General features: G+C 38.1%; 1 long non-coding RNA gene and 1 pseudogene across 1 annotated transcript; one reads left to right on the forward strand and one right to left on the reverse strand.

Annotated features, from left to right (window-relative positions):
* Positions 1 to 16,379: 16,379 nt before the first annotated feature.
* On the forward strand, positions 16,380 to 37,660 carry LOC147377754 (uncharacterized). Its single transcript, XR_015150830.1, has 3 exons — positions 16,380 to 16,600; positions 17,144 to 17,359; positions 37,390 to 37,660. It is a non-coding gene; the product is annotated as an uncharacterized LOC147377754 (long non-coding RNA).
* Positions 37,661 to 69,022: 31,362 nt separating this feature from the next.
* LOC147377755 (small ribosomal subunit protein eS4 pseudogene) lies at positions 69,023 to 97,319 on the reverse strand (annotated as a pseudogene).
* Between the last annotated feature and the right edge of the window lie 46,860 nt (positions 97,320 to 144,179).

Below are 144,179 nucleotides of genomic sequence, written 5' to 3' on the forward strand. Positions count from 1 at the left end.
GAGAGAGACTGAGGCTTAGAAAAACACTATCAGAGTCCCCCTCTCTGCAGGCTATACTTTCCCATCTGAATGAAACAGGCATAGAAACGAAGTTTAGCCTAACTACTGGGGCACTCCACACAGAAGCCTTGTTCCCAGTACCAAGTATGCTTTGTAAACATTTTCAATCATCCTCACCATAAAAAAATGAGGACTTATGGTAACAAAATACTTGTTTGTCCTCTTAAGTGTTTGTCTGTAATTTAGTTTAATGATGCTACACTTTCTTATAGTCTCTTTAGACCTCAAGGGCCATTTGTATTGATTTAGCCATTCTGTTTGTCTCGGTAACAAACAGCCACATAAAACACAGACTTGAAAAAGGAACTTTCCTGAAGTGGAAAATCACATTTATCAGTGTAATAAAACTTTGAATTCTGGGTTACTTCTGGGAAATAATTCTGACTCTTTAAATATAAATCTTGGACATGCGTTTAAGACAAACGCATTTTAGGATTGCCAATTTTATATTTTTAAGATCATTAAAACATCAATTCATAATAAATTTTGTTGAGTTATTTTGCTCTAGCAATCTAGGTTTGTTCCAAATGTTATATGATTTTGGTTAATATATAAGAGAATAAGTGAAAGCTGAGTCAAGACAAAACAGAGAAATAAGCTGACCAAAGGAGACAAGAAGTTAGGAAAAGACAGCGGCTTCAGATTACACTCCATGGTTTCTGGTGCCATTGTCTAGAAAAAATTATTATTTTAGTATTTTAAGATAAAACAAAGTGATGGTTTTAGTTTTGATGCTGATCATGATATCTACTATAATTATTATCATTTATTTTTCCTAATGCATACCATCCTTAGCTTAGTTAACTATGTAACTCAAATCCAGGAGAAATGAAGTCTGAAATCATAGAGAGCCTGCCATTTTAGGTTCTCAAACACATTATTGCAACTTATTACCCATGATAGGTTTTTCATTACATTTTTAAGGTGTTGAAACATTAAAACATTCATTTGAATCCAGGTATCTAGCTGGAAAATGAATCCAACTATTAATCATGGACAATTCCTAATTGCATTACAAAGAAAACATGCTATCAGAAAATAGTATTCTTTCAAAACGTATAGTACATTATGAATACATTATCAAGATGGTCCAAAATACATGGTCCAAAAAACAACAAATACATGGTTGTTTGGAAAAAAAACAACAACAACAACTCATGCTTATTTTCAAATGGCCAGAGAACAATTTTAGTCATTTTAAGTCATTAAGACTATTAACCATGAATTTAATTAAGAACATGGAATTCAACAATCATTCATGGCATGCTTGCTATGTACCAAGAACTATGCCAAAAAACTGAAATTAACAAAATATGGCATCCTCACTCCATCAGCCAACAGTGTATTGGGATAGACAGACACGGTGAGTACTTAATACACTTTTGTCTTTGTGGAAACTGACAGAGCTCACCTTTATTTTGCCAACTCAGTGTTCTCTATGGCTCACCAACACAGCCAGTTGATTTCCTTTGCCATTATCAACATCCCTTAAAATTGTGTGCTGCAGATTCTAGACAAAAATGAGTTTCCAAAAGGTTTTTCACATTACCAGCATACTTGGATTCACAGACAAGCAAGATTGCTCTACAGTACATATAGTTCATTTCAATGTGAACATTCTGTGAATTGTTTCTTAAAAACAAAAAAAGAAAGAAAGAAAAAAAAAAAAACTACCAAGTCCTGTTATCAAAAGTAGCATGGTCCAAAAAAGAAAATTAAAATTTTAATAAGTAGATCTGCATCATGTTTTTCTCTAATAATGGTTTTCTGTGCAATAGTGAGAAGACTTCTTAATATTTTGCCTGTTTATAGCCAAAACTAGTGTTTTACATCCTTCTTTTAAGATTTTAAAGCTGAGGTACTTATAATTAGTCCATGACAATAATTTTTTTTTAATGTTAGCAAGATTCTTTAAGGCAGGCACCAACAAATATATGGGGTTTCATCTAACCCAAAGTTAGGCTCTAAAACCAGAATGTGAAGCAATTATTGGGTGTGCTTAAATCACCCTTGAAAAATTATTCAAGATTGGTTTGTGTTTCAAATGGTTGTTGCTGCTGCTGCTGCTGCTGCTAAGTCGTTTCAGTCATATCCAACTCTGTGCGATCCCATAGACCGGCAGCCCACCAGGCTCCCCCATCCCTGGGATTCTCCAGGCAAGAAAACTGGAGTGGGTTGCCATTTCCTTCTCCAATGCATGAAAGTGAAAAGTGAAAGTGAAGTCGCTCAGTCGTGTCCGACTGTTAGCGACCCCATGGACTGCAGCCCACCAGGCCCCTCCATCCATGGGGTTTTCCAAGCAAAAGAGTACTGGAGTGGGGTCCCATTGCCTTCTCCGCATATAGTTGCTATAATTTTGTAATTCATTCATTTTTTTTAAGCCAGAAGTGTAATATGTAGATATTTTTAAGAGGAGGTGACTTCTCATGTGATGCTAGCGATAAAGAATCTGCTTGCCAATGCAGGAGATGCAAGAGACATGGGTTTGATCGCTGGTATAGGAAGATTCTCTGGAGAAGGAAATGGCAACCCACTCCAGCATTCTTGCCTGAAAAATTCCATGGATAGAGGAACTTGGTGGGCTGCTGTTCAGCTACTGTTCAAGGGGTCCCAAAGATTTGGACAAGACTGAGAAACTGAGCATAAGATAGATGAGAAGAACTTGAAAAAAAAAATGTATCTGTAAGTATTAAAACTGCTTACTAAGAGCAGCACAAAAGGAAAAAACAACTCAGAAAACACTCCAGTCTCTGTATGTATCTCTTTGCATCCTACCTCCAGTCATAGAGGAGGAAGTGTATACATGTAAGTTCAAGATTATCCTTTCCACTTCCTTCAAGAAATTGTTTAATCAGTCTTTACTCTCCATGTCTGTGTTGTATGTTACCTCTGTTTCTCTACGGAATTTTCCCCTGTAGTACATGAACATAAGACTCCTCTAGCAAAGCTTATGATCTTGGCTTTAGAAATGTTTCTTAATATAAGAAAAGAATCTGTAAAGAAAACTTTCATAAATAGCAGAGAAATGTGTCATCACTTGTAATTCAAAAGAGAAGTTGTCAATCGAGGAATTGAAGTCCAGTAATGATATTCTTCAGGAATGAAGCAGAAATCAAGGTGTTCATGGAAGAAGAAAAACTAACAATTTTTTTTTTTAACCAGCAAACCAGTCTTTAAAGAATGACTGAAGAAAGTTCTCTAAACAGTAAATAAATGATAATAGAAGGATACTTGGAACTTCAAAAAGGAAAAAACATAGAAATTTATAAAACAGGGCTGAGAATCTATCCTTCTCATTCGCTTCTTAAATCATAGTTGATGGTTGAGAAAAATTATAGCATTGTCTGATGGAATACTCAGTGTGAATTTAGAGGAAATACTTGAGACAGTTATATTTTTTAACTGTTGAGAAAATTAAAGTATTGAACAAAAGTAAGTTTTCTACACTTTAGTCAAAGTGGTATGATGTTGATGTCAGTAAAATATGATAAGTTATACAAGTATAGAGAAATCATGAATAAAACTATACAATATGACATACTCAAAAATCCTATGTATTAATTAGAGATTGCTAAAATATGTTTAAGAAGCACACTGGAAGACAATAAAAGAGAAACAAAGCAATTAGAAAGAGAGGAAACAAAACAAATGACAAAATATAGGCTTATTCCTTGCTTCATGAGAAATTGGCTAAATATAAATAATTTAAATACACTGATCAAAAGATAGACTTCAGATCAAAGACAATAGCTAGAGATAAAGAGGGACTTGTGTGTGTGTGTGTGTGTGTGTGTGTGCACGAGCACGCGCTCAGTCACATGTGACTCTTTGTGAACACATGGACATAGACCGCCAGGCTGCTCTATCCATGGGATTATCCAGGCAAGAATACTGGAGGGGGTTGCCATTTCCTCCTCCATGGGGTATTTCCAACCCACACATCAAACCCACATTTCCTGTGTTGCCTGCATTGGCAGATGAAATTTTTACCACTGAGCCACTTGGGAAGCTCATAAAAGGGACATTAAGTGACAGTTAAAGGACCAATCCAGCAGAAATATATGAAGATCCTGAATGTGTCTACAACAAATAACAGGGAAGCTTATTAGGCAAGAGCATTATTACTAGTGTAATAAAGAAAAAAAAAGCATTATAAAAATAATACAATTTTATATTATGCTCCAATAGTCAACAATATTTACTGCATCTAGCACGGTATCTAAAAAAGTAGATTTGAGTCACCTGAATTAGAGTTATCCGAGTGCTTGTCAAAAATGCTAATATTTCATCCACATTTTGAAAAGGTTCCCAGATAATCCCTTTGCAGGCTAAAGTTCTAAGAGTGAAGAATCATGTATTTCACTCATTACTGAATATGACTTATTATCTGTGAAAGGATAGTTGGTATTAAAGAAAGAAAATTCGATGTATTTGTGGCTGAGGTCATGAGAGAAAGACCTGAGTGTAGATTCCAGCTGAAACAGGTTTTTTTTGGGTCATATTGGACATATTTACGAACAGGGAAGGACAGAGAGAAGCTGGTGAGCAAAGAAGGTTGTACCAGGAGCCTTGGTACATGGGAGGGTCCTTCAAGGAGGGACCACCCATAAGCTGCAGAAGGAAAAGTCAGTGGACTCGGATGCACCATGCCTTTGCTATGGTTGTGCCTCCTTGTGATGAGCATGACAATGACATCGACCAGAACTGACTCAGTGAGACAGGAGGCAGCAAAGAGGCTTTCACTCTTAAGGTCTGAGGTTTTGTAAACCCTGGTAAATGTTATCCTTGGCATGTTCATCACCAATGTAACAGAGGACCATAGAAGTGATGAGAAAAAAAAGGAGCCATCATAGGCAAAGAAAACCTCTGATGATAGGCAAGGGAAATTATTTTTTAAAAGATGGGATTACTCCTTAAATCATATAGGGGGGTTGGTTTGTGGGATCACAAAATTAATGTGATATATGTAGGTTAAGACCTGTAATATTTGGCTCACTTGTTAATGTGAACTCTTTTGTTTATTGCCAGAGACAGACATTTGGTCATCAAATGACAGAAAAAAATGAATTCTAATGTGATAGAAATGATTTGTGAAAACTTACAGCCTATCTTACAGAAGACTCTGTATTCTGTACTTTGTATTCTAGACTCTGTATTTGAATAACTGAACTTCACAAAATTCAGCAAATGTAGTGTATCATGTGTCTGGAAGGTCAGCATTTCTTAATGAAGAAACAAAAGAAACTATATTTTTAGGGCACACAAAGGTACTGAGGGGTTTATCTGTTTTATAAAGCAGTATAAAGTTAAAAAATATTGAAATTAATGAAAAGTATTATGCTCTTTATGCTCTCTTCATAGTCTCTGAGCAAAGTCAGTGACTTCAAAAATGGTCTCACGTGTTAAGATCCAAATCCCCAAAAGTGCAATAAGAGACAAGTTGATGAAGCCTCTGCGGCCCTACTCTGCTTTTGAATATGCTATCTAGGTTGGTCATAACTTTCCTTCCAAGGAGTAAGCGTCTTTTAATTTCATGGCTGCAGTCACCATCTGCAGTGATTTTGGAGCTGTTTCCCCATCTATTTCCCATGAAGTGATGGGACCCAGTGCCATGATCTTTGTTTTCTGAATGCTGAGCTTTAAGCCAACTTTTTCACTCTCCTCTTTAACTTTCATCAAGAAGCTTTTTAGTTCCTCTTCACTTTCTGCCAAAAGAGTGGTGTCATCTGCATATCTGAGTGAACTCCAGGAGTTGGTGATGGACAGGGAGGCCTGGCATGGTGCAATTCATAGGGTTGCAAAGAGTTGGACATGACTGAGCGACTGAAGTGAACTGAATTGAACTGTGGCCCTAATCAGTTGCAGCATTACTAGCAAAGCCCTTGATTTGCCATGGCCTTTATCCAGTGGTATGAAGGGCACCCTCCAGAAAGACATCAGAAATGATAGAGTGAGTCTACGTAGCAACCTCAGGAAGCAAAGTGATGTGAAGTGATGAAATTAACACATTTCTATATATTCTTTCCCAAAAAGCCTTGACTATCAGCTGATCATCAGAATAAGAAACATCTTACTCTCTTTCATAGATTGAAAAAGTAGTTGGTGTAACATAGAACTAGCACGAAAGAGTGTTTAGAGAGAAAATTAGAGAAAATTCATTTTTTGTCAGTGCAGAACATTTAGTGATATGATCCCAACAAGTTTGGGTAAAATGATCTTGTGGCATAATTAGGCTGAGTTTATCAGTTAACAAGACATAATAGCAAATTGTGTGTATAGAAGTAATAAAGTTACTCTTCTAGGGAAATGGCATCCAGAACAGTGCTCTGCATGCCCAGAATAAATACTCAGGAACTGTGCATTTAATGAGTGGATGGCTTTGGAATGAAGACCTCAGAGTGAAAACTTCCCTCTGTGGAGTCCAACAGCACAATGACAAATAAGCTCTGAAAGTTCTATCAGGTTACTTATACTTGTAAGATACATTAAGCCTTCAAAAAGTGTTGCCCAAAATATGGTAACCTAAAGAGTGAAAGCAATGGCACCCCAGTCCAGTACTCTTGCCTAGAAAATCCCATGGATGGAGGAGCCTGGTGGGCTGCAGTCCACGGGGTCGCTAGGAGTCGCACACGACTGAGCGACTTCACTTTCCCTTTTCACTTTCATGCATTGGAGAAGGAAATGGCAACCCACTCCAGTGTTCTTGCCTGGAGAATCCCAGGGACGGGGGAGCCTGGTGGGCTGCTGTCTATGGGGTTGCACAGTCGGACACAACTGAAGTGACTTAGCAGCAGCAGCAGCAAACAGTGAAAACAAAATTTAAAAGCAGAATTACTAAAGATACTGCAGGTTGGATATTGATTTTTTTTTTTTTAAACAAATCTAGAAATCTCAGGAGGTATAACACAAGACAGCATATTTCTCACTCAAACCAATGACGGTTGGGTAGTTTTCCTGGGCAGCTCTTCTTGAATCAGTGATTCAGAGACGTTGACTCCTTTCAACATGTGACTCCAACATCTTAGAATCTTTCAGTTCCAGCTGTAATGTATGAGGACAGAGGGCATTGGAGATTGTGCAGAATGTATTATAGCCAGGTTCAGCTTGAAAGTAACAAACATTACCCCTTTTCACATCTCAGGGGCCAGATGCATGAGAAATGGAAACACAGAGATGTATATACAAAAGGAAAATGAAACACTTTTGTAAACGTATAGTTTTCTTGTCTTGGCCTCTTAAGTTCTATGGGGAAGGGTTCCTGCTTTCAAATATTCCTTAATTAGGGGAAGGCATCTGAAATGGATGACCATTTTAATGAGCAAGGACAACAGGAGGATAGAACTACAGCAGATAAGATACAACTCTTCCACGGACTTAAGAAAGGGATGATTTCACTTTTAACATACAGGTAGGTAGTATTGTTGAAACTTTTGAAAGGAGGGAAGATGGAAAACAAAATCATGAAGATTCTAAACTAGTCCCAGGAAAAATGGAATGGCAAGTACTCAATTTCTTTAAAGATTTTGCCATTTCTCCTTGGCTCAGAATTTGTCTCACATGGATTTCTGAGCACTCTCACAAAAGTCTCTCTTGTGACATTTTCTTAGGGGGAATTACCCATTTTCCAAATTGTACAAAAGTCTGTCTTCAATTAGAGGTCATGTCAATACCCACATAGTTACACTTGAATTTTAATAATATCTTTCTAAAAGAAAACATTTTCACTAAGTTGTGTGATAGCTTACTCTTGTCTGCCTACACACAGATATGGGTTGTGCACTAGTCTAAATTTAGTATATAGAGGCATGCTGAGGGTTAATATTAAATATTTAAGCCTTTCCCTCATTTGTATTGAGTCATGAAAACAATTGTGTGTGCATTCACAATGTGATAAGCATGGACTAACTAACTCTCCTTGTGTCTTTTCTTTTCCATAAATTGGTTTTCTTTAGACTCAAAGCTGCATGATGGAAGGCATTGTATGTTCTTGTTCTCTGTGGCATTTTAAGTGTCTTGCACAGAGTCTGGCATCTAAGAGGCACTCAATAGCTGTTGAAACAAAATAAGTATTTCCTTTGAAACTGTGACCAACAAGTCTTTTGTATGAAATATGGTCCTTGGAGGCTAAGATAAAGATTAGAGAAAAATCAAACTTTAACAACGATTTTTAAAGATACTAACCCTATGCTACCTAACCTATTTTCTGTCCATGAGCTCACAAATTATAAACCATTTGCCTAAGTTTAGCTCATATATTGGGGAAAAAAATACAGTGATATCAAATCAATATGATTAAAGAAATAGGCTCAACTTTGGAACTGACCCTTGTGGATATTATTCATTTTACCAGTTTTCTAGACTCTGAACACATAATTATTCCAGTTTGTGTTTCATAGGTTAGTATTGACAAAAATTTTTCTATCTATAGATTTAATAACATGGAGCTTGATTAAAAAGTTATAAAAACACAAACAAAGGGGAAAACATCTTCCACCCAAAGAGACCCAACATCAGAGGAATGTAAAAACAAGTTGCCTTGAACATGTGAATCTTTTTCTTAAAAATGCAGATAGATAACTAGATAAGCCAGATAAACACACACAATAAAATGGGCTTATACTTATGTATTGAAAGCACGGAGTTTGCAAATAATTTGTTACACTTGGGATTTCTATTTCAGAGCTAAAATGCCAAATTCTGTACCAAAGTATCCATATTCCGCAAACATACACTTAATTCTGTGCTACACAATAGCTCTTACAGAAAACATCTCTCACATCAAATCAAAGAGAACTTACTCCTTAAAAAAGTAGATAAAATACTTGATAGCATTATAATCTACTTTCAGAAAGTATGATGGTTAACGGGGATCACAGCATAGTTTCCAGAAATTTCACACCATGAATAAAGCATTCTGCATGAAAGAAAATTGTTCATAGAGAATCAATCTGCTTAAATCTTATAATCAAAAGTAAGAAAACCCAAATAAAAAATACTGCTTAAGAATAAAGTATTAGAATATAAAGTATAATAATAAGTTATTAAATGCCACTTTTTCTAATAATCAAATTGCATCACTTCCATTTTTGTTTCACATTATCAGGAAACTAAAATAGGTGTGAAACAATGATCAAATCCCTTACAGACCACAAGGTCACTTCCTGTGCCTGGAACATAAAATAGCTTACTTTGAATAAGAATAAATTTTCAGTCTTAATTTTATTTTAAAAAAGTTTAAAAATTTAATTAGACAAAGAATACTAGTATTTGTGGTTAGAAATGAAGAGAGATATGCTTTTAGATCTACTGAAGAAATAACTGTCTTTACTTTTGAATTCCCCCTAACAAGGACTTATTTGAATATATTCCATCTAAACTAGGAAAACTCTTCTTAGGGCTTTGTCATGAGCCTGTGATCACCATAGACACAGGGATTGCTTTTTAGTTTTGTTGTTAAATCTCTCAAAATGTTTTCAATAGAACACTCTTCATTTGTAGAGCCAGTTGCATTGTGTTTTAAAAGTAGTTTCCTTACCCATACATTTAATAGAAACTTTATTCCCATGACCTTGTAAGTTACTCTATTTATGATTAAGCATAATAATATTAGTACTAATGTCATGTTATATGGGAGAAACTCTTCAGTTCTTAACTAGCTATACAAGAATAACATTTAATATTTAAATGGGGCAAACAGTTTCCATTATAAAACATTCTGGGATGGGCACTTCTAATCTAGAGCCTCAGAGATTGATTTCTTTCTCTTGTATTCATGAGTTATAGCATCAAATGGCAATGCTGCTGCTGCTGCTAACTTGCTTCAGTCGTGTCCGACTCTGTGTGACCCCATAGACAGCAGCCCACCAGGCTCCCCCGTCCCTGGGATTCTCCAGGCAAAAACACTGGAGTGGATTGCCATTTCCTTCTCCAATGCATGAAAGTGAAAAGGGAAAGTGAAGCCACTCAGTTGTGTCTGACTCTAAGTGACCCTAAGGACTGCAGCCTACCAGGCTCCTCCATCTATGGGATTTTCCAGGCAATAGTACCAGAGTGGGTTGCCATTGCCTTCTCCAAAATGGCAATGGAGCCAGTCAATACTTGCCTGTAAGATTTCTAAAACAATTTTAGGAATGAATCTTATGGAGTACACAAAAATATGCCCCCATCTGTACAATCATGTTTTTCGGATTTAATTTCCAAATTTGTTCTGCTTTTTGCAACATGAGTAGTACATATTCATTTAGATAAACAGTTAAACCACTGCAACTAACTTGTCAACAGTCTTTTTTCTGCAACTTTGCTTTAACGAGTATAGCTATTTGACTTCGGTCAGTCCAACTGTTTGAGCCATGTATGAATTTTAAACTAGATACAATTCTACAGTTCTGTATTTAACAAGTTCTCTGTATTTGATAACTCTTATGGCTGATACACTTAAAATTCAGAAGAACAATGCATTTGATCTTCAAAAGTATCCAAAATCATTTATTTAAATACATAATCTTTCTACATGATCTACCTTAGTAAGAAGAGAAGTTAACTGGATTTTTTTTCCTCTCAAAATTATACAGTATCCCTCTTTTAGGAATTAGATCAGAGATCAGGTCAGTCACTCAGTCGTGTCCGACTCTTTGCGACCCCATGAATCGCAGCACGCCAGGCCTCCCTGTCCATCACCAACTCCCAGAGTTCACTCAGACTCACATCCATCGAGTCAGTGATGCCATCCAGCCATCTCATCCTCTGTCGTCCCCTTCTCCTCCTGCCCCCAATCCCTCCCAGCATCAGAGTCTTTTCCAATGAGTCAACCCTTTGCATGAGGTGGCCAAAGTACTGGAGTTTCAGCTTTAGCATCATTCCTTCCAAAGAAATCCCAGGGCTGATCTCCTTCAGAATGGACTGGTTGGATCTCCTTGCAGTCCAAGGGACTCTCAAGAGTCTTCTCCAACACCACAGTTCAAAAGCATCAATTCTTCAGCGCTCAGCCTTCTTCACAGTCCAACTCTCACATCCATACATGACCACAGGAAAAACCATAGCCTTGACTAGACGGACCTTTGTTGGCAAAGTAATGTCTCTGCTTTTGAATATGCTATCTAGGTTGGTCATAACTTTCCTTCCAAGGAGTAAGCGTCTTTTAATTTCATGGCTGCAGTCACCATCTGCAGTGATTTTGGAGCCCAGAAAAATAAAGTCTGACACTGTTTCCTCTGTTTCCCCATCTATTTCCCATGAAGTGGTGGGACAGGATGCCATGATCTTCGTTTTCTGAATGTTGAGCTTTAAGCCAACTTTTTCACTCTCCACTTTCACTTTCATCAAGAGGCTTTTGAGTTCCTCTTCACTTTCTGCCATAAGGGTGGTATCATCTGCATATCTGAGGTTATTGATATTTCTCCCGGCCATCTTGATTCCAGTTTGTGCTTCTTCCAGTCCAGCGTTTCTCATGATGTACTCTGCATGTAAGTTAAATAAACAGGGTGACAATATACAGCCTTGATGAACTTCTTTTCCTATTTGGGATATATATATATTAAAAGAAGGGCTGTGCAAAATAGTATAGATAAAGGCCACTCACGGCTTTGCTTGGATCAGAGGTGGGGTTGAAAGTGAAAGTGCAAGTCACACAGTTATGTCCGACTTTTTGCGACCCCATGGACTATACTGTCTGTGGAATTCTCCAGGCCAGAATACTGGAGTGGGTAGCCATTCCCTCCTCCAAGGGATTGTCCTAACCCAGGGATCAAACCCAGGTCTACCACATTGCAGGCAGATTCTTTACCAGCTGAGCCACTGGGGAAACCAAAGAATCATTTATGTCTCTGCATAAACATATATTCATTTAGTGTGTTTGTGCATAGACTATGTCTATCCCCACCTCCAAAGAGAAGATCAAACACTCAGACAGAACAGATTGCATGTTGTACAAAAACCTCACCCACCTAAATCCATTTTTACTAGTGGTAGGTTAAACTGACTTTGCCTTAATGTATAATGCATTATCTGATTCATTTTAGTGACTGATCTACCCAAAGAGTCTCCAGATCAGATTTATAGTAATATAGAGGAAATACTTAGAATGAATCAATTTAAATGCAATACTGAAGAAAAAGCAACCTTTGTGCAAAATTCAGATTTTATGAATGTGCTTTGTTTCATGGGAGCAGAAATACCAGCAATAAATAGAACATTAACATAAGGAGTCACACTGAACATTAAAAGCTTTAACAGGAAGAGCACTTGAAATAATTTAGTGCTGATAAACAACACTGCGGGCAAGTTTTGGGCAATTTGTGATAAACCACAAATTTTAAAGGAGTCACAGAAATCCTTCTAAATGTGCATTATGCTGGAGTGGCAGTGAGTTCATGGGGGTTCTCAGAAGAGTATTTTCAGGACTGAACATTTTGCTATGGTTAACAAGAAAGTCATTTCAGTAAACAGTGGGAAGTCTACACACTTGAACAGTGTTCTAAGTGTGGATGGTGGTAAACCAAGACAGTGACAGCTCAGTCAAGCAAGGTTCTGATTCTTGATCATGGCAAACTATCACAAGTAGCAATTCTCTTTGCTACAAAAAGGTGGGAGATGAGTTTAAGTAATAAAAAAGAAAAAAATGTTAAATTATGGTTATTATTGATTATTTTTCTCAACATTCTTTTTCTCTTGGGTGTGTTTTTTTTACTGCTTACCTTGAACAAATGCAAGACATATTTTTATTCCATGTGTTAAAAATATTTCTTAAGATAATAATTCCCTAGAAAAATGAAAAGTATTCATAAATACCTTTGGATGATGAATACTATTGAGCTTTTTGAATTTTTTTTTATATTGGAGTACAGTGGTTTGGTGGTGATTTAGTTAACAAGTTGTGTCTGACTCTTACAACCCCAAGGGCTGTAGCTCTCCAGGTTCCTCTGTCCATAGGATATTTCAGGAAACTATATTGGAGTATAGTTGATTAACAATATTGTGTTAGTTTCAGCTGTGCAGTATGTACACAGTGCTGTATTTTTTTAAGAACTGCTTTATTTGAAAACTGGGGGATATGTCTTAATCCAGTGGTTCTCAAATGTCAGTGTGTGTCAGGAACACTTGGTTTTTGCTGTCGTTTAGTCTCTCAGTTGTGTCTGACTATTTTGTGGCTCCATGAATTGTACTTTGCCAGGCTCCTCTGTCCATGAGATTTTCCAGTCAAGAATACTGGAGTGGGTTGGCATTTCCTTCTCCAGGGCACCTTCCAACTCAGGGATCGAACTTCAGTCTCCTGCCCGACAGGCAGATTCTTCACTACTGAGCCACCAAGAAAGCCCCACACTGCTGTATTTAAAATAAATAGATAACCAACAAGAATCTACTGTATAGCACAGGGAATTCTACTACTGAGTTTTTGTGTGAGGAATTTGCCATGAAAACCTGAATATAATGTCATGGTTATTAGGTAAGTGGCCAGGAATAGCCCTTTTCAAATTCGATGACATAGCAAAGGTTTCCAAGATACATAGCATTTTCATTCTATTAGGACAACACAGCAAATAACAATTCACGGTCCTAAGAAGAATTAGGTAATGTCTAACAATTTTAGATCTTTCTCTCTTCTTTCTTTTTTCTTTAATCTTTAAAAATATTTTTCTTATGGGAAAGATAAGATGAAATTATTTGCATTGAGACTTTGGCGCATTTGGACTTGTGCTGGTTTTTGCAGCAATGACTAGGTTAACATTTTCTCTAGCTATACATTTAACAATATAGACAAAATTCAATTTACTGAAATTCAAGGAAGGCTATGAAAATAGAGTCAGCCTGTTCACAATGATCCCCAAAGAGGAGAATAAAGCAGATCAAGAAATGTGGATGGGCACTCTTTTCAGGGGATAGTACAAATGAACGAGGATGACCCATTGCCAGCACAGCTCTGAGAAGGCGGTAGAACGTGTACAAACCTAGGAGGCTAGCAATAGGATCCAAAAGAGAGAGCTCCAGCTACCAGAGAGATGATGGGATTAACCAAAACGTTTAATGGAGTTTTTAATTCCATGTTTTGACGATTTGGCTTCCTATTCTTTGATCACTTCTTAAGATAAACTTATAATATCATTTACTATAAAGAGAATAGAAAGGAAACCCAGCAATCTTTTATGGGTGGGCAAATTTTGTTTTTATTTTTAACTATCATGCAAGTTTAAAAACTATTTTCAGATTCAGATGAAACTGTCACGTTTCTGTCATATCTGTACCATTTCAGGAATTTTCAAATTTTCCTTTTCAGTGTCCAGTGTTCACTACTCTTGTGCTTGTTATATTAATGTTCATTTTTAGCAGTATTTTGTGTAAAATCAGCAAAAAAAGTTTAAGCCTTCTTACAGTGTTTATAATGATTGAAGTCTCTTCATTAACTAGTCTATCAAAAATTCTAAGAAGTGACTACTAATTCTATTAAAAATATAACTTTTCCTTTTAATAAATTATCACATTTGGTATAATCTGTATGTGTTTGGGCTATAATTTGGTTCTCAATATGAGAATCATTTCTATTCATTTTCATTGCTCATCTTTATCACTTTTGTTTCATATTTCATTGATTTTTCAACAGAATGTTCTTTTAACTCTTTAATCAATATATTTAAATTTGACAAAGAAGGTATCCATCATGCATCCCCACACCAAATGCCTGTAATTTCACCATAAAATTCTCATAAATATTTCAAATTGGAAATAAAATTATATATTAATTATATATATTATATATATATATATACACACACACAAACACACACATATATATGTATATACAAGCTTAAGTTCACATTCCATTTCTATTAACAGCGATTGTGGATTTTAATTGAATATGCTACCTTAACTAAGAACATTCCTGAAAGTAGAAAATTTGACTCTCTCATTAAACTTGTTTAATGAGAAACAAATTCTCTGCATATAACTTTACCTTTCTGACTTCATGAAATGTTTTCCACACACTAGCTTCTAGCTCCATATATCTTAAATCTATTTTTTCCTTCTTCTCTTCTCCCCGGTTTCCAGTAGTGGGCCTCATGAGTCCCATTCATAAGTGGTACAGCCCTAGCTTTCCACCTCGTGTTGTGGCAAGTGTGTAGGCATGGCAAATAGCAGAAGAATCAAACAGGCTTTTCCCAACCAATGCACAGAAGTGACTGGGCACCACATAAAAATTCCCCAGTATAAGAAATTAAAAGTATTGGTAACTTCCCCTTATCTGGATTTCCAAAATACCGCAGCCAAACAAAATCAAGGTAATTTAAAGTGAAAAGTGTCTGTTGTCTTAATTGTGGGAAAAATACATCACTTTTGAGAAAATTATATAAATATATGTCTATGTAAAGATACAAAGAGAAGCAAAGGACTCTCTCCTAGAAGTCCTGGAGAAAGTCATGCAAGTGAGGGATCTTTAAATTATTTTTTATTCACTTCACTGTAACTGTGACTGTGGTACACAGAATTCTAAGATGGTCCCATTAAGTTTCCCAACCACCAGTTTGTTCACCTTCTCCCAGTTAATTCCTGCAGTAATTCAGATACTGACAGAGAAGGCAATGGTAAGCCACTCCAGTACTCTTGCCTGGAAAATCCCATGGATGGAGGAGTCTGGTGGGCTACAGTCCATGGGGTTGCTACGAGTCGGACACGACTGAGTGACTTCACTTTCACTTTTCACTTTCACACAATGGAGAAGGAAATGGCAACCCACTCCAGTGTTCTTGCCTGGAAAATCCCAGGGACGGCAGAGCCTGGTGGGCTGCTGTCTATGGGGTCGCACAGAGTCGGACACGACTAAAGCGACTTAGCAGCAGCAGCATATACATATATATATATATATATGCTTATGAGAATTTTAGAAATTACAGACATTCGGCTTGGGTATGTATACTGTATCTCTTCTTTGTCAAATTTAAATGTACTGATTAAAGAGATAAAAAGAAAAAGTTGGCCAATATTTTGACCAACTTATGTAAAGAGCAGACTCACTGGAAAAGACCCTGATGCTGGGAATGACTGAGGGCAAAAGGAGAAGGAGGTGGCAGAGGATGAGATTTCTAGAAAGCCTCACCAGATCAATGTCCATGAGTTTGCGCAAACTCTGGGAGATGATGCAGGACAGGAAAGCCTAGCATGCTGCAGTCTATGGGGTCGCTAAAAGTCGGACATGACTTAGCGACCTCACAGCAACAAGAATGAAAGGACTTACATCAGTAGAGCTTGAGGCAGGGCAATTATCCAGGTGGGACTGACCTTATTTCATGGGCCCTTTAAAAAAGCGGAGGTTTCTCTGGTAAGCCACAGAAAAGAGACTCTGAGAGACACGCCCTGGGTCCCCCGGAAGAAAGCAAACATCAGTTGTAAACTACCTGTGAGATACACGAGGCCAGGAAATACAGGCAGCCTCTGCTTCGCAGGAGTTCTCTCTAGCCGTTAGCTAGGAAGGAAAATGGAATCTCCATGCCACAGCTTTAGCAAAATAAATTCTACTAACAGCAGTGATTTCAGAATAGAACCCTGAACCCAGGTAAGACTGCAAACTCAACTGACACCTTCATTTCAACCCAGTGAGATCTGGAGAAGAGGACCCAGTCATGCTGTACTCGAATCTTAGACCTACAGAAACTGGGAGATGATAAATTTAAGCTGTCAGGTCTGTGGCAATGTGTCATGCAACAGTAGAAAGCTATTAAAATGCCTCTCTTCATAGGAGTTAGATATACGAGGTAGATCGTGAATTGGGGAAATCCCAATTCATGCAAGCAAAACCTGGATGTGAGAGAGAGTATGCATAGCAGGATGACACAGAGAAGGTCTTATTCATCATGAACACATTTGGTCTAGGTGACACTGACAGGTCTGAAGATACACACAGGGCGACAAGAGCATAGCACTCACCTTCCCAGGGATGTGAGAACAGCTCAAGGGTAGCAAGTCGGGAGTGCTTATTTTCAAAAGGAGGGCCACTGTGAGCACTGAATCCAAGGAGAAGGTATCTTGGGCACGCTGAAGTGGGCGCAAATGATGACCAGGCCCAAATAAGTGTTTCCTTCTATATGGTTTCACATAGACCCTCCAGCTTTCCCCTACAAAATCTCTGCAAAAATATACATTATTTGAAGATGAATTTGCTGTAAATGGATGCTTCATGGTGAGAATGAAGACTGAATTTGGTTTCAAGGCAGAAAGAGCCAGCTTCACCTGGGAAAGAACTGTTCTTGGATACTGATGCTCTACGATTCAGCTGACTTCAATTACAACTTCAGATGAAGAGTGTAAGAGAACCGTGAGTAAAATATTTATGATAATCACATATAACCATAGATGTCTAAAAAAGGACACGCTGTGAGATCAGAGGTGCCATTGGAGAAACAAGGTGGCATTTCCTTTGATGAATTCTCCAAGGTTTAGGGTCTGAAACTCTGCTTTCGTGGCTTTTATCTCAGGAGCTTGATTTATTCAGCAGCTGAAAAAGGGATGTATCTCTGGGAAGGAGCAGGGGATGGCATACAGAATAATTAAACTCTCTGGAAATATATTTACACAAGAATGCAAATTTAAAATAAGAAATAGAATGTCAAGAATACTGGGATGGTTCTGTTAACATGGCCAGCATTACTTTTTCTTTTACCCTATAAGCAGATCTACACAAGAATTTGAACCGAAAAGCAAGGTACCATGATAAGTTTGGAATTAGAGAAAAGAAGACCCAGGTGATATTTCCAGTGTTTAATAGCATTAGGATCTGACAGCTATTTATGATCATCTTCACATCAGCAGTACACCTGCCACTCTACCTGGAGTTATACATTATTGTTTCAAATAGTTCTCATGCTTAAATAGTTATACACTGGCATTGGAAATATACCTCCAATATTAATTTCTTTATCAATGTCATTATCATCTAGCATAATTTATCACATTATATTATTGTATATTTATATATTTTGCTTATTTAGACCATAGATTCTTTGAGAAATTTGATAGGTTAAGCAGCAAAATGGTAATAAAAATATAGAAGTTTCAAACAACACAGTTAATAAGCTTCATTTAAAGGAAATACACCAAATTTGCGCATAGGTTTTAAAGGACACAAATTATTTTTAAAAGTGCGTGGAAACTTTAGCCAAAAAAAAGGATTTTAATATGCTCTCTCAGATACTTGACAAATCAAGCAGTAACCAAGCTAATAAGGATATAGAAATTTTGAATAACATCATAAATAAACTTGATTTAAAAGAAATATAAAGGTCAATTCATCTGACTGTTAGGGAATCCTGATTATTTTCAAAGACATGCGGAGCCTGTACAAGATCTTACCATACCTAATCTAATCAGTGACCACTGATTTCTACAATTTCTACCCTTGCAAACTCGTATTATAATACCTTTGCTTACAAAGTATGGCCATTTGGAGATCCCACTGTCAATGATAATCCACAATCAATAATGTGTTATTTGATCGACACAAATCATCTTTTATACTTAGCTTCCCATATTCTGTTTGTTTTGTAATAGTCTTTCCAATTGTTGTAACTTCTTTGCCTATTCCTTTCCCTTACCATGTATCTCCAGCTATAATTCCCATTGGTTTTTAATATTTTATTATATTTCACAATGCATATAACATTCCTTTTTATTTCAACTACCTCTACCCTGCTTATGGAATTTCAACAGTTACTCACATCTCCCTTCAGACTTCGTCTAGTCAACCAATCTTGCATTAAGCTGCCAACTACATCTTGGTAGAACTTTTTTATCATGCCACTTGCTTGCTCAAAACAGGCAGTGGTTTTCTGGGCTTATGAGTCAGAGGTTGGACTCTAGCATTCAAAAACATTCAATAATCCCACAAATGGCCTCTTAATGCTCACACTTCATGATGTTCCTATAAGAATAAAAGTGAAAGTGAAAGTTTCTCAGTCATGTCCGACTCTTTGCGACAACATGGACTATACAGTACGTGGAATTCCCCAGGCCAGAATACTGTAGTGGGTAGCCTTTCCCTTCTCCAGGGGATCTTCCCAACCCAGGAATTGAACCGGGGTCTCCTGCATTGAGCCCAAGAATACTGGAGTGGGTAGCCTATCCCTTCTCCAGTGGATCTTCCCAACCCAGGAATTGAACCAGGGTCTCCTGCATTGCAGGTGGATTCTTTACCAACTGAGCTATGAGGGAAGCCCATCTATAAGAATATTTTCTCTAAAATGGAATAACCATAGAATTACCCCTGTTATTTGCAGAACATCTATTTTTCTCTTGGATTTTGTTCATGCTATTTTTTTTCCCTACTCCTCTCTGCATCCATTTTTCCAGACTCAAATTTCTACTTGACTATCCTCTAAACAATTACCAAGGGATCATCCTACCTACTCGACTCTTACGGCACTTATCATTTATGTTTTGTCTATGATTTCATCTGAGCCTGGTATTTGATTTCTGACATTGTGTTAACTGCAATCATATTCCATAAGTTTTCTTATTGATTATCTATTCACGAAGACCCTGTAAATGATAGTGTTAGAGCTGAAAGTGGATCCTTCCTTCATTTAACAAATACTTACAGCAGCTACTCTATAAATCTATAATGATGAAGTTGATAGACATTGTTCATGCTTTTATTGATCTTACAGACTGGTGGCAGGGAAATATAAAGTTGTACTGAGCAGAATCATAACAGCTCGGGGTGAAATCTCAGAAAGACTAGTGTGATCAGAGAGTGCAAAGGAGAGGGCTATTTTATTTTGAAAAGGAGATGAGGTGATAAGAAAAGAGCTCTGAGGATATGGCATTTAAAGATGCTTTGAGTATGCGTAAATCTCCTAAAATCTAACTTTTTCAAAAACAAGAATAAGGAATATGTTATCAGAAAGACAGACGATACAACCAATTTAAGAACTCTGAATTTGTGTGATTTTGAACAGAATGCTATTAAAAAGAGAGTAATAGCTATTAGCTTCAAAATTTTTTATCTTATCTACATAGGACAAAGTATAGGAAACAATATTTTTCTCTTCTGGGATCAGTAACCAGCTATTACAGGTAATTATTATCTAATAATTCTTACATTTTTTTTCCAGAAGAGATGAACAGTCATATTGGAAGTAGGTGTTCGGTAACAAGTTTATCAATGTTGATTACATCTTTGTTTTGGGTCAGGAACTAGTCAGAGGAACATGAAGAGGATTTCCACAGGTGACCAGCAGAGATGGACTATTGCAATTTCTTCTTTTCCTACTCCTCAACCTTTTGTGGAATACTCAGATGTCATGTAGTCATCTATGAAAAGGCTGTTCATTGTAGATCCATCAAGTCAGTTGGCAATTCTGAAGTCAGACAGCACTGACAGTCCAGTGCCCAGGTTACAATTAAAGTCAGGCCCCTGGGAATGTTTTCAATCTCAAATTTCCTCTGTCACAACATTTGGGATTCAGGTCAAGATGTTCATTAAAGTCTTATTCAGCCCTAATATATTCTCTTGTGGTCAACCAAGTACTCATAATCAACTATGGTCTAGAAGATAAAACAAAAAAGAAAAGAATTAAAAAATTAGACATAAAGAATGAGAAAAACAAGCTTCAGAAAAGTAACACTTATAACAAAATTCATTGCAATAAAAATTATCAGAAATATTTGTTGAAATTGTTTTTGTATTTTTCTCCTCCACAGAGATTATTCAGAAGAGGGTCTTCTATAAGAATGGATGATTCTTTTCCCCTAATATTTCAAGTGATCTCTAATATTTCTTGATCTCTAAGATGATTCAAAATTGACGCTAGTATATAGGATGCTGTGACATTCTTTGCCAACACTTGCAAATAGCATAGGAGTTTGTAGTTCAATCACTCTTCTAGACCTAGGAAGTCTAAGTAATTTGGTTATTTTTCCTTGCAAATAAATATTAAATTAACCTCCTTTCCTGAAATTTGGAGAAGGAAATGGCAACCCACTCCAGTATTCATGCCTGGAAAATCCCATGGACCGAGGAGCCTGGTGGGCTACAGTCCATGGGGTCGCAAAGAGTCAGACATGACTGAGCGACTTCTGTGTGTGTTCCTGAAATTGCAGTTCATCTCTAGGGCTTCTTTACTCTCGTATGTGGGTCTTAAACTTGAATGACTTGAAGAGTTCTGGGCTGGAAGAGCTAGAATACCTTGGACAGAATTCTTCATCTCTGTGTTGTTTCTCATTCATTCATTCATTCTCATGGCCTCATTCATTCATAAAAAAGCTGAAAAGGAAAACTAGAAATAGATGTTGAGTCACAGTAATTCTGTCCATAGCAGCCACCTCATCCCATAGCCTTTTTTATGCTCTGTTCAAGTGCTAGCCACAGAATGTGTCCTATTTGTTAGCTTGGGAAATTGTGCATCAATAGTTTGCTTTTGGATTTGTGAGTAATAGTCACAAAGAAAAATAGCCAGCTAAAGAAAATCTGTGCTTGCTTTTGCTATAGAAATATTAGCTCAGAATGTTAACCATTACCCCAGTATGGTCTGTGTAAAACTTTTTCTGAGTTATTTCTTTTAAATTTAACATCAGCAGAAAAGTTATTTTCATTGAAGAACTAGCAGGCATCCTCTTTTCTAATAATGAGTGCTATTCCATTTATCATGTTCTCCTTTTCACCCTGGATGCTAGGAATTTCATAGTCAGTTCTGAAACTTAAACTTAGAGACTATGTTATCATTCACAAAGCTTAACTTGCTTTGTCTTTCTACTTTGCATGCTCCCAATTTTGTGTTTGTGTTTCTTAAGCTTCATTATTGCATGTATCTTGATTGCGGTGGTGACTATACCTCTCTACATGTGATAAAATAACACTGAATGATATACACATTTCATAGTAACACAGTTTTCCTGATATAATTCTTTAAGATGTAACAACCAAGGGCACTTGGATGAACAGTAAATGGGACACTCTGTACTACCATTGCATCTTTTTGGGTATCTATTATTCTCCCATAGCCTGGCTCAAAATTGAGAAAGGAGTAATTCAAGGGTGTATATTGTCACCCTGATTATTTAACTTATATACTCAGATGGTAAAGAATCCACCTGCAATGCGAGAGACCTGGGTTTGATCCCTGGGTTGGGAAGATCCCCTGGAGGAGGGCATGGCAACCCACTCCAGTATTTTTGCCTGGAGATACCCCATGGACAGAGGAGTCTGGTGGGCTACGATCCGTGGGGTCCCAAAGAGTCAGACAAAACTGAGCAACTAAGCAGCAGCTGCAGCAGCAGCGAAGTACATCATGCAAAATGACGGGCTGGACGAATCACAAGCTGGAATCAAGATTGCCAGGAGAAATATTTGCAACCTCAGATATAGATACCACCCTAATGCAGATGATACCACCCTAATGGCAGAAAGCAAAGAGGAACTAAAGAGCCTCTTGATGAAGGTAAAAGAGGAGAGTGAAAAAACTGGCTTAAAGCTCAACATTCAAAAACTAAGATCATGACATCCATTCCCATCATTTCACGGCCAGCCAGTTAGATGGGGAAAAAATGGAAATAGTAGCAGACTTTACTTTCTTGGGCTCCAAAATCACTGTGAACAGTGACTGTTATTCTTTCAAAATATTAACATGTAAAAAGTCACCAACCTGTACATTTCACATGGGGATGTTTTGTATGCAAATTATACCTTAAATAATGTTGATTATAAAAAATTAAGCATCATATTTATTAACTATAATGAATAAGCATACAAAGTGACTCAAACCAGGTTTGAGTTCCCTAAGAAAACAACAAATAGAAATAAATAACTTGCCATTTGGTTGGTGAAGCTATCTCAGGAAATGACCTCAGAATATTTACACTCAGCCCACTTGTGTAAATGAATATAGTGCTGACAGCATAGACTTGTAAGCAGTCAGTCTGAATCAGATGGGGTTTATCATCAGGGTACAGAGTGATAAAACTGCAAATAAGCAGAAAGGAAAGCTCTCAGAGTGAAAACAAAGTGCTTTATCTGCCCAGGCAGCCACACCAAGGCCAGGAGCCAAGCAGAAATGTGGGTAGACACAGGTCATCGAGACCCACAGACCATGGAAGCATGCAGATACTTCTGAAATAAGAGAGGCACTATGGAATCTTGTCCCAACCTTCATCCTCCTATATCTTTGGTGTTCCCAAGGCATGAGGGCACAGCATGAGAAAGATCAAGTGAAGTCTGTCATCTATCTGGGCCTCATGTTTGGGGTGGGGGATGCTCATAACCAGGGTTTTCTCTACATTGGTATCATCAAGCCAGTCAAATGAAGAGATGGTATTAATATGTAATTTGTAAGTCATCCCTCTTCACTTCTTTAGATCATTAATTGTTAATAGGTTTTTAGAGGGATTACTTGGAACTCTTGAGGGCCAGAGCTGTACTGGCAGCTTTGATGGGACTGAATCACTGAGCAGCAGTGAAATGATGCTTCTAGAAATTTCTCAGTTAGCATAGATGAAAATCTATTGGCTTGACTTGATGTCTAAAGGTTAGGCTTCTGATAGAGGAACATTGGCAACCCACTCCAGTACTCTTGCCTTGAAAATCCCATGGACAGAGGAGCTTGGTGCAGGCTACTATCCATGGGGTCACAAAGAGTCGGGCACGACTGAGCGACTTCACTTTCACTTTTCAGAGGAACACTGTAGTGCTGGGTTCCTCAAAGTGTAACCCTCAGGCCCACAGATTCCCAATAAAAATTAGAGATCTCAAAGGTACCACAGCTGGAGCTCAGGAAGCAGGACCCAGGAATCTGCATTTTAATAGGCACCAGGGTATGGCTTATCTGAGACTCACAGGTAGAGTATAGCTGAAAAGCAGTGGCTTAATCAAAAACTCTTTTGTTCCCCAGTAGTGTTTTTATCATCCTTTGCAGAAAGTTGTAAATGCCGGGCAGAACAAACCAGACAGATTTGCCCTCCTTCTCCTGTATCCCACACTGCAGAGCCCTAAATCAGAAATAATCAGGAGATACCAAGATGAGAAGAGGAGGAATAGCAGGAAGCCTGGAGCTTCCACCCACGGGGTAATTGGCCCCTGCATAACATAGCATTACTAGATTCTGAAAAATCTTTGAAGTGCACACGGCTCTAAAGAAACTAATAATGTAATTCTAGAAGTCCACACTTGTTCCCTTAGATACATAACACTGCACAAACAATTTGGTTGCAATTTCAAGGCAGTGGTTTCACAGTTATTTGATTAAACTATGATGCCTTTTCCGAAGGAGATCGACTGATAGCACTTCAAGGTTCTGCAAGTGCCACAATTTAAAATTATAACTTAGCCTGCCTGTAATGATATTTTTAGCTGACTCCTCCTGCTTATAAATAATTTCCATATATTATTTCTATAACATTTTCCTTATGATCATAGAGGCTTCTTTTTCAAGGAAGTCAGCACACAGCCTTTGTGAGACCAAATAATAATAATAATAATGAGGAAAAGAAGCAAAGATAAAAACATTTAGCTCCTGAGAAAGACACTGCCTCTAAATTATTGACAAGAAGTACTTTCACAAACCATGGGCTTTCCTTAAATCTTACCATCCTTCTCAAACCCCAGGACCTTCAATTTAGTGATCTAACCCTGGGGGCAAAAGAGAAAAGGACAGAACTGTGAGATTCAAAGCAAGCAGGCAAGAAAGCTGGAAAACGCTGATGAATCACTGGGTATTCTGAAAGAGTGAGGTCATGCATTTTTCCCATGAATAGTTATCTCCCTTTTTACTATGGGCTACATCATTCATTTTATTTGGGATTATTTTGTTTGGGTGTCAGGGATATTTGTTCCTGTGATCACCCTCCCCCCATAGAAACCAACATTTCATCTATAAACACTAGACACTGTATCCTTTGAAACAGGTAGCCCCAGGGCTGTTCAGCTGTTGCCCTTGACCTTAAGAGAACTTTTATTTTTCTCTCTATTCTCAGCCCAGATTCTATTTCCAAGCCAATGTGACATCGTGGCCTTTTTTTATGAAGAGTTTGCCAGTTGTGCTAATCTCACCAAGTTGTACCAAAATATTTGGTATATGTTTAACATATATTATGTTGAACTGCAAAGAATTGCTTTTGCCAAATACACTCCCCTTGATAGAGCAGGCAGTTTGATCTAAGCCAGATTATGTATTAAAAGTGTGTGTGCTTTGACATTAAAAAAAATTGATAAACTAGAAGTGTCTATCTAGTTCTTTCAGCTGTAACTTTAGATTTAAAATAGAAGCAAAGCAAAACAAAGAAATTGATTCAATAAAAATTAGTAGTTATTCTGTATTATCAGAAAGACAGCTACTTTTCAAAAAATATAGAATACTTAGAATTTTTTCCAGTTTAATTTGGAGACAATAGATAAATCAAATAAAATGAACATGATCATAATTATCTGTTTCTGAGGAGAAATACAGACCATAGATTCTGCTTATAATCACTAAATGTTAATATAATTAAGCCCAGATAACAATATGAAGTAGTATTGTTTTATTTTGGTTTGCTTTTGGAGGGGATGTACTTTTAATGTTATAAAAATTAAAGCATGTATTTATTTCTATGAATTAAAATGAACCAAATTGAAATACTTGTGATGAGGGTTTTACATGAATATAGTTCTTTTTTCTTCCTCCATGCTTTTATGAAATTAATTTTTAAGTGAGTACTGAATGTTATTAATATGTAACACTTAAAGCTGAGAAATACCTCCATTATTACTAAATAATTCTAAAGGTTAACAGTTTTATTTTAGTAATTTTGGAGAAAACACTATCATATTTGTGATATATAAATAATGTTCTATACAAATGAGTAATTAGAATATTAATTTGAATTTTGAAAATGAAATAAAAATGAATAAACTTTTCTGTTATGTAAGTAATTTTTCCATGTTAAACTAGAAAAATCAAAGATGTGATTTTAATCATTTCTAATTACCATATTGTTTTGCATGTCCTCCATAATCTTATGCATGTTCATGTAGCAGTCTTCTTGATTCTGCTCTATGCTACAGAAGGTTGACCTCTATGCATCCTGCCAGTGAGCTACCTTGCTCTCTGGGTTGGACTGTGCCAATAAGAAGCACCTGTAGATTGAATTAGAAGAGGAGAATGTGGCCAGAATGTCTATTACAATCTAACTCTCCTTGCCAGGTGACCACAGGTTGGCTGTGTCACTCTGCCAAAGGCCATAGTGTTTCTGAGGCTATCTTACCCATACATCTAACATCTCCATGTTCTGGAAACCCATCTCTCTACTTCTGATGAAGGTTGGTCATGGAGCCCTAGAGCTGCAGCCTCATGTGTCCTGATTCTTCCCTTTCTCTAAATCCTGCCCATACTACTTGCTAATAAGAAAGTACCTTTATTAAAAACTCATCAATTATATCATTTAAAAGATCCACCTCTTTCTGTCAGAACTCTTACATGACATTCATATGGCCTACTAGAATTAAATTCAAGTAGCCTTCTTACAGAGTTTTACAAACAAATCACAAACTTTGCACAAACTCCAATGTACTTTTTTCTATATTCTCAACAATGTGCATGCATTTATCATGACTTACCTCCATTTATAAGTGTTCTAATAAAAATAAATTTGCTATCATTAGCATCATCATAATAGTTTTTAAAGGCAGATTTGATTGTTTTGGTTAAAAATGTTAAATGAATATTAATCAAAATTTTAAAAGCTGTGATATCCAAAAGATATAATTTAATTAGACCTACTAGTCTTTTAGTGAGTTCGGATATCTGCTTCATGTGCAGACCAAAAAGGGCATAACCCAAGCACCTGGCAGAGGCCATCCCATGATAGATTGTCAATAAATTTTTGTGAGTTGAAATTATAAAAAATTAAATTTTTTTCATTTTCTAATTAACTTAAAAGGGACTCTAAAAGTTTAAAGTTCTAAAACTACTTTTAATAGACAAAATATTTAATTGACATGTTATGATTAGGGGATTAGATTTAAAAACCTAAACTTTAATTTCTGGAACAGCAAAACAGAATCTTAAACCTGGAAGAGTTCTCTGAGAACTCTAGCTTGACAATCATCCTTCAGAATGTGAAAATTGAGACCAAAATAATCTAAGTGAATCATCCACAATAGACAAACAACTGATTATAAATTTAAATATTTCCCAATTTTATAGGTAAATGTAAGCCTCTGTATTTGGATAGATGATGTCTAGGGAATTCCAGTGGCTCCATAGACGAAGCACTCAGAATTTGCTCTGAAGAATAGCTACCATTTTGGGGAAAAAGTACCTGTGAAGCTTCTAGAACATCCTCCTGTGAAAGAGAAGGGACAAGGAATCAGGGAATTGGCTTAACCTCCTCATTTCTCAGGAGTTACACAGACTGGTCGATCCCTCGCTGGATTCCTAGACTTTAAAGGCTGATTGATTCCCACTAAACTGCCGTCAAGAAAACTGGGAGTTTCAAGATGAGGTGGAGCTAAGACAGAAGATTTTAGAAATAGTACCATTCGGGGCTATGAGACTGACTTAACTTTCTTGCTGCTCATTCTGTTTCTCCTCTTCTTGTTCCTCCCTTTCTCTTGTATCTCTCTAATATCTTTGTCTTTTTTTCCCAAACTTCTCTCAGTTCCTGTCTTTCCCTCTTCTCATGCTGTATTCTCAACAGTAAGGTATCATTACCATAGTATCCCTCCTCCCACAGATAATGTTGACTGGATCAATTCCTTTGACTGGAAAATTGACAAATAGAATTCAATTTATTTCAACCAGTTCCTTTTGGAGGTCAAGCAATGCTCTTAGGAGTAAATTACATTGCTGACCTCAACTTAAATATCTTGACAGAGTCTTGTGTTGGAGAAAGTCATCATAACCTTCAGCTGACCTGACTGCAGGAGGCATGCAGTCACCCATGCACTTAGAGGCTTCTTATCTCCTCCCTCTCCTTGGAATATATATCTTGTCATTTCCATACTAGCAGGGGTTTCGAGGACTTAGCTATGAGAGAGAAGGTATTGCTAAGACCACCTGAACTGAATACATGACTGAACCCAGTTAAGGTCTCTGTATAAACTTTTAAGATTCTGGAGGCAGGTGCAAAGATCTAGTCATCTTGCAGCTGCCCAAGAAAAGCCTCATGAGTAAGTTCCCTTGCTTATTTTTTAAAATAATTCTATTTATTTATTGGTTGTGCTAAGTCTTCATTGCTGCAGGCTTTTCTCTAGCTGTAGAGAGAGAGTGGAGGCTACTCTCTAATGGTAATGCATGGGCTTCTCATTGCAGTGGTTTCTTCTCGAGAGGAACATGGAATCTAGGATGCGTGGGCTTCAGGAGCTGCGGTCTGTGGGCCCAGTGGTTGCGGTTCCCAGGCTGGAGAGCACAGGCTCAGTGGTTGTGATGCATGGGCTTGGTTGCTCTGTGGCATGTGGGATCTTTCTGGACTAGGGACTGAACCTGTGTTTCCCGTGTTGGCAGGCAGATTCTTCACCACTAAGCCACCATGGAAGCCCTCCCTTGCTTGTTAAAACCAGCATTTACTGATTTGGAGTGATCTGCTTCTTTCTTGGGTCTCTCCCTACCCACCCTATAAGGGAGCCAGTTTTGCATTTCACCGCAGCAACTACGACTGACTTTACAAATCAATATCTAGAGATAAGTAAGTACATAATGGTTCCTCAATTTCCCTAAGTAGAGACAGATTGAATCATGTCTACCTGAAGGAACTAAAATAGGCATCGTGAAATAAAAAAATATTTGAGTTGAACAATTTACTATAATAGATAAATATAAAAAGAGATTTTAGATTGCTTTGTACTAATGAGGAGAAAATCTGGAAAAGGAAGATAGAACTAGCCCAAGGAGAGCTTGCATGTCAGACCCAAAAGTTCATCAGTAATTAGAAAGTTTGCAAAAATTCTTTGAAAAGTGCTTTTAAATATGAAAGTGACATATTGTAAATATAAATTAAGTGATCAAATCACCTGGTAAAGAGTCTGCCTCCAATGCAGGAAACCTGCCTTTGATCCATGGGTGGGGAAGACCCCTGGTGAAGGGAATGGCAACCCATTCCAATATTCTGGGAAATCCCATGGACAGAGGAGTCCCTGGGGTCGCATAGTTGCACATGAATGAGCGATTACCACACACATTTTACTGTCTTTATTGGTGTCCAATTTAAATCAAAGTCAAAATGATCAGCAAAAACCATTCTGAATTTTTCTTTAGATCTGCAGGGCTTAAAATAAAACACACCAAACAAAATAAAGACATAGAAACTGAAGCATAGTACAATGACAATCTACAAAGAAAGCATTTCTTTAGTAAATTGGCCACAAAAAAATCAGACTTTGCTCACCTTTCTTCCATTCATTTTTTTCCTATAGATGAATATTGATAATTTGCTCTTGCTAGCCTATTTTAAGGACAGGAGGAGATTCCCACCCACCTGACCACCCCCCTCTCTTTAGAGAAATAAATCTAGATTTTGTGCTAGAAGCCCGAGTTTGTTCAATTGTGCTTTGAAGTATTTTGAATATTACCTGAAATGTAATATTATTTCTAAATCACTGTGGGTCATCTATCTTTCACGTTCCCTTAATAAACTAAATATTATCATAACATTTGCATATATACTATATATGAATCTATATAACACATGGTTCTGGGAACACATTTTACCAATTGAAATATCTGCAAGAGTATTATTTCACATTTATTTATGTTAAAAATATCTTAATAAATTAACTGTTTTTGCCCAATTCCAAAATGTTTCTTAATGTTTCAAGAAATAAAACTGTTAGTTCAACTTCTGACTTAACTTACAGAAGCAGGTTTCCTAGGTTAAACTCATCATGTTTTCTCTATAACTTATATTCTAAAAACATTAATATATTGGATTTCCATACCATGCCTATTGTTATATATGCTATGAATTATTTTTGAAGTGGACAAAAAGCTGTTAAGATGGGCCGATGATGATTGTCTTAAATATCAGTTTCCCAGCATCAAGAGTTACACCTGGAAACTGTTTATCATAGCCAAAAAGGCAAGGCCTACTTGGGATGTGGCTCATCAGAATGACTAATACAAAGTCATTTTTCTCATAAATCTGTCTATTCTCCCACCATCTGTTATTTGCATTTTTAGAGAAAGTTAAAAAAAAAAAAAAGTACTGATGGAGTGTTTTGACCCAACTGTAGTTCTTTTAGTTCCCAAGCTGACATTTCAGCCCAGCCTACAGTGGGGTATTGCATCAGAATAATCCTCTGCAATGGGAGTCCCAAGTGAGACATCTAGAGGCCAAAGGGGGAATTGCTAAAGAATTAAACTGTGTTACAGTATTTTGTTATGTAAAAGTATTTTATTTCAAATCCAGGTTGATTTTTTTTAAATGTTGAATTAAAAAAATCTTAACAGTCTGTGTACACATCCCTGAATATCAACTCCTAAATTCACCCCTTGCTTTAATTGCCAGAATGCCAGACCTGTGGGTTTAACCACTTTCTTGGCTTGACAATGATTTGCTAGGATGATTTGGATGGTTTCGAACTGTTAACAGCAAAGAAGATGCAGATTTCTGACTCTATGAAAATATGCACTTCTAGAATGCATTTTACACATTATTTTTAGATATGTGCATAGATATTTTTCTTGGACAACTGCCAAATAATGCCTACCTAAAGCTATTAATCTAGATAATGTTTCATTCCAACTGAGGCTCATATAACATTTCTAAGAAAATTGATAGCAACATTATCCATCCTATGATACATAAGACACTCTGCTAGGCGCTGAGTATACAATGGTGAAAAAAGGCAGAGATAGTCCCTATCCTCCTGGAGCTTATAGTCCTAGTGTGGAGAGAAGAAAGAGTAAAAAGCAACACAAAAGCATATTTACTTACAAATTATAGTAGGTTCTATAAAGGAAAGAAGAGCATGAACTCATGAAACCATAGGTATTCATTGACAGAGGTGATTTGGAGAGTCACCTAGTGATTAAACACAATATTTCACAGTTAAAAGAATATAAGATCTAGTGAGATAAAGATTTGTCCAAAGTCACAGAACTTATATGTGGCACATTTCAGATTAGAGATAGAGCAAACTAAAAGGAGTTAGTTTTACCAAAAACTAAAATAATTTTGCATCAAATTAAAATGGCAACCAGCACCAATATTCTTGCCTGGAGAATCCCATGGACAGGGGAGCCTGGTGTGCTACAGCTCATGGGGTCACAAGAGTTGGACACAACTTAGCAACTAAACCACCACCAAAATGATTTTTCTAACTTAGCTGGGGAACAGAAGATTAGAAAGAGCAGTAGAAGAAAAGATTTTTCTTGGTTTATAAATGCCAAAAGAGAAAGGCAATTGGTGATTCTTTTTTTTTTTTTTTTCTAATTTTATTTTATTTTTAAACTTTACATAATTGTATTAGTTTTGCCAAATATCAAAATGAATCCGCCACAGGTATACATGTGTTCCCCATCCCGAACCCTCCTCCCTCCTCCCTCCCCATACCATCCCTCTGGGCCGTCCAGTGCACCAGCCCCAAGCATCCAGCATCGTGCATCGAACCTGGACTGGCAACTCGTTTCCTACATGATATTTTACATGTTTCAATGCCATTCTCCCAAATCTTCCCACCCTCTCCCTCTCCCACAGAGTCCATAAGACTGTTCTATACATCAGTGTCTCTTTTGCTGTCTCGTATACAGAGTTATTGTTACCATCTTTCTAAATTCCATATATATGCGTTAGTATACTGTATTTATGTTTTTTTTTTAGGGAGTTGTATCAATCAGGCTAACATCTTATGATGATAACTAACAATCCTAAAGGTTTAGTCTATTACAGCAGAAAAGATCTAATCTTACACATCTAAGTCCTTCATGCATTGCTGTGGCTCTGCTCCAGTTAATCTTCACTTCTGAAAACCAAACTAACAGAGAAGTCTTGTAGCTGAAGCACCACTGGTTATGATGACAGAAGGAAACACGAATTTGTTGAATCCCATTTTGGCTCTTGAAGCTTCTGCTCAAAATCAACGCATGTCGTTTTTGCTCGCAAAGCAAATCCAGGGTTTCATCTGAGTATACTCCTGCTGGGAGGAGGAGTACATATAAGTATAAAATAAATACAACCCACAACATATATGGATTATATGTTTTTCATATGAAGACTTTAAGGGATGCAATTTTAGTGAATAACTCTGATAGCCCATGTAGATTAATTTTTGACCTAATAGTTCTTTACTATAGCAGTGTATACATGTCATGTTGCTCTATTTAAAATAGATAATCAACAAGGACATACTGTATAGCACAAGGAATGCTGCTCAATATTACATTAACAACCTAAATGGGATAAGGATTTGTAAAAGACTAGGCATGTGTGTATATATACATATATATACACATAACTGACTCACTTTGCTATACAACCGAAACTAAAACTAACACAATATTGTTAATCAGCTAAACTTCAGTATAAAAAAGTTTTTAAAAATAACATTTTACTATCTCAGCTTGTATCTACTTTTTTCTTCTTATCTTTTGTGAGGGACTCTTCACCTCTCCTCTTGGTTCATGGAACCTGAGTTCCTGACTTCATTTTTAAAAAATGAAATACCCTTTTACATCAGATCTAAGCCCACCATTGCTTCACATTGTCCTGGCCACAATGATGGAGTCACAAGTGGGAACTTAATCTACGGCTGGTCTAATTAAGACAGTGCTCCATGCTTGTGTGGGAGGCACAAATGGGGTAACACAGAGGTTCCTCCTAGACTTGAACCTCAGAGGATGTGAAGCAGAAAATGATGGTCACCTTGTTCACAGTCAGAGCTTGAGAGTTAAGGCCAGCAAGGTGAAGGGGAGTGTGCTGATCTGAGACCTGCAGAAAAATCAAGTCTCTTGTGATATTATGTGAGCTCCTGAATGGAGCTGTTCATGGAGACAGCTCTCTCTTTTGACTTTGCAGTTATTGAGATAATTTTGTTGTTTTCGTTACACTTGATTTGTTTCAGGCTTTCAACACTCACAACTTGTGGGAGTTCCCTGGCAGTCCAGAAGTTAGAATTCTGCTCTTTCTCTGCCACAACCCCAGTTCAATTCCTGATTGGGAAACTAAGATCTGATTTGGCTGCACTGCACAGCCAAAAATGAATTTTAAAAAACATACACTTGCAATTCAAAATACGTAATAAATATTTTGAACAAATTACTCTGGATTTACAGTTTCTCCTCTGTTTAAAATAAGGAAGCAATCAGATTAGATGGTATCCAGATACAGCATTCTGTGATTCCATAATCTAGGACACTGTATGTCATGACTGAGGCTCTAGTATAAGAGCGTTAATTTTTACATCTAAGTGGGACTGGACTTCCAGTATTTCTGCTACTGTCAGTGACCAGAAAGTCTCTTCTTCTGAGCACTGCAACTTTATTCTATGACATAGATACTCTACATCACTGCTTTCAGACTGACAAAATAAATCTACTGATATAATTTAGTTGTATTTTAATCATTGTTTCAAAAGGTCCCAGAGCCCAGGCCCTTCAAATGCCGTCTCTTCACCTAGTAGGGTTCTACGTGGTGGACAGACTGTCACCTGTCAATAGCACTTCTGCTGCAACTTGGATCCTTCTCTCTTTCCTCATTTTGTTGTTTCAGTCAGTTAAGGCTCAAACCTTTATGGCATTTTCACCATTCTCATTTTTCCTTTAGGTACCTAAGGAGTGATCTACTTGACTCTGATTTTTCCATAAATTTCACCTTTCCTGTTTGGTCTAATTCTAGAAAACCTGAGAACATATGAGAAATAGAAGGTATTTCTTACTAATTTTAATTCTAAATTCAGAATCAAAATTAGTATGATGAGTCCCCCAGATTATTCCTAAAACTTTAGAGTAGCTTTACTCTTCATGAAAGATGCCTAAGTCCCCTGAATCCTTGAAGACATAGGATCAAGAGCAAGGAAACGAGGCTCCAGCAGCCTTCATCATTGTAAGTATCCAGCAGATTTCTGAGCTATTAGGAACTGACCAAATAAAATATTTTTTTTTTTGCTCATAGGATTCCTAAAATAAATTACTCTGTGATCTCTCTCTGAGTGTACTTTACCAAAACCTCACTTTCAACTTCATAACTAAACTTCATAATTTGCAATTGGAAGAGGAAAGTTTTCATAACTCTCTAGGGGGAAATTAGATTGGGAAATTCTGAGATTATGTGGGGGGAGTTGGATCATCCTGTTTTTTTTGTTTTTTTTTTTAAATCTAAATCATAATGACTCATTTATGGGTTCAAAAACAATGTTTTGAATCTGTAATAAAAGACTTCCAATTGCAAACAGTGGGTTTTGCAACAATACATGAAGAAACACTAAAACCCAAACTGGGTAGTAATTCAATTCCACAACCAATATTTAACTTCTAATTCATACAAAGCATCTTGCTAAATATGATGGTGGCAAATAGGCGCAGTCAAGTCTTCACATTCAGTGAGCTGGCACAGTCTCAGAAAATAAGACGAGCACAGGTAAATATGGATAGTCTACAAGGTGTTATAGGTTCTTCATGGTAAGGGAAAGTCAAAAAGTATTTCCTGGAGGGAAAAACACGGAAGCAGATTTTATGATCTTTGAAGCCACAAATTCAAAATGACAATGATGATGTTAATGATAAATAGAACATAGAAACAGCCAAAACAAAGGAATGTTTGTTAATGTATTACTCACACATTCTATTAGTAAGCGTATGAAGATTATGTGATTTACTCCTCATATCCTCATAGTGACATTAAGACACAAGAGTCTCCTCGTTTTAGGGATAAACACAGCTGTAGCTTAGAGTGTTTAAATATTTACCTACAGAGTCAGACATGACTGAAGCGATTTAGCATGCGTGCACAGACAGCTGATAGGGGAGGAGTCAGAAATCAAGCCCAGGTTTATCTCACACCAGAGATGGCAACCCACTCTAGTATTCTTGCCTGGAGAATCCCAGGGACAGAGGACCCTGTTGGGCTGCCATCTATGGGGTCGCACAGAGTCAGACACAACTGACGTGACTTAGCAGAGCTTGAATGTTCACCTTGTGACCTATTTCCTTGTCTCAGACTAATACTTCTTTTCTCTGTGACTGACTGTTTTGGGTTTTAGGATCTTTATAAAGAGAATCTGGCACTGTCATCGGAGAAGGCAATGGCACCCCACTCCAGTACTCTTGCCTGGAAAATCCCATGGACGGAGGAGCCTGGTGGGCTACAGTCCATGGGGTTGCTAAGAGTCGGACACGACTGAACGACTTCACTTTCACTTTTCACTTTCATGCATTGGAGAAAGAAATGGCAACCCACTCCAGTGTTCTTGACTGGAGAATCCCGGGGATGGGGGAGCCTGGTGGGCTGCCGTCTATGGGTTGCACAGAGTCAGACACAACTGAAGCGACTTAGCAGCAGCAGCAGCAGCTGGACTGTCATCCCCAAAGTCAGAACCCAATTACATTAATACTGGCAGTGATTGTAAACTGGAAATGACCCAACAAGGACCTAGGTAATTCCAGAAGGATCTGATCCAATCACAGAGGCAAAGAGTGATCCTAAGGTTCCCTGGCGCCCATTGCAAGTGAGAAATATCTTCCATACTTGACAGGATTTCTATGTTCCTTGACCTTCTACTAAGTATATCTTTCTGCAGTATATATACTGCTACTAAGTATATCTTTCACTTTCTTGTGCATTGTACACGAGGGCTCAGTGGTGTCTGATTCTTTGTGACTCCATGGACTATAGCCTGCCAGGCTCCTGTCCATGGAATTTTCCAGGCAACAATACTGGAGTGGGTTGCCATTTCCTACTCTTCCCAACCCAGGGATCGACCCCGAGTCTCTTGTATCTACTCCACTGGAAGTCGGATTCTTTACCACCATGTGCCTGGGATGCCTATCTTTCAGTTAAAACCAGGTAAATTGAGAGTCAACTCATAATCATCCCACAGATGATGCTGAGTCAATTTGTTTCGGAGTTAAGAGGAAGAACTAGAAAAAGTCACCATATTCTCTAAAGTAATACAACTTGTATTAGAACATAAATTCCATAAAAAGAGTCATGTTTTGAAGTTTTAACTAGAATTTTGATGTACTAACCATAAAATCCTCAAAGAGTACAGTTTGCAAATTGTGACTATGATCATTTAGGTATTTCTTTTGTATAATTCAATTCATTGTACTGTAGCATTTTGATTGGAATTTTAAAAGAAAATTAGATTCATTAGCCAAAATTTTGGTCAAAATAAAATCTAGAAGCTCTGAAAAATCACAGTATTTGATTTTGTCCTTTGAAGATGCTGAAAGTAAGAAAGTCTCCTCACATTTTTGCTGTGATGGACACTTCTCCGTGGGTATTCACCTTATTTATTGATTGCTGAAACTTGTTCTTTTGATATTAGGTGCTGCTATTTTTATGTGATTCTATTTCTTTATTGTTTAATTGTTTTCCTCAGTATTTGCCTCTGGGCCCTTTGAATTGTCACAGAACAGCTGGTACATGACAAGTTGCCAGAGTTAACAGCCGCGTGTCACACTCCATTTCCATCTATGACACCAGTGATGGGCGCAATGCCAGTTTTAAATGGACTCATTCCTTCAAACCCAGAAAATTGTGTTCATGCCTTTGAGCTGTCAGGAGGATAAAAACACATCCACAATAACCTATACCTAATTCAAAATCTCTGTAATGTTTGAGTCATATTACCTTTTAGCGATTGCCAAAAGAACATATAAATTAAAAATAAAAGTCTGAGAAGCACATGAAGAATAAAGCACATTCTTAAGCAATGACATAAAAGATAAGACACATTTTAAAGGTAAAATGATGGACACCTCATCCTCATAAAAGGCACATAGCCATGGACATTTCAATTCTGAGTAATATAAAATCAAAAGGAATGGTCTAGATCAGAGCACATAAATTATAAAACAAGAAATTAGCTACATTTCCTATGGTTAAAATCCAAGGTTCTTTCCATGTTGATCAAATTTTCAAAATACAGCTAGTGCTGATTACCTGGAAATTATGTAAATACCATTAACATGAATTTATGTATTTACCCTTTAGAGGCTTCAAATTTAACAGTTCTGGCAACTTTGTGATACTTTTCACAAAGATTGTGATACTTTTCACAAAGATTGTGATACTTTTCAAAGATTGAAAAGATTTTTGTCACTAGTAGCCTCCAGTGTGAAGTATAAAATTTAGCCTCTGAAATCCTTTCACCGTCTCCCCCTCACCTCCCTTGTCCTCCAATGCCTTCTCCAAATACACACCTCTCCTATTCTTTGTCACCAGGACTCCTGCAAGCACCATGACAGCATCCTCTCCTTTGCCCTCACTCGGTGAAGAAACTTAACTTTTTGCTCTACTTCAGTGCATCTAGTTCTGGAACAACTTCGAGAGCTATGTCAGTTAATGGAACTGCACTGCTTTTGGTCTTCTGCAAATACAAGACTCCTTACCTTAATCAGAAGGTTCAAAGGAGAATCTGAAAAGCTGGGAAGAGAGAAGTCATCTTGCTTTTCCTGTGTTCAGCATATTAAAAACAAAATAAGACAAAAACAAAGTACCCTTCACTCCCTCTCCAGAATGTTCCAACAGGTAACTTTTTTAGTATCTAAAATAACAACTTCCATCATCCCAGATCCCTTACCTGTTTAAGTTCATATGATTTCCAGCATTATATGTTTGTTTTCCAGTATAGAATATACAGTACAAGAGGGGGGTTGTGTCTGTTTTGTTCACTATATCCCCAGGACCCCAGCACATAGTCAGAGAGTCAATAAATATTTATGAAAGGAAGGAAAGAAGGAAGGGCAGGAAGAAGGAAAATGAAATAAAATAAAAGGGAATGGTTATATCTTTCTGGAACAAGAGAAAATTTTGTGATTACTCAGAAGACTAATGATCCTTGTTTTTCATGATATTTTACTATGCTTTTAAAAAATAAATTTGTTTTACATTTGTATATCTTTTTAAATATTCAACTAAAAGTAAATAAAAACTAAATTACTTCTATGGTTGAGATATAGCTACTTTTACAAAGCAATCAGGTTCTTTTTATATGTTTAATATATGATGTCAAGGAATATTTCAAAAAACAACTTAACTTGAAGCACCATAATTATTGGTATTTTTCTGCCAGATGTTTAAGCAATCACTAAGACATCCTTTACTTATAGACTCCCTATTCACATGTGCTTCAGGTTGGCTATGCTGATTGCATCTAAGTTTATAGAAATATAGGTTGCCTCTGATCAGTGAAACACATGCATTTGGTAGGTAATCTTAAATTCATTTTTTAGCTTTCAGCAAAAACATCATAAAGCTGAATTTTCACATGGTGAGAAGTTGAATTATCAAGATCTATGTATCAGAAAGTCTTTCAGTTAATATGAATGCTGTTATTATAGCTTTTTTTAACCAAGAGAAATTCAGATACTTTATGAAATGACTCAATTAGTTTTCCAAATATCCAATGTCAGTAAATAATGAATAATTCATTCCTACTGAACTATGTCTTAAGGCATGTTTCATTAATGGACACTATTTACATTGCCTGTATATGCTAAATAATATTTCATCAACTATAATCATATAACCACCTTTCCTGCCTCCTAAGAAATCTATATACAGGTCAAGAAGCAACAGTTAGAACTGGACATAGAACAACAGACTGGTTCCAAATTGGGAAAGGAGTATGTCAGGGCTGTATATTGTCATCCTACTTATTTCACTTATATGCAGAGTAATCATGAGAAACTCTGGGCTGAATGAAGCACAAGCTGGAATCAAGATTGCTGGGAGAAATATCAATAACCTCAGATATACAGATGACACCACCCTTACGGCAGAAAGCGAAGAAGAGTTAAAGAGCCTCTTGATGAAAGTGAAAGAGGAGAGTGAAAAAGGTGGCTTAAAACTCAATATTCAAACAACTAAGATTGTGGCATCCAGTCCCATCACTTCATGGCTAACAGATGGGGAACAATGGAAACAATGAGAAACTGTATTTTGGCGGGCTCCAAAATCACTGCAGATAGTGACTGCAGCCATGAAATTAAAAGATGCTTGCTCCTTGGAAGAAAAGCTATGACCGACCTAGACAGAATATTAAAAAGCAGAGACATTACTTTGCAACAAAGGTCCATCTAGTCAAGGCTATGGTTTTTCCAGTGGTCATGTATGGATGTGAGAGTGAGACCGTAAAGAAAACTGCACACCAAAGAATTGATGCTTTTGAACTGTGGTGTTGGAGAAGACTCTTGAGAGTCTCTTGAACTGCAAGGAGATCTACCCAACCTATCCTAAAGGAAACCAGTCCTGAATATTCACTGGAAGGACTGATGCTAAAACTGAAACTCCAATACTTTGGCCACCTGATGCGAAGAACCAACTCATTGGAAAAGACTCTGACGCTGGGAAAAATTGAAGGCAGCATGACAAGGTGACGACAGAGGATGAGATGATTTGAAGGTATCACTGACTTGATGGACATGAGTTTGAGCAAGCTCCGGGAGTTGGTGATGACAGGGAAGCCTGGTGTGCTGCAGTCCATGGGGTTGCAAAGTCGGACATGACTGAGCAATTAACTGAGATTTAAGCCACTAAATTTGTTGTAATTTATCATACAGATAAAATAATACATATCAACAGTTATATTATTTGGAGTGGATAGCATATATAGGTTGAACCATATGAAATTTCTGATCTTTAAACACTTTTATTACAAAAAAATAATGGAAATTTCATAGAGTTCAATGCATCCACATGCTGATTAGTTAATTCTTTGTGGTTGTAAGATTGAGATTCTCAGCAACTAAAGGACACCTGCAGTTGCCTGCTGCTCTCTGTAGGTAGTTCATATGGTAGCTTGTTTCTGTAGAATTAATGGGAGAATCTCTGACTTCTTCTATATCCAACCTCCAAATCTTCTTTCATTGGACTCACTGATAAGGTTAGGCCCACCCAGGGTAATCTCCCTTTTGAGTAACCAAAAGCCAATTGACTAGTTAATTGATGTTAATCAAGTCAATCTTGGACTTCCCAGATGGCACTAGTGGTAAAGAACCTGCCTGCAATGCAGGAGCTTAAGAGATGTGGGTTTGATCCCTAGGATTGAAAGATACCCTGGAGAAGGGCATGGCAACTCTCTCCAGTGTTCAGCCTCGAGAATCCCATGGACAGAGGAGCCTGGCGGACTATGATCCATAGGGTCACAAAGATCAAATTAACTGTAAAATTTGTTTACTTTTCTTATGTTCTATTGCTTAGAAAAAAGTTACACATCTCACCCACGCTCAAGGAGAGGGCATTAAACAAAGCTGTGTATCACTTTAAATTACTCTCCCTTATGAACCAATAGATTTGTTAATAAATATGGGTAAGAACGTAATCTTTAATCCATTATCCAGAAAAGTGAAGTCTCTCAATCTCTGTCTCTCTCCGTCTCTGTTTTTCTCTGTCTTTATTGTCTAGCTTCTATTCCAAGCAGCAGATAATTTTAATTGTAAGTAATTGTCATTCTCTACTCATTCACTTCTCACTTTAATTCTGTGTCACTCTTATTGATGAGATATGTTACTTTTGCCAATATACCTTCTCTCAGTGGCAACCCACTCCAGTATCCTTGCCTGGGAAATCCCATGGACAGAGGTGCCTGGCCGGCTACACTTCCATGGGGTTGCAAAGATGAATTTTTTGGTCACCATAAGAGGGAAAGTGAAAGTCAATCATTTGAGGCTTGAAAGTGAGTATGTCCATTTTGCAAAGAGAACAATCTCCATGATGTGACTCCCATTGTGGGGAAAATGGACACTGAGTGATTTCTTGAGCTAACATTCATGAACATCTTTCAAGTCTATAACTTCTCAGGCTTTCATTGTTCAACCATTTAGTAGTCTTTCATATAAGAACTACTGTTTATTCATTTATTTTGTGAATATTTGATGGATGTAATAAATCCATGAAACTGACATTCTAGTTGGGGTTAGGGAGAGAAAATAATACAGATATGTGGTGTTTCAAATTGCAATAAGGATTGTGGGAAAAGACGTCCCATGATGAGGATTTATAAGAGAGATAATAGTTGGAAAGCGCCTTGGAATTTCAGTGTGTTCAAGAAAAATCTAGTAGAAGGCAACATGGGAGCAAAAATCAGAAGCAGGTAAGGGGTTATGTTAGTCTACAACATGAAGAGAGATTTTCAACTGGAGAAGAAAACAATACAAATTCCTGAGGCAAAAACAATACGAAAGAAGGAAACGATGCAAATACTTTTTTGAGGAGCTACAAAAAAGACCCAGAGTATGTACAGCAGGAATCAAAGGGAAATTCATAGAATATGAAGTGGGTAATCAAGATGATGTGTGTTGAGACTGCAGTTAATTCCTGATGAATTGTTTTGATGGAGACAACAGAAATGCAAAGTAATCCAGATAATGTTCTTTTCAGTAGCACCACCACTGCTTGTTTAAATGTGTTCTATGTATTATTCCTAAGAATGCAATGATTTTTTTGTTGTTGTTTTTTCAGCTTGGTTCTAAAAACATATTTAGTTTGTAAGATGAGCCATTTCTTCTCTTTTTCCCTTTCTGTGTGTGTGCCCAGGTATGTTGAAGATTGCAGAAAGGGGACAAATATTTATTGAGAACTTGTACTGGCAAGCCACTGTGTATGTGTGTGTGTGTGTGCTCAGTCTTTCAGTTGTGTCTGACTCTTTGTGATTTCATGCACTGTAGCCCACCAGGCTCCTCTTTCCATGGGATTTTTCAGGCAAGAATACTGGAATGGATTGCCATTTCCTCCTCAGGGGATCTTCCCAACCCAGGAATCAAACCCATGTTTCCTCGGTCTCCTGCATTGTAGGCAGATTTTTTAACCTGCTGAGCCATCAGGGAAGCACAATTTTCATGAATTGGAATAATTACTAATCACAATGTTAGAGATGAATCACCCTGGGGAGGGGGCTGGGTCAAAAAGGTACACAATGACATACTGATACACATTTTGCATAGCAGTTTCAAATTTAGATCTGTCTTTGAAATCCATGATGCTGCAATGTTTGAAGGAGGATTCAGTGAACAGGGAGAGCTAACTTTATACCTCTAACTATATATTTATATTAATATAAGTTATGACCAACCTAGATAGCTTATTGAAAAGCAGAGACATTACTTTGCCAACAAAGGTCCGTCTAGTCAAGGCTATGATTTTTCCAGTGGTCATGAATGGATGTGAGAATTGGACTGTGAAGAAAGCTGACAGCTGAAGAATTGATGCTTTTGAAGTGCGGTCTTGGAGAAGACTCTTGAGAGTCCCTTGGACTGCAAGGAGATCCAACCAGTCCATTCTGAAGGAGATCAGCCCTGGGATTTCTTTGGAAGGAATGCTGCTAAATCTGAAACTCCAGTACTTTGGACACCTCATGCGAAGAGCTGACTCATTGGAAAAGATTCTGATGCTGGGAGGGATTGAGGACAGGAGGAAAAGGGGATGACAGAGGATGAGATGGCTGGATGGCATCCCCGACTCAATGGACGTGAGTTTGAGTGAACTCCCGAAGATGGTGATGAACAGGGAGGCCTGGTGTGCTGCAATTCATGGGGTCGCAAAGAGTCGGACACAACTGAGCGACTGAACTGAACTGAACTGATGCTATATATAAGTATAAACACACATGCATTCATAAAATGTATATAAGGTGAGATATAAACCAAAGACAATGTCAAATTAAAATGAGATTTGGATACGTATACCCCAATATTCATTGCAGCACTATTTACAATAGCTAGAATGTAGAAGCAACCTAGATGTGCATCAGCAGATGAATAGATAAGGAAATTGTGGAATATAACTCAGCTATAAAAAGGAACTCATTTGAGTCAGTTCTAATGAGGTGGACGAACCTAGAGCCTATTATACAGAATGAAGTAAGTGAGAAAGAGAAAGACAAATACCATATATTAACACATAAATATAGAATCTAGAAAGATGATACCAATGATCCTATGTGCAGAGCAGCAAAGGAGACATAGATGTAAAGAACAGTCTTTTGGACTCAGTGAGAGGAGAGGGCAGGGTGATTTGAGAGAATGGCTTTGAAACATACACATAACCATATGTAAAAATGATAACCAGTGTGAGTTTGATGTATGATGCAGGGAACCCAAAGCCTGTGCTCTGTGGCAACCCAGAGGGATAGGGTGGGGAGGGAAGATGGGGGAGGGTTCATGATGGTAGGGACACATGTTTACCTATGGCTGATTCATATTGATGTATAGCAAAAACCAAAACAATATTGTAATTATCCTCCAATTACAATAAATATATATATTTTTTAACAAGGAAAATGAGATTTGGTAGATGTCTTCCAGATGAAACCATAAAATGTAATAAAGTGAATAATAAAACATATTAATCAGAAAACTAAAAAAAAATAAAGAAGTTTGGGAATGAGGGAGATTTTTTTAAATGGTGGTGGAGGGCATAGTAATTACATTAACTCTGAAAGACAGTGCAGCGTCAGGAATCAGTAGGGTAGTAGATGTGCCCAAGTCGTGTGCGGAAGGAGTGCTGTGGGAAGCAAAGGGGAAGAAACAGCTGTTTAAAATGGCACATAACAAGTCACTGAAACTGACTACAATTGACTCTAGAATGGCTTCATCACAGAGTGAAACCGTGGAAGTCTGCCCGAGTTGTGTTCTTCGGAATATTCTGAACATTATGACTTTTCTAAGAAGATACCAAGTGCCACTGGCTTTTCTTCTAGCTGAGTGTGGCATCTAGATTTGATAATTAACGCGCTCTTATCTGTCACCACTTTGGGACAGTGAGTACTACCAAGCCTTTGTAACTTGTTAGCCTTTTAGTTCGGAGAAGGCAATGGCACCCCACTCCAGTACTCTTGCTTGGAAAATCCCATGGACAGAGGAGCCTGGAAGGCTGCAGTCCATGAGATCGATAAGAGTCGGACACAACTGAGCGACTTCACTTTCACTTTTCACTTTCATGCATTGGAGAAGGAAATGGCAACCCACTCCAGTGTTCTTGCCTGGAGAATCCCAGGGACGGGGGAGCCTGGTGGGCTACCATCTCTGGGGTCGCACAGAGTCGGACACGACTGAGGCGACTCAGCAGCAGCAGCAGCAGTCTTTTAGTTGGGATTTTAAAACACCTGGGGGGAATTATCCTTCCAATCTTCATGTAGCACACTAAGAGGTAGAGAGTTTATCACCTGTCTATTCACTGAGATTCTAACAATAAGCTTTTCAGAAGATCAAAATGGAAGGAACACAGGATTGTGATGGCAGGGAATGCTCAGGTATGCATCCACAGAGAGTACTTTCTGGGTTTGTTTAAAGAAAATGAAACTGTGTGCTTCCAGTGCTCCTGAGACTGTGGTGGGGATTGTGGCTTCAAAGAACAGTGATCACAGCTCCATGGTTACCATGATGCAGGAACCAGTGAGCCTGAGAAGAAAGCAACTACCTTTGTGTGAAGAAAAACAATCCTGGCAACAAAGGTTGTCAACCTTGGGATTGGATTTTTTAATTATATGGTATAATCTGTTCCAGTGGAACCCTTTATAAATAGAACAGCATTTAATATGTTAATTTATATTTTAAATTAAATTTTTATAAATATGTATGTAAATCTATTATAAATTACTTTATATTTTTAAATTAAAATATATTAACATGCTAATACACTCTATAGGAGAGTAGAAGTATGACTCCACATGAGGAACATTACAAATTAGTTGACTACCATAGATTTTTCCATAGACAATTTAGATCTAATTGTGGATAATTATTAATAACAAATAATTATTGATAACCTAATGTATATGATAAGCCATTTTTTATTATTGCATTTGCCTTGTTCATGGTTCTCAGTTTCCTACAATGTACATTTCCTCACCATGACCTTATTTCCTAACCCATTTTTTCTAAGCCTCTAAAACCCCCAGCTACTTCAATGATTAACTTAGTATAGTGTATTCATATCTGTTCATTGGTATTGTGAGCTATTCGGAGCTTCCCTGGCATTTTAGAGGTCAATGCAGGAGACACAGGCTTGATCCCTGGTTCGGGAAGATCCCTTGGAGGAAGAAATAGCAACCCACTTCAGTACTCTTGCCTATAAAATGCCATGGACAGAGCAGCCTGGCGGGTGACAGTCCATGAGGTGACAAAGAATGGAACAGTACTGAACAGCTGAGCATGGGCATGAGTTACTCAGTTTCTATTTCATGACATAGTCTCGTTCTCTATCCTTGCCTCCATCTATACTTCATATCACAAACTCTAGGTTACCTGTCTGGGGAAGATCCCTAAGTCCCCACTTTCTGCAGGTTTTTGTCAGTTCAGTCTTCCAGTCATGTCTGACTCTTTGCAACACCATGAACCGCAGCCCATTAGGCTTTCCTGTCCATCACCAACTCCTGGAGCTTTCTCAAACTCATGTCCACTGAGTCAGTGATGCCATTCAACCATCTCATCCTCTGCCATTTCCTTCTCCTCCTGCCTTCAATTTTTCCCAGCATCAGGAACTTTACCAGTAAGTCACATCAGGTAGCCAAAGTATTGGAGTTTCAGCTTCAGTATCAGTCCTTCCAATGAATATTCAGGACTGATTTCCTTTAAGATTGACTGGTTGGATCTCCTTGTAGCTCAACGGACTCTCAAGAGTCTTCTCCAACACCACAGTTCAAAAGCATCAATTCTTTGGTGCTCAGCCTTCTTCACAGTTCAACTCTCACATCCATACGTGACCACTGGAAAAACCATAGCTTTGACTAGATGGACCTTTGTTGGCAGAGTAATGTCTCTGCTTTTCAATATGCTGTCTAGGTTGGGCATAGCTTTTCTTCCAAGGAGCAGGAGTCCTTTAATTTCATGGCTGCAGTCACCATCTGCAGTGATTTTGGAGCCTCCCAAAATAAAGTCTGCCACTGTTTCCCCATATATTTGCCATGAGGTGATTGGACCGGATGCCATAATCTTTGTTTTCTGAATGTTGAGTCTTAAGCCAACTTTTTCACTCTCCTCTTTCACTTTCTTCAAGAGGCTCTTTAGTTCTTCTTCATTTTCTGCCATAAAGGTGGTGTCATCTGCATATCTGTGGTTATTGATATTTCTCCTGACAATCTTGATTCCAGCTTGGGTTTCATCCAGCCCAGATTTCACATGATGTACTCTTCATATAAGTTAGATAAGCAGGGTGACAATATACGGCTGTGATGTACTCCTTTCTTGATTTGGAACCAGTCTGTTGCTCCATGTCCGGTTCTAACTGTTGCTTCTTGACCTTCATAGGGATTTCTCAGGAGGCAGGTAAGGTGGTCTGGTATTCCCATTTCTTGAATAATTTTCCACAGTTTGCTGTGATCCACACAGTCAAAGGCTTTGGTGTAGTCAATAAAGCAGTAGTAGATGTTTTTCTAGAACTCTCTTGCTTTGTTGATGATCCAACGGATGTTGGCAATTTGATCTCTGGTTCCTCTGCCTTTTCTAAATCCATCTTGAACGTATAGAATTTCATGGTTCACATACTGATGAAGCCTGGCTTGGAGAATTTTGAGCATTAATTTGCTGGCATGTGCTGCTGCTGCTGCTAAGTCATGTCCAACTCAGTGTGACCCCAGAGCAGGCAGCCCACCAGGCTACCCCGTCCCTGGGATTCTCCAGGCAAGAACACTGGAGTGGGTTTCCATTTCCTTCTCCAATGCATGAAAGTGAAAAGTAAAAGTGAAGTCTGTCAGTTGTGTCTGACTCTTCATGACCCCATGGACTGCAGCCTAACAGGTTCCTCCATCCATGGGGTTTTCCAGGCAAGAGTACTGGAGTGGGTTGCCTTCTCCATGTTGGCATGTGAGATGGGTGCAATTGTGTGGTACTTTGAACATTCTTTGGCATTGCTTTTCTTTGGGATTGGAATGAAAACTGACCTTTCCAATCCTGTGGCCACTGCTGAGTTTTCCAGGTTTGCTGGCACATTGAGTGAAGCACTTTCACAGCATCATCTTTTAGGATTTGAAATAGCTCAACTGGAATTCCATCACCTCTGCTAGCTTTGTTCATGGTGATGCTTCCTAAGGCCCACTTGACTTTGCATTCCAAGATGTCTGGCTCTAGGTGAGTGATCACACCTAGATTTGTGTAATCCTCCTCTGTATTATTTATTTTCATTGCATATTTTAGATAGCTGCATACTTCTCTCAACACTGAAGTTCAAAGAGACAAATACTACATTTTCTCATCTTTCAATCATTGTATAATTACTACAATACATACACAAAAGCATGTGACATCATGGGTATTCTGAAATACGTGCTTAAGTATGTATCAATAATATACTTACTTAAAAATTCTTTCAGACCTACTCTTTGATAGCCCACATCACTTGGCATGGACTCTACTGTGGAAATGTCTCAACTATTTTTTTTTCTGATTTTACTGTCTAATACAAGACCCCCTTCATTTTTATTTAGAATTTTGAAGTAACCTTCTAACTAGTTGGGCTCCCCTGATAGTTCAGTTGGTAAAGAATCCACCAGCAATGCAGGAGACCCCAGTTTGATTCTTGGGTTGGGAAGATCCCTTGGAAAAGGGAAAGGCTACCCACTCCAGTATTCTGGCCTGGAGAATTCCATGGGCTGTATAGTCCATGGGATCAGAAAGGGTCTTACATGACTGAGCACCTTTCACTTTTACTTTACTTTCTAACTAGTTGTCATGTCTTCAGAGCATCCTCTTTCCAAAATCAGATAATCATAGCTGTTATTTTCAAAAGATCTAGATATATCAATCTCAAAAATATACCAATCTCTAACACCACCACCAAAAAACTACTTTGATGTGCCCTCAGCAAATATTCAACCAAGAATGAAGAATGTTGGTGGATGGAGCAGGGTGAACTGACAAGTGAAAATCAGCTGTGCTGATAATCAGAAAGAGTAGAATAGGCATTGCTGACAACCAGACTAAAAATAAGAAAGGCAAAAAGGCAACATGGTTGTCTGAGGAGGCCTTACGCTGAGAAAAGAAAAGAAGCTAATCACAAGGCAGAAAACGAAAGATATACCCATATGAATGCAGAGTTCCAAAGAATAGCAAGGAGAGATGAGAAAGCCACCCTCAATGATCAATGAAAAGAAATAGAGGAAAACAATGGAATGGGAAAGGCTAGAGATCTCTTCAAGAAAAGTAGAGATTCCAAGAAAATATTTCATGCAGAGATGGGCACAATAAAAGACAAATTGTATGGACCTAACAGAAGCAGAAGATATTAAGAAGAGGTGGCAAGAATACACAGAAGAACTATATAAAGAAAGATATTCATGACCCAGATAACCATGATGGTGTGATCACTCACCTAGAGCCAGAAATCATGGAATGCAAAGTCAAGTGGACCTTAGGAAGCATCATAGTAAAGCTAGTGGAGGTGACAGAATTCCAGTGGAGCTTCAAATCCTATAAGATGTTGCTGTGAAAGTGCTGCACTCAATATGCCAGCAAATTTGGAAAACTCAACAGTGGCCACAGGACTAGAAAAGGTTAATTTTCATTCCAATCCAAAGAAAAGCAATGCCAAAGAATGTTCAAACTACCGCACAATTGCACTCGTCTCACACGCTAGCAAAGTAATGCTCAAAATTCTCCAAGCCAGGCTTCAACAGTACATTAACCATGAATTCCCAGATGTTCAAGCTGGATTTAGAAAAGGCAGAGGAACCAGAGATCAAATTGCCAACATCCGTTAGATATCAAAAAAGTGAGAGAGTTCTGGAGAAACATCTACTTCTGCTGTATTGACTATGTCAAAGCCTTTGACTGTGTGGATCACAGCAAACTGTGGAAAATTCTTAAAGTGATGGGAGCAACAGACTACCTTGCCTGCCTCCTGAGAAATCCCTATGCAGGCCAAGAAGCAACAGTTAGAACCAGACATGGAACAACAGACTGGTTCCATATCAAGAAAGGAGTACATCACAGCTGTATATTGTCACCCTGCTTATCTAACTTATATGAAGAGTACATCATGTGAAATCCAGGCTGGAGGAAGCCCAAGCTGGAATCAAGATTGCTGGGAGAAATATCAATAACCTCAGACACGCAGATGACACCACCTTTATGGCAGAAAGTGAAGAAGAACTAAAGAGCCTCTTGATGAAAGTGAAAGAGAGTGAAAAAGTTGGCTTAAGACTCATCATTCAGAAAACTAAGATCATGGCATCCGGTCCAATCACCTCATGGCAAATAGACGGGGAAACAGTGGCAGACTTTATTTTGGGGGGCTCTAAAATCACTGCAGATGGTGACTGCAGCCATGAAATTAAAGGACTCCTGCTCCTTGGAAGAAAAGCTATGTCCAACCTAGATAGCATATTGAAAAGCAGAGACATTATTACTCTGCCAACAAAGGTCCATCTAGTCAAAGCTATGGTTTTTCCAGTGGTCATGTATGGATATGAGAATTGGACTGTAAAGAAATCTGAAAGCATAAAAGTTGATGCTTTTGAACTGTGGTGTTGGAGAAGACTCTTGAGAGTCCTTTGGACTACAAGGAGATCCAACCAGTCAATCCTGAAGGAAATCAGCCCTGAATATTCATTGGAAGGACTGATGCTGAAGCTGAAACCCCAATACTTTGGCCACCTGATGCAAAGAACTGACTGATTGGAAAGAAAACTCTGATGCTGGGAAAGACTGAAGGCAGAAGGAGAAGGGGATAACAGAGAATGAGATGGTTGGATGGCATCACTGACTCAATGGCCATGAGTTTGAGCAAGCTGGGGGAGTTGGTGATGGACAAAGATGCCTGGCATGCTGCAGTCCATGGTGTTGCAAAGAGTAGGACACAATTGAGCAATTGAACTGAACTGAACTGACAAACAGACTGAAATATTCCCATCAGAAGCAATGCTTAACCCAGAACATCAACAAGATCATGTCGGCAACACCTGATGGAACATACCCCTCATCAGAGCAACTGGAGAGATTACTCTTTCTTTCCCACTATGACTCTAGTCCAACTTTGATTTTTCCACTTCAGGCATATTAAATATTTATTAAGATGCTGCTGCTAAGGTGCTTCATTCATGTCTGACTCTTTGCAACCCCATGGACTTGTAGCCTGCCAGGGATTCCCCAGGCAAGAATACCAAAATCCCAGTCACAAATTAGCCTCTGCTTCTTGACAGTCTCTAATTCATAATTGACCCTGACTATTCTACTTCCTCCTTAAACTCACCAAAGATAAATATAAATCTCGTCAAAAAAAAATCCCTTATTAATCTTCCTACATAGCTATTCCCAGTTTTCTTCTGGAATGTGTTCTCTGTTTCTTCAGCACAATTAATAAACCTAATTTTGGTATGTTTTATAGGAGTGATCCTGTGGGACTTTGAATCTTGACAGGACACACTGAGAATGTTTCAATCACAAGTTACAATTGACCTCCCCCATTTGAGTATATTACTATTTCCCACAGTGAAAACCATTGTCAATAATGATAAATAATGTTTTTGGGAGAATGCTACCCATGAGTTTTGTTTGGAGACAGAAAAGGTGATAAATTAATAGATTTGCAGGAATCTAAGCTAGGTATTTAAGACACTTTATCTAAAAGTCCACCTTTATATCCTCTAGTCATGCGCCTTCCCTGGTGGCTCATCATTAAAGAATCCGTCTGCAATGCAGGAGGCCCTGGTTCGATTCTTGGGTGGGGAAGATCCCCTGGAGAAGGAAATGACAGCCTACTTCAGTATACTTGCTTGAGAAATCCCATGGACAGAGGAGTCTGGCGAACTACAGTCCATGGGGTCACAAGAGTCAGACACGACCTAGTGACTAAATCACCACCACAATCCTCTGGGCATGTGTCTTAAGATTTCTTCACACCAAAAACACACCCTTCCTTCAGACACATAGTTCACTTTCTTGTCACTGAGATGCACAGTCTCTAGTTTATCAATTCTATTACTAATACCCTAGGTGTTAAGTCTGCTTATAGGCCAGCTCAACTCCAATGTTTTTTCTTGGAAATTGTCTCCAATTCTAACATTCTAAGAGAAAGAATCACTTACTCTTCTAGGTTCCCATAACTCAAGAACTTGTATTAAACTTAATTTTGTATATATTCGTTTCCCTATCTGGATTATGAGCCCTTTAGGTTTTATAAGTCTATATCTTTTCACTCTCATACCCAGTACAGTTCTTTGAAAATGTTAACTGCTCAATATACATAATTAATTAGCTTCAGAGGCACTGACCCATGTAACAACACTCTCAAGTAACTTGTTAATAGTCCAGAATTTCAAGCTAGCACTTTAACATAGCAGTCACTTCTGGTTTAAAAACCAGAGGTGGTAGCTTCTCAGGTCATTGTTGATGGGCAAGTTCCCTAATGAGGCCAAATTATAGATCCAAATATTACCACAGAACACCAAGATACAAAGCAGATAAACTTGTCAGGAGGAACAGTTCAATAGATTGTATGGTATCCTAACGTACAGCCTTCTCCCACCCAGGGATTATTGTTAGGAAAATAGGTAGAGTGAGAAAAATAAGAGGATCTGCTTTCCTAAGAAAATACAATAATAATGATCTTGTGCCGGGGACCAGCCCCGGCTGAACCAGGGTATTCGAAGGAGAGACGGCGTAGGCGAAGATCAGGAAACAATTGCTTAATTAAACGTTAATTAAGGATATAAAGAGTAATAGAATGAGGATAGCTCAGTAGGAAAATTCAGTGGAGAAAAGAGGCTGAGATAAGGATAGCTCAGTGAGGAAATTCAGTGTAGAAAAGAGGCTGAATAATTCAGCCAGAAAGTAAGAGAAAGAACGACATGGTGAGACCAAGTTTCGGTGAACAAGGCCCGCACTTTATTTTTCAAAGTAGTTTTTATACCTTAAGTTATGCACAGAGGATAATGGGGGAAGGGGTAGAGTCAGGCAGCAAGCCAGGCTTTCTTCCTGCAAACTTAGCATATGCAAAAGTTAGGTGATTTGCATCATCTTCTGGCCCGGAGGCCTGTTAACATTTTAAGACCTTTTCTTCAGAAAACTTATTTTTCTCTAAAGGTGATTGGTCAGGAGCCACCCTCCAAAAGCATTAGATAAAGTTGCATTCCTACAGAGCAAAGGTGTGGTGGGCTATAACAAGAAAAAGAATTAACTCAAGGGTCCCAGGTTACAAACATTAAAGCTACTATTTACACCAATTATATTAATCAATACACTGCCAGGGACACAGCAGGTAAGGGATATGGAAACTTAGCAGCAAACATTGGCCCAACAAGTGAAAATCCCTTCACCAATACAATTTCTAATCAATCTTTTAACTACTCAAAAGAATCTGTGTTTAGACAGTTTAGAACATCTCCTGCCTCTCACAGTTGGGAGGCTCTGAACAATCACATGAGGCCGGAAAAACCTATTCAGGCAGGCTAGAGGATTTCCAAAGGAGTTTGTAGGTTAAACACTGTCACACCCAGGAATTATTAACTGGAGCTGTAAGCTAACTTTTTTCAGAGAGGTAGTGGGGGACAGCCCCCCCGTAAAGTCAGAGGTGTAGGTGAAAGCACAAAGCAGAAAGTAGGCAGACTCTGGTTTTGGGGGTAGATTGCTCGAGAATTTCCAGGGAGACTCCTGAGGCTTGATCCCGCCTTTGCGTATGCCAAGCCTCCTTCCTCATGACCTTTGTCATGGGTGGAGTTCCTCACGCTGGCTACCGGCAGTGATAGAATTCCAGTTGAGCTATTCCAGATCCTGAAAAGTGCTGCACTCAATATGCAATATGCACTCAATATGCAATATGCCGGCTCCCGGCATCTCCCCCTTTTTTATTTCTTAAAACAGCCAGATGCAGCTCAGTCGCGAGCTTTTGAATGTTCTGCCGAAGAATCCTGACAATACAAGGAAGAATGATTATGAGAAGCAAAACTAGAACTAAAGATATTAGACAGAATGTTTTTTCCAGAAATAAAGTTAGAGAAGGTGAGAAAAAAGTCATTAGCTGCTCCAGCGGTGGTAAAATCCAGTCGACAGCGTTCCAGGGCCTGTATTTGATTATGAAGTTTCCCTAAGTGCAGGCCAATGTCAGAGCTGTTCCAAACACCTGAGATACGATTTTTGATTTTTTCCCATTCATAATCTGTCTCGTTTACCTTTAAAGGTGTCACGCATATCCACCGGTAATCAGCGTGGCAAGACAGAGCCATTTTCACTTTTAAAGCCTGTAACTCAGTCCCAATATGCATTATTGCCTCTTCTAAGGCCTCTACTCTCATCTCCAATTTTCTATCTATAACTTTCTGTGTTGCTAGAGTTAAAGAAACATTTTTAGACATGGTATCAACATATTGGGCAGTATGCACTTGTTGAGTCAATGATATTGCTGCCGCAGTAACAGAAGTAATTGCTGCTATTAAAGCTGATATTCCTAAAATAAGTAAGCCCACAGATCATCGTGATCACATTAAATCTTGTAGTTGTTGTAACACAGCAAGACTATAGTTAACATATCAATAAGTGGTTACATCATAAGATAAGGTGGACGTTGTAACACTACAAAGGAGCAAACATTATATTGAGGGTTTAAACAAGATGAGAGCATGCATTGTTCACAAGTCACTACATTGGGTCCACCAGTGAAAGTCACATGTACATTAAGTTTTCCAGAATCATTGGTAAAGAGAAAAACATAAGGAGAGGGAAGACAAGCCAAAACAGAATGAGTAGAATTATTTTCTGGTTGGAGTTCGCACTGCAGCAGCCCCGTCGGTCGTGCCAGGATCTCGATGTTTATCTTGCCTCCCCTTCCGGCGGGCTCCTCTTTTGTGATCGAAGCAATGGGGGAACTGGATGTCTGGGGGTCTGCAACATGGCGAATCAACCTGTCTTGGATCTAAATTGGAGAATCTGCATCCTGTGGAAAAATGCAAGCACATCCTCGACCGCTAGTTAATAATGGGTCAGGACCCTTCCATTGTCCTGAGATAAGGTCCTTCCATTTGACTAACGGTTTTGCATTCAATTGCTCCAGGCACCAATGACGAAGCATTGCAGTAGTTCCAGCCAGATCAGTATTTAGAATATTTATTATGAAAAGAGCAAGTATTTATTACGAAAAGAGCATGTTGCAAGATTTGATGGGGACAGCTATACTTAAACTCCCCTTCTTTTAGTTTTTGAATTTGGATTTTTAATGTTTGATGCGCTCTTTCCACAATGGCCTGTCCCTGGGGATTATAAGGGATGACAGTATTATGTTTAATTTGAAACTTTATACAAAATTCCTGAAAAGACTTAGACACAGGAGCATTGTCAGTTTTCAGAGCTTTTAGCAGGCTCAAATATGAAAAACAAGTAAAGAGATGTTGTATTACATCTTTAATTGCTTCCCCTGTATGAGCAGTTGCAATAATAACATGAGAAAAGGTGTCTACAGTTAAAGAACAAAGGACAGTTTTCCAAATGAAGAGACATGAGTTACATCCATTTGCCAGAGTACGTTAGGTTTGAGACCGCGAGGATTAACTCCCATAGGTAGACTATTATAAACAGTGGGGCAATATAAGCAAGAACGCACAATCTCTCGAGCAGTCTCTCTGGGAATTTGGAATTGATATCTTAAAGCAGTAGTGTATTGATGATGAAGTGAGTGAGAGGCTCTGGCCTCCTCAATCACAGTAGCCACTGTATTTCTGGTTAACAAGTTAGCCAAATCATTAAAGGCATTTTAAGGGCCGGGCAATCTGGAATGAGCCCAAATGTGTCCAATGAAAAATATTTTGTTTTCCAAATTTGTTGCTGTAATTTAGTTAACAAATGAAATATGGTAGTTTTATTTTCAGGCAAAACCGCAGTTTCAATGTGTGGAAACAACCTGACAATATACTGAGAATCAGAATAAAGGTTAAATTCCTCATCTGCAAACATAGGAAAAGCCTCTATGACTGCTGTTATTTTAGCGCTTTGAGCTGAAGTTTCTTGTGTTTCTAAAACCTTTTGGTGATTTTTAGTAACTATGGAGGCTTTACCGTTTGCTGACCCATCAGTAAAAACTATTTGAGCATTTGGAATAGGAGATTGTTTACATCTGACAGAAAAAATAACTGGATGTCTGGATATAAAATTCAGCAAAACATGCGAGGGTAAATGATGCAAAAATTTTGACCAAAATAGTTTCCTATAGCAATCTGCCAATTTTCAAACATTAGAAGAGCATCAAGTTGTTCCTTATTATATGGAATTACAATTTCTGATGGCTCTTTACCAAATAATTCAATGTTCCACTTTTTTCCTTTAATATCAAAGTAGCTATCAATCCTGGATAAGAAGCCACTACTTTTTTAGTTTGAGCGGAAAGATGGACCCACTCTAGGGGGCCGTTTTGCTATAAAACCAATTTTTTGTCTGGCCACCCCAATTACACCTATGGGGGTTTTATTGCAAAGGAATTATCAAGCAGTTGTCAATTTAATTTTTAAAATTTTTTAAAATTTACATTTTAACAACATAAATTTAGAGATATGTTAATTTAGGTCTAATGTTTAGTTTAGGCCTCTATAAATTTAAATAAATGTATAACCTCCTTATCTCATTTTAGTATACAGATATACCTAAATGTAAAATGTATTTATATATGGCAACAAGTATAAACTTATTGACATACAATATATATAAATCAATATACTTGAATCAATCTTATAATTAATATATTAATTCATATATATTACAGCAATACAACATGCACACAGCCAATACCAACCAACACAAACCAATGTACTGCAGTAATACATGTCACATATATATAATTATACAGCATACAGAACATATATCATCACAGCACATCAATCCATACCAATATCAGCCACACACATTATATTACTGCAATATACATTTAATTATACAGTATATATATAATACATATATTGATTTATATACAAATTAAGTAAGTATAGATCTATAAACAGAATTAGGTATACCTTTATTATGCTTTATTTATACCCATACCTAATTAGGCAAACTGTAGTTAGGCAAATATATTTATATTACGTATTTATAACAATATATAAAGTATTGTTAATTGTACCACCTGTTGATAACTAAGAAATTGAGAAAACCCTTCTCTGAGTATCTCCTATTTGAGACAGCACGTCCCTCCCCCATAGGGTAAAGGGGAGCGTAGGAACTACATACGGTTGGAAAGTTCCACAGGTATCCTCAAACTGCCAATCTAACATTTTTGAACTTTTAACGACTGTGGGGGCTTGAGGGCAAATGAAACAAAATTTGACCCCTGAAATCTATCAGGGCAACTTGCCAATCATCACTATTTTGTAGAAGACTTGCAGTTGATCCTTATTGAATGGAATTACTATATTTGCTACTCTTTTTTTTTTTTCTAAAAAGTTCCACACTTCTTTTTTCCTCCTTTTATAATTAATTGTGCCACTGAGCTAGGATAAGATAAAACTATTTTTCTTGGGGTCACTGGTAGATGGAACCAATGGGCCTTTTTGTCACAATCACCCTGTAGGTGTATGTTTTATGGCAAGAATAATTTAATCTCATCTTTTGGTAGTATTAATCCTAATTAACTGATCATTTAAAGTCGCATCTACTTTAACAAGAGCCAACTCTGTCTCACTAGTCAACTTAGAACTGGAATTAGGGTCACTTTTTAAGCAATTAAACAAAGGCTTTAAATCTGCAGTAGTCAGTTTTAAATGTGGGCATATCCAATTAATGTCCCCTAATAATTTTTGGAAATCATTTAAAGTTAGTAAACAATCTCTCTGCAGCCTCAAAGGGGCATTACCAGTTTTTAAAACTTTTGGCAGACCTAAATATGAGAAGCAAGTAAAGAGGTGTTGCACAACATGTTTATAAGCTTCTCCAGTTATCGTTTTGTAACCTAAATCTGGTCTATAGCTTTTTAGATGACAAGCAACCATCTAATATTTGCTTGAATACTTCCAGCAACGGGGAACTCACTACTCTTGAAGGTTTTAAACTCTCCCTCACCTTTTTCTCTACAGCATTCCCAACCCGCATATCACTTTCTCTAATCTCAACTCATTTTCAGTAGTATGTGTTGGCCAGGAGCTGGGTCAGTCTTTCCCAGCAATGTTAAGAGACGTCTGTTCCTGTGTCTAATAGCCCTGACATTTTATTTTCTTGAATTAAAAGATCTTTTAAAGGCCTTGGAGCTGTAATTTCCTGCACCCAAAAAGCTAGATCACTAGATCTAAATGCTCTGTGGCTCTTAGCTTGAGAAGTCAAGTTTTTTCCTGCCTGATAAGGTAAAAGCAAAAACTGTGTTATTCTTTGACCTTTATTAATTTGCACAGTTTTGGTAAGCGGCGAGATCAAAACTATAATTTCTCCAATATAATCAGAATCTACCACACCATACACCACCGAAATTTCTTGAAAAGAAAGCGAGCTACACCCTAGCACAAGTCCTACAATGCCCTCAGGAAGAGGGGCCAGCCACTCCCCTTGGAATCCGAGCAACCGGCATATCAGGGGTTAATATTGTTGCTATATCCCTTTACCCTCCGCTTTTTTCTTAGCCTGGGTGAGACCCCCCCCCCCCCGAGGGGGTTTTCTCCAAGGAGCACTGCATATTGTGCACGCAGTCTGTTTTAAAATCTCCACTGTTCAAAAAACTTTTTATCTTCCTCAGGCTTAGACAACACTTTGAGAGGCTTTGGGGGCAAAGTGGGGAACTCTTGGGCCCTGGAAGGCGCAAACGGAGGCGGCAGCAATGGCCTTAAATCAGAAAGTGGTGGATAAGTTGTTTGTTTTTTTTTTTTTTTTAAGGTTTGCGCAGGGGGGGTGGGGGGGAGGGGGAGCTCACCAGGGCACCTGGTCTCAGCGTCTCTTACAGTCTCTCTCTTCCTCTCTTCCTGCTTTTCTCACTTTTTTCTCCCCCTTCATTTTTCGCTACCCTTCTCTTTCCTTCGTTTCTTTCCCTTTACCCTCTTTCTCTCTTTTTCTTCCCTCCTCCCTCTCTTTCTCTCTGTATCTCTTTTTCTAACTTCCTTTCTTCCTTTCTCAATCTTGCTGCATTCCCTGATTCCTTCCTTCTCTGTTCCTTTCTCCTTTTCACTCTTTAGCTTTTTCTCTATCTTTAGATCTTTCTCTATTTTTTCTTTCTTTTTTTTTTACTTTTTTTTTTTTAATTTTTTTCTCTTTTTATTTATTTATTTTTTTTGCTTGGGTGAGGCCCCCCTGAGGGGGTTTTCTTCAAGGAGCAGGCTCTGTATATTGTGTATTTTTTAAAAGCTCCTGTGTTTAAAAGAAATCTTTTTTATCTTTTTCAGCTTTAGGCAATGCTCTGGGAGACTCTGGATGTAAACTGGGGAATTTTTAGGCCCTGGGAGGTGCAAGCGGAGGTGGAGTAGTCGCCTTAAATCAGAAATTGTTGGATAAATTTTTAAAGGTTTGTGTAGAGGGGGAGGGGGCTCGCCAGGGCGCCCGGCCGCAGCGTCCTGTAAGCCCTCTCCTTCCTCCGGAGGTAGAGCACAGTCTCCCTCCTTTTCTTCGTCAATGGCAGAAAATATGATCTGCGCAGAAGGTGGAGACCCACTACCATCCACCGCTATAGCCTCTCCCATAGACTATCCCACAGCCTCATGACGAGGGTCCAGAACATTTTTAATCATATTTATAGGATAAGTTTTTAGTTGTTTTTTACCTTCACCCAAGTATCTAAATTAACAGTAGCCTCTTTAACAGTTTCAAGATTACTTGTATAAAGAGTTGCCATTCTTAGTTTCGTGTTACCCATGTCAGAAAATTAAGTATAATAGAAGATAAAGCTTTTAGCTTTTAAAAGATCAGGCTCTTCTTTGGCCTTTTAACTCTAGAAACCGTTTTCTCTCTCTAAGTCTAACTCTTTAACACTTTCAACACTTCCCACTCCTCTCGCCCTGTCTATCCTACAGGGGGGTCCGCGGCACCCTCGAGTGGGGTCCTAGCCGTCCCGAACCCTGGAAGAACAATAGGGCTGATGACCCAGATTGTTCCGGGGGAGGAGCAGTAGGCTGATGGCCCAAACTGTTCCAAGGGAGGAGCAGTAGGGCTGGTCACCCAAACTGCTCCGTGGGGGAACAAGAGGGCTGGTGACCCAGTTGTTCCGAGAACGGGGAGCAATAGGGCTGATGGCTCTGATTGCTTTGGGGAGCTTACCTTCGAAAGTCCCTGTTCGGGCGCCACCTGGCCTTGTTCACCGAAACTTGGTCTCACCATGTCGTTCTTTCTCTCACCTTCTGGCTGAATTATTCAGCCTCTTTTCTACACTGAATTTCCTCACTGAGCTATCCTTATCTCAGCCTCTTTTCTCCACTGAATTTTCCTACTGAGCTATCCTCATTCTATTACTCTTTATATCCTTAATTAACGTTTAATTAAGCAATTGTTTCCTGATCTTCGCCTACGCCGTCTCTCCTTCGAATACCCTGGTTCAGCCGGGGCTGGTCCCCGGCAATCTTGTTCTTTTGTCTCCCATCACTCTTGAAACTTGGATACTTAGGTTGAAATACACACCAAAAATATCATTTTTTTTGGTCAAAAATTATCAAATGTCATCAACATTCTGTGGTCCAAAACAATCCATACTTCCTAAGTCTAGCCTGTGCTGTGACAATTGAGCTGATTAGGTTGTACCTTTTTTGTTTCATTTTAATTTGAAAGATGTACTCTTATGATGAAAATGAGATTTCACATTGGATTTAGTTATCCCCCGTTTCCATAGCAACAAATATACACACACTGCACTAAAGGAATACTTTCTGCAAATGTAAGAGATGATTCTTAACCATTTGCTATTTATTTTTATTGATTTCACACTGAGAGTTTTTTTGACCTTGACCTTCATTGCATTAAGTATACTAAAACAACCAAATTGACAATAGTTATCATCTTAGAGATTTTTATCATACTGCTCCTGATCCATAAATATATCATTAAAGTTTAGAAATAAGGCCTAATCATGATGTACAATGTATTTTGTTGTAGTGAATTCATCTTAGATTATTGCCAACAAAATAGTCTTTTTCTAAAATATCAGATCAGGGTTGTTCTTATTCAGAATCATTTCACAAATATGTGATCTTACAGCATGGGTACTGAGACCAGAGAAGACAGTTTCAGTGTACTATTCTGATAAAGTTGATAAAAATATTTTAAAATAATTTAAAATAATATTTATAACATTCAGCCATAAAATTTAACTGCTTTATATTGTATTTCCATATTTTGCTACTTGAGAAATGTTATTACTAGGAAAGAGATTATAATCTAGGAAATTGATTACATTTTGGTCTCTTTACATTTAAAGATTTTTTTTCTTATATATTTCTCTCTGTTCTTCCTAGAAATCCTTGGCTCAGACATTTGCTTACTTTTCCATTAGTAATAACTACAAGTTGTTCAGTTCAGTTCAGTCGCTCAGTCGTGTCCAATTCTTTGCAACCCCATGAACTGCAGCACTCCAGGCCTCCCTATCCATCACCAATTCCCAGAGTCCACCCAAACCCATGTCCATCGAGTTGGTGATGCCATCCAGCCATCTCATCCTCTGTCATCCCCTTCTCCCGCCGTCAATCTTTCCCAGCATCAGGGTCTTTTCCAATAAGTCAGCCCTTCGCATGAGGTGGCCAAAGTATTGGAGTTTCAGCTTCAGCATCAGTCCTTCCAATGAACACCCAGGACTGATCTCCTTTAGGATGGACTGGTTGGATCTCCTTGCAGTCCAAGGGACTCTCAAGAGTCTTCTCCAACATCACAGGTCAAAAGCATCAATTCTTCAGTGCTCAGCCTTCTTTATAGTCCAACTCTCACATCCATACATGAACACTGGAGAAACCATAGCCTTGACTACAAGTTAAGGGTGACAGTAAAGTTAGCATAAGTAAGTGAACACAGAGTTCTAAGTCACATGTTGATGGAACAAAGTATAAATATACAATTGTAAGATAAAAAATTAGATTTTTAATTATTGTATAAACATGTGTGATGTTAATAATACTCTGGGTGCCTGCAAGACCCAGCAACACTTATTTTTAACCTTATGTATTTAAAGTTTTTGGAAAAACATACTGCTACTGCTGCTGCTAAGTCACTTCAGTCATGTCCGACTCTGTGCGACCCCACAGACGGCAGCCCACCAGGCTCCCCCGTCCCTGGGATTCTCCAGGCAAGAACACTGGAGTGGGTTGCCATTTCCTTCTCCAATGCAGGAAAGTGAAAAGGGAAAGTGAAGTCGCTTAGTCGTGTCCGACTCCTAGCGACCCCATGGACTGCAGCCCACCAGGCCCCTCCATCCATGGGATTTGCCAGGCAAGAGTACTGGAGTGGGTTGCCATTGCCTTCTCTGGGAAAAATATACTAGTTTTTGTAAATAAAATTTTTGAAAAAAATAGTTTTAGATTTATGTAAAACTTGTAAAGATAATACAGAGTTTCCACATACTTTGTACCCAGAGTTTCCTATTATTAGCATGTTGTAACAGTATTAGATATTGTCCCAGTTAATGAACCAATGTTGATACATTACTATTCACTAAAGTTAATACTGTTTTCAGATTTCACTAATGTTTACCTTATGGCCTTTTTCTGTTAACAGAATCCCATTCACAGTACATTATATTTAGTCATCAAAATCATATCTCCTATGCTTTCTTTCATTGTGAAAATTTCTGGGATTTTCCTTGTTTTTGATGATCTTGACAGTTTTTGAAGAATACTGATCAGTTATTTTATAGAATGTTCCATGGTTGGGATTTGTCTGCTGTTGTGTTTTGAGGAAAAGACCACTTGAAGATTTCTCCATTGTAAAATTGGTATTTTATCCCCTTTCAATACTGCAGTCTTTGGAGGGAAGTCATCATGTTAAGCCCATATTCAAGGAGTGGCGAGGACAGAGTATCCACAAAAATTATTTAGAACTCCTCTGCATGAGAATTTTTTCTAATTCATTTATTTTTCCCTATTAGTTAAATATTCAGGCTAGGCTTTTGGTTATTTACTTTTACACTGGCTACAATCCAACACTAATTTATTTATTTCACTAAAATTGTTCTGTCATCAGCCATTGGGAATTCTTTCCAATGGTTCCTGTGTCCCTTTGACATATCTCCATTCAGCTTTTTTTTTAGCACTTCACACATTTTGCCACTGTAGCATGTTCCAGGTTAGATGTTATAGATCTAATGTTATAGGAAGACTTAGCACTAGAATCATTTTCTAGAGAATATATTAGAAACAAAGACACCTATGTGTGCTCCATGCTGAGGAGACATAGCTGCTTATGCTGCTGCTACTGCTAAGTTGCATCAGTTTTGTCCGACTCTGTGTGACCCCATAGACGGCACCCAACAGGCTCCTCCGTCCCTGGGATTCTCCAGGCAAGAATACTGAGTGGGTTGCCATTTCCTTCTCCTAGCTGCTTCTAGGGCTCCTTAATTGAAATAGCAAAGAAATGTATGTATGTATATTAATCTCTGGACTTACAAATATCTATACATATTTTAATATCTATTTATCTATATTTGTATTAGGCAACCCACGTGCTCAGTGGTTAAGAATCTGCCTGCCCAAGCAAGAGACACAAAGAGATGTGGATTTGATTCCTGGGTCAGGAAGATCCTCTGGAGAAGGAAATGACAACCCACTCCAATATTCTTGCTAGAAAATACCATGGGCAGAGGAGCCTGGAAGGCTACAGTCCATGGAGTCACAAAGAGTAGGACACAGTTGAATGATGGAGCCCTCACACATACACACACACACACACACACACATATTTGTATTAAGTTAAACATATTTATGAAATGTTCCCTTGGTATCTCTAATTTTCTTGAAGAGATCTCTAGTCTTTCCCATTCTGTTGTTTTCCTCTATTTCTTTGCATTGATCACTGAGGAAGGCTTTCTTATCACTGCTTGCTATTCTTTGGAACTCTGCATTCAGATGCTTATATCTTTCCTTTTCTCCTTTGCTTTTCACTTCTCTTCCTTTCACAGCTATTTGTAAGGCCTCCTCAGACAGCCATTTTGTTTTTTTTGCATTTCTTTTCCATGGGGATGGTCTTGATCTCTGTCTCCTGGACAATGTCATGAACCTCCGTCCATAGCTCATCAGGCATTCTATCTATCAGATCTAGGTCCTTAAATCTATTTCTCACTTCCACTGTATAGTCATAAGGGATTTGATTTAGATCATACCTGAACGGTCTAGTGGTTTTCCCTACTTTCTTCAATTTAAGTCTAAATTTGGCAATAAGGAGTTCATGATCTGAGCCACAGTCAGCTCCTGGTCTTGTTTTTGTTGACTGTATACAGCTTCTCAGTCTTTGGCTGCAAAAAATATAATCAATCTGATTTCGGTGTTGACCATTGATACCAAGGGAACATTTCATGTAAAGATGGGCTCGATAAAGGACAGAAATGGTATGGACCTAACAGAAGCAATAGATATTAAGAAGAGGTGGCAAGAATACACAGAAGAACTGTACAAAAAAGATCTTCATGACCAAGATAATCACGAGGGTGTGATCACTCACTTAGAGCCAGACATCCTGGAATGTGAAATCAAGTGGGCCTTAGAAAGCATCACTACAAACAAAGCTAATGGAGATGATGGAATTCCAGTGGAGCTATTTGAAATCCTGACAGATGATGCTGTGAAAGTGCTGCACTCAATATGCCAGCAAATTTGGAAAACTCACCAGTGGCCACAGGACTGGAAAAGGTCAGTTTTCATTCCAAACCCAAAGAAAGGCAATGCCAAAGAATGCTCAAACTACCACACAATTGCACTCATCTCACATGCTAGTAAAGTAGTGCTCAAAATTCTCTAAGCAAGGCTTCAGCAATACATGAACTGTGAACTTCCAGATGTTCAAGCTGGTTTTAGAAAAGGCAGAGGAACCAGAGATCAAATTGCCAACATCTGCTGGATCATCAAAAAAGCAAAAGAGTTCCAGAAAAACATCTACTTCTGCTTTATTGACTATGCCAAAGCTTTTGACTATGTGGGTCACAATAAACTGTGGAAAATTCTGAAAGAGATGGGAATACCAGACCACCTGACCTGCCTCTTGAGAAACCTATATGCAGGTCAGGAAGCAACAGTTAGGACTGGACATGGAACAACAGACTGGTTCCAAATAGGAAAAGGAGTACCTCAAGGCTATATATTGTCACCCTGCTTATTTAACTTACATGCAGAGTACATCATGAGAAACGCTGGGCTGGAAGAAGCAAAAGCTGGAATCAAGATTACCGGGAGAAATATCAATACACTCAGATATGCAGATGACACCACACTTATGGCAGAAAGTGAAGAGGAACTAAAAAGCATCTGATGAAAGTCAAAGTGGAGAGTGAAAAAGTTGGCTTAAAGCTCAACATTCAGAAAACGAAGATCATGGCATCTGGTCCCATCACTTCATGGCAAATAGATGGGGAAACAGTGTCAGACTTTATTTTTTTGGGCTCCAAAATCACTGCAGATGGTGACTGCAGCCATGAAATTAAAAGACGCTTGCTCCTTGGAAGAAAAATTATGACTAAACTAGATAGCATATTGAAAAGCAGAGACATTACTTTGCCAACAAAGGTCCATCTAGTCAGTTCAGTTCAGTTCAGTCGCTCAGTCATGTCCGACTCTTTGCGACCCCATGAATCCGCACGCCAGGCCTCCCTGTCCATCACCATGTAGGGATGTGAGAGTTGGACTGTGAAGAAAGCTGAGTGCCGAAGAGTTGATGCTTTTGAACTGTGGTGTTGGAGAAGACTCTTGAGAGTCCCTTGGACTGCAAGGAGATCCAACCAGTCCATTCTGAAGGAGATCAGCCCTGGGATTTCTTTGGAGGGAATGATGCTGAAGCTGAAACTCCAGTACTTTGGCCACCTCATGCGAAGAGTTGACTCATTGGAAAAGACTCTATGCTGGGAGGGATTGGGGGCAGGAGGAGAAGGGGACGACAGAGGATGAGATGGCTGGATGGCATCAATGACTTGATGGACGTGAGTCTCAGTGAACTCCGGGAGTTGGTGATGGACAGGGAGGCCTGATGTGTTGCGATTCATGGGGTCACAAAGAGTTGGACATGACTGAGTGACAGAACTCAACTGAACCGAAATATATTTATTCCAGGGGCTTCCCCAGTGGCTCAGTGGTAGAAAATCCACCTGCAATGCAGGGGACACAAGAGATGAGGGTTCGATCTCTGCATCAGGACGATCCCCTGAAGGAGGGCATGACAACCCACTCCAGCTCTCTTGTTGGGAAAATCCCATGCACAAAGGAGCCTAAAGGGTTATGGTCAATAAGGTTGCAAAGAGTTGGACACAACTGAAGTGACTGAGCACACAGCACATATTTATGCTGAATTTCCAACTCTAATCCATTACCAGACTATTCATTCTAACTCCCTCCTTGCTCATCTATAATTTCCTACTCCAGCATGAGAATATTGACTTTCATCACCTAGTTAACTGCTCAGTTCCAGTACACATGTGGAGTTTTTCAAAATAGTTAACTGATTCCCTCATAAGAAACAATCTTATCAAATGCAGTTTAGTATATACAGTTTCTTTTGTCTTTTACATTCTTCCATTGTTTCCAAAATTACTTAGTACCTTCCCTGCAAACATCTTCAAAGAAGTTATTTAATGCATTAGTAATTTGGAGTATAATTCCATACTTTTGTCTCTATCTGCCTTAATCTACAAAGTAATGTTTTATATATGCACATATTAAGATTCATTGTTTTTGCTATAAAGTCCTGTGATTTTTTGGCAAATCCTTTATGTCCATAAATATGCTATCAAATAGAATAGTTTCAATGCCCTAAAAAGCCCCACATGCTTTACTTATTTAACTTTTTATTGTCCCCAGGCCCCTGGGAACCATTGATATTTTTATTAATTTTATAGTTTATATTTTCTAGAATGTCATAAATGGAGTCATATATTAAACAAGCCTTTCAGATTGATTTCTTTACCTTAGCAATATACTTTTAAGATTCATTCATGCTTTTTTGTGTCTTGCCGAATAATATTTCATTGTTTGGATATACCACAGTTTGTTTATCCATTCACTTATTAAAAGATATTTTAAATAAAATGGTGATAAACTTGTGTGTGTAGGATTTTGTGTGAACATAACTTTTTAAATCGGTTGGGTAAATACGTAGGATCACAGCTGCTGTATATGGTGAATGGTGAAACCATCTGCAGAGCTCACTGTGCTGTTTTACATACTACCAGAAACGAGTGAGCGTTCCTGTTTCTCTACATCCTTGCAAGTAACTTTTATTGTCAAGTTTTGAATTCAAGCCATTCCAAAACTTGTATCTCATTGTTATAATTTCATTTCCCTAACGACAAATGATATTGAACATTTTTTCATAGACTTTTAAACTGTGTATTTTCTTTAGGGAAGTGTCTGTTCGGATTATTTTGCCCATTTCCTAAGTTGGATTGTGTGTTTTCCGATTGTTGAAATAGAGTTCTTTACATATTTTGGTTACAAGTCATTGCTCAGGTATATATTTTGCTAGTAGTCTTTCCTAGGTTGTGATTACTTATCATCTCATTCTCATATAGTGTTTTTCACAGATGCAAATTAAATTTAATAAGCTACAAATTATCGGTCATTTTTATTTCATCGATGGTAGTTTTGTGTTGTATCTAAAAACATGTCACGAAACACAAGGCCATCTAGATTTTATGTTTTCTTCTAAAAATTATAAGTCAGTCAGTCAGTCTAAAAATTGTAGTTTTTCCATTTATGTCTTCCATAAATTTTCAGTTAATTTTTTCTATAACATGCAAGAGATGTACCTAAGGTTTTTCCTTTTATTAGAAAGATATGACTTCCAATAGTTCTAGCAACCATTCGATGAAAATACTATCCTTTCTCTATTGAATTGCTTTTACATCTTTGTCAAAAATGATTTGAATATACTTGTTGAGTTTTAAATGTTGGTTGTTTCACCAATACTACTTTCTAGATTATTATAGCTTTATAATATATTTAAAGTGAATAGTATAAATTCTCCAACTTTGTTCTCATTTTTTAATATTCTACGTTATTCCAAGTTGTTTGCTGTTACATATAATTTTCAGAATCATTTTGTTGATATCTATAAAATAGCTTGCAGGGACTTTGATCAAAATTGCAATCATTGTATAGATCAAGGTGGGAAGAATTAACATCTTAATAATATTGAGCCTTCCAATTCATGAACATGAATTTATGATTGCTCTTGTCAATGTTTTATAGTTTTCTGAAAATATATTTTGCCCAAATTTGGATATATTTATATCTAAGTATTTCATTTTGGGCAATATTGTAAAGGTGCTTTTTTTTTTTAATTTTAAGCTTTATTTGTTCAATGCCTGTATACAGGGAAACTTTTCCGTAGTCTCCTTTGCTATACTTGTTTATTAACTCATGGAGTATTTTTTGCAGATTCTTTGAATTTTTCTACATAGACAATTTTGTTTTTGATGAAGAAAAGCAGTTTCATTTCTTTCTTTAGAATCAGTATATATTTAGGTCCAGGGCTTCCAGTATGATACATGAATACATGTATAACTGATCATGACAGCAATAAATGTAATGATCTAACCCCAAAGGTGAGAACTTAAGTGTTATTGTCAGTGGCAACATTGAGGCAACATCGCAAACATATCATTAGTGCCCTTAAGGAAACACAGTAATGTGCTAAAGCTACTCAACACCATAGGATCAATGGTGTAAGTTTAAGACTTTGAAATTTCAAGGAAATTTAGAGTTAATTTCACCATCAGAAAAAGTTAAATTTATTATACAGATGACAGATATACAGCAAGTGATGGCCAATAACTCACTGATTGGACACACTTCTGCCTATTTCTACCTCTGTCACTGGCAACTGGGTCACTAAGGCTGATAAAAGAGTCATTTTGAGCAACAGTTAGATGTTACACTAATTGGACATACTTTAGCAACTAACTATATGATGCAGTATTATCGTTAATTAAGTACAAAGACTCCACAGATTTTGTCACCTTGAGATAATTTCACCTAATGCTCTGCTTGATAATCAGTTTCCTGTTGTTCTCTTTGGCAAGAGTGAGGTGAATATCTTTTTCTTGGGCAAAAGAAATCCATGGTGTGTTGTCTCTGTAAATAACAAAAATGTTGGACAGCTGGGTGTAAAAGCTGCTGACATTGGCATTTTTGACACGAACCACACCAAAAGAACCAAATTCTTGGTCACACCAATTCTTCCTAAGTTAGCACCTCCAGTCACTTTCAGATCAGATCAGATCAGATCAGTCGCTCAGTCGTGTCCGACTCTTTGCGACCCCATGAATCACAGCACACCAGGCCTCCCTGTCCATCACCAACTCCCGGAATTCACTCAGACTCACGTCCATCGAGTCAGTGATGCCATCCAGCCATCTCATCCTCTGTCATCCCCTTCTCCTCCTGCCCCCAATCCCTCCCAGCATCAGAGTCTTTTCCAGTGAGTTGGCTCTTCGCATGAGATGTCCAAGGTACTGGAGTTTCAGCTTTAGCATCATTCCTTCCAAAGAAATCCCAGGGCTGATTTCCTTCAGAATGGACTGGTTGGATCTCCTTGCAGTCCAAGGGACTCTCAAGAGTCTTCTCCAACACCACACTTCAAAAGCATCAATTCTTCGGCACTCAGCCTTCTTCACAGTCCAACTCTCACATCCATACATGACCACAGGAAAAACCATAGCCTTGACTAGACGAACCTTTGTAGGCAAAGTAATGTCTCTGCTTTTCAATAAGCTATCTAGGTTGGTCATAACTTTCCTTCCAAGGAGTAAGCACCTTTTAATTTCATGGCTGCAGTCACCATCTGCAGTGATTTACCCAGTGTCAAATGATGAAATCGATAATCTTTCCTGTCTCTAAATCAATCTGAATGGTTTCATTGATCTTGCTGAGGGGATCAGGGGATCAGATGGTATGAACATCATGAGTCACCAGATGTGGGATCCTGTTTGAGCCAGTAGAGTTCTTCCTCATATTGTACAACTTATACTTGGCTTACTTAGGTCTGTGAAAATGAACAGCAAAGTAACCCTTGGTGATGTGTTGTTGCTGTGTGTCACATCCTATTCTTTGCAACACTATGGACTATAGCATATCAGACTTCCCTGTTCTTCACTATCTCCCAGAGCTCAAACTCATTGTCCATTGAACTGATGATGTCATCCAACCATCTCATCCTCTGTCACCCCCTTCTCTTCCTGCCATCAATCTTTCCCAGAATCAGGGACTTTTCCAATTAACTGGCTCTTCATGACAATGAAAAACAAAGTAACCCTTGGCAATGTAGAATAGACCAAAATTCTCTCCGGTCTTATCAATATTGATGATGTCCATAAATCCAGCAAGGTAAGTTATACCTGTTTAAACCTTGCCATAAATCTTAATAAATAGCTGCATGTAGATCTTCTTTAGTTCATCTCCAGCCAGGCCGTATTTAAGGGTGCTCGTTAGGAAACTGATGAGGAAGAGATATTCTCTGTTCGTGGGAATCAGTCAGTGGAGGAGGAGCAAACACACTGGTCAGCCTACCCAGCTTCTGGTCTTTTGAAGCTGATACATGCCTCAGGTGAGTGGGACTACAAGCCTCAGTTGCTCTAGGCACAAAAAAAGCCAACTTGTTTGTTTTTTGTTACAAGGATAGCTTTAGCTCTCTATTTGCTGGGTGGTCAAATTGACTTCAAAATCCTAACAGTTTAATCTCCACACATTTTAAGGTTAAAGATGTAATAAAAATACCTTGGTGGTGCATACTATATTTATATGTACTTTTAAAAATTGAACTCAATAGAAGCTCTAGGTAAATTATTCCAAAAATGGAGCTTATTGGAAAAATAGAATCCAAGAAATAGCTAAAAATTCATTAGGTCTCAGAGAGGAAAAGAACTTGGATCTCACTCAAGATCCAGGTAGCAGAAATTAATGGATAATCTCTTCAGGTCTCCACTTCCGAGAATAAATTTCATCCATTTTTTTCCTTCATTCCTGAGCTACTTAGATGAAGATTCAGACTGTCAGTGAAGAGAAGACCAACCCTTTGTATTCATGCATTCCTCAAGTTCAACCAACACTGAATCAAACATATTTGGAAAAAAAATTCTAGAAAAGCCAAAAAGCAAAACTTGAATTTTCTGTACACCAGTAGCTATTTATATAGAATTTACATTGTACTGGTCATTATAAATTGGTTTCCCAGGTGGCTCAGTGGTCAAGAATCTGCCTGCCTGGCAAGGGGCCCAGGTTTGATTCCTGGGTCGGGAAGATTCCTGGGAGAAGGAAATGGCAACCCACTCCAGTATTCTTGCCTGGAGAATTCCGTGGACAGAGGAGTCTGGCAGGCTACAGTCCATGTAGTCACAAAGAGTCGGACACAACTGAGCAACTAACCCTAACCCTAAGCATCTATGGGTTTCAGTATCTGACAATTCCCTGCACCAAACTATGATTAATTAGAATTTATGAATGGGAAAAATAGACTTTTTAATGATAGGAGTAAAATTATGGGGCCTCTCTGTTTTAGCAATCAGCTTTCTTTTAAATAATATAAATGCACACAAAATAGTGTTGCTATGGGACTTACATGAAATAAAGCATTTGTTGTTATTTTAGTCACAAAGTTGTTTCCAACACTTTTGCAACCCTATGGACTGTAACTCCTCTGTCCATGGGATTCTCCAGGCAAGAATACTGAAGTGGGTTGCCATTTCCTTCTCCAGGGGATCTTCCTGACCCAAGAATTAAACTGATGTCTCCTGCATTGCAGGCAAATTCTTTATCACTGAACCACCAGGGAGCCAGACAAAAAGTTTAATAGAGTTCCCAACACATATTAAGACCTGCAAAAGTTTTAGATATTTTATTTAAAATATTAGTTAGATATTTTATCTAACTAAAATGTCCAGATAGAGACTGGTAATCTAACAATATTAGGGGAAACATATGAAAATTTAAAATAATTCATGTTGGACTTTTGCCCTTTAAACCATTAAACTCATACCATGAGTACTGAATTTTTTTTCCAAGGTGAAACAAAATAGACTAAATATATCTCAAATTCTGGAGAAGGAAATGGCGACCCACTCCAGTACTCTTGCCTGGAAAATTCCATGGATGGAAGAGCCTGGTAGGCTGCGGTCCGTGCGGTCTCACAGAGTCAGACACGACTGAATGACTTCACTTTCTTTCTATAGTTCCTTTTGGAGAAAAAATGGCAGCCCACTCCAGTGTTCTTGCCTGGAGAATCCCTTGGACAGAGGGGCTTGGTGGGCTGCAGTCTATGGGGTTGCAAAAAGTTGGACACAACTAAGCAACTAACACACACACATCTCAAATTAGTAACTTAAATAGTTTCAGGAGCAGCTTGCTAAGGAGATCTAAAACCCAGAATTTTTTGTCAAGAAGTCATAGCTTATTCTGCACTATTTGCCTACAATCTGTGGAAATATTTCACTACCTTTATCCTTTATCATCTGATTTTAGAACACTGGAGAGAAGGATGTCTGGTCAGAATGTTGGCTTGGGTTGAATGATCCATTTTCATAACGTGTGCAAAAAAACTAGACTCTAAAGGGGCAAGCACTGTTCCAAGGTGAACAGTATGAATTTCTAGTCGAAGTTCCATGTCCGAGAAAACTGTTTAATTTTTTAAAAAATATACTAGAACTTAACGTAATTCTGCTTAAGGTGTAAAATTTGGAATAAAAACATGATCTCAATCTTGCATCACTTGTGTGGATTTATTAGTTTTATTCTCTCAGAAACCTCATAAGTGGGCCCAAAGCATAAATTTTAAGTACTTAATTAGACCAGTGTGTGGCCATAATCAAACTGGGAGCTACTAATATGAAAGCATATAAATTATCTAACCAAAATTATGATATTTTGAATTTTCTATGCTTCCAAGCTTCCTCATACTAGCAAAATTAGGGTGCCTATCACTTTTCATTCTACTTGAGTCTGCAAGTGTCTTGAAAACAAGATTGTGGTTTGTTTATTAATCTATTACCAGATAGCATCCAAAACTTGAAAAAAAAAAAGTTTATCTAACTTAATATTTTTAGCTTTAATAAGATAAAGACAATAACTTTGTTCATAATAATTCTGTTGAATGGTAAGACTGAACATAAAGCTCCTTATGAAAAATGATATTTATTCTCATTTTTTTAGAGTCAATACTGCCTGGCTAAGGTAGACCTGGAAATGAAGGATCTTGCTTGTCAACACTATTTACTTCTCCATATTGTCTTTTTGCCTAAAATTAAAAGGACTATCAAAAAATACTGAACTGTCTCTATTTGTAGTAAGTTACTGATACTATAAATCTAGTGACATTGATACAAGCAAGAGTTACCAAATCCTAACGTGTACTTTAATCTAGATAACAACAACAATAACAACAAAAAGCCTTTTTAAAATATCTTTTAGTAAACTCACAGTCTTTTATACAAGGCAGAATTATAGACTTAATGTACTTTATGAGGTTCACCTAGAACATGACTTTAAAGTCTCCAAGGATACTGTGTTCTCTGCAAGGTCACGGTGACATGGACAAAGCAGCCTGAAAGACTAATGGAGAAATCTACTGTACCTCTGTACAGATCCCCCTATGCAGACAGCTGGATGTGACACTGGAACGAAAAACAAAAGCAGTTTCTGATTAGATACAATTAAAATATTTGTTTTGTGTCAGGTACAAACCATTGCCCCCTTATCCTCCACCTAGTTCTGCTTCTTTTAGGACTAGATGAGGTTTAGTTTTTGTGTTTATAAAGCTCATAATAAAAAAATTTAAGCCTTGTGTCCCAATTTTCTGGATAACCAAACAAACAAGAAAACAAACAGGAAATTATATAGTCAAAATTATTGGAGCTCTCTGCTAACTATTTGATTATGTTCATTCTAAAGAAAGTATGTTAAAAAGTTATTCATCATTCTCAATGCTAATTTGCACTGAAATGATGGGTGACTGTTACATTTATGCATTCATATTATACTGAATGAGTCAGTTCTCTCAGCTTGCAATTTAAGCAAATGGTAAAGACTTCCTCACCGGGCTTCCTTGGTGGCTTAGTGATAAAGAACCTGCCTGCCAATGCAGGAGACGCAAGTTCAACCCCTGGCTCGAGAGGATTCCCTGAAGAAGGAGATGGCAACCCACTCCTGTATTCTGGCCTGGGAAAGCCCATGGACAGGCTCCAAATACTGGATCCTGGTGGGCTACAGTCCACAGTGTGGCAAAGAGTCAGACATGACTTAGCGACTAAACAACAACAAAGAACCTCCCTGATGGTGGGCATGGGTTTCTTGAGTATCTTCCAAGCCCCATCTTTAGTCTATCCTTTCTCACAGGATTTCAGATCTTTAAATCTTCATGCAGTACGGTTTTCTGAAATCTGGATCCCAAAATTTCAGCTTGAAATTACTAAAATTGATTTTTACATTTCTGCCCTTATACATATAGGAATGTACACATGTGGTCAAATCATACATACATTTTCGATACAGTGTTTTTTGTTTATCTTCTAGACTTTCTTCCTCCTCCCTCTCCATTCAGTTCAGTTCAGTTCAGTCACTCAGTCACATCTGACTCTTTGCGTCCCCATGGACTGCAGCGCATCAGGCTTCTCTGTCCATCACTAACTCCCGGAGCCTGCTCAAAGTCACGTCCATCGAGTAGGTGATAACATCCAACCATCTCATCCTCTGTTGTCCCCTTCTCCTCCTGCCTCCAATCTTTCCCAGCATCAGAGTCTTTTCCAATGAATAGGCTCTTCACATCAGGTGGCCGAAGTATTGGAGTTTCAGCTTCAGCGTCAGTCCTTTCGATGAATATTCAGGACTGATTTCCTTTAGGATGGACTGGTTGGATCTCCTTGTAGTCCAAGGGACTCTCAAGAGTCTTCTCCAGCACCACAGTTCAAAAGCATCAATTCTTCAGCCTTCTTTTTGGTCCAACCTTCATATCCATACAACTACTGGAAAAACCATAGCTTTGACCATATTATGCTCATTACCTACACCATAGTTTGGTCTCAGGTCAAACAACAGGGAGGGAACATAGCCCCACTCATCAACCAAAAATTGGATTAAAGATTTACTGAGTATGGCCTCGCCCACCCATCAGAACAAGACCCAGTTTCCCCTACAGTCAGTATCGCCCATAATAAAGCTTCCATAAGCTTCTTATCCTCGTCTGTCAGAGGGTCTGTTACAATCTCTATATTCTAACTGGATATCTAGCCTTGTAAATGGAAGTCATTTTGTTGTTACTATTATTGTAGGTTTCCCTGATGTGGTTGGAGATTATATTATTCTGGTTTCCTTTTATGCCTTTAAAAACTTGTGTAAAAAAAATCTACTTTAACATACCACTTTCTCCACCCTACACGTGCAGGTTTCCCTAATTTATCTGAATGATATACTGCTCCTTTAGGGCTTCCCAGATGGTGCAGTGGTAAAGAATCTGCCTGCCAATGCAGGAGATACAGGAGACTCGGATTGAATATCCGGGCAGAGGAGCTTAGATGCTGCAGTCCATGGGGTTGCAAGGAGTCAGACCAGACTGAGTAACTGAGCATGCACAATTTGTTTGCTTGTCTGGCAAGATTTCTTTCTTTCTCATAGATACTTGTGTATCAGGCATTTTCATTTACCTGTATATAAATATATCTCTGATTTTAAAAAGGTAGTTGTATTTTTAATTTGAGTTTTAAAAATATTAGTATAAATATAGAACTTTTCACATAATTGGACACAAGAAAAATTAAACCCCAGTGAAAATATTTCTCTTTATGGCTTGCCTCTGAGTCAGAATTCCAAAAGTCAATTCCACACAACTAAACACACTGACACTCCTTGGTCTGTAACACATGCCAGGTATGAAGAATGCACTAGAAATGTGAATTAGAAAATATAAAGAGGTAACATTTCCATGTAAGCCTTGGCATTGGCAGAAAGGAAGCAATCAACAAGCCTAAAAATTCTGTTCTCATAAAAATAACTTTCTTATTGTTTTTATTTTGTTTTTACAAAAAAAAATTGTCATCTTAGAGAAGACAACAGTTAAAAACCTCAGCTCCCACTGACCATTTCCAAACATACATTTGTAGGAAAAATGGCAAGTATTTTTACCTTGATCTGCTTTGTGTTTTCAGATAATTATACAATATTGAACACACTATGGAAGTTATTGGAGGGTTAGTTTCATCATATTTAAAGTTAGATATATAGGAACAAGGATTTAATGTGAAATTCATGGACTCAGCTGAGAAAGTTTGGAAAACTAGGATGCATAGTTTATATTTTTCTACGGAGAGACAATTGATAGCTTTCAACTAGTATTCAAACATGCCATGGCTGAAAAATATTTCAGAAATACTATCGATGTATTTGAAACAGTAATATGATGAAATGATTCTATCATTGGCCTATTGGTATATTTGCACTGGTTTTAATAAAGAAAACATATTTACTGTGTGCTACTGTATTCAAAGAGATATTTATTGGGAATGTGTCATGTTTTATGTACTCTACTGAACACTCTACTTACGCTATTTTGTGCAGTCTTCATAGTGGAATAAAGTAGGAGCTAATACCAACCTCATCTAATGAATGACTCATGGATCTAAAGGACTCATGTATCAGAGAATTCACATTACTTTCTCTGGTCATGTGGTTTATACACTATGGCATCAGAATCTGAGGCCGTCTTTCACCGAAGGAAGGTTCTTATGATCCTTGTGCCTAATGTGTTTGAGGAAGATGGGCTACAACAATAATGCCTATTTGAACTAGGAGCGCTGGACAAAATCATAAGTAATCGTGGATTTTAACAATTTGTTGAAAAGATAAAATATTAGACTCTAATATCATTGGGAGGCCAGGAAAGCCTAGTTAGGTTGACAAATATTCTATGCCATTGATTCTGTCTTAGTCTTCCCTCTGCTCAGTCTTTTAAAAATTTCTCTCAATGAGACAAAAATTATAATTATCCACAGTTCTTTATAAGGAAATCCTAGACATGATTCTGCAGGGTGCTATAAGTGGAAACAGGAGTTTCTTCATGGTATTAAAGCAACAAAATAAGACATCATCATCTTTGGGAGAATAGTGATGAAATAAGAATAATCACCTGATCCACAGCTTGGCTACTCAAAGAAGACTCTATAATGGATAGTATGGGATAGTAAGTGAGTGGAAATGTATGCGTTATTATCCGGAGAGTCACCTGGGTATTATAAATTGATGTAGTAAAACAGTTTTGGAAAGCAATTTGGCAACCTGTCTAAAAAGCTATAAAAACCTTTATACCTTTTGACCCAGTAATATCTCCCCAGAGAATTTACTCTGAGGAAATAATTCAAAAAAGGAACACAACTATATGCATACAATTATTAATTATAGCATTAACTCAGCCATTGGAAAAGATGGAAACAACCTACATATCTAACAATAGAAGGGTAGTAAATTACAGGACATTAAATTGTAAAAAATATCAGATAGCCACTATAATTGTAATTTTGAATGCTGAATAAACATGAAAAATATATTCAATGGAGTTAATGAAAACAAAGAGTACAAAATTGCAGGTATTTAATGATTAAGTTTTTCCAAAAAGATTTACATTTGGATAAAGATTTTAAGGAGGACAGAGGAGACTGGTGTGCTGCAGTACGTGGGGTTGCAGAGTCGGACACAACTTAGTGACTGAACAACAACAACAAAAAGATTTTAAAGGAACTAAAAGAAAGTACAAACAGTAGTATATTTTAAAAGTTGGCTTCAGATTGAAACCAGTTTTATGTTGACATATTTTAATGCTCTGATCAAACTATATGTAATAACTAAAAATCAGAAAAGAATTTGTGCTACTAAGTCTCACGTATTCATCTTGTTTCCACTGTGCTTGTTAAAGATCGGAGATAGGAACAGTGGTTAACTGTGTTATTCTTTATACTGATGATTGTAAACATACCCTCAATAATTGAATTGTTTTCAGTCACTGCAGTTTATTAAGGTCACGTTACAACGTCCCTCGTGGTCCAGTGGTAAAGAAGCTGCTTTCTAATGCGGAGGAAACGGGTTCAATCCCTGGTCCTAGAAGATTCCCATGCCACATGGCAACTACACAAGTAAACAAACTGAGCCCGTGCTCTGGAGCCCATAAGCTGCAAGTGCTGAGCCCACACGCCGCACTACTGAAGCTCAAACTCCCTAGTAGCCCGTACTCTGCCACAGAAGAACCACCACAATGAGAAGCCTGTGCATTGCAACGAGAGAGTAGCCCCACTCACTGCAACTAAAGAAAGCCCATGTGTAACAACGAAGACCCAGCACAGCCAAAAATAATAATACGATTTTAAAAAGATCAGACTAGTAAATATGATTTTTTAACTGCATACACATTAAGTACTTTATTTCTTGTTTCCAGTTGGATTATAATATTACTTAAATTCCTAACTGGGTCCCTACTTCAGTATGCTCCATTTTTAAAATGCAATTTGTGTTTATTTTATTTATTTACTGAAGGTCTAATATATGCAAGGTACAAATAGGTAGGGGAGAAGAGAGCCCACTGTCACTTTCCATAACACACACATTCTCTTTATGCAAATCTTTTGATCCTCTTGGTTCTCTATGAATGTAGCTGATAGGCATTTCTCCTCAATGTGACAACTTCAACTTCTTTCAGTTCAGTTCAGTCGCTCAGTCATGTCCAACTCTTTGTGACCCCGTGGACTATAGCATGCCAGGTTTCCCTGTTCTTCACTATTTCCCTGAGTTTGTTCAAACTCATGACCATTGAGTCAATGATGCCAACCAACCATCTTATCATCTGTCGCCCTCTTCTCCTGCCCCTAGTCTTTCCCAGCATCAGAGTCTTTTCCAATGAGTCAGCTCTTCGCATCAGGTGACCCAAGTATTGGAGTTTCAGCTACAAGATCAGTCCCTTCAATGAATATTCAGGGTTGATTTCCTTTAAGATCGGCTAGTGTGATTTCCTTGCAGTCCAAGGGACTCTCGAGAGTCTTTTCCAGAACTACGGTTCAAAAGCATCAATTCTTCCCCGCTCAGCCTTCTTTATGATCTAATACATACATACATGACAACTGGAACAACCGTAGCTTTGGCTATACAGACCTTTGTCAACGAAGTAATGTCTCTACTTTTTAATATGCTGTCTAGGTTGGTCATAACTTTTCTTCCAAGGAGCAAGCATCTTTTAATTTCACAGCTGCAGTCACTATCCGCAGTGATTTTGGAGCCCAAGAAAATAACGTCTTACCAAAACCATAAATAATTCAAGAAAGACAGAAAGAAACACGTTTTACAAAGACTCACTTTGTGTATGAGCACGTGTTTTAATATACATTCTTTATTTTAATATTAACAATAATGCTTAATTTTCTGAGTGTTTAATATGTGCCAAGCACTTTGCAAGAGCTTTACTTATAACATCATGTTCAATTCCCACAATGCCAAGGTAAGCAATTATTCTCCATCACAGACAGAATTAAACTAAGGTAGCAAAGATGAAATAGTGAAATTTAATATGAATTTAATTAATTTATAAAGGTGGAACTGGACACTTTAGTTTTTCCCTGAGAAACATATACATATATTTTTTAAATATTGTCAGTAAACTCATGATTTCATTGAGGCCAGCATATAGATTTCAGAAAATAATTTGATATAAAATGTGAAATAATTGGATTTAAAGAAGTTACTCTAACTTAATAAAGTGTTACACCCTTCCTAAAGATAAAGTAAAATGTATAAAATCTAAGTTATCTTTCCAGTTCTTAAATAGGTTAAGCTACTTGATAAAACATCACTTGCTTATTGTGGATCAGACAATTTTACAGCTTGATTTAAATCGCTCTTGGGACTAATATGAATCAGCTTATTTATGAAGAATCAATCCTAAGATTTATTTCTTCTCTGGAGTACTGATAAACAAACACTTTAAAAAAAATCTAGAAAATAGCATTTCTATACTTTAAAGAGATACTGGCGAAGTTGATTTATCTATTTTATTAGAGGTTATAAATAACTAAGTAGATCTAACTGGTATATATTTGACAGTTCCCATGTTTATTTGATAAAATGAACCTATTTCTCAACAGAATTTTTATAGCTAAATATATAATTGTGCCCTGTGGTGTAACATCATTATAGATATATACAAAGCCATCACTGGGGCTTTGCTGGTGACTCAGATGGTAAAGAATTCTCCTGCAATTCAGGAGACGGGTTTCGATCCCTGGGTCGAGAAGATCCTCTGGAAAAGGAAATGGCAACTAGCTCCAGTCTTCTTGACAGGAAAATCCCACAGACAGAGGTGACTGGCAGGCTACAGTCCAGGGGGTCACAAAGAGTCAGTCACAACTGAGCACACAAAAATATATACACACAATGGTTAGAAGTGTTGTACTGGCTTTAACATATTTAAGATAAAATAAATAAGCATGACTTTATTTAATTCTTGATTCAAAGATGCTAAATGATTTAACTTTTTCCCAGCAGTGATACCTTGATTAATTCATCCTCTGGGAAGGAGGCTCAGCCTTATTTATATGAGTTCAACAGTTTTAACTAAAAACATCAATTGGAGGATGGAAAAAAAAAAAAAAACTTCTCTTTAAATGAAATACCAAACATTTACAAACCAGAGGAGACAGCTTTTGTTGCTGTTTGTTTTTCCCTTTCCCTGAAGTCCCTGAAGTACCTAGCTGTACACCAGTAGTCAGCCCAAGCCAACAGGTTCTGGAGCCCAGACCAGGTACTCATATTTTAAGATTTATTTTATGTATCAAACACTTTGATGGGTCTACTATATAGTAGGCATAGTTCCAAGCTCTTGGTTAATATTTACTAATTTTATCCTTATGGCAACTCAGAAGAAGATGATACTCTTTATATACTCATTTTAAAGATAAAGAAACTTAGGTGCACAAACTTTAACCAACATTCCTAAAATCACAGAACAAGCAAGTGGTGGAAGCTGGACCTAAGTGCTGTGGATAGAATATTTGATCATCATCACCAGTATATGAGGCTATCTCTCCAGATCTTGGCCAAATGATTTGGTGGCTAGATCCTCCTGAGCACTTAACCTCTCTGAGGTTCAGTCTTTTCGGTTGAAAAACGAGAACAGTATCTACAATCAATGACTTCTGTGAGTCTGCACATACCAGTTTTGATGTTTTCATTCCTGTGTATCCCTCCCCAGCATAGATCTTCCCAGCAACCTACTAGAGTTGGTATTGGTTCTATCCAATAACACATTATATTATAAACTATATCCTATTTTGTACTCATCTTATTAGACTTGTAGTAGCATCAGGGTGTGCTAATGTGTCTAATCTACTCTACGTTGTGTTCCCAGTGCCCACAGAGGACCTGGAATGTAGGAGGAATTTAATCAATATAATTTTGTGAAAGAGTGAATGTACAATTTTCCTAATATCCATGGAATATTCATCAACAACATGTTAGCAAATGCATCTTTATCAATAGGCATGCAATAATAAAAGTAGCATTTCCTAGGAAATATTAAATAAAATCAAGATTGTGCAAAGGGGAATCAAAATGAAAGCACAAAAGCAGTTGACAAATCTTTAAATTATTGATGTACCAAATGGATGCCTTTTCCCTTTGAGATAAAAGTGTGAATTAAACCAAGAGCACTAAGGCCATGGTTAAAATGAGAAACACCAATCAATAAAGCAAAAATAAACCAAAAAATGTAATTGGACTCACAACCCAAGGTGTTTAAATGACATTTTTCTGGCAGCCTGGTCCTGTCAAATGACCATTAGAACTAACTACCAGAGTCACAAGCCTTGGAGGCTGACCCTACTTTAGCTGAAGCTGAAGGAAATTTCTATATGTGGTTACCAATTATCTTAGACAGAAAGATCCAACTTAAATTGTATTCAGAAGATAGAGTGGCCCAGTACAGCCACTGCTCACAAATACAACGGCTTCATCTGGCCATATCTGCAACCAGTGGGCTTCTTGCTTCTTGCCTATGACTCTGATTTCTAGAACTCAAACTCAAAACTATATTAAAATTAAAACTTACAGGCAAAATTGTCATAGATCTTAAATTTTATGCTGAGAGATTTTATATGAAGCAGATTGGTTTTCTTACACCTTAGTTTGGGAATTTCATTAGCAAGCTGGGCATATATAAAACAAATCACTGAGCTGTTTGACAGTATAATGACTCACCATTAAAAAAAAAAGAAAAGAAAAATACTGAAATGTTTCTAAAATGAAGAGTCAAACTACAGAAGGAAGCTGATATGCTTTTACAAAATGGGCCTGAGGACAAAAACCAAAGATAAATGTGTATGTTTAAAATTACTTGTGGGCAAGGCTCCCATCTTAAATATTTGAAGTATTCAGGCCTCCAGGCACCTGTTCAAGTTTGTGCTGATTCTCTCCAGGCAGCTGCTTACTTGCCTCTGCTTCAAGCTGGACCTGAACATGGTCCAGGATGTAGCATTGATGAGCAAGTTCAGCTGGTGCTAAATGACAGGTGTTGGCTCCTGATTGCCTTCAGTGGCATGGTGGGGGATATTTCTTAACAGAGGGAAAGAGAGGAGACATCAAACACTTGCTCTTCCAATTCAATGTTTTAATGTTTGTCCAAATCAATGTTTAATGTTTAATGAAAGGCATAGACTAGCAAAAGAAATAAGTTAATACCAGGCTTACAGAAAACTTTTTCTTAATGAATGCACACTGGTAGCCCAACAAAGAGGTGACATGGCTCGTAAGATCTAGGATACTTTACAAAGTCCATTATCCACAGGGCATGCTCTTATGATCACTAAAGCCTTGAATCCAGGTGGATGGGTTGACCCAATGGTCAAGACAATTGCAAGATCTCACTGTGTCAGCCTCTAGACCACGGTCTGTGGGCCACTAACTGAGAAGGCATGGAATGCACTTTCCATATGTATATGAAGCTAACAGAGGTACTTCTACAACCAGATGGGCACAGAAATGCTCCCAAGTCCATCCTAGAATCCAGTGAGACTTTTCTGGGTGACAATAGAGCACATCAACGAATTATGCCCTGAATGGTAAATCCAGCCTACTGCTTATTTGATTAAATAAGCATTGAATCAAAATAAGCAGTAGGCTGGATTTTATGTGTGCATTTTATATTGAAAGGAATCTAGAAGGCTATTTAATGACCTGTAAAAAATTTATGAATTTCAAATTGCAGTAGCTGAAAATAAAGTTTTATTGGAACACAGCCACACAGCATTTGTTTACATATTATATATGGCTACTTTTGTGACAGAGTAGTTGTAACATAGACTATATCATTCACTGAGTATAAATTGCTTGCTATTTGGCCTTTTACCAAAATGGTTGCCAATAAACATATAGTATATGGCATTTGACATTGGTATAGCCTCTTACTAGTTGTGATAATCGGTAACTCTGAGCCTCAGTTTGCTCAGCTGTAAGGGGATATTATGGAGAAGGCAATGGCAACCCACTCCAGTACTCTTGCCTATAAAATCCCATGGACAGAGGAGCCTGGTGGGCTGCAGTCCATGGGGTCGCTGAGGGTTGGACACGACTGAGCGACTTCACTTTCACTTTTCACTTTCCTGCATTGGAGAAGGAAATGGCAACCCACTCCAGTGTTCTTGCCTGGAGAATCCCAGGGACGGGGGAGCCTGGTGGGCTGCTCTCTATGGGGTCGCACAGAGTCAGACACGACTGAAGTGACTTAACAGCTTAGCAGCAAGGGGATATTAATATTCATTTCAGGGTTCTTGGGCATATTACATGAGATAAGGTGTGATAAAGTACCTAACATAATGGCAGTAAATGGTTAATATTTTTATTCATAATGTAATAAGAAAGATAATAAATATCATATTTCCTGGTCTCTATGTTATGATTCTGAATAATGTGAGAGGCCACGAGTCTCCCTACAATTCCAGGCTGTTTGAGAGTATATTGGATATTTTCTCAGGCAGGGATCCGTTCCATAGCAAAATTCCATAGACTAATGACTTAAAAGGGCTTCCCAGGTGGCCCAGTGGTAAAGAATCCTCCTGCCAATGCAGAAGATGCAGGAGATGTAGGTTCAATCCCAGGGTCAGGAATATCCCCTGGAGTAGGAAATGACAACCATCACCAGTATTCTTGCTAGGTCAATGTCATGAAAAGAGGAGCTTGGTGGGCTATAGTCCACAGGGTTGCAAGCAGTGGGACACAACTGAGTGACTGAGCATGCAGATGGCTTCAAAACAGAAATGCATTTCCCACAGTTCTGCTGATCAGGAAGCCCAGTGGTTGGGACCCCACCTGGTCAGGTTCTAAGGCAACCTCTCTTCTTGGCTTGCAGGTTCTAAGGAAACCTCTCTTCTTGGCTTCTTTACTCATTGTATTCTCACATGGTAGAGAAAGAAAGGCAGAGAATGAGAAGACTCTGGTGTTTCTTCTTCTTGTGAGGGAAATTATCCCATCATGGGGCTTCATCAACATTAGCTCCTCTAAACCTACTTACCTCTCAAAAATTCCACCTCCAAATACCATCACTTTGGGGATTAGGATTTCAACATATGAATTTGGGATGGGAGACAGTAAATCCAAAACAGATATTGAATCTCTGGCAGCTGTTCCACTGTTTTTCCAGTGTGTAGTAGTGTTCAATTCAATATCAGCTTTAGGAAAGAATCCCTGTTAGTCTTAGCCAGTGGGGCCCTTTTGTCAATAAGAGAGGGACTTTTTATTTATCTCAGTGACTATAAAGTGTCATTGCATTAACTGACGGCAAATGTGTGTGTGTGTGTGTACGCGCGTGCTAAGTTGCTTCAGTTGTGTCTGACTCTTTAAGACCCTATGGACTGGAGCCCACCAGGCTCCTCTGTCCATGGGACTCTCTAGGCCAGAATACTAGAGTGCATTGCTGTTTCCTCCCCCAGGGGATTTTCCTGACCCAGCGATTGAACCCGCATCTCTTACACCTACCACATTGGCAGATGGGTTCTTTACCACTAGCACCACCTGGGAGCCCCATATATATATAAGATTAAACAAAAAATCACACCCCAAAACTCAGCATCACCACTTATGAATGTCACCCCTTTCCTGCAGAGACCGGTGAACAGATGTAAAGCCTAAAACTTCTACAGAATTTTACAAACATCGTTCCATGATCAGGCAATCCAGTTCAAGGTAAAAGAAGGGATAGGAGAGTCAAGCCACAAGAGCCAGAGAACAAAGAATGCCTTAAGCCAGCCACGCATCTCATGTTTCCTGCCTGTGAGCTTCTCAGTCCTTTAGAGCTTAATTCACTTTGAGTTAGATTTCTTGAATTTCACCAACAATGTAAACTAATTACTGCAACTGGTACCTGCCTGTAGATTCAAGTTGAAAGCCGACCTACCTGTATCACTCAGATGTCCAGTAGAGAATCAGAGTGCAGTGACTCATCAATTCACTATAATTGTATATGTTGAGATCCATTTATAACTTATAAAATATCTCATATACCTTGCTCAATAAACTTCACTTTGTACTTAGGGCCACTGTGTTCAAAGCACTGTGCTCAAGCTGGGGAAGATGCAAAGATGAATCAACACATTACTAGACTTCAAGGACTTAAGGACCTTGTGGAGAGGAGCAACATATAAACTACATGAGAAATTAAAATAGGAGGTGAAACAAAATGAGGCACATGTTCAACACAGCATTAGAGCCAGAGACCAGAGTTACTGCCCCCATTAGATACTCACAACAGCTCTGCGGGGGAGACTGAACAGATGTTTTTATCCTCATTGTTACAGATTAGAAGATTCTGAAAGGTCCAGTGTGACTGGGGTAATTAGTTCTACATTAATTGTGCTCAGTGATTTTGGCTCAAAGCCCAATGTTCTTTTCATTCTTCCATGAAATTTCTTAAAAATAATAACAGCATTGTAGATAAAAGGTATTGTGTATTAAACATTTCATAAAGGGCTGACATATAGCAACCTGACATACACTGTCAAGGAATAAAATGTGAAATGTATAAGATAATGGGAGCGCACTCTGAGCAACCTAAGGTCACCTGTTCCAGTTAAGGAGAAGCTACCACTCAGCTCATTATTGGTCGATATTACGAGAATTTTCTACTTTTTAAGAGATTCGTCATCTAAAGTGTATATGGAATTTAAAAAGCATTTTCACATTTTAATCAAGTCCTATCAAGTCTACCTCCAAAATACATATTGAACTTGTCTACTTCCTTCCATCTGTCTGCAATATCCTCCTAAATGATCTTCCAGATTCCAGTGCTATCCCTTTCTTATACACCCTCCAAACAATGGTCAGAGTGATGCATTTAATAATAAAGGCTATCATCTCTTTATATACCCTAAATACTCATCGATCAGGATTTAACATGGAAGCCCAGACATCCTGGGTATTATAGGAATAATTGGCCTCTTTTAAAGATTAGATCTTACACAAATATGGTAAGAAGTGGTTATGTGAAAGAGTTTGAAACTGAAACTAAAAAAACAAACAAACAAACAGAAAAGTCATTGACTCGTCACCCAATGCACTGATGTGGCTAGAAACCTAAATCTCACTGTGTGTGTGTGTGTTTAAATAGGTTTATATGCATGTATAGACAGAGAAGAAGAGGGTGACAGAGGATGAGACGGTTGGATAGCATCACCCACTCAATGGGCATGAGTTTGAGCAAACTCTGGGAGACAATGAAGGACAGGGAAGCCTGGTGTGCTGCAGTCCACTGGGTCACAAAGAGTCAGATATGACTTAGCAACTGAACAATAGACAGATATATAGGCATATATTTTTCAGTAATTATATTTATTTTTATATGGGGTCCTGTTTATATAATTCATCATAGTTTGTATATATGCAAATTTATTAAAATTAATAAGTGTATAGGTTTAACTACACTTATGGGTATGTCAATGTCTGTACAAGAAGGTTCAAATCTGATATCAGATAGAATTCTGACGTTGGCACATTGGATAAAGCAATATCTCCACACAGCTTATTTCTAGCTGGAGAACTACATTTTACACATGAAAACAAAGGACCAGATCATGCATGATTTTACCAAGATATATCATAGAGATGATTTTTATTCGAAGACCAATATTTCCAACTAGGAAGCTTATATCAGACAGTTAACAAATCAAAATTATCTTAAGACCCAAAGCACCATCCCTGAAGAAGGGCAAGGCAACCCACTCTAGTATTCTTGCCTGGAAAATCCCATGGACAGAGGAGCCTGGTGGGCTACAGTTCATGGAATTGCAAAGAGTCAGACACAATCAAGCAACTGAGCACAAACCACCTTGCCAAGAACATTTCTACTATTTGGGATTTAAATTTCTCTTGTTCACAAAGTAAAGACTCACACTGTCTATCTACCTGCAGGTATTTAGTCTTCATGGGCAAAGTGATCTCATGGGTTTTTGTACATTTTACCTCCATATATTATGAAGAGTAAGAAATTCCACCTAACTGTCTCACAGGATCCCTAGGACTCTGGAACTTTTTTAAAGATTTGAAAGGACTATGAGGCAGTCTGTGGAACAAGTGGATGTGATGGAAAACCACATTACTCAGAGATGACCTTAAGTGAAAGTCACTCAGTTGTGTTCAACTCTTTGAGACCCCATGGACTAAGCAAGTGGTCTATTGAATTCTCCAGGCCAGAATACTGGAGTGGGTAGCCTTTCCCTTCTCCAGGGGATCTTCCCAACCCAGGAATCAAACCCAGGTATCCCACATTGCAGGCGAATTCTTTACCAGCTGAACCACAGGGAAGCACAAGAATACTGGAGTGGGTATCCTATCCCTTCACCAGTGGATCTTCCCAACTCAGGAATCCAATGGGGATCTCCTGCATTGCAGGTGGATTCTTTATCAACTGAGCTATCAAGGAAGCCCAATCTTAGAGAATTCCGTTTCTTCGGCATTTACTCTCACAGTGCCCAATACAAAGCATGTGCATGACAAATCCACATGCTTTGCATTTGCATTTATTTGTTGAAACAATGATTCAATGGGATGAATGAAAATAAAACCACGTTGTAATATTATGGCTATGTGATTCTCTAGAATCTGGGACTTTACTTTGTGGTGGAGCCAAACAGTAAGAGAATTTAACACTAAAGTGCTTTTTCTTTTTCACTCCATGCAGCGCTCCTCCAAAAAACAGAATTAGGCTGCTAGCACTTACCATGAACACCAAATATGTACAAGGCGTGGAGACACACTAACCATTCTGTCTGCTCAGATGGCATGCATATTCAATACATGGGCTTAGTCAACCGTTTGTTACATATTGCAATTCTTCACATTCTAGACTCTTGATATAGATCTTGATGTTAAAACGTTTTAACCTACAGAAGCACTGTCAAGCTCAACAAGTCTCACCATGATCAGTTTTCATAATGCTATGCTTTCATGCACACGTCGGTGGTTGGTGTCACCTCTATCTAGTATTTTGTCCATTAAACCAAACCTGAAATGCACAATGTAATAACAGGCAAACTTCAAGCAAAAATATTTTTTCTCAATACTTATCCATGGAGAAATTTAACAGAGATGATCAAAGGTTTTCTCCTTTCCATGGGTGAGGACTAAATCAAATCCTCATCTTGTCCTGATCCCTACAAGAAACAGAAAACATATCTAAGAGTTCTAATGTTTGAAGACATTAGATTACATGCATGTCAGATTTTCTAACTGATTATAACTCAATTCAAAACAACACAGAAATTTATCCACAACTAAAAGATGTGACAGCAGCCGTGAAATTAAAAGATGCTTGCTCCTTGGAAGAAAAGTTATCACCAACATAGACAGCAGAGACATTACTTTGCCAACAAAGGTCCATCTAGTCAAAGCTATGGTTTTTCCAGTAGTCATGTATGGATGTGAGAGTTGGGCTATAAAGAAAGCTGAGTGATGAAGAATTGATGCTTTTGACCTGTGATGTTGGAGAAGACTCTTGAGAGTCCCTTGGACTGCAAGGAAATCCAACCAGTCAATCCTAATGGAAAACATTCCTAAGTATTCATTGGAAGGACTGATGCTGAAGCTGAAACTCTAACACTTTGGCTACCTGATACAAAGAACTGACTCACTGGAAAAGACTCTGAAGCTGGGAAAGACTGAAGGCAGGAGGAGAAGGGAACAACAGAGGATGAGATGGCTGGATGGCATCACCAACTCAATGGACATGAGTTTGAGTAAACCCCAGGAGTTGGTGACAGACAGGGAGGCCTGGTGTGCTGCAGTCCATGGGTTGCAAAGAGTCAGGCACGACTGAGCGACTGAACTAAACTGAAATAATTGGTGCTTACATTTTGAATGCAAAGTAAAAAGACAAAAAGAATGACAATCCTACAGATAATGTGGATAGCAGAGCAAAACTTGTGTGTGCCTATCAAAGTGTGTAACTGCTTCAACTTTTTTTCTTTTAGACATATTTGAAACCAAGTCGACATAAGAATCTGTTACATGGTTTGTGTGCTAAATCACTTCAGTTGTGTCTGACTCTTTGTGGCCCAATAGACTGTAGCCCACCAGGCTCCTTTGTCCATGGGATTTTCCAGGCAAGAATACTGGAGTGGGTTGCCATGCTCTCCTCCAGTGAATCTTCCTGACCCCGGGATCAAACTCACATCTGTTATGTCTCCTGTATTGGCAGGTGGGTTCTTTACCACTAGCACCACCTGGGTTACTAAAGTATAAATATAGAAAATAAGATGTAACACAGGACATAGAAATCATTTTTTACCGATCCTATAAGACTGTCTATCCGACTTGTCCCATAAGCATTACTGGACAAACTTGGTTTTAAAATATCAGGAAAGCAGAATTCACATTTCCTATTTCTATATTGGTCATTCCTTCTAGATTATAGTTCTTTATATCTCATTATACCTCTAAGTGTATTTAGGTTTTTTGTTTTTGTTTTTTCTGAGATATTGGCAAGTATTACCATGTTTGTTTTCTGAGTCTTAATAATTTCTTCTAAATCACTGTGGTCTTCAATTTTATCCTTCAAGCAACGTTACGACTCTTCACTTATCTATATTGTTTCTGCAATTTTAAATTTGTTTAAATTTTTCGTCCTTTATTATTTCCTATCCTTCCTCTTCTTTCTCACTCTCTTTTTCCTTCTGTCTGTCTTTTTTTCCCCTCTATTCTCATCTTCATCTTTCCTTTCTCCTGCATAGGTCAATTTTGCATAGATTCTGCATAGATAAATGGCTAATTTATCTCTTTTAATCTCATCCCCTACCCCATCTTTTCCTACACATATTAGTCTCCAGGCTTAAACTTATCATTTTCAATTCAGAGACTTCACATTTGCTGTTTGTCTGGCCTGGAATGCTCTTTCCCCAGTCTTTCTCTTTCCCATCAAAGCTATCATATATAGCTGTGTACTGTGTACCACACAATTCCCGGGGTAACACTCATTAAGCTATTATGTGACTGATTTCCCCAGTTTTGCAACATGGTGGTCTGATTTCTACCTTAAGAAACTCAGCTTATATATCTTTAAATAGGCCTTTTCTCACAATCATATCTAAAGTCCCTCTACCTATCCCACTCAATCTGGTAACTCTTCATTTCATCCTGTCGATTTCTTTCATAACACTTATGGGAATCAGTAATTATTCCACATATTTATTTATTGCATATTAATCATATCTATTCTCTAGACTAAACTTTCTTGAGTTTTGTGATCTCCTGTGCCTTGGTCTAAGTTGTATTGTGTAATACCTGTTACATCTTTAACTATGCCTGACACATACAAGGCCCTTTATAAATCAGTGTTGAATAAAGAAAAAAAAATAATTATCTAGTGAATACAGTTTCCTTGAATATATTCATTTTTATTTCTCATTACAATTAGATGGAATAAAAACCAGTCTCCAAATAATGATCTCACCATCCATCTGTTGTATATTACATCATTTCTTTGGTTGCATGAATCTATCCTTTCTTTGAAGGTGTTTGATTAAAATTTAATTGTGCTTGTAAAATATAACTTATTTTAAATATTGCTTTAACATTTTTGTTGATGTGCAAATATGTTTGATGATGGCAAGGTGCAAGTAAAGCTTGCATGGAGGTTGGTCTAGGATGGTCAGTGAGGGAGGAAGCAGAAGAGAGTTTATTGATGGAGTAATAGAAAAGTCCCACAGAGATTTTCCATCTACTTTGTAATTCTAACCAAGCCTGCCTGGCTCTTCACTGCTGAACGGGTAATGAGACTGAAAGTGACACTCGTAATGCCCTCAACTATATCACTTCTTCCCGGCTGATTTCAGGACAGTGATGGTGGATAGTTCCCTGCACTTTGCAGCTTTCTGATAAGAGATCTTCTGCTTCGCTTTCTGATATCTTGAAAGGCCATTCAGCCAAGCATAGAAACAACCCACCAGTGGAGGAAAGGACAGGAGAATTAATACCCTTGGGAACAATTTCCAACTATGGAGGGGTGGGGTTTTGTGACTAAATGTCCTAGTCCCACTCTCTTTTGTGGGACATATCTGAAGCAGTTTCTACATTAGTTAGTACTCAAGGTTACCCAGAAGCCAATGCTGCACTTGGTATTGGGTTTATTTTTCCTGGTCTCACTCTCCCCACTACCTCTCTAGTGAGTTGTAGAATTATCCTCCAGAATAAACCACAAGGATTCAAATATTTCTCTTAGCAACTACTTTTGCATGTGTGTCATTTCAAGCATCTCTGACTCTTTGCAACCCTGTGGACTGTAACCCACCAGCCTCCTTTGTCTATGGGATTTCCCAGGCAAGAATACTGGAGTGGGGTTGCCATTCCCTTCTCCAAAGGATCTTCCTGACCCAGGGATTGAACCCGTCTCCTTTGTTTCCCACAACTACTTTTGGGAGACCCCAAATAGGTAAAAGCCATTAAATTTTGTCCCCTCTTATTTAATCTGTACCCCATCCATACTCTTCACAAGAACCTTTGTCACAGTTATGTACTATTACTATGTAATAAATTCAGAAAATGCCTAAAGTAAAATAAAAATAGCTGGAGAAAAAGCTAGTCTTTTTAAAAACTTTGCACCCAAAGGTTCAGCATTCTTATCTAAGTAATATTGCTTCTTTTGACCTAGACCATCCCACTTTATGGGCTTCCCTAGTGGCTCAGCTGTTGAAGAATCCACCTGAATTGCTGGAGACCTGGGTTCAACCCCTGGATTGGGAAGATCTCCTGGAGAAGGGAACAGCTACCCACTTCAGTATTCTGGCCTGGAGAAATTTGTCCATGAGGTTACAAAGACGTGACTGAGCAATTTTCACTTTATCTCATTTTATACATCAAAAATCATAATGTTTATCTTTTTATGACTCTTGCAAATGAGATACTGAATAAGATTTAAGAAAAAAGAAACAACATAAGACACACAAGGACTTAAATTCATACCCAGGCTTCAGCATTTCCTACTTTTCAAAATGGGGAAATCATTCTTCACCTCTCCAGACTTACTAAATTGGTAATTGTAATATACATCTTACAGGTTAATTTTAGTGGTCAACTGTAAAGCATACCTCACTACACTAGCCTTTTATGCTTCAGTTAAAAGAAAAAAAAATTGTGTCTAACTACTTTATATGGCTAATATACTAACATGGGAAAAAAGTCTCCAAAATATAGATATAAAGAAAGAAAATTATATGTTTTTTGATATATGTACCATATGCATCATATCATATGTACCACATGTATATGTGCCAAATATATATGTATGTATATGTGTATACATGTACTTATATGGTGCATATACATATATGTATATGGTAGATGTATACACATACTATGTTTAAAACAAACCCACATGACTTTAAAACTGTACATATGTATATGCATATACATACCTAAACATGCATTTTATATATGAAAATATGAGAGAATATGTAAATACACTGCAAAAATTCTGAAAGATGCATATGAATTTGTGGGTGAAACACCAAAGTGGATTTCGCATTTTATGCTATATACTTCCCCAACTTCTGTCCTTTATGATAGTAAGAGTACCTACTCATGTATTTCTTGTGTAATAAATAGATCACATATTAATATTTCCCATTCTTATTTTATATATGGAACTTCTCTTATGCAAAATTTTACAGAAACTATTTTAATGTGGAAACAAACAAAAGGCAGTATTTTTTGCTATGAAACAATAGTATGGTGCTTGGGCCATGGTAAACATTCCAAAAATGTTAATTGAGTATATTAAGGAGTAAGTAAATAAATGACTGACCAATTATTGTCACCAAAGCTCCAATCTCTAAAGTGGACCTATCATCATTATTATTGTTCAGCAACATAAAATCCAATACAATCTGAAAGCTGAAATTAAACAGCTTGAATGAGGTTCCTAGAAACTCACTGTTACTTTCTATTTAATTTCTTACAATACTTTTCTAGGGTTGTTGTTATGACTGGAAATGATCGTGGAATGGTGTGTAGTCAATAGAAGTTGGAGAGATGAGTTGATTGTACAGAAGCATTTTTTAAAATTTTAAATATTAGTATTGTTTTCATCAAGATTGCTGTTTACTAAACTTATTGTGATAATCATCTCATGATGTATGTGATATATGCAAGTCAAATCATTATGCTTTAGACTTTAAACTTATAGCACTGTATGACACTTATTATCTCAATAAAACTGGAAGAAAATAGATAGCTGCAAGAAACAACACTAATAAATCCATATCTAGAAAATGATCACACAACACACAATGTAATACAAAATATATTTGCATTGAGTTAAATAATAAATATGGGCTTCCCTGGTAGCTCAGATAGTAAAGAATCTGCCTACAATGCAGGAGACCCAGGTTTGATCCCCTGAAGAAGGAAATGACTACCCACTCCAGTTATTCTTGCCTGGAAAATTCCATGGACAGAGGAGCCTAGTGAACTACAGTCCATGGGCTCACAAAAAGAGTCAGACACAACTGAATGACTAACACAAAAAATCAATATAAAGTCAAAATGTATTATTTTAATCCACATGATCATACCACTATTCAGAATAATAGATTCAATTTATTTTCATTAAATTCTTTGAAATTGTTATTATCATGAAAAGTGATATTTGTGATTAAAAACTCTGCTTAGGCATGCAGCAGCTCATGCTTGGTTAGATAAAACTCAGTTTTATATATTTAAGTGTTCAAACTCCTGGCTCACTGTTAGACTAATGTTGCTGTTTATCTATTACCATCACTCTTCCCTTCTCAACATATTCAATCCTTAATCTCTGCAAAACAGGAACGGCAAAATTTAATGTACATGACAGTGCCAGAAATGCTGTTCCGAATCTCATGAGGAAACACATCATCAGTTATCTCTCTGAAATCACTGATCATTTGAATAAAATTCTGGGAGTTAGAAGATGGTGAATGGCAGAGCCAAAGTTTGAATATAAGACATTTGGCTCCAGAGCCAGTAAGTATTAAGTAATACTTAAGTAAGTATTCTTCAAATTAGATAAAGCTTAAAATATTCAGTAAGAATCTACTGTAACCTAATCTTGTTCCAGAAGTAACCAGTCTTGGTATTTTTTTTGCAATGCTAAGTCACTTCAGTTGTGTCCGACTCTGTGCGACCCCATAGACGGCAGCCCACCAGGCTCCCCCATCCCTGGGATTCTCCAGGCAAGAATACTGGAGTGGGTTGCCATTTCCTTCTCCAATGCATGAAAGTGAAAAGTGAAAATGAAGTCTCTCAGTCATCCCCGACTCTTAGCAACACCAAGGACTGCAGCCTACCAGGCTCCTCCGTCCATGGGATTTTCCAGGCAAGAGTACTAGAATGGGGTGCCATTGCCTTCTCCGATCTTCTTCTTCTTCTTCTTCTTCTTCTTCTTCTTCTTCTTCTTCTTCTTCTTCTTCTTCTTCTTCTTCTTCTTCTTCTTCTTCTTCTTCTTCTTCTTCTTCTTCTTCTTCTTCTTCTTCTTCTTCTTCTTCTTCTTCTTCCTCTTCCTCTTCCCCTTCCCCTCCTCCTCCTCCTCCTCCTCCTTCTTCTCCTTCTTCTCCTGCATTGTAGGCAGATTCTTTACTATCTGAGCTACCAGGGAAGCCCATATTTATTATTTAACTCAATGCAAATATATTTTGTATTACATTGTGTGTTGTGTGATCATTTTCTAGATATGGATTTATTAGTGTTGTTTCTTGCAGCTATCTATTTTCTTCCAGATTTATTAAGATAATAAGTGTCACACAGTGCTATAAGTTTAAGAAGAAGGAGAAGAAGGAGATTACACACACCTTGTAATCAATGGAGTTGTAATTTGACTTAGGCAACCTAACTATTTTCCAATCATAGTAACTGTGTCTATTTGGTTTGGCCTGTCAGTCATGTCTGACTCTTTGAAACAGCATGGACTATAGCCTGCCAGACTTCTCTGTCCATGGGACTTCCCAGGCAAGAATACTGGAGTGGGTTGCGATTTGCTTCTCCAGGGGACCTTCCCAACCCAGGCATCCAACCCAGGTCTCCTGCATTACGGGAGGATTCTTTATCATCTGAACCACGACTGAAGCCCATAACTGTGTCTGTATCTATATGCAAATTATGGCACTAGAATTAACTAATATATATGCATTAATCTTAGCATCGGAGAAGGCAATGGCATCCCACTCCAGTACTGTTGCCTGGAAAATCCCATGGACGGAAGAGCCTGGTAGGCTGCAGTCCATGGGTTCACTCAGAATTGGACACGACTGAGCGACTTCACTTTCACTTTTCACTTTCATGCATTGGAGAAGGAAATGGCAACCCACTCCAGTGTTCTTGCCTGGAGAATCCCAGGGACAGGGGAGCCTGGTAGGCTGCCGTCTCAGGGGTCACACAGAGTCAGACATGACTGAAGCGACTTAGCAGCAATCTTAGCATATTTTTAACTACTTTCTAACTTCTCACTTGGCTATCACTAAATTGCATTGACCAAGTAAGCATTTAATTTGAAGGCCATAGCTATTTGTTGTAGGAAATGTAAGGTTGGATTTAGGATTGTAAAAATGGAGTGAATCTGGATAAGTGGAAAATCAATAGAGATTTTTGGACAAAGGGTACTGAACACCTGGCTTTATATATGGAAGATTTATTTATGGTTGGCAGTTAAATAAAAGTGATGCTATTACCATTGCAATAGGAGAAGGCAATGGCAACCCACTCCAGTACTCTTGCCTGGAAAATCCCATGGATGGAGGAGCCTGGTAGGCTGTAGTCCATGGGGTCACTAAGAGTCAGACACGACTGAGCGACTTCACTTTTACTTTTCACTTTCATGCATTGGAGAAGGAAATGGCAGCCCACTCCAATGTTCTTGCCTGGAGAATCCCAGGGATGGGGGAGCCTCATGCGCTACCATCTATGTGGTCGCACAGAGTTGGACACGACTGAAGTGACTTAGCAGCAGCAGCAGCAGGTAAATGTTATTGGAGGCTTACTTTGTGCCAGACATTATATATATATATATATATATATATATATATATATATATATATATATATGTTATATCACTACTAAAGTTCATTTTACAAGTGAACTATCAAGGGCATAAAGGTATGATTTATCTAAGACACATAGCTGGCAAATTTCAGAGGAATGGCTGGAGTCTAGTCATGTCTAATTCCAAACTTGATCCTGCCAAGCTTTTGCAAAACTATGGGAGAAATATCAGTAACTTTAGATATGCAGATGACACCACCCTTATGGAAGAAAGTGAAGAGGAACTAAAAAGCCTCTTGATGAAGGTGAAAGAGGAGAATGAAAAAATTGGCTTAAAGCTCAACATTCATAAAACTAAGATCATGGCATCCTGTCCCATCACTTCACGGCAAATAGATGGGGAAACAGTGAAAACAGTGGCTGACTTTATTTTTCTGGGCTCCAAAATCACTGCAGATGGTGATTGCAGCCATGAAATTAAAAGACACTTATTCCTTGGAAGAAAAGTTATGACCAACCTAGACAGCATATTAAAAAGCAGAGACATTACTTTGTCAACAAAGGTCTGTCTAGTCAAGGCTATGATTTTTCCAGTAGTCATGTATGGTTGTGAGAGTTGGACTATAAAGAAAGCTGAGCACTGAAGATTTGATGCTTTTGAACTGTGATGTTGGAGAAGACTCTTGAGAGTCCCTTGGACTGCAAGGAGATCCAACCAGTCCATTCTAAAGGAGATTAGTCCTGGGTGTTCATTGGAAGGACTAATGTTGAAGCTGAAACTCCAATACTTTGGCCACCTGATGCAAAGATTTGACTCATTGGAAAAGACCCTGATATTTGGAAAGATTGAGGGCAGGAGGAGAAGGAGACAACAGAGGATGAGATGGTTGGATGGCATCACCAACTCAATGGACATAAGGAGTTGGTAATGGACAGGGAGGCCTGGCGTGCTGTAGTTCATGGGGTCGCAAAGAGTCAGACAGGACTGAGCTACTGAACTGAACTAAAATGAACTGATGGACAATTAGAAATAAAAGAAGAGTTAAGAGCTTTTTTTCTGCTGATTTTGAAAAGATGGCAGTCAGTGAAAGAGGCACATCACAGTCTTCTCACTCAGCTTCAATACAAAGCTGTTTCCTGGGTATGTGCCCAGGAATCAGGAGAGATTACAATACAGGATGTGAACTAGATTGAGAAACCTCTCACCAGACAAGACTGCTTAATACCTCAACACCTACTACCCCTGTAATGGTCCTAAGATCATATATTACAGCACTTTAATTGAGAACAGTCTGTTCCGGTTAAGAAGCTTGACTCTTTGTGGAAAGAATTTAACACAGTGTATTCACAGTGTGTCTGAAAACATGGGGATGGGCACATTTCTTTGAGAATTTGACCTTGCTGTTGGGATGAGTTTTTAGTGAAACGCACCCTCAAGCCCTAAACTCAGCTGATGTATTTTTAATCTGAATTTTTCTTAGATTTCGTGGTACATCCGTTGCAGCTCATAACATACTCCACCTTGTGTGCTAGACTTATTCACCTGATATACCTCTCCGCCAACACTTACGGGAAGAACCACAGTCTTTATCACCTGCATGATTATGCTTCCAACATGTGGCATTTTGCATGACATACCTCCCAGATAGAAGATCAGTTCCGAAATATCTGTTCAATGAGTCAGTTTATTCACTTAGTCTCTAATGAAAGGCAAAACCTGCGACAATGACCAGTGCCTTTACTTCTTCTAATACCCTTCAGATTTGTATCTACTTTCCAAGTGTCCACAAAATGACATCAGCATATCATGAGGCGAAGTGTATCCTTGTGAATCTTCAGAGTAAAGGACCCAGAGTACGACACAGAAAGTCTTTTTATGATTTCTGTATTTTTCATGTTAGTGGGATTCTTGGACTTTAACTTTCTTGAAACGTATGCTTAGATGTCTGAAAATCTTCCTAATTGGAAAAGTTGAAGAGTAAGTTTTGGAATTTTCCCTTGAAAACCTGTCATGTCCATGTTCAAGTTGACCTTTTCATGTGGTACACACATGACTAGGCTTCGCCAGAATGAAAAAAGTCAAACAGCATGCATGAATCTCACCATATTTAAATCATTTAACTTTCACTTGGATGGCTGTGTTGTCCTCAGTTAAGGAAAAATGTTTTCCCACAAATGCTTAGGACATCTAAATTAAACTACCTTCTTTGAAACTGAATAAACAAAATCAATGGCAGAACAACTGGAATAAATATTATATATCACATAAATTGTGTATATATGTGTGTGAGCCTGCAGGCGCACTACAGTGTAAGAATGCTGCTGCTGCTAAGTCACTTCAGTCATGTCCGACTCTGTGCGACCCCATAGACGGCAGCCCACCAGGCTCCCCCGTCCCTGGGATTCTCCAGGCAAGAACACTGGAGTGGGTTGCCATTTCCTTCTCCAACGCATGCAAGTGAAAAGTGAAAGGGAAGTCACTCAGTCATGTCCGACTCTTTGTGACCCCATGGACTGCAGCCTACCAGGCTCCTCCATCCATGGGATTTTCCAGGCAACAGTACTGGAGTGGGGTGCCATTGCCTTCTCCATGGTGTAAGAATAGCAGGAGGTATAACATATATGAGCAAAGATTAAATACATTCAGGCTCATAGTTTCGTCATTAAACTGAGAGTGGCAGCGAAAGTGGTTCAGCGTGTCTGATTGTTTGTGACCGCATACAGTCCATGGGATTCTCTAGGCCAGAATACTGGAGTGGGTAGCCATTCCTTTCTCCAGGGGATCTTCCCAACCCAGGGATTGAACCCAGGTCTCCTGCATTGCAAGCAGATTCTTTACCATCTGAGCCACTAGGGAAGCCCAAGAATAATAGTAGCCAAAGAATAATAGTAGCCCAAGAATAGGCTACTGGAGTGGGTAGCCTATCCTTTCCCCAGTGGGATCCCGACCGAGGGACTGAACAAAGATCTCCCGCATTGCAGGTGGCTTCTTTACCAACTGCACTATCAGAAAAGCCCTTTGTCATTACAATTATTGATAATTTAAAAGAGAATTGAAAATATATTTTTACTAAGAGGTCAATCAATCAGTCAGTTCAGTCACTCAGTCATGTCTGACTCTTTGCGACCCCATGAACCGCAGCATGTCAGGCCTCCCTGTCCATCACCAACTCCCAGAGTCCACCCAAACCCATGTCCCCCGAGTCAGTGATGCCATCCAACCATCTCATCCTCTGTCGTCCCCTTCTCCTCCTGCCTTCAATCTTTCCCAATATCAGGGTCTTTTCCAATGAGTCAGCTCTTCGCATCAGGTGGCCAAAGTATTGGAGTTTCAGCTTCAACATCAGTCCTTCCAATGAACACCCAGGATTGATCTCCTTTAGGATGAACTTGTTGGATCTCCTTGCAGTCCAAGGGACTCTCAAGAGTCTTCTCCAACACCACAGTTCAAAAGCATCAATTCTTCAGTGCTTAGCTTTCTTTATAGTACAACTCTCACATCCATACATGACCACTGGAGAAACCATAGCCTTGACTAGACAGACCTTTGTTGGCAAGGTAATGTCTCTGTTTTTTAATATGCTGTCTAGGTTGGTCATGACTTCCCTTCCAAGGAGTAAGCGTCTTTTAATTTCATGGCTGCAGTCACCATCTGCAGTGATTTTGGAGCCCAGAAAAATAATGTCAGCCACTGTTTCCACTGTTTCCCCATCTATTTCCAATGAAGTGATGGGACAGGATGCTATGATCTTAGTTTTCTGAATGTTGAGCTTTAAGCCAACTTTTTCACTCTCCTCTTTCACTTTCATCAAGAGGCTCTTTAGTTCCTCTTCACTTTCTGCCATAAGGGTGGTGTCATCTGCATATCTGAGGTTATTGATATTTCTCCTGGCAATCTTGACTCCAGCTTGTGCTTCCTCCAGCCCAGTGTTTCTCATGATGTATTCTGCATATAAGTTAAATAAGCAAGGTGACAATAAACAGCCTTGACGTACTCCTTTTCCTTTTTGAAACCAGTCTGTTGTTCCATGTCCAGTTCTAACTGTTGCTTCCTGACCTGCATACAGGTTTCTCAAGAGGCAGGTCAGGTGGTCTGGTATTCCCATCTCTTTCAGAATTTTCCACAGTTTATTGTGATCCACACAGTCAGAGGCTTTGGCATAGTCACTAAAACAGAAATAGATGTTTTTCTGGAACTCTCTTGCTTTTTCCATGATCCAGCAGATGTTGGCAATTTGATCTCTGGTTCCTCTGCCTTTTCTAAAACCAGCTTGAACATCTAGAAGTTCATGGTTAACATATTGCTGAAGCCTGGCTTGGAGAATTTTGAGCATTACTTTACTAGCATGTGAGATGAGTGCTATTGTGTTGTAGTTTGAGCATTCTTTGGCATTGCCTTTCTTTGGGATTGGAATGAAAACTGACCTTTTCCAGTCCTGTGGCCACTGCTGAGTTTTCCAAATTTGCTAGCATATTGAATGCAGCACTTTCACAACATGATCTTAGACATTAAAGAAATATATACTTTTATTATATTATTAAATTATAATTTTAAAATTAATTAAGGAATTTGTTTAAGTAATAGAGCACAGAATTTTTAACAAATTAAAGGCTGTAAAAAGGTCAAAAGTGAAGAGAACCATTACCAACATCCTCCTCTCAATGCCTCCCCACCTAATTAATCCCTATCCTTGAAAGAAACCATTAGTAGCAATTTTGGACTTCAACTTGTAGTGATTTTTCTTCTTGCTTAAAATTGGTTTCTGTTAGTACACTATAGACCAATATATTTTATACTATTTAAGACTTTTGTAATGTTTCATGATACTGGTGTTACATTTCAATTTATTTTTTTTATAAATTCTCTACTGGAATGAGGGCTTCCTGGTAGCCCAGCAGTAAAGAATCTGCCTGCAGTACATGAGATGTGGCTTCAATCCCTGGGTCAAAAAATCCCCTGGAGAAGGAAATGGCAACTCACTCCAGTATTCTTGTCTGGGAAATCCTAAGGTCAGAGGAGCCTGGTGGCTACAGTTCATGGAATAGCAAAAGATTCAGACATGATTAAACAGCGAGAAGAGCAGCAGATACTGGAATGAAGTTCAGAGCTTCTGCATTATTATTTCATATCTCCTCTACAGTGCAACTCAAAGTATGGACTGATGTTTTGACCTTATGTAAATTATTATTACTGATCTACCAAAGTATGGAAGTTGAACATCAGTATTTAGAAACTTTAATAGCAAATTGATAAGGTTGCAGTAACTAAGAATCAGTTAAGTTTAGTTATTCAGTCATGTCGAGCTCTTTGCAACCCCATGGACTGTAGCACACCAGGCTTCCCTGTCCATCACCACCTCCTGGAGCTTGCTCAAACTCATGTCCATTGAGTCAGTGATGCCATCCAACCATCTCATCCTCTGTCATCCCCTTCACATCAGGTGGCCAAAGTATTGGAGTTTCTGCTTCAGTATCAGTCCTTCCAATGAATATTCAGGACTTCCAATGAATATTCAATCCTTTAGGATTGACTGGTTTGATTTCCTTGCAGTCCAAGGAACTCTCAAGAGTCTTCTCCGACACCTCAACATTCTCAACTCCAAAAACATCAATTCTTCAGCACTCAGCTTTCTTTATGGTCCAACTCTCACATCCATACATGACTACTAGAAAAACCATAGCTGTAACTAGACGGACCTTTGTCAACAAAGTAATGTCTCTGCTTTTTAATATGTTGTCTAGATTGTTCATAGCTTTTCTTTCAAGGAGCAAGCGTCTTTTAATTTCATGGCTGCAGTCACCATCTGCAGTAATTTTGGATCCCCCCAAAATAGTCTCTCACTGTTTCCATTGTTTCCCCATCTGTTTGCCATGAAGTGACGGGACCAGATGCCATGGTCTTCGTTTTTTGAATGCTGAGTCAGCTTTTTCACTTGTACCCATTGTATTTCACAAAATTATCAGCCTAAAACAGATGGCAGAGGCAGGGAAACTCTACTAGTGAGAATTTGAGAAATGTAGCACTTGGTTAAGTCCCCAGAATAATGACTAATATAATGTAAGCATTAAATAAATATAAATGGAATGAATAAGTGTGTGTATTCTTTGTCCAGTTTTACTGAGGTATTATTGACAAATAAAAATTCATTATGTTTAAGTTATGCAACATGATATTTTGACATATATACATTGTAAAATTATTACCATAATCAAGTTAATTAACATATGTATCACTTCATTTCTTTGCTGTGTGTATGAGATTTACTCTCAAAGTAAATTTCAAGTACACACTACATTAATATTAACTAATTCACCATACTACCACACACCCTAATGTCATCAGCAACCCCATCCTTAAGGTATTGTTTTAAGACTCCTCATCAAATCCTCCTGGGGTGGAACACATAATTTCTCAAGGAAGGAAGCCACTGTGTTCTCCTTTCCCTGGCAAAACAATAAAGCTATCTTTTTCTACTTCACTCAGAACTCTGTCTCCAAGATTCAGTTCTGCACCAGTGCATAGAGAAGCTGAATTTTCAGCATCAGAGATAAAAGTGGCTTCTACTTTCCAGATCCAGAGAGTCTTGTCAAGAATCCTTAAAAAAAATTATGTTCAAGTTATCATTCTCACTTTTTTGCTGTTTTTTTCTGCTCTGTTTTTTATTTTCCCTCCTTTTGTTCTCTCTTTATTCCACTTTCCTTCATTTCTTGGAAGATTCATCTACACTTTTATCTCTCTTGCATCACAGGTGAGAAATGGAGCATTGCCTACTATATCCGGAAACATAGGATGTCACAGTCATCAGAGATTGCAGCCACCACTGGATCGTGAGCTGGTAAGTCATAAGGGAACTTAGGATATGAAAACACAGAATACATGCCCCAGATAGCTGAAAAGTGCGTTAGTCACTCAGTCGTGTCTGACTCTTTGCAACCCCATGGACTGTAGCCTGCCAGGCTCCCTCTATCCATGGAATTCTCCAGGCAAGGATATTGGAATGGGTTGCCATTTCCTCCTCCAGGGGATCTTCCTGATCCAGGGATCAAACCCAGGTTTCCTGCATGGCAGGCATTTCTTTACTGTTTGAACCACTAAAGGAGGTACATATCAAAAGAATGATTTCAATGAGCACAGACTGACATCTTTCCATGCAAAGAAAAGTACTAAATTATCTAACTTGTGATATCTGATTTTTTTTTAATTAACAATAATCTATTGACATTAAGACTACCTGCCCTTTGTTGTAAAACTCTTGTGTAAACTGACTTTTATTCACGACTCCTTGGAGGAGTTCTTTCAGGGTTATTTGAGATGTTGCCTCCTGGACTTCAAGTCTTAAGAATTTCTGCCAGATAAACATAACTCTCAATCTTATGTTATGAATAATTTTTTTAGTCAACTTAGGGCAAATGGAAAGGTAGAGTATTGTCCCAAGAGATGAAGAGAAATACAGGACCTGATGTCAGTGGACCTTGTAACACATCAAAGAAGCTCTAATTTGCCGCCTTTTTCCTCTCTCATCAGTTTAAGCAATTGAATATAGAGATACAGGAATTCAGGAGAGCATAAGCTTTCTCACTAGATATGTGGAGTTTAATAACTCAAAAAATGCATGGATTTTGATGTATTTGGTGGGCTTGAGTGTGGTTTTGACTGATATTAAGCTGAGGCTTTCTATACCTCCCTAACAGTTCTACACATTCAAATATTTTGCAAACACTTTGCCAGCCCCAAGAAGGATGACAATTTGGTGCACAAACCCAGCTGCAAACAGACAGAAAGCATCATAGAATGTGCCTCTCTCAACCCATCTGCCCTTGAAAACCAGATCCTCAGCCTTCACTCCTCCTCACCATTAAGGAGCAGGGAACCCTGGCCTTTTCTTTTCTTTTTTTAAAAAAATTATTTATTTATTTTTTACTTTACAATATTGTATTAGTTTTGCCATACATCAACATGCATCCGCCATGGGTGTACACCCACTGGCCGTTTCAATCCAGCCCTGAAACAGAAAAAGGAATAGAGGTTGACCCGGTCTCACCTTGAAGGTGTTCATGAATAAGCTGCTCTATCCACTCTGAGTAAAGGGGAAATGTTCCTCTTCAGAATTTCTGAGAAAATCAAGGTGGTGACAGAATGCTTCTCTTTTATAGGCTTCACAGGTGGCTTTAGCTGTAAAGAATCAATCTGCCGTTGCAGGAAATGCAAGAGACGTGGGTCTGATCCCTGGGTTAGGAAGATCCCCTGGAGGAGGAAATGGCAACCCACTCCAGTATTCTTGCCTGGAGAATCTTATGGACAGAGGAGCCTGGTTGGCTACAGTCCATGGAGTTGCAAAGACTTAGACACAGCTGTGTGACTAAGCATGCATCAAGCTGAAACTTGAAGAGAACAGGAAAATAATTTACTCTTGCATGGGGAAGAAACAAGTTCAGTTCGGGATCTTAGAAAAAGTGGGAAAGATAGTTAGGGAAATGTGGAGGGAGGTGAGAAGGTGATTGAAGTTGCAATCTGAAAAAAGCCAACACAGCAAGGTTAGAATGAAAAAGATACATTAGTGAAAGCAGAGGGGGGAAGAAAAGGATAACATCACATTTAATATTACTTTTCCTATTAAGCTTTTATTAAGTTAAATGCTTCCGTATAAAAGATTGATATTGATAAAAATGGCATGTATAAGAATTGGTACTTAAGAAAATAAAATATATATTTTTAGATCAAACAGTACTTTTAGAATGTGTGAAGATAAGATTGCGGAGAGAGTTTAGAGAGCTAGTGGCTGCTGTTCAATAAAGCAAACAGGTATTAAACACTCATTTGTCCTACTGCCTCAGGAAACCTCACATCCACCACTGAAAACATCAAATTTAACTCTGAGCCTACAATTAATTCTTGTAAAATCATTATTTGAACTTCTTTAGCCTTCTGTTAGTGTTGCCTCAGAAAAATAATTACTAGGTGTCTGAATAAATACAGAAATATGAATGAGACATTAAACTATATGCTGGAAAATAATAGGAATAATATTTTATTTTTGCAAACAGACCATTATGTAGGCAAATCAATCTTTTTGCGTGAGTGGAATCCCCAATAATGCTACTCTCTCCAAAGATCCTCTGACAGTTAACATAGTATCTAAATATGGAACACATGTGCTTCTTAGGTGGCTATATTATTCTGAGTGTAGTTGTGGCCTCTATAGGGCTTCCCAGATGGCACTAGTGGCAATGCCAATGCAGGAAACCCAAGAGACACAAATTCAATACCTGGGTTGGGAAAATCCCCTGGAAGAGGCCATGACAGCCCACTCCAGTATCCTTTCCTAGAGAATTCCAAGAACAAAGGAGTCTGGCAGGGTGCAGTCCATAGGGTTTCACAGAGTAGGACATGACTGAAGAGACTTAGCACACATGTGTCCTCTATACCTGAATCCTAAAATATCAGTGGTTTAAACACAATTTCCATGAAGATTTCCATGAAGCTTATTTCTGGGGCCCATATGATGGCTCCACAATACCAAGAGTCAACCTTCCTTCCACCTAGCTACTTTGAAATTCTTGGGTATTGATCACATCCTTATGGTCCAACATGACTCAGAAACATTCCTGTCAGTGTAGAGAAAGCAAGGGAAGAGGCATGACATCATTCTGCTCACATTTCATGTATTTTAACAGAGTTGAGTAACAAGGACACACGAAGGCTATAAGGAAACTTGTCAAGCTCACTCTTGTCAAAGTAGTAATTGGCACAATGAAAATCCAAGGGTTCTATTAGTATGAGAAATAAACACTGAAAGAATATGGAAGACAAGTATCAGGGTCCACAAAAAATTGACCTAAGAGATGACGGATCAGCGTCTCCTGGGAAGGCTCAGCCAAAACCATTAATCCAGAACCTATATTTTAAAAAGTAGTTTATACTTGGTCATAAAAGTTATAAAAAAATTTTTATGGCAAGTCAGCAAAGAAAGATTTTTGAGAAAAATCTTTATAAGGCAGATGCTAGAGATAACATATCCACAGGTTCATGTGAATTGATAGGGAAGAGGCATTCATCAAATGCTCTCAAAAGATATGAAAATAGGGTTAAACCCATTATGGAGGAAATGTATTTTAAAGCAATAAAATATCACTTTATACTCATGATCCTAAAGATTTTTTTTTTTAATTTCAACACCTATTCCATCAGAGATGCAACAGAAGGCCTATGCTTATTAATTGTTGAAGGAAAGATAAATTATTATTCCTTTGTAAACTAACCTGGTAACACTAGAAAGTTTTAAAATATCTCCCTTCTGATCCCACATCCAGGGATCTATTACACAGATACAGAAGAACCAGCTGGTAAGACCATAGGTACTAAGGTACTTAATGAAGTTGGTTTGTAGTCACAAAAACTTGGGAAAAAAAGTGAATGTCTAGCAGTGATGAATAGATGAATAAATTTGCAAGCTTCTACACCACAAACTAAATAAGAATTATTACTAAAAAGAATAAAAATTATCTTCTTTTAAGTAACTATTATAATTAATATAATAAAATTTTACGATAACTAAAATTATACAAACATTTAAAAATGTATTAAAGCTATAACAATTGCTATCAAAAGATTTCCATGAAGAAAGTAAGATGCAAAAACCCTCTGCATCTGGGTTATATCCATATTCTGTAAACACTTGTGGTTTGAATTGTGTCCCACAAAAAAGATATTGAAGCCCAACTCCCAGTACCCTTAAATGTGGAGTTATTTGGAAATAGGGACTTTAATGTAATCAAGTTAAGATGAGATCATATTTGATTAAAGTGGACCCTGAATCCAACATGACTGGTGTCCTTGTAAGAAAAGAGGCACAGACACGCAGAGATGAGAATGTTAAGTGAAGATGGAGCCTGAGAATGAAGTGATATGTCTATAGCCAAGAAATGCCAAGGATCTCTGGCAGTCATCAGATGCTACAAGAGATGCAGAGAATAAATGCTCTCTCAGAACCTCCAGCAGGAAACAGTACTGCCAATACCTACCTAGATTGTGGACTTCTAGCCTCCATAAGTATGAGAGAGTACATTTCTAAAATATTAATCAATGTAATTTGTGGTACTTTGTTATGACCACCCCAGAACACTGATACAAAACCTAAACACCTAACCTGATATTTATCTATATAAGCACAAGAGAGAGCAAAAAGAAAATACAGTAAAAAAGAAAATTAGAGAATTTTAGAAAATAGATATGAGATGTGTGTGCATGCACACTAAGTCAGCTTCAGTCCTGTCCGACTCTGAGACACCGTAGATGGTAACCGGTCCAGCTCCTCAGTCCACAATATTCTTCAGGCAAGAATACTGGAGTGGGTGGCCATGCCCCCCTCCAGGGGATCTTCACAACCCAGGGATTGAACCCACGTCTCTTATGTCTCCTGCACAGGCAGACAAGTTCTTTACCACTAGCTCCAACTGGGAAGCCCACATACGGCATTCACAAATTGTTCAAGTTAAACAATTATTCAAAAACACACATAGAGCTCAAGGTACATAGAAAAGCAAACTGTTATGAATACAAATCTTAAATTATAATTAATACTATTATGATACTTATGCATCAGGTTGATTGTCATTCAACATTCAAGCATTGCTCTGTCCTCTTAGTAACTTGGAGTGGTGGTTAGTTTAAGTTGAAAGCCTATTGCTTCCTCCTCTGATTTTATTATCATAATATTTACAAATATCTCATTTCTTATCATTACTATTGTCCTATACTATATAGCATTCAGTTCAGTTCAGTTGCTCAGTCATGTCCGACTCTGAGACCCCATGAACCACAGCACACCAGGCCTCCCTGTCCATCACCAACTCCCGGATTCCACCCAAACCCATGGCCATTGAGTCCGTGATGCCATCCAACCATCTCATCCTCTGTCGTCCTCTTCTCCTCCTGCCCTCAATCTTTTCCAGCATCAGGGTCTTTCCAAATTAGTCAGTTCTTCGCATCAGGTGGCCAAAGTACTGGAGTTTCAGCTTCAAAATCAGTCCTTCCAATGAACACCCAGGGCTGATCTCCTTTAGGATGGACTGGTTGGATCTCCTTGCAGTCCAAGGGACTCTCAAGAGTCTTCTCCAACACCACAGTTCAAAAGCATCAGTTCTTCAGTGCTCAGCTTTCTTTATAGTCCAACTCTCACATATAGTATTATAATGATTATAAACTTTTGAGTATATTTGATGCTATTGAAAATAATGGAATACAGGTATATATGAAACTTGACTTCTTTGATTGCTTGACATAAATCTGTGCCAACTAACTACACATTAAATGACACAAGAAATTTTCTCTAAGGCTGGGATGTTTATATGCCACCAACTTGCAAGACAAAGATGTTAACCTGATCTTTCTTTTCTATATTAGAGTATATTCCACTAGCTTGGCTTATGAACCAATTAATACAAACCAATGGGAATCCAATTAATATATATATATGAGTATTAAAACCAGAACCAATTAATACATATCAATAAGAATCCAATTTTTTAATTAAACACTGAAACCTGTATATAAGTGCTATTAAAACACAAAACAAATGAAAGAACTAGAAATTAGAAATAAAAGCGACTATGCTAAGTAACAAAGAAGAACTTCCATTTAAGGATAAGGAAATATACGAGACAGCAAAAGAGACACAGGTGTATAGAACAGTCTTTTGGACTCTGTAGGAGAAGCCAAGGGTGGGATGATCTGAGAGAATAACATTGAAACATGTATATTATCATATGTGAAACAGATCGCCAGTCCAGGTTCGATGCATGAGACAGGGTGCTCAGGGCTGGTGCACTGGGATGACCCAGAGGGATGGGATGGGGAGGGAGGTGGGAGAGGGGTTCAGGATGGGGAATACATGTAAACCCATAGCTGATTCATGTCAATGTATGGCAAAAACCACTACAATATTGTAAGGTAATTAGCCTTCAATTAAAATAAATAAATTTTAAAAAAGGATAAGGAAATATATTATTAACATTATTAAAGTAATACTATACACACACACACACATATATAGCATATTTCAAGAAATCAAAGTATCTTTCAGATGTCTAATTAATTTTCATGTCTTTAATATAGAGAGGTATGAGCATTCATTTCATTGTATGATATGGTTTTTAAATAACCAGTTCAGTATATACTCAAGGAACAAAAGATTTGCTACCTACAGTTAACAATCTTTTGGGTGATTAACCATTTTCAATGAAGACTCTTCAGTTCAAAATTGAATTGCAAAGAAATACTACAAAGTTACAATATACTATTATGTTATATATCAAGAACTTTCATTATCATAGAATTTTGTTAACATAGCTGAGCTATCAAGGCTACTATTTATGTTACTCTATCATCCAAACTGTATAAGAGGCTAGCCTATGAACCTCACTAGGATATTTTATGATGAACAGCTTTCACTGCAAAGTGAAGTAGATTCTTAGTCCAGCAGGAAAAATTTGTATCAGCTGTGAGTTGGACTCCTTAAACACTGAACACATTAGCAGAGAGGAGTGATATAACCTTTCAAATAAAAGAGTTAGATGATCTGACAGCTGAAGCAAGATGCAGAGTGATCAAGATGCCCCCACAGTAAAGTAAAAATATTTTAATGGAAGTACAATAATTGATCAAAGAGACACTCAGGCCTCCTGGGTCCAGAATGAAGCTATTCCAAGTCCCTAAATCTGCCATAAAGCTCTAATGGACACCCAGGGGGACACTTCTGACAATTTATCTTAGTTTAAGTGAATTCCAGGACCTTAAATTACCAGAGAGAACCTAGTCACTTGTGACATAAGCTTGCATTTCCTGTTTCTGATTTCTTTATGGATAAAATTCAAATTTCTCATCATTATTAGTTTCACAATAAGCAGCAAATAGCTAAAAGAAATGTCATAAAACAACTCCACCTACAATTAAATCCCATTTGCTAAAGGGTCTCATTTTTACCATCTATACACATGTGTAAATCTTTGGTCCAAGTTCTTAAAATACTCTTGTTGCTTACTCAAACACTAGCTCAAGCCACTCTTAATGTTTTACAAGTTTCATCTCCTTTTAAAAAATTATATTACTTACATAATAGGGATGTTAACACACAATATTAACTAACAACGAATGTATGCTAACCTATTGGCATTAGAATAGAATCTAATGATTATAAACTATCCTTGTGAAATTTCTCAGGCAATAGGAAAACAACTCTGAAAAGAATACATTTATTAGCTTGCAGAATAAAAAGTGGGCTTCCCTGGTGGCTTAGACAGTAAAGAATCTGCCTGCAATGCAAGACACCTGGGTTCAATATCTGGGTCAGGAAGATCTGGAGAAGGGAAAGGCTACCCACTCCAGTATTCTTCCCTGGAGAATTCCATGGAGAGGAGCCTGGCAGACCACAGTCCACGGGGTCGCAAAGAGTCTGACACGACTGAGTGACGAACACACACAATATAAAGAAGCTTCTTCCAAATGACCTGCTCTACTATGCAATGGTTTTGAATCTCACTGTGACCAATGGAGCTGCCATTGGTTTTATTCTGCCAGCTAATCAGAAGGGAGCATAATTTTGGAAAGGTAAAATGAGAAATCACAAAGGCAAAATGTTCAAGACATTTTAGATTTTAAAATATATTGTGCTAATACTGACTTGATTCCTTATGTCAAATTTGCCCATTTTGAGTATTCAACTTTAGAAATTATTAAGAATAATTTACTGAATACCTATATGAACTGAATACTTTGATAATCTCTTCATCCTCTTCAAATCCACAACTAAATATAAAAATCTGAAAACTAAAAGAATCTAGCAGAAAGAAAGTCTCCTTAGAAACCATTCCCAGAATAGCCAAAAATAAAGAAAGTAAATTAAAAAAAAAATTAGAAAGAACACAAATGAATAGAGTTGGAGAAGATGTGCAAAAATGGGATCCCTTGTATGCTGTTGGTGGCATTGTGAACTGGTGCAGCCACCGTGGAAAACAGTATGGATGTTTCTCAAAAAGCTAAAACTAGAGATAACATATGACCCAGCAATTTCACTCCTGGTTATATACCTGCCACCCCCCCAAAAAAAACCAAAAAACTGATTTGAAGACCAACATGCACCCGAATGTTTATAACGGCATTATTTACAAGTGCTGAGATATGAATGCAACCTAAGTACCCTTCAACTAATGAATAAAGACGACGGGGTGGAATACTACTCTGCTATAAAAAGAAATGACATTTAGCCATTTGTGGCAACAAGGAGGGACTTGGAGAACATTATGCTGAATGAAATAAGTCAGAGAAAGATAAATACTGTATGCTATCACTTATAAGTGAAATCTAAAAAAATAAAACAAATTAATGAATATAACAAAAAGACACAGACACAGATACAGAGAGCAAACTAGTGGTGAAAAATGAGGAAAGGGAAGTGGTGAGGAGAAATATAGGGATAGGAGATCATAAGGTACAAACTAGCAGGTGTAAAAATTGTACCAAAATATATTGTACAACATGAGGAATAATACATATAGATAACTAATAAGGACCTACTGTATAGCACAGGGGACTCTACTCAATACCCTGTGATGAACTATATGAGAAAAGAATCTAAAAGAGACTCAATATTTGTATATATTTGTAATTGCTTCTGTTTGCTGTATAGAAGAAACTGACACATTATAATCAACTATACACCAATAAAATTATTAATAAAAAATTAAAAAAAAGAAACCATTCCTGATTTCTAAATGTGAATATTCATAAACTCTTTTAAATTCATTTTTATTGAATTATAAATGTCATATACTAAAATTTGCTCACTTTAAGTTCTCAATTTGATAAATTTTACCAAATACAAATAGTTTTACAATCACTCCCACAATTAAGATACAGAAGATTTACATAATCTTCTGTGTGTGTGTGTGTGTGTGTGAGTCGTTCAGTCATGTCCAACACTTTGCGACCCCATGGACTGTAGCCTACCAGACTTTTCTGTTCATGGGATTCTCCAGGCAAGGATACTGGAGTGGGTTGCCATTCCTTTCTAAACTGCAGTCAAATTCAACTGAAATCAATTTTATCTCCTCACTTCCAGTTTCTAGCAAACATGGCTGTTTTTTTCTGTCACTAAAATTTTGCCATTTATATAAGTTTATATAAATTAAATCATAGATTGTATAATATTTTGTGTCTGGCTTCTTTTACTTAACATCAAATTGGATCTTGCCACTTTACCCAATGTGAATATTCTCTGCCTTTTCATTGGAGTGTTCAGACTATTTACATTTATTATATTTACCAACATGATTTTTCTGCTTTTTGTTTGTTCAATTTATTCACTGCCATTTTTTTCTCTGTCTATGCCTTTTATATAAATAGATATTCATGATTTTATCTCTGCTTTAGCTTTATCAGCTGTACTTCTTTGTTTTATTATTCTGTAGTTTCTCAAGCTTTACAGCATACCTCTTTAATCTATTAGTCTATTCTTAGATAACATAATGCCACTTAATGTATAACATCTTACAACAATATACTTCCATTTACTTATCTCCTTTGATATATTATAAAGTTCATAACATATTGTTATTATATCAGCTTTAAACAATTATCTTTTCAGAGATGAAACTGAAAAAAATGAAAAGAAAAATATGTTAGATTTATTTACATATTTGCCATTACTACATCATATCCCCTTTGTAGATCTAAAATACATAAAGAATCTTTTTAATATTCCTATGGTATAGCTATGCTGATGATGAGTTCTCTAGACTTCATTCTGGTATCTGTTTCCTTTTTTCAAATTTTCCTTAGCTGTGAATTTTATTTTTTTGTTTCTTGCATACCTTTTAATTACACTGTTGATTGCTGGATTTTCTTTTTTTTTTTTTTTTACTTTCTTTGAAGAATGTTGGATTTTGTTCTGGTTCATTAAATAACAGTGGATCAGTCTGATCCTTTTGAAGCAAGCTTTTGTTACAATCCCGGAGTAGTCTAACTTAGCTCAACTACTAGGGCAAGGTGTTTTTGAGTATTCTATCAAATGTTCTGTATGTTATGAGTAATCTCTACTTTTTCTCGAAGGAACACCAAATATTCCCAGGTCTGTGTGAGGTCTGGGACAGTTTGGGGGCTGCTTCTCTTGGCTGGTTCTTTCTCCTGATTTCGGAAGTGATCTTTTCACACATACGCAGATCATTTCTCAGGCAAAGAGCCAGAGCTTGCTATCTTTCTGTGGGCAGTTCTTTCCTCTTACATATCCAGCATCACACAAGCTAGCTACCTTTTTCCTTGTAAATTATGCTTTCTGACTTCTCAACACATTAGGATCACTAGGGCCTGTTTAGTTAGCCCTCCCAACACTGTGACACAGAAAATGTCTTCAGGCTGTTAGTTGAGATTATTAAAGGCTAATTCTTATTAATTTCCCTTCTCTTAGTTATCACAGTCTTACACTGTTTTTTTTTTTTAATAATATCTGAAGACTGTTATTTTATGTATTTTGTTTAGTTGTACATTTGCTTATTGTGGAAGAACATGTCCCTCAGCAGGTCTTCTTTCATGAGCAGAAGTAGAAGAACATATAACCCTTTAAAATATGGATTCCTGAAATCCAAGATAGAAAGTGTAATAAATTAGCAATAAAGTTGCTCATTTTAACAGCAAATTAAAAATTTCCTATTTTTGATAAATTAAAACAAAAATAGGAAATTTGACATAGACACAGCAGAGCAGACTTAGAAATTGCATTTCTTCTACTGCAAATGCTTATTTCCATGTCATCATTTACAATAATAGCTCATCTACAAGAAACTCAGAACTATTAACAAATACCATTGTCTAGTACATGACCAAAAAGAAAAGAGTTTATCTCTGAATAGCAGATCATTTGTAGCAGAAGTCACAAAATTCAAGTGTGATAGTTCATATATTTGGCCCTTAATCAGAGCATTTTATCCTTCGCTCAGAATCTTCTTTTTTCAGTAAATGTAACATATTTATTTTTCTGTTTTTTAATCTCCTGGCAAGGGAAAATGAGATTTTCAGAGAGATGTTAGTGAGAAAAGTCTTACATAGAGAAAGAAACAAAAAACCATAAAAGGCTGAGAAAAGCTCAAAAATCATGTAATCTTAATTATTTCTAATTCTAGAATTAAAAACGAGCTTAATTTTTATTTAGGAGCTATATTGTATTAAGCATTCTTCAGTTCAGTCGCTCAGTCGTGTCCGACTCTTTGCAACCCCATGAATCGCAGCATGCCAGGCCTCCCTATCCATCACCAACTCTCAGAGTTCACTCAGACTCACGTCCACAGAGTCAGTCATGCCATCCAGCCATCTCATCCTCTGTTGTCCCCTTCTCCTCCTGCCCCCAATCCCTCCCAGCATCAGAGTCTTTTCCAGTGAGTCAACTCAGCATGAGGTGGCCAAAGTATTGGAGTTTCAGCTTTAGCATCATTCCTGCCAAAGAAATCCCGGAGCTGATCTCCTTCACAATGGACTGGTTGGATCTCCTTGCAGTCCAAGGGACTCTCAAGAGTCTTCTCCAACACCACAGTTCAAAAGCGTCAATTCTTCGGCACTCAGCTTTCTTCACAGTCCAACTCTCACATCCATACATGACCACTTAGGCACCTTTTAATTTATATTTAATTGGTAGTATAATATAAAATGCATTTAATTAAAAATCACTGTCACTTAGTTGTGATATATCACTTAACAGATGAGAAAATAAACTCAGGAAAATTAAGTAAGTGGACTTAATTTGTATAGCTAATAAATGGTAGAGCATGGTCAAGAACCTAGATCCCTCTGAGTCTGTACCTTATTTTTTTGAATCCTATATTAGTTGATATTTGCAATTTAGACATGTTAAATAATGTGCTCATAGTCATCTAACAGGCACCTGACATAATAAGAATTTGAAACTTTGCCTACCTGATTACAAACCTGTTGTAAGCACCCATTAAATTTTACTAACATCTGATCATCTATAAAGACATCTCATCATCAATCTACAATAGAAGAAAATTAATAAAATTATTCACTATAGTTGTAGCTACATTTCTAATATAACCATAAAGGAAATTATTTCAATAAGTTCTTTTAATTTGATGTCAGCTAGAAGCAATTATAATCCTGATTTTACCCCAGATATCTTTGGAAGCATATTAAAAACTAATTACAAAAAATCAAATGCCATGAGAGGAATTAAAATGAACAGCAGAGTAAATTTGAATTTTAAAATATCAAAGAGGGTATTGCAGCCCTTCTAAATGTATTCTTATAGCCTAAGTAATTCTTACTTTATTTTTGGCTACTACTACTTTCCATTTAGGTATTATTTTGTAGGTTAAGAATACTACAAGTTTAAATAATGATAAATTGTTTTAAAATAGAAAAAATATTCTGAAAATAATTAACAAAACAGAGTTATGTTATTTATAAGAAATCCAATATAATTATAAAGATTCAGATAGGTTAAAAATAAAAGAACAGATCTATCATAATAAAACTAGTGAAAAGAAATCAGAAATAGCTATGTTACTTGATAAAGTTCTGAATGATGAAGATTATCAAGAATAAAGAGAAACATTGCATAATTATAAAAGGCCCATTTCTCCAATAAGACACATAATCTTAAATGTGTATATGCCTAACAAAAGAGTATCAAAATACATGAAGTTAAAAACTTACAGAATTTGTAATATGGAAACCAGAAACATTACAAGAAATAAAAACCAATGACCAATAACTCTTATGAAAGTATATGCAAAGTATATCCTTAAGAAATTATCAGGAAATATAGCTAAGAAAATTATATACCAAAAGTCAATGAGATTTATTGTAGATGAATAAGACTGGCTCAACATTCAAAAAATTTATCAATGTAATCTATCACATCAAACAAAAATAATGTGATTATACCATCAAGTGCAGAAAAAAATTTGACAAAAGCAAGTATCAATTCATGACCAAATACAACAATAAAAATCCTCTCAGAAAATGAGGAATATCGAAGAACTATCTCAAATGATAAAGAGCACCCACAAAAACCCTACAGCTGACAACATACTTAGTGGTTAGCAATTGGCCACTTTCTCCCTAAGATAGGGAAACAGGGCAAGGTTGTCCTTTCTCACCACAATGATTCAACATTGTACTGGGATTCCGGGAGAGTGCAATACGACAAAAGAGAGAAATAAAAGTGCAGTGTCAAATTTTATGTGTCAACTTGACTGGGCCACAAGATGCCCAGATATTTGATCAAACATTCTGTGAAGGGGGTTTTCAGATGAGGCTAACATTTAAATCAGTCCTGAATAATCATTGGAAGGACTAATGCTGAAGCTGAAACTCCAATAACTTGGCCACCTGATGCGAAGAACTGACTCACTAGAAAAGACCCTGATGCTGGGAAAGATTGAAGGCATGAGGAGAAGGGGACATCAGTTCAGTTCAGTTCAGTTCAGTCACTCAGTCGTGTCCGACCCTTTGCGACGCCATGAATTGCAGCACGCCAGGCCTCCCTGTCCATCACCAACTCCCGGAGTTCACTCAGACTCACGACCATCGAGTCAGTGATGCCATCCAGCTATCTCGTCCTCTGTCGTCCCCTTCTCCTCCTGCCCCCAATCCCTCCCAGCATCAGAGTCTTTTCCAATGAGTCAACTCTTCGCATGAGGTGGCCAAAGTACTGGAGCTTCAGCTTTAGCATCATTCCTTCCAAGGAACACCCAGGGCTGATCTCCTTTAGGATGGACTGGTTGGATCTCCTTGCAGTCCAAGGGACTCTCAAGAGTCTTCTCCAAAACCACAGTTCAAAAGCATCAATTCTTCAGTGCTCAGCTTTCTTCACAGTCCAACTCTCACATCCATACATGACCACAGGAAAAACCATAGCCTTGACTAGACGGACCTTTGTTGGCAAAGTAATGTCTCTGCTTTTGAATATGCTATCTAGGTTGGCCATAACTTTCCTTCCAAGGAGTAAGCGTCTTTTAATTTCATGGCTGCAGTCGCCATCTGCAGTGATTTTGGAGCCCAGAAAAATAAAGTCTGACACTGTTTCCCCATCTATTTCCCATGAAGTGATGGGACCGGATGCCATGATTTCGTTTTCTGAATGTTGAGCTTTAAGCCAACTTTTGCACTCTCCACTTTCACTTTCATCAAGAGGCTTTTTAGTTCCTCTTTACTTTCTGCCATAAGGGTGGTGTCATCTGCATATCTGAGGTGATTGATATTTCTCCCGGCAATCTTGATTCCAGCTTATGTTTCTTCCAGTCCAGCGTTTCTCATGATGTACTCTGCATAGGAGTTAAATAAGCAGGGTGACAATATACAGCCTTGACGAACTCCTTTTCCTATTTGGAACCAGTCTGTTGTTCCATGTCCAGTTCTAACTGTTGCTTTCTGACCTGCATACAGATTTCTCAAGAGGCAGGTCAGGTGGTCTGGTATTCCCATCTCTTTCCGAATTTTCCACAGTTTATTGTGATCCACACAGTCAGAGGCTTTGGCATAGTCAATAAAGCAGAAATAGATGTTTTTCTGGAACTCTCTTGCTTTTTCCATGATCCAGCAGATGTTGGCAATTTGATCTCTGGTTCCTCTGCCTTTTCTAAAACCAGCTTGAAATCTGGATGTTCAGGGTTCACATATTGCTGAAGCCTGGCTTGAAGAATTTGGACATTACTTTACTAGCATGTGAGATGAGTGCAATTGTGCGGTAGTTTGAACATTCTTTGGCATAGCCTTTCTTTGGGATTAGACTGAAAATTGACTTTTTCCAGTCCTGTGGCCACTGGTGAGTTTTCCAAATTTGCTGGCATATTTAGTGCAGCACTTTCACAGCATCATCTTTCAGGATTTGAAATAGCTCAACTGGAATTCCATCACCTCCACTAGCTTTGTTCGTAGTGATGCTTTCTAAGGCCCATTTGACTTCACACTCCAGGGTGTCTGGCTCTAGGTCGGTGATCACACCATCGTGATTATCTGGGTTGTGAAGATCTTTTTTGTACAGTTCTTCAGAGGATGAGGTAGTTGGATGGCATCACTGATTCGATGGACATGAGTTTGAGTAAGTGGAAACTTGTGATGGACAGGGAAGCCTGGTGTGTTGCAGTCCATGGGGTCACAAAGAGTCGAACATGACTGAGCGACTGAACTGAACATTTAAATTGGTAGACTAAGTTCATCAAATTACCCTTTATAATGTGTGTGTGTGTGTGTGTGTGTGTTTATGTGTGTGTGTGCTTAGTCACTCAGTTATGTCTGACTCTTTGCCACCTCATGGATTGTAGCCTGCCAGGCTCCTCTGTCCATGGGAATTCTCCAGGGAAGAATACTGGAGTGGATTGCAGTGCTCTCCTCCAGGGAATCTTCCCAACCCAGGGATTGAACCCAAGTCTCCCCTATTGCAGGTGGATTCTTTACTGTCTGAGCCACCAGGAAGGGCAACTATGTGAGTGAGCTTCATTCAAATAGTTGAAGGCCCAAATAGAAGACAAAAGTTGACCCTATCCTGAGTAGGAAAGAATTCTTCATGCCTGATAGTTTGGGACATAGGCGTTTTCCTGCCTTCAGATTTGAACTGAAATATTGGCTCTTTCTGAGTCTTGAGCTGGCTTCTAGATGGGAACTACACTGTTTGATGTTCTAATTCTCAGGTCTTCAGACTTAAATTGGAACTAGACCATTGGCTTTCTTGGGCTTCCAGCTTATCTACTCACCCTATAGATTCTGGGACTAGACAGCCTCTATGCTTGTACAAAATACTTCTTTGTAAGCTCTCTCTCCCTTCTTCCCTCATTTCTATTAAGTTACCTCAAGAGCTTTGGTACTGGTGATAAAATAGAAATACAGATCAATGAAGCAGAATAGACAACCCAGAAACAGGCTCATAGTTATATAGTCAACTGATTTTGACAAAGACACAAAGACAATTTGATTGAGAAAAGTGAAGTTGCTCAGTCCTGTCCAACTCTTTGCAACCCCATGGACTATAGCCTACCAGGCTCCTCCATCCATGGACTTTTCCATCTGAGCCACCAGGGAAGCCCATTTGATTTGATTTGATTGAGAAAGAATAATTTTTTTCTACAAATTGAGCTGAAATTCTGGACATCCATATGCAAAACAAACAAGCAAACCAAACAACAATAACAACAACAACAACAAAACCTAGACATAGACAAAACAGAAAATTAATTCAAAATGGATCATGAATCTAAATGTAAGATGCAAAAAATATAAAACTTCTGGGAGAATACATATGAGAAATATATGTGATTTTGATTTTGGTTATCAAAACAAGAAAAATCTTAGAAATAATCACAGCCAAGAAAGGCCTAAAGAATTACTATATGCAAAATGCTATCTTGGATGGAATCCTGGAAATAGAAAAAGATATTAGATAAAAACCAAAGAAATTTGGATAAACTATAGACTTGAGATAATAACAATTTAGGTTCTTTAGTTGTGATGAATGTACCATAATATGTAAGATGTCAGAAGTGGAGTGTTAGTCACTCAGTCATGTCCAACTCTGTGAACCCATGGACTGTATCCTGCCAGGCTCCTCTGTCCATGGAATTCTCCAGGCAAGAATACTGAAGTGGGTTGCCATTCCCTTCTCCAGAGGATTTTCCTGACCCAGGGAGTGAACTGGGACTCCTGCATCGCAGGCAGATTCTTTACCACCTGAGCTACATGGAAGTCCCAAGATGTCAGGGAAAGGGGAAACTAATGTCAGGAATATAGTAACTCTCTGCACTATCTTCTCAACTTTTTGTAAATATAAAACTGCTCTAAATTTGAAAGTTTATTTTTGAAAAATCAAGAACAGAGCTTTAAATGAAATGATTATATCTACTTTGCTAGATACTGAAATAGTACTAACGTTTGTCCCCTTGTAAGAAAAACAAAGCTCCAATGATCTGCTTCTTAAGTAGATAAGTCTTCAAGTATGCCATCTCTTCAGTCTGATGTTAATGAGTGTTTTGTTGTTGTTGTTGTTGTTGTTGTTTAGTTGCTAAGTTGTGTCTGACTCTTTTGTAACACCGTGGACTGTAACCCATCAGGCTCTTCTGTCCATGGGATTTCCCGGAAAATAATACTGGAGTTGCCAATTCCTTCTCCAGGGAATCTTCCTGACCCAGGGATCAAACCTGCATTTCCTGCTTTGGCAGGTGGATTCTTTAACACTAAGTCATCTGAGAAGAGATGGCATTTATGATTCTCTTTATAGTTCTTTCTGTTATGAATGTTTTAGGAGAAAGACATAAGTACATGTTATTTTTTACTTTAACTCTGTGTTAAAACATATATATGTGTACTTAGTCACTCAGTCGTTTCCAACTCTTTACCACCCCATGGACTGTAGCTCACCAGGCTCCTCTCTCTGTCCATGGGGATTCTCCAGGCAAGATTACTGGAGTGGGTTGCCATGCTCTCCTCCAGGAGGTCTTTCCAACCCAGGGATCGAACCTAGGTCCCCTGCATTACAGGTAGATTCTTTACTGTGTGAGCCACCAAGGAAGCCCAAGTATACAGGAATTGGGTAGCCTATCCCTTCTCCAGGGGATCTTCCTGACCCAGGAATTGAACTGGGATCTCCTGCATTGCAGGCAGATTCTTTACCAGATGATCTACCAAGGAAGCCCACAACATCTACTAACCCCTATTTTAGTAAATCTACTGGTTTAAGGGCTTCCCTGCTAGCACAATGGTAAAAAATCCACCTGCCAATGCAGGAGATGTAAGAGCTGTGGGTTCAATCTCTGGATCAGGAATATCCCCTAGAGTAGAAAATGGCAACACACTCTAGTATTCTTGCTTGGAAATTTCCATGGACAGAGAAGCCTAGCAGTCTACAGTCCATGGGATTGTACAACTGAACGCACACACACACACATGACAGATTCAAGGACAAAAAGAGAAGGGGGGAATGAAGTGGGTTTGGAAGGTACTTTGATAAAGAGAAGGCAAGCATTTAGCGCTGTGTACTCAGTTGTTCAGTCACGTCTGACTCTGCGACCCCATGGACTGTAACCCATCGGGCTCCTCTGTTCATGGGATTTCCCAGGCAAGAATACTGGAGTGGATTGCCATTTCCTTCTCCAGGGGATCTTCCCAACCCAGGAATTGAAACTGGGTCTCCTGCATTGCAGGCAGTCTCCTTCATTGTTGGTGGATTCTTTACTGACTGAGCTACTGGGGAAGCCCCAAACATTTAGTAGATCAGGTAAATACAAAATTCAGTATTCAAACTATAAAACTCTACATTCACAAACTCAGGATGGGTCTGTAATGCATATAAAGACTCTTCTTATTTTATTTAAAGCTTAGAGATTTTAAGATAAATGGTTACAAACTTATTTATAAAGCAAAACATTTAGGAGTAGTTCTTCATTTTATGAAAGGGCAGCAGGGTCCTTTTAATTAATGGACATTAGATACCTCACAAATAGTTGCACATGACTGAAGTGACTTAGCACACAGATACATATGAAAAGGATTTGAATTTTAAAGAGGTAATCATTTTTTTCTTAAACATCTAATTGCTAAAAAGCTCATATCTATAATTACTAACAAGATGATATTAATATGAGACATTTTAGCCTATTAAAAAAGTGCTGGCCTACTATATGCTAACTAAGAAAGTATATGCCTCAAAATAGTTACTTAAAATGAATCATTGTGAACTGTTCACACTGGACACACTTTAAGTTTTATAACTAATGGCAAAAACAAAAAGTTATTTTATATTATTAGCAAAAAGACAAGAAGGTACTGGAATGGTTTTGGAAGCTAAAACAAAGTATTTTGAAAGATTGAAATAACCCTTTCCTTACTATTCTTAAATGCAAACAAAATCTTTTCTGGGACCTGTCAACAATGAAAAGAGATGTTCCAATCATTTTGATGGATCAACATTAAAATAGTTAAAGCAACTGAGATTCACTTCTCCTATAATGAAATGTAGTTTCCATTCTAAGAGTTGAGCAAAATTGGCCTCACAGATTAGAATTGACAAGTCACTGCCCTTTTTAGATCATATTGGTTGAATCATAAACATTAATTTGAAAAATCAAGCCAGGTCCTGCACTATTTCTTTTCCCAGCCAGCTGTCCTTTTTATTGTTGTTGGTCTTTTTTTGAACCGAAGGTATCCCTAACATCTCACTGGCTTTTATCTTAGAAATGTCTCCTTATTCATTATCCATACACTTTCAAGTTCACTTGAACAGAGTACTTATAATTCTTTGTTTTTTTTTTTTTTTTTTTTAAAGGATAGCTTTCAGCATAGCTGAAAATCCAATACTTTGGCCACCTGATGTGAACAACTGACTAATTTGAAAAGACCCTGATGTTGGGAAAGATTGAGGACTGGAGGAGAAGGGGACAACAGAGGATGAGATGGTTGGATGGCATCACCAACTCAATGGTCATGAGTTTGGGTAGGCTCCAGGAGTTGGTGATGGATAGGGAGGCCTGGTGTGCTGAGGTTCATGGGGTTGCAAAGAGTCAGACCCGATTAAGCAACTGAACTGAACTGAACTGAATATTAGCTAGTAGGCTTTTGTCAAGAGAATGCACTGGTCATAGCAAACACCTTCGTCCAACAACACGAGAAGACTCTACACATGGACATCACCAGATGGCCAACACCGAAATCCGATTGATTATATTCTTTGAAGCCAAAGATGGAGAAGCTCTATACAGTCAGCAAAAACAAGACCAGGAGCTGACTGTGGTTCAGATCATGAACTCCTTATTGCCAAATTCATACTTAAATTGAAGAAAGTAGGGAAAACCACTAGATCATTCAGGTATGACCTAAATCAAATCCCTTATGATTATACAGTGGAAGTAAGAAATAGATTTAAGGGGCTAGATCTGATAGGCAGAGTGCCTGATGAACTATGGACAGAGGTTTGTGACATTGCAGAGGAGACAGGGATTAAGACCATCCCCATGGAAAAGAAATGCAGAAAAGCAAAATGGCTGTCTGAGGAGGCCTTACAAATAGCTGTGACAAGAAGAGAGCAAAAAGCAAAGGAGAGAAGGAAAGATATACCCATTTGAGTGCAGAGTTCCAAAGAATAGTAAGGAGAGATAAGAAAGCCTTTCTCAGTGATCAATACAAAGAAATAGAAGAAACCAATAGAATGGGAAAGACTAGAGATTTCTTCAAGATGATTAGAGATACAAGGGAACATTTCATGCAAAGATGGGCTCAATAAAGGACAGAAATGGTATGGACCTAACAGAAGCAGAAGATATTAAGAAGAGGTGGCAAGAATACATAGAAGAACTGTACAAAAAAGATCTTCATGACCCAGATAATCACAATGGTGTTATCACTCACCTAGAGCCAGACATCTTGGAATGTGAAGTCAAGTGGGCCTTAGGAAGCATCACTACGAACAAAGCTAGTGGAGGGGATGGAATTCCAGTTGAGCTATTTCAAATCCCAATAGATGATGCTGTGAAAGTGCTACACTCAATTGCCAGCAAATTTGGAAAACTCAGCAGTGGCCACAGGATTGGAAAAGGTCAGTTTTCAGTCCAATCCCAAAGAAAGGCAATGCCAAAGAATGCTCAAACTACTGCACAAGTGAACACATCTCACACGTTAGTAAAGTAATGCTCAAAATTCTCCAAGCCAGGCTTCAACAATACTTGAACACTGAACTTCCAGATGTTCAAGCTGGATTTATAAAAGGGAGAGGAACCAGAGATCTAATTGCCAACATTCGCTGGATCATTGAAAATGCAAGACAGTTCCAGAAAACATTTCTATTTCTGGTTTATTGACTATGCCAAAGCCTTTGACTGCGTGGATCACAATAAACTGTGGAAAATTCTGAAAGCAATGGGAATACCAGAGCACCTGACCTGCCTCTTGAGAAACCTGTATGCAGGTCAGGAAGCAACAGTTAGAACTGGACATGGAACAACAGACTGGTTCCAAACAGGAAAAGGAATACATCAAGGCTGTATATTGTCACCCTGCTTATTTAACTTATATGCAGAGTTCATCATGAAAAATGCTGGGCTGGATGAAGCACAAGATGGAATCAAGATTGCTGGGAGAAATATCAATAACCTCAGAAATGCAGATAACACCACTCTTATGGCAGAAAGTGAAGGAACGCTAAAGAGCCTCTTGAGGAACATGAAAGAGGAGAGTAAAAAGTTGGCTTAAAATTCAACATTCAGAAAACTAAGATCATGGCATCTGGTCCCATCACTTCATGGCAAATAGATTGGGGGAAAGTGGAAACAGTGTCAGACTTTATTTGGGGGGGCTCCAAAATCACTGCAGATGGTGAATGCAGCCATGAAATTAAAAGACGCATACTCCTTGGAAGGAAAGTTATGACCAACCTAGACAACATATTGAAAAGCAAAGATATTACTTTATCAGCAAAGATCTGTCTAGTCAAGGCTATGGTTTTTCCAGTAGTCATGTATGGATGTGAGAGTTGGACTATAAAGAATGCTGAGTGCTGAAGAGTTGATGTTTTTCAACTGTGGTGTTTGAAAAGACTGTTGAGAGTCCCTTGGACAGCAAGGAAGTCAAACCAGTCTATCCTAAAGGAGATCAGTCCTAAGTGCTCAATGAAAGGACCAATATTGAAGCTGCAACTCCAATACTTTGGCCACCTGATGTGAAGAGTTGACTCATTTGAAAAGACCCTGATGTTGGGAAAGATTGAGGGCAGGAGGAGAAGGGGATGACAGAGGATGAAATGGCTGGATGGTGTCACCTACTCGATGGACATGGGTTTGGGTGAACTCCGGGAGTTGATGATGGACAGGGAGGCCTGGCATGCTGCAGTCCATGAGGTAGCAAAGTGTTGGACACGACTCAGCAACTGAATTGAACTGAACTGGACTATACCCTTTTAATGCTGTTGTAAGCTACTTTGCTTTGTTATGTCTTTGAAAACTCTTTCTTAAAAAATGTATGTATCCCATCATACTATACTTTTATATATGCATGCATATACATGTATATGTGTGTTTTATGTATCCACATGTGTTCATACATATGTTCATGTTCACGTATTTGTGTACTACCAACGTTTTCAGTCATTGAAAGTTCTCGGGTCCATATATATTAAACATTTTTATTCATATAGTTATATTTTAATGTTTTTATTATACTTTTTTGGCCACTGAGTACTGCAAAACCACACATGCTCTGAGCTAATGAGTTCTCTGCTACTATCTACTCTTGATTGTGGTGACCATACAATTTTTATACGTATTTTTTGTTAACATAAATATGTTAAAATAGTCAAATTTTGCATGATAAGTATATGTGATTTAATGTATGTCAACCAAACTGCTTTTTTAATTTATTTATTTTTGGCTGTGGTGGGTCTTTGTTGACACAGGTGTGCTTTCTCTAGTTGCAGCGAGTGGGGGAGGGTACTCTCTAGCCACAGTGCATGAGTTTCTCATTGCAGCAGCTTCTCTTGTTGCAGAAGGGGTTCTAGGCCATGCAGGCTTCAGTAGTTGCAGCACATAGGCTTGGCAATTGTAGCACATGGGCCTGTTGCCTCATGGCATGTGGGATCATCTTGGGTCAGGGATTGAACCAGTGTCCCCTGCATTACAAGGCAGATTCTTAACCACTGGACCACCAGAGAAGCCTTTCAACCCAACTTTTTAAAGCTTAAACACAAGTGATTACATGTGAATTTTGGTGGGTGGGCAGCAGGAAAAGGGAAATTTCTGTGCTGAAGGAAATTCTTGTTATATTGATTTAAGTGGTAGTTACAAAACTCACTGGGCTTCCCTGGTAGCTCAGTGGTAAAGAACTTGCCTGTTAAAGCAGGAGAGGTAGGTTCAATCCCTGGATTGGGAAGATCCTCTGGAGAAGGAAATGGCAACCCACTCAGGTATTCTTGCTTGGAAAATCCCAAGAACAGAGGAGCCTGGTGAGCTACAGTCCATGGGGTCACAAAGAATCAGAGATGACTCAGCAACTAAAACAAAAAACAACAAAACTCATTACACAATACACCTAAGATTGTAGTAAAGCATAAATAACAATTATACAAAAACAAAAGAATGCAGTGATCATTAGAAAATTTAGGATTGATAGAAAAGGGCATTATTATGGGTTCCAGAAGTATCATGGTAACTTGGGATCATTGAGGACAAATTGCAGGGAATTTAGTTAGAAGAAACTATGGACAAGACATGTTATGACCTCTGAGAATCTCAAGAGAACAAAAGAGCAATGATGAATGTAAAAAAAAAAAAAAAAAAAAAACTGAAATGCATTTATGTAGAGAATATGTAACATGTCCCGCATGGCCAGGAGTCCATCCTCTACTCCAGTCATTTAAAAACTGTTTTGTACCTTAGGGTTTAATTTGGTGGCCAATTGAACTGAACTGTAAGAATCCTGGTAATAAAGCATTTGATAATATCAGGTCAAAGCTCTAGATGTTTTTTTAAGATTTCAACATGAAGATTTATTAATGTTGAAGTCACAGAACTCACAAGTGAACATCTCCAACAGATATAAGACACAAACCACCAATCGACATCACAGTTTAATGTATACGTTATTCTCTGAGCATTACCAAGGAAAACCAAATAAGTCCATTGATTTTGAAATCAATTTTGGTTTCTAGCAATCCAACCACTCTGCTTAATTAATGATGATGTTAAGTTAGTCATCTGTGTCAAGTACTGGGAAAGGAAATTTCTGCCTTTCGTTTTCTTATGGCTAAATACAAGAGATAAAAGTCCCTTAGGAAAAAACTCCAGCAATATGGAAACATATTTGTTGTCCACAGAATAGACTATATGAGGATCAAAAATGCTGATACGTATATCGTCAATCAGTAAATGACTGTGACTAAGGTCTTATGTTTATGTACTGTGAATATCACAGACTATAGTTAAATTTGGGTATGGAGCAATTAGTATTCATGCAAGAATGTGGGCCCTGGGCTACCTTTTTTAATACTTTCATGAAAAGCTGAAATATCTGATTCAAACATTCAAGATCTCTAAATTTTCAGTTTCTGGTTCACATTAATAAAACCCCATAAACTCAAAAAAAATGTGTCTTCAGCTCAAGTTTTCCAGAATCTGTCATTCTGACTACATGTTAAATATTTGCAATAATTAAGTTCACTTTGTTCTTCTTTATTGTGTCCAACCTCCCCAAGGAAAATTATTTTGCTGTAATATAAATAAAACAGTTTCTTTGCATATAAATTATTTTCTCTCATTCTAGAAAGTTGAGATTATAAAGCTTGGCTACCCTAAATAAAGTAGGAATGCTAGATGGTAAGCGTAATACGTGTCACTTTCTTATTTTTCCTTTTAGGAAAGAAGAAAAGGAAGGGGACGTAGAGCGAAGGAAGAAAGAAGTGTCCCTATGACAGAAGTTGTTAATCTTCTGAAAGCTCTCAAAGGTATTCAGAAGCAAGAGGTCCTTTGATGCGATTGTATGTAACAAATTTCTCTAGAAGAATAAGCAGCAGGATGGTCCCAGAATTGCAGATCACTTAGCCTCAGGACACAGACTGGCTGTACCCAAGCTAGGGCTGAGCCACATCTCTCAGTAAGGGTGACCTTTGTGAGAGTCTGCTTACACCACCCGTGGGGAGGTAACTGCATTCACAAGAGTCCTTTTTTCCTTCATTTTTTTGTTTTTTCAATATGCCCTTAACTTTAAAAAGCCTTCGGGTGAAAACACAATAAGTTCATTCATCAAAATATTTAGTCAAGCTGACAGCAATGTCACACAGTGTATTTCATTCCACCTTTTCATCTTGGCAGGGCAATTAATAAGGTGGGTTTTGTTTTCTAAGATTAATAAACTGGGGTTATAACAGCATAATGCTTAGAGGTGGTTCTTTTTTTTTTAATTTTAATTTATTTTTAAACTTTACAATATTGTATTAGTTTTGCCAAATATCGAAATGGATCTGCCATAGGTATACATGTGTTCCCCATCCTGAACCCTCCCCCCTCCTCCCTCCCCATACCATCCCTCTGGGTCATCCCAGTGCACCAGCCCCAAGCATCCAGTATCGTGCATCGAACCTGGACTGGCAACTCGTTTCATACATGATATTATACATGCTTCAATGCCATTCTCCCAAATCTTCCCACCCTCTCCCTCTCCAACAGAGTCCATAAGACTGTTCTATACATCAATGTCTCTTTTGCTGTCTCGTACACTGGGTTATTGTTACCATCTTTCTAAATTCCATATATATGCATTAGTATACTGTATTGGTGTTTTTCTTTCTGGCTTACTTCACTCTGTATAATAGGTGGTTCTTATTAGAAATTGTTTTGCTTCTGTTTCCCCCAAAGTATATATTGACTGCCTCAAATCTATTTCAAAAAATAAGTGGAGTAGATGTGATCCAATAAATAGTTAAACCAATAGCATCAATTTGTAAATGGCATAAATTCAGGGAGGATTTTTAGGAATACAAGTCGATCAACTGTTTTGAAAGAGCAAAAAGAATTGATGTTTCTTTTCAAAGCTAAGAATTAAAACAGTCTGGTTAACTTCTTTCCTTCAAGAGTATCTGTGAATATGTGGAATTAAGCAACTAAAGGTAGAAGTAATAACAACACAGTGCAATATAGAGGCCAGGACCACTCTTTGGTATGTTAATTGGATTTGGATACTTATACCTTAGCTGATGGAAACCTGCCTTACCTGGAGATGATCAGCTCACTCTAGTGTCAGCTTTCCTCTATGACTCATCAGCTTCAGTCAAGACCTGACTCTGCTACAAGATAAAACTTCAATCAGAGACAGGATCTATTAATTCAAACTCATGCTTGGGATGTAGAAAAAATGACCGATGTGCCTTTGTGATTTTATAATGTTTTAATGCTTTTCACTTACACTATCTAAATAGTCACTTGAGTTGATATTATTGTTCATATCTGTCAATAAAGATCTGAGGCTTAGAGAGCTAAAGGGGTTTGTCCACAACAACAGAGATTACATTGGAGGGAGTCAGATCTGGAATCTGGGCTTGCCAACTTCAAATTTGATGCCCTTTCAACTTCCCAAATACGTCTGTCCAAAAACTGAGATAATACAAACATCTCTGTTTCTGACTGTGGTTTCCCAAACTCTCCAATGCCCTGTCATTTTTATCACTGCAACATCTTTTTCCCACAATACACAGGAATCGACGTAATTGCTGTGTAAGCTCACCAGATACCGTGATGAGAAAAGGAAGAAGTATGTTCCTGACAAGAAGAAGTGCACATGGTCCAAAGTAAAAATAAATGAAAAAGTGCAAGAGAAAGGAATGACAAAATGAATGGGGCAGTAGATGATCAGAAGAGATAAGAATTCTTATATATTGACATTAAAATGAGGAGCAAAGACATCTCAGTACCTGCAACAATGGGGGAACAAAGAATCTGTGGTACTACCAGAGATGTTGTATACAAAAAGGTGAATAACAGGAAAAATGTGTCTTTCCTGAAACTCCTGTAGAATCCCTTCTCCATCATTCCCTAGCTGTGTGACCTCAGAAAAATTGTGTAACTTCCCTAAGTCTCTCTTACCCTCTGTATAATAGAAGTGCTGCTGCTGCTGCTAAGTCGCTTCAGTCGTGTCCGACTCTGTGCGACCCCATAGACGGCAGCCCACCAGGCTCCTCCGTCCCTGGGATTCTCCAGGCAAGAACATGGAGTAGGTTGCCATTTCCTTCTCCAATGGGTGAAAGTGAAAAGTGAAAGTGAAGTCGCTCAGTCATGTCTGACTCTTTGCGACCCCATGGACTGCAGCCTACCAAGCTCCTCTGTCCATGGGAGTTTCCAGGCAAGAGTTCTGGAGTGGGATGCCATTGCCTTCTCCGAATAGAAGTGCTAACAACATCCAATTCACCTAAAACATGACTCCAACAAGAATGAACTATTAAATGATGTTCAATAAATGTGAGCTTCTATCACTGATGGATGTGTATAATACTAATTACCTCACACTGTTTTAGATACAAAATACATCTGTGATTTCAACGGTCAGACCACATGTACTTTTCAGGGTCTGTCTGCCAAATTTTCATGAGGAATTTATCAAATAGTTAGGCATACAGGCAGACAAGTAAAACATTTTAAAAATGTGATCCCCTTGAAACGACCAAATCCGTGCACATTATGTAAAGCATAATCTTCATTTTAATAATTTTTCTGTCAAGCTTGTTTTGCTCTCCATGGGTCCCCTTATAATTTGCTCTCAAATTTATACAGAAAACTGTAAAGTCAGAATTGTTAGAATCACATGCAAACAAAAATAACTAGAAGACATAAAATAGCCAACAGCTACATAAAAAGGTGCTCACATTACTAATCATCAAGGAAATGCAAATCAAATCCATGAGATTACCTCACACCTGTTAGAACGGCCATCATCAAAAAAAAAAAAAAAAGTTAACAAGTGTTGGCAAGGATGTGGAAAAAAGGTAATCTTTGAGCACTGCGGATGGGAATGAAAATGGGTACAACTATTGTGGGAAATGAAAAATTAAGAATAAAATTACCATGCATACATGCTAAGTCGCTTCAGTTGTGTCTAACTCTTTGAACCCTGTGACTATAGCCTGCCAGTCTCTTCTGTCCAGGGACTTCTTCAGACAAGAATACTAATGACTCAGCAACTCCACTCTGGATATATATGTCCACAGGAAATTAAAGTAGGATGGCAAAGTGGTGGCTGTATTTTCATGTTAATTGCAGCTTTATTCACAACAGGCAAAATATTTAAATCCAATTTTTTTTTTTTTTTAACAGCCTAAGCATTTGTCAATGGATGAATGGATGAAAGAGATGCTGAAGGTAGGAATTAAGTTGAGGCTTGTCAATTTATGGGGAATTAGGCACATAAGAATATATATACACTCAGATATAGTATCTAACTTGAATGCAGGGAGACTATTTTAAAATTAAATCTTTATTCTCAGTTGTGTTTTGAACAGGTGGATTGACCAGTTATTGACTCCAGATAAAAGCATCATTGTGGGAGAATAGATACATGTATATGCATGGCTGAGTCCCATTGCTGTCCACCTGAAACTATCACAACATTATTAATCAGCTACCCCAATATAGTAATAAAAAAAAAGATTAAAAAAAAAACCATCATCACCATGGCAAGCATTCAGTCATTCACACAGCTTATTTGCCTTCACAGCTCATACCACCAAATACTTCCAAGTCTATGATAGACAGTGATGATGCAAAATTGATGAAGACAAGAACTCAATCTAAGTCAACAATTACTTAGAGGGGCAGGAATGGAAAATGCTGTAGAATGTCAAATCCTGAGCACATTCACCTGAATTGATCTGTTACCACATTCTCACTTAATGCAGTAATCAATTCAAGGGCTATGACCTTAATTTATTTATTCACCAAGCCTAGAATGGAATTATTATAAGACTAACAAAGAAAGTTGACCTATCTGTATGCAAAATTAAGCATATAGTTTTGCAATTTAAGAACTTACCAACTCCAACAAATCAGATATACTCATTCCAGTGCTATGTATACATGTTCAGATAAACCAAGTACTTATTCACAGTTTTAACATTTTTCTTGAGCTTGTGGTTAAGGTGAAGGGGGTTTATAATGCCAACCGCTTCACAAATAGAACAAGCCCAAGGAAGATCTCCCCTGGTTACTCTTGACATTATTTGGTGTAGTCAGTTGAGTTGTGGTCCCGTAAAAAGATATATCTGTATCCTAATTCCTGGAACTCCAGCGAATGTGATCTTATTTGGAAAAAGAAAAAGGGTCTCTACATCAAAGATCTTGAGATAAAGAGATCATTTTGTTTTATCTGGGTGGTCCTAAATCAAATTACAATATCCTTAAAAGAAAAAAAAGGCAAAGGGAAATTTAAGTCAGACATAAAAGAAGACACAGACTGAAAGGGAGGAGGCAATGTGACCACAAACGAGAGATTTGAGCAATGTGGTCACAAGCCAAGGAATGCCAACAACCACCAGAAATTGGAAGAGGCAAGGAATGAATTCTCCCTTAGAGACCCCAGAGGGAAAGTGGGCCTGCCAGCACTGTGACAGTGGCCTTCTAGGCTCCAGAACCATGAGAATAAAGTTCTCTTGTTTTAAACCTCCTACTTGTGGTCCCTTGTTTGAACAGCCACAATAAGCTCATACATTTGGCTTTATTCTCTTGTTTCACCCCATCATGATGATGCCAATGCATTTCTGTACTTACAGATTAATGACTCTCTTAGAGTCCATGAGTTCTTGGTCTGCTGGGGCTGCCATAACAAAATACCACAGACTGGATGGTTTAAACAGCAGTTATATATTTCTCATAGTTCTAGAGGCTGAGATGTCCAAGATCAAGGTGCTGTCCAGTTAGGCTCCCAGCAAAGCCCTCCTCCTGGCTTGGAGACAGCCACCTTCTCACTGTGTCCTTACATAGCAGAGGGGAAGTTCTGGTATCTCTTTCTCTTCTTATAAAGTCGCTAATGCCATGACAGGGGCTCCATCCTCATGTCCTCATTTCAATTTATTACTTCCCAAAGGCCCCACCTCCTAATACCAGCACACTAGGGGTTAGGTCTTCAACATATAAAATTGGCGAAGAGCACAAACATTTAGTCCATAAAAAGTCTCAAAATTCCAACCACATATATGGGCTTCCTTGGTGGCTCAGATAGTAAAGAATCTGCCTGCAATGCAGTAAACCCGAGTTCAATCCCTGGTTCAGGAAGATCCCCTGGAGAAAGAAATGGCAATCCACTCCAGTATTTTTGCTGAAGAATCCTATGGACAAAGGAGCCTGGCAGGCTACAGTCCTTGGGGTCACAAAAAGTTGGACACAACTGAGCAACTAACACTTTCAATTTTCGTGTATGTATATATATACACACACACACACATATATATACATATATATATTACTACTTTTACCAAGATCATTAATTCTCAGGGTGTTTCAAATCGGCATTGTATCTTTCTTTAGGAAATGTGTATTTACCTCACAAGAACCTTGTTAAGTGCTCAGGAGAAAACCACTGTGGAAACAAAGCTCTTGGTGTCTGCTTATTTGGAAGCTTCGCTAGTAATTTCTACTTGTTAACTACATCATGCAGAAAATTGTGACAATCATTGCAACTTTCACCTAAATAGGTCTTTGCCACAGTTTTTGTTTCTTTTAGTCAAGGGGTGTATACTGTGGAAACCTCTATCGAAATATTAGACATTTAGCCAATTACTGATAGGACAAACAGCATGACATAATAAATGAACTCATATTTAAACAAGTAGTGACTGTTCCATAATTTTTCAACACTCCTTTATGAAAAACAGCTATGCTTAATACTAAGAGTATGGTTGTCAGTGCCCAAAAAGCAGAATTCAGTTTGTACTCCACCACTCATCCATCCAGTGTCAATCTTTCATGTGTTACTTAAGTTGTTTTTGCCTTAGTTTCTCCTTCAAGGAAATGAGGAGTCATGGTAAGAGTATCTATAATAAGGGTTATTATGAGGATTATATATATTAATATATATTATTAATATATTTATATTATTATATTATATATGTTATTATATCATTATTAGATATTAATATATATGCTGCTGCTGCTGCTAAGCCACTTCAGTTGTGTCTGACTCTGTGCAACCCCATAGACGGCAGCCCACCAGGCTCCCCTATCCCTGGAATTTTCCAGGCAAGAATACTGGAGTGGGTTGCCATTGCCTTCTCCAATGCATGAAAGTGAAAAGTGAAAGTGAAGTCGCTCAGTTGTGTCCGACTCTTCACGATCCCATGAACTGTAGTCTACCAGGCTCCTCCATCCACGGGATTTTTCAGGCAAGAGTACTGGATTGGGTTGCCATTTCCTTCTCCAATCCTATATATGAGGATTATATATATATATATATATATATATGGAAAAATATTTGGCACTAAAAATAGTATATATTGGAATAGGTTGCTGCTATCTCTATGGACATTTTAGTTCACATTGTTTGTGATTTTAATTAAAAGACATTTCTACTGAATCAGTCCAAGAGATATAAAATTATCTGGTGCTGCATCTTCCAAGGATGGAAACACCTCATTTAACCATGAGTACTGAGTTACTGGGCTTCCCAAATGGCACTAGAGGTAAAGAATGCACCTGCCAATACAGGAAACATAAGATAAACAGGTTCGATTCTTGGGTTGGGAAGATCCCATAGGGCATGGCAACCCACTCCAGTATTCCTGTCTGGAGAATTCCATAGACAGAGGAGCCTGGCAGGCTACAGTCCATAGCGTCACAAAGAGTCAGATACATCTGAAGTGACTTAGCAGGCACACACTAAGAGTCATCACTCAATCTCTGATCTCCTTGGTTTTTACATTTAAGTTGAGAAGCTGAAGATTCTTTAAGAAGGGTATGAAGATAGCCTCTTCATTCTCCATCACTCTTTAAAGTACTGAGCCCTGTCCCCAACTGCTTTTTAAAGATAAATCTTGAAATCAATTTATTGATTAGATTAATTCATCTTGAAAGATATTTCTAGTTATAATTCAAAGAATTTGCTATAGGTTTCTGGGTTTTTTAAAAAGACTAACGAGAGTGATGAATGGTAATGATGCTTGCTTTTGACAGGCCGTTCCTTGCCTACGCACCAAAAATGTGTCTTGGGGCCAGTGGAAGTACTTTGAAGTGAGACAGAATAGCTTGGAAGCTGTGATTAAAGAGAATATGTTTACAAAATAAACTCCAAGATTATAGGAAAACTTTCTCAGTGATTTTCTTAGGTCTTTGATTCAATGAACCAGATCCTGCTTTTCTCCCATGGGGTGAAGCTGACCTAGACCACAATAGAGAAAGTCTGGCAGATAAGCTTGCCAACTCCATGCCAGAGACAATTAGTGGGAAACAAACTGTAGCCTTTAAAAAGCAGGTGGAGGAATGATAAAAACAAAATCAGGCTCTGACCCTATCTCATGTTTCACTGACCATTCATAACTTTTGCAAACACCCAATTAAAGAAAGGACTTTTCATTTTTTATCCTCAAGCTGTAAATATAACACTATCAATCACAGAGATGTAGGGGGGGAGCAGGTGATAAAGCTGGAATTTCTAACCAAAATGAAGGTTTTTGAGTGTCATATAATTTTAAGACCTCTCTTCTCTCACTTTTGCTATTTTTGTGTTTGTTTTTAACGTCTGACGGCTTTTTCTCCAAAGATGATATTCATCACTGAACCACACTCTCCGATCCTGCTCAAAAGCTGCTCTCAGAGGCAACTGAAGAGATTGTTTTATCCAGAATTGTGTTTCTAGCTGCTGTCTTACAGTATAAAACACTGATGCTATTGATGCTGTTACTTCAGTCATGTCTGACTCTTTGCAAGCCCATGGACCCTGCCAGGCTCCTCTGTTCATGGGATTCTCCAGGCAAGAATAAGCACTCAATATATAGTTGTTGAATGAACAAAATAAAAGCCATTAGGTTTTGGTCCTCTAATGTCACCTATCTTTGTTTGTTGTTTGTTTCCTTTCCATCTCCTAGACATAATGATGTTTGGATAAAGTTGTTAATAGGCATACTTTAAAATCAGCAAGCCTAAAATTCCTAAAGTATCTCACACTAGCTTCCTCTATCTTGAAATCTTATCAACCAACAAGATTTCTCTGACTACTCTATCCACTGCTGTTTTCATGCCCTCAACTTATTTTCTATCATATTATTTTCATATCTTGTCACACATATTACTATTGAATTTATATGTTTATCAACTGTTTCCATCTTTAGAATGTAAGTCTCAAGGTCTGTGCAGGCAGAGATCTGGCCTCCCTGCCTCCCTACTCTATCCCCAATACCTAATATATAGGAGCTTATTAGATAATTGTTTAAAGTCAGTTATTTAATTTAAAAATGTGTTTAAATTCAATATAATTTAGAATTCATTTTTTAAACTTAATGACAAGTTTTTGAAAAGAGATTTTAGTTATATCCATATGATTTCAATCACTATTATTTAAGAAATATGGGTTATATACCTTAGACTATAAATGAAACATTGACTTCATCTCAACTAACCTATGTGATTTTTACTTCCAGTTTGTTTTAATTAATAGGGATTTGTTAATGCATTATCCTGGAGAAGGGAATGGCTACCCACTCCTGTATCTTTGCCTGGAGAATCCTATGGACAGAGGAGCCTGGTGGGCTACAGTCATGGGGTCACAAAAAGTCAAGCACAACTGAGCAAATAACAGTTTCACATGGATTACATTCATAGTATCATAGGAATTAATTTTAGAACAGTAGTATCTAGAATAAACTGTCAGCCACATTTGTCTTAATACTTATTCTCATAAAATTCTTTTAAGTAGGAGTTACTAAAAGTTTTGGTGTGGTGATAATAAACTGAAGAAAGATAAATTGCCAGAGTTATACATTAGAAAAAAAAAAAAAGGAGACAGGAATCAGGTATATGAACTTTTGGCTTTTTAGGGATTTGTCCATTTTGGTGTAAAAAAAATAGACTAGTAACTTTAAGCAACATATCTTTGTTTAACTGTAATAATTATATAGTCCACAGGCTTCCCAGGTAGACTCGATAAATGAAAACTTCTCTAAGTCATGAAGTTTTAGTATTTTGTAATTTTAATTTTTTCTGGTATACATTGAACATGTACAACTTTTCATGAATCTTGGGATTAGATAATTGTTGAATTTATAGGAAGAAGTGAGGTAAAGCTTTCCTAGTATGAACCGAGGTAGTAGTAGTCACAAAACTTTCTCTTCTTCCCATGTAGTTTCACTTTCCTTTTTTCACACCAAAGACTGTTCTTTTCTCAGATTACCACCTCTTTAGTTACACCCCTTTGTGTTATTCTCTTTTCCAATTAAACATGTTAGAGTCATGCTAAATATAATGTAAACTTTACTACACATTTTAGGTGGACATCATAAAAATCAGTACTACCCACAGAACTTCCTGCAATTAACAAAGATGCTTTGGCTGCTAATTACATGTGGTTACTGAACCTTGAAATGCAGCTCCTGCAACTAAGGAGATTACTTTTTAATTTTATTTAACTTTATTAATTTAAATTTAAATAGACACATGTGGTGGTTGGCTATCATATTGAAAAGCACAGATGTAGGTTATACATCTGAAATACCTTCCCTGCTGTCCTTCCCCAAACTTTCAAATGGCTGCCTTTCAGAGGACTGAGTACAGTGGCAGTTCTCAGTATTTCTGGAGTTTATCTGGCTTAAGAACTAGATGATATTCCCCCAAGTTACAAATCAAATGATATTTCCTACCTAAGTTTGTCCAGACTCTTCTCTTTATTTTTCACTCTAAAAGTTTGGCCGAGTTTAGAGCCCATAGGGTCAAAGTGAGGCTGATTTCTCAGGATTCTCAGCTGGGTGTGGAAATAATGATGCTGTGAGAGCCAGATAACTCATGAAATAGCCAGCACTCATGAGATCCACAGCCAAATTTACCAGATGAGAATGAAAACAGAAAGAGAAATAGAATCAGACAGAATAATACTAATAAAAGTTCTGTTTAGTTAGCTCTGAAAAATTATTTTTTATATTGTTCTGAGGTTCAAACTAGGCACTAATATCACCATATAGCAAATAGGTATTTTTGGAGTTTGAAAGTGGGGAATTTGTGTGCAGAATAAATAAGATAAGAAATTAAAAGATATTCAAAGATCTGGAAAAACTTGTCTTTTTTTTTTCTCCTCTCCCAGCAGACCTCACTATTATTTTAGTTTCCTGTAAGTCATAAGATTTGGCATATAACACATTCTATTCCAAACTGAATTCCATGAATTTCAAAATGCCTATTTTCTTAACTTGGAGAAGGAAATGGCAACCCATCCAGTATTCTTGCCTAGAGAATCCCATGGACAGAAGAGCCTGGCAGGCCCCAGTCCATGATGTCGCAGAGAGTTGGACACAACTGAGCAACTAACACAAACTTTCTTATCATTACCTATTTATTGTACCCCTGAAACAGTAATGGAAATTAAATACATGGATTTCCTGTAAGAATAAAAGCTATACATTATAAAAAGCTTCAACTCACCAAAGGGGTATGAAAAATCAACCTGTTAGCACTTATTAATATTTATCATGTTTTAGTAGATACACAATTATATATCTATGCTATGCCTAACATGTTTGCTACACAACTAATAAACATATTTTGCAAGGAAGAAACATCTTTTGAAGCCACTTTTACCTTTTTCTAATGAATACTTTTTTAGTCAGGCCTAATTTTGGAGTCTGGGGCTCCAAGTAATGGAAATGGAGCTGTCATGTAATGTAATGGATCCATAGAGGGAAACAGAGTGAAATTGGAACCACAGAAACCAACTTCCTTCTCTCTCTTATCCTCCAAAGGAAGGAGCTTATCTACAATATAATACTTGTAATGAAGTCTTGCAGGTCAGAGACAAATAGTGTGTGCTCTATATCTCAGTTTCACTTGAAAAGTTGTATTAGAAACACCACAAAACGAGCAAACTTTAAAAATGTCTAAAACAGAACCCAGGAAAAAGGAGGCATCTTCAAAGATAGAGCTCTATAGTAGATATATTCATGAAATGTTCCTTGAATGGGATTATAGAAAAGTCCCTCAAAAGTCAGTGACCACCTAATTTATCATTCAAATTGAGATATACTGGAGAGTGAAAGTTGATTCCAGCCATAATTATGTTATACTTACCGGATAACCAAGACATGTTACTAAGCCCAAGACTGTACAGCTTGCTTCATGACAGGACAACACATTGAGAGACGAGTTGCTGGGGCAAGGAATAGCAACTTTATTCAGTGAAACAGTCACCTAAGGCAACGGTGAACTAGTGTCCCAAAGTAAAATCTTATTAGAGTTAGAATTCAGGCTTCTTTCACACTGAAAAGGGTGGGGGTGTGGCTGGCTATTGCCAACTTCACAGTACAGGAATCCTTTGTCCAGCACTATATTAACATCTAGCAGGGCTAGTAAGAAATAGTTTAATATTGGACCCCCCTCTCACCAGCATCTTAGTGTCTTACCACTTTCCACCTTTGTATAGTTCACAATGCCACAGTACCACAGCCCAGATGAAATAAAAATGGCCCAGATATCTTAGAAGTGATCTCATCTTGAGTCATACATCTATCTAGCTTCTGTAGTAAAAGGGAGACACCCTGATCTGAGGCATGATGGGGAGACCGTAAAGTAGGGCTGAAAATGACAAGAGGAAGCTAGAAGTAGATCCAAAGTACAGTCATTCCTTTTAAATTCCCGGCCTTACTTCAGCATAGGGCTAAGGGAAATGCCTATAGCTGTCTAGTTTGATCCTGAAGAGGGGATCGAGGTGGTTCAGAGCAAGCTCCAGCATGGCTCAGGCAAGTGCAGTATGAGAGGGTGCTAGATGATGATCAAGGTGAAACTCCATATGGGACCAGGATGAAGACAACTGCATGGACTGAAGTATACGAGAAAAGGTGCTGGTTCTGGTTTCCCAAGGATGGAGATAGGGAGGAGCATAGGCAGATGGTGACTGCAGCCATGAAATTAAAAGATGCTTGCTCTTTGGAAGAAAAGCTATGACCAACCTAGACAGCGTATTCAAAAGCAGAGACATTACTTTGCTGACAAATGTCTGTCTAGTCAAAGCTATGGGTTTTCCAGTAGTCATGTATGGATGTGAGAGTTGGACCCATAAAGAAAGCTGAGTGCCAAAGAATTGATGCTTTTGAACTGTGGTGTTAGAGAAGACTCTTGAGAGTCCCTTGGACTGCAAGATCAAACCAGTCAACCTTAAGGAAATCAGTCCTGAATATTCTTTGGAAGGACTGATGCTGAAGCTGAAACTCCAATGCTTTGGCCACCTAATGCAAAGAACTGACTCATTGGAAAAGACCCTGATGCTGGGGAAAAATTGAAGACAGGAGGAGAAGCGGATGACAGAGTATGAGATGGTTGGATGCTATCACCGACTCAATGAGTTTGAGCAAGCTCTGGGAGTTGGTGATGGACAAGGAAGCCTGGCGTGCTGCAGTCCATGGTTTCGCAAAGAGTTGGACATGACTGAGTGACTGAACTAAACTGAACTGATGAGTCTAGGCTGGCATGCAGCTGGGGATACTGGGCTCTTCTGAAACTGTGGCAGTGGGTATCAGAATAAGGATGGGCCAGGATCCAGAAATCTGTACATGATACATGGCCTATCAATATTCTCAGCTAAGAGAGACCTCCAGGCTCCTCTGCCCATGGGATTTCCCAGGCAAGAATACTAGAGTGGATTGCCATTTCCTTCTCCAGGGGATCTTCCTGACCCAGGGATTGAACCTGCATCTCCTGCCTAGCAGGTGTATTCTTTATCACTGAGCCACCTGGGAAGCCCCATGTAAAAATATTAAGAGACAAAATAAAACAGAAATGGAGAAAGCCACAGATAGAAGGTAAGCACAAAGCCTCTCCCTATATGCAATCTAGGATGCTGACATAAAGCTGTTGATCTTTATGAAACGAGAAGTCCCAGAAAGTCTGGGATAAACCAAGTTAACCAGATTCTTCACCAAGTACTGGTATGGGCATTGTAATTTCCAGACATGACTCTTATTCAGTGAAATGCTCAAATATTTTTTCCTTTAGAGCCTATGTAGAAGTTCTTCCTTAGGCAAAATGGAACTACTGGAATGATAGCAAGCAGAGCGCTGACACAAGTGTCACAGCTTCCTCCACTCTGGCTCAATGCTGTCCATGTCATTACACCTCCTCTGTGATTTATTTGGTAAAATTGTTGGCAATGCATATGTAAACATGATGGTTTATTTGCCGTATTGTTGTTTAGTTGCTAAGTCACGTCCAACTGTTCACGACCTCATGGACTGTAACCCACCAGTCTCCTCTGTCCATGGGATGTCCCAGGCAAGAATACTGGAGTAGGTTGCCACTTCCTTCTCCAAGGTATCTTCCAGACCCAGAGATCGAACCCATATCTGCTGCACTGGCAGGTGGATTCTTTACTACTAAGCCACAAGGGAAGCCTCAAGGGCATGTTGCCTCCCCATCAAGGAAAAGAACGCAGGTCTCCTGCATGACAGGCAGGGATACTCACCACTATACTAATGAGGATGTCTTCCTATACTCAATTTATATTGCAGATAATTAAGCACTGGCTTAGAAAATAGCAAAATGTAAAACAACGTCAGAAGTTACATAAATAATTAACTAATTTCCTATTCATCTCAGTAGCTTTTCTTACAGTCCTTCCTTTATACCTCTGCCTCAAGGGAGCACAGTCTAAAACTGAATCTCCATCTGGAAAAAAAGAGAAAATGATGATTAATGCCACACAATGACATAAATTCTATCAATTTCTTCTGCTGTTTAGTTATATTCTCAGAGGGCTATTTTGTACAGGTTTCCAGCATGGTCATTCTGTTTACTTCTCAGTGTTCTTCTTTGTAAACTGTATGAATGGGTTTGTAACTCAATACAGAGGAGCTTCCCAGGTGGCTCAGTAGAATCCTCCTGCAAGGATTCTGGTTTGATCCTTGTGTCAGGTAGATTCCCCTGGACAAGGAAATGGCAACCCATTCTAGTATTCTTGCCTGGAGAATTCCATGGATAGAGGAGTCTGGCAGGCTACAGTCCGTGGGGTCGCAAAGAGTTGCACACAACTTGGTGACTAAACAACAGCAATAGAGGTGTTGCACAAGCTACACAGATCTGATCTTGAACCCAGATCTATCATTTATGACTTAGGGACTTTGTGCTGCTATATTTGGCACACTTTTGTTTGCCGGGATGCAATCACTTCCCCTACTAATGAGCGGGACACTGTTGGCACAAATGGTGGTCTCCTGCAGGTTCTCAGATGACAGCTCCCCGGAAATCGCCCTCAACCAAAAGAAGCTATTTCATCCTCTACATCCTCTATGATTGGAGTCTTTCACATCCAATGATGGGTCAAAGCACAGGTATGAAGGCCTAGACACCATCTCAGTTAGCAACAACTCACCCAGCTCAGAGCTCCCTATGGCATCAGCTGAGACCTATGGCAGAATTGTATTAGCATCACAAGTTAACACCTCTGTCAGCCCACACCTGCCCTCCTTACTCCTCCATGGTGCCATTGCTGTGAGAATTCTCCAATATCCTTTTTGCACCCGAACCACTACCTCAGAATCTGTTTATAAGAAAAGTGTCCACCATAGGTGGTTCATTGTCTAATTCAGGCCTCAAGTTCACTGTCTATCATATAAGATATATTCTAGCAGCTAAATTGCATCGAGTGACTACTTTATGCCAGGCTCTATTCTAAGCACTTTACAAGGATTAACTACTTTAATTTCTAGAAACCTATGATACAGGCATTAATATCTCCCCATTTATACATATTAAGAAACTGAGGTCCAGAAATCTTCTAATTTGGAAAAAGATCACAAACCTAGTAAGTGGGTATCCTAGGCTCAGTCACTATCTCTACACACTGTACTGAACTTCCCTGCTTTACAAGGCTACCTCACAGAACAATAATTCAAATTAAATGAGAATGTATGTCTATCATAGTGCTGGAAAATAGTTAATCAATACATGTCTATCTTCTTCAATTTGTATGTATGTCTAGGTATCTCAGGGGTCATGAGGCTGGCAGGAGACCATAGCATGATGTGATGTGCATGAGAAACATTGTTGCTGACTACTAAGTGACAAGTACTAGTTTTCTAAGGGTGATACATGACCTAGTGGTAGGAACCTGTGTTCTAGAGTCAGATTGCCTATACAAGGAGCCTGGCTCCTCTGCCTGCTACTTCAATCTACTGGACTTCAGTTTTCTCATCTATTAAAAAGGAAATGGTAAAAGTATCTATCTTACAAGGTTTCTTAGAGGCTCAAATTAATTGGCGTAAAGTCAACTGTCAGACACATAGTCTGACAGTTACAAATTGAATTAGTGTTACTTATTATTATCATTGTTTAGTTGCTAAGTGGTATCCAACTCTTTTGCAACCCCGTGGACTGAAGCACACTAGTCTCCTCTGTCCATGGGACTTCCAAGGCACTGGAGTGGGTTGCCATCTATACATAATATTATAATTATCATTAATTATTATTGTAGGGAGATTTTTTTTTTATTTAGGACTAAGTTTGTGTTCATACAGCTTGAAAATTTAAATGACTAGCTTAAAGAAGGTGAACTTCATATTTCTGGATAATCCAATGCTGGCATTGGATTATTGAAATGTAGTCTGCGTACATTTCAATATGGTGATAAGCCAACTTATTCTTTCCTTGTGGCCCATGATGCCTGCCAGAGCTCCAGCTCTCACATTTGCATTCCAAGCTATAGTAGGGAAAAGGGAGCAAAGAAGCAGAATATTTCCTCCTTTGGAGAGTGCCCCACCAAAAATATTACCCTATATTTTGTGGAATAATTGGTTTACATGCTACATCTAGCATGCATGTGAAGCTGGAATAAGATGGCTTTCGTTTCAGATAGTGACATGTCAACTAAAATCAGGATTTTGTTGCCAAGGTGAAAACAAACAAACAAGGCTCCATGCTACAAGGCACAAAGCCATCTTCACCACAGAGGGTGATTCCTCAAGTCATCCACTTAAGAATAAGTGGTGATGCTTTTCTGGTTGCATTCACAGTAACACACAAACTATTATTTTAGGTGTTGCAAATATGCCATGTCAGTTCATTTAAAACCTGAGAATTTTCATACTTATCCTAAACATTCTGACTCATTTTTGTAAGTACTTATGTTTCTAACAATTTTAATTTGCACAGTGAAGTTTGCAGTAAGAAATGTAAAATCATAAAGTAGAAAACAGCAGCCCACGCTAATACTTGCAGGTGTGTCAAAAATAAAACATAAAGCAAGGAAAATGAATATTGATTAAAGGAAATCCAAAGCTTAAGACATTTGAGTTTGTTATATAAATGCATTGTGGTAAAGTTCATTGGAAACTGATCATGTGGAAAATAGACAAGTAGAACATTTGAATATCAAGACTAGGCTTTATGGTGTCTAGTATTAAGAGATCAAGAGATAAGTCTTTGTTAGCAACATTCTTATTATGTACAAGGAAAAGGAAAAATGATTTTGAAATAATTTAGGAAGTTTATGATTAAAAAACTCCTACTTCACATAGTTTATTCTCTCTCTCCTAAATACATGTATTTCAAAGTGCAAAGATTTTAAGCAACAGAAAAACAATATGCAGAGGCATTCAAAGCTATTACTCAGCCATTAAAAAGAATACATTTGAATCAGTTCTAATGAGGTGGGTGAAACTGGAGCCTATTATACAGAGTGAAGTAAGCCAGAAGGAAAAACACCAATATAGTATACTAACGCATATATATGGAATTTAGAAAGATGCTAACAATAACCCTGTGT

Source organism: Bos grunniens, chromosome 2 (genome assembly GCF_055505025.1).
Source record: "Bos grunniens cultivar Pamir isolate PY7600 chromosome 2, Bosgru_T2T1.0, whole genome shotgun sequence".
Lineage (NCBI taxonomy): Eukaryota > Metazoa > Chordata > Mammalia > Artiodactyla > Bovidae > Bos > Bos grunniens.